The sequence below is a fragment of the Cupressus sempervirens genome, chromosome 8 (genome assembly GCF_028749045.1).
Source record: "Cupressus sempervirens isolate cs-2001-9-10 chromosome 8, ASM2874904v1, whole genome shotgun sequence".
Classification (NCBI taxonomy): domain Eukaryota; kingdom Viridiplantae; phylum Streptophyta; class Pinopsida; order Cupressales; family Cupressaceae; genus Cupressus; species Cupressus sempervirens.
Genome location: NC_143125.1, coordinates 81,379,174 through 81,523,352, shown reverse-complemented (window position 1 = coordinate 81,523,352; position 144,179 = coordinate 81,379,174). Strand labels below are relative to the sequence as shown.

At 34.9% G+C, this 144,179-nt stretch overlaps 1 protein-coding gene and 1 long non-coding RNA gene across 6 annotated transcripts; both read right to left on the bottom strand.

Moving 5' to 3' along the window:
* Positions 1 to 19,521: 19,521 nt before the first annotated feature.
* LOC149541728 (uncharacterized) lies at positions 19,522 to 19,882 on the bottom strand. Its single transcript, XR_016355174.1, has 2 exons — positions 19,841 to 19,882; positions 19,522 to 19,731 (listed from the first exon to the last, which is right to left on the bottom strand). It is a non-coding gene; the product is annotated as an uncharacterized LOC149541728 (long non-coding RNA).
* Positions 19,883 to 48,062: 28,180 nt separating this feature from the next.
* Positions 48,063 to 133,945, bottom strand: LOC149541727 (pyruvate dehydrogenase E1 component subunit beta-1, mitochondrial-like). 5 transcript variants are annotated; one of them, XR_016355365.1, is made up of 17 exons: positions 133,781 to 133,945; positions 112,835 to 112,914; positions 111,154 to 111,231; positions 87,823 to 87,903; positions 87,670 to 87,696; positions 87,471 to 87,533; positions 87,261 to 87,347; positions 59,727 to 59,852; positions 59,484 to 59,617; positions 59,212 to 59,284; positions 59,062 to 59,127; positions 50,226 to 50,264; positions 50,000 to 50,124; positions 49,776 to 49,890; positions 49,131 to 49,200; positions 48,952 to 49,031; positions 48,063 to 48,385 (listed from the first exon to the last, which is right to left on the bottom strand). XR_016355365.1 is itself a non-coding variant. In XM_089796851.1 (16 exons), the coding sequence occupies exons 2-15, from the start codon at positions 112,892 to 112,894 to the stop codon at positions 49,132 to 49,134; spliced, it is 1,143 nt and encodes a 380-aa protein (XP_089652977.1). In that variant the 5' UTR covers positions 112,895 to 112,914; positions 133,781 to 133,945; the 3' UTR covers positions 48,063 to 48,385; position 49,131. The 5 variants fall into 5 exon arrangements, 3 of the variants coding, with proteins under 3 accessions (XP_089652977.1, XP_089652976.1, XP_089652975.1); XR_016355366.1 differs by having other exon boundaries at positions 48,952 to 49,200; XM_089796851.1 differs by lacking the exon at positions 48,952 to 49,031.
* Positions 133,946 to 144,179: the final 10,234 nt, after the last annotated feature.

The window sequence follows — 144,179 nt, the reverse complement described above, 5'->3', positions numbered from 1 at the left end:
AAGGTCTTTTAGACCATTCTTTCTAAAAATGATGTATCCAAGGTTTTCATACATAAAATAATTTATTTAGATGATGTATGCAATGTTTTCATAAATAACAAATCATTATATATCTTCATGTTTGTATATTTCTTTAACAAAATACATTTTCATAATCTTTTAATGTATTCTCTTATTTATTGTTCATATTTCCTTTGTTTCTTCTTAATTAATATGTTTTGCAACAATCTATAAATGTTTAAATTATTTGTCTCCATCCACAGATGCTTTAATTTACTCATTTTAAATGTTAGTTTTCTTCATTCATGCAAACATTATAGATAAATTTAACTACTTATATAATAATCTTCATTGCTATAATTTTTCTTATGTCTACTAAATAAAGTATCCCTTAAATAAATCATATATACATTCTAATAAATAAAGTTTACTAATTTATATGACAAATTATTTAGTGTCATGAAATATATATCTTAATTCACTAATATCATTTTTGTACTAGCTATGGTGAGACCTAGGTTAAATTTTGAATCAAAGGAGGTAAGAGGAGAATACCAAAGGCAATATCAAAGAGAATATCATAGAGAGTACCATAGACATCAACAACAACAACAAACATAAAATGAAAGAGAACAACAAAGAATAACATTAAATCAAGGAAATAGACAAAGTTATGGTACAAGAAGGTCTAAAGTATCAATTGCACAACTAGAAACTAATGAAAGAGAGCACATAAATGCACAGAGAAACAATCACTGTCATACTTCTGAGAGGGTCCTTCCAGGTATAGAAAGTGTGAAGTACAACATGTTGAAGTACAACCAAGTGATATACATGAGCATCCTACAAATGCAAACAATCAACTATAATTGGATATGCTCAATGCAACATGATAACCTTATTATTTGCACATTTTAATGGTTGCAAGTACCATTAGGCTGAAATTTCATTATACTAATTCTCTAATTTGTAAATTCAACTATGATCATTAATTAGGTCCTGAAATTAAGGTAGCTATAACATTAATTCAAATTAGAAAGATCACTTTGATTGAAATAAATTGTAATGATTGTGCTTCATGACTTTCAACCAATACATTTATACTCAATATTTGAAAAGTATGTTTTTCTATTCTTCACTATCCATGAATGGTCCTAATATTACCATGTTTCCATACCCAAACTTTTATTACAAATTCTAATACAATATGGTTTTCATTTTCATTTTCTCCACACTTGATTATACTAAGTGACCTATTATGTTTTTTTCAAAACCAATATTGATTTAAAATTTATTTCCCTTTGATTAAGTATACATCTGTTCTTTTTTATTGGTGCTAATGCTTTCTAAATTATTTTCCATGAATTGTTTCAGGCATGGTAGCCTCTGATGTTGAAATATGATTGAAAAGATCATTATTGAAGAAGGGAGATTGTTGATAAAGAATTTTTTCAATCATTTTTTTGTCACTGATGTCAAACTTGCTATTTGCTGGAATGAAAATTGCTTATAAGATCCAAGTACTATCACTTAGTTGATTGATGAAGAGGATTTAATCAATAAGATGTAACAAAAGTACCTAAGGGTAAGGTTGAGTTATGATTTTGTAATGAAGTACAAGGATCAGTTAAGACAATGGTAAAATGATGTATTGAGAATACAATTGGAGATACAGAGGTTGGCTACACTTAGAAACTCTAGAAGAATAAGTTGTAACAAAGTTGTCTACAAAGCTTGACTAAATTCATTAGCGGGTGCTGAGCAAGTTCAGGTGTCGAGCATGATAAAATGTAATAGGTGTCGAGCATCAATAAAATTTAGTTGATGTCAAGTGAATCCACAATAGGTGCCGAGTAACATAGTATGTGTCAAGCATCAGAAAATCAATAGTGTCGAGCTACTACATTATTTGAAAAGTCAAAGATTCGCCAGATCTAAGCCAACCAATTTGTTACCTTGAATTTTGTGAACTAGATGGAAGATAAGAATGTTGAGCTGGTGGCACAAAATTCTAGGTAAACTATTTTTAGGCATATTTTTGGGCAAATACAGGTGGATTCTACATGATGTTTCTAGAGGAAACAAGATTAGGGGAAGATACATTGTATCTTACCTAATCCATTTGAACCCAAAATAAGAGCAGGAAGATTAGAGTGGGAAAAGTGTTACCAAACTTCTATTTAAGGAGTTACAGGTCAAGAAGAAAAAGAGGTTGGTTGGAGAGAGTGTGTGGTGTCAAGGAGACGACATCGAGAGGGAAGAACAAAGCATAGAGACTCTGCTTCGATAAGTGACCACAGTAGTGATTGCATTGGCACAACAAGTATAGAGACTCAAGGAGACAAAGCTTGAAAGGAGGACAAGTTGTCAAAGCTGCAAAGACTGAAAGCCAGGTAAATTGGTGAGCTGAATTAAGATCTGAAATCTACAAGTTATGTCGTGAGTTATATCACATCAAAAGCCCTTATTGTTACTCTCTAACAATTGTATCAGTTAGGCTAAAATCCTATGGACTTAGGTTGGTTTAACAACCATTTTGTAAATCTTTTAATAGGGTGACATTCCAAGTGAATGTTCTAAAGTCCTTTAATCAAGCCCACTTCTAATGGGGTGGATGAAATCCCTTAATCTGGTCACATTTAATAGTGTGTTTTGTAGCCTTTAATAGGGTAGGCCTTTCACTAGGCATCACTTCTAAATAGTGAGAAAGGAGTAGCATGTTACTAGTAATTTTTCCCAAATTGGGTTTCCATGTAAATCATTGTGTCATGTGTTGATCTTTCGTGTCCTATTCCTGCATGTTGATTTTTCAGTAACTTTCTAAGAAGAATGTTTAGCTTGGATGCATAGTTAGTTTAAATGGGCTCACTATACTTAGTGAAAAAGCTTTATCAAGACATTTGGACCTTGAATAACTGATTCACCCACCCACCCCCCCCCCCACCCCCCCCCTCTAAATTATTCTAAAGCATTTCTAACATCTGATAGACAGTCAAGCATTTTTGACATGAGCTCAACTTCTTCTGTAGGATCAAATCATTTTTTTGAGACAAAGATTCAGAAGTGTGCACAAATAATTAAGCAATGTTGTACAACTATGGTAAAAGCACTTGAGAATGCAGCTTTATCAACTAATCATGTATAAGATATAGAGATAATTGAGATGGAAGATGTTGTCAAATACGTATACAACACATCTGCAAAAGTGGATGCATTTCCACCCATGATGAAAGAGGTCTATGATAATCATATTACGAACAAAGGTCGTAATACGATTTTAATTTCTGAAGAATATGTGATGTACTTACATCATTATGGAGATTTGAACACGTGGTCCATAGGATGATTTCACATCTTTCCATTTTTCACTTATTACTTCATCTAAATAATTGTACTAGGAGATATAGTTCTCCATTCATCCATACAGAATAATAAATAAGTTCAATTTAACTTTTTAGCTCAAATTCTTCTCAACTATACTTGCAAATATTTCAAACATTTTACCTTGACCTTTGTGTTTATAATATTAAAGATTTTACATGTCATATATCATTAATATGTTGATCATTAAATTATGTATAAAATTGATGTGTTATTTCTTACAATTAACCTACTCTAAAGCATAATATTCATTTTATACTCATTTAAAGTGTAATCATTACCTCAAAAACATTTAATAGCCCTTCCTTGTACACTATTCATGCTAACCATAATTAATATTAACCAATGGTCTATTTATAAATGTAACTAATAAAATTATAAAACTACTTAAGGAACATTGTATCCTTATATTCTTTTATTATGCTAAGAGGCATGTGTAATGAGAACAAGCTGCCCTCTTAAACATAACTCTAAATGTAACACTAACTGTAACTCTAACCATGGTCCTACTTTTTCCCCTAACCTTATCCATGATCATGAGAATATAATTATTATTAAATAGGCCACCTTATATAATAACAAATATATTCTAAAATCCCAACCCTTACTCCCTTCCTAACTATAATTGTGACCCTAAGTAAACTCCTAAATGTAACCCTTTCACTAATTCTAACCCTCATTGTAACCGTGAACCTACCCTCACACCTAACTATAACCCTAAATCTAACTCTACCATCATTGGACTTTAACCCTAATCATAACCATAATCGTAACCCTAACTCTAACCTTAACCCTCACTTAAAACTATAACCCTAACCCTAACCCTAAACCTAACCATAATTCTAATGCTTTGTCTACCCCTAATTCAAACTATAACCCTAATTATAACTTAAACTTTAACCCTAACTCATATTTTAATCCTAAACCTAACCCTGATCCTAAACCTAACTCTAATCCTAAACCAAACCCTGACCTTGACCCTAACCCTAACCCTAGCCCTTTCTCTACCCCTATCTCTAACCCTACCTATAATCCTAACCTTAACCCTAACCCAATCTCTAACCCTAACCCTAACCCTAATCCTAATCCTAACCTTAACCCTAACCCTAACACTAACAGTAACCCTTTCTTTACCCCTATCTCTAACCCTAACCCTAACCCTAACTCTAATCCTAACCTTAACCCTAGCTCTAATCCTAACATTAACCCTAACCCTAACCCTACACCTACCCCTAACTCTAACCCTAAATTTAACTCTACAATAATTAGACTCTAACCCTAACCCTAACTTTAATGTTGACTAAAACCCTAACCCTTACCTTAACCCTAACTCAAACCCTTACCCTAATCTTAACCTTGATGTAACTCTATATATAACCTTAACTCTAAATATAAATCTAACCCTAACAATAACCTTAAATCTAACCCTTTCTCTACCCCTTTGTCTAACTCCAACCGTAATCATAACTGCAACCCTACCCTATCCCTAACTCTAACTATTAATCTAACTCTACCATAATTGGACTTTAATATTAACCCTAACCTTAAAATTGATTCAAAAATCTAACCTTAACCCTAACTCTAACATTAACCCTAACTCAAACCCTAATTGTAACATTAAGTCTATTTGTAACTCTAACCCTAACTCTAACCCTAACTCTAATTCTAACTCTAGCTTTAACTCTAACTCTAACTCTAACTCTAACCCTAACTCAAACTCAAATCCTAAACCTAACCCTAATTCTAATGTTATGTCTACCCATAACTCAAACTATAACCCTAACCCTAATCCTAACTCAAACTCATACTCTAACCCTAAACTTGACCCTAACCTTGATCCTAACCCCTAATCCTAACCCTTTCTCTACCCCTATCTATAACCCTAACCCTATCCCTAACTCTAGTCCTAACCTTAATCCTAACTCTAGTCCTAACACTAACCTTAACCTTGCCTCTACCCCTAACTCTAACCATAAATCTAACTCTACCATAATTAGACTCTAACCCTAACTCTAACCTTAATCTTGACTCAAACCCTTACACTAACCTTAACCCTAATTCTAATTCTATATAGAACCCTAACTCTAGATATAAATGTAACCCTAACCATAACCTTAAGCCTAACCCTTTCTCTAACTCTAACCCTAACCCTAACTGTAACTGTAACTTAACCCCTATCTCTAACTGTAGCCCTAAATCTAACTCTACCATAATTAGAATTTAACCATAATTGTAATGGTAGCCCTAACCCTAACTCTAACCTTAACCCTAACTCTAAACTCTAATCCTAACCCTAACTCAAATCCTGACTCAAACTCAAACCATAAACCTAACCCTAATCCTCAACATAATTCTAATGCTATATCTACCCTTAACTCTAACTATAACCCTAACTCTAACTCTAACTCTAACCTTAACTCATATTTTAACCCTAACCCTTTCTCTACCACTATCTCTAACCCTAGCCCTAACTCCAATCCTAACCTTAACCCTAACTCTAATCCTAACACTAACCCTAATCCTAACCATAATCATACCCCTAACTCTAACCCTAAATCTAACTCTAATGTCTATAAATCTAACTCTACCATTATTATATTCTAACCCTAACCCTTACCCTTAATTTAATCTTGACTAAAACCCTAACCCTAACCCTAACTCTTACCGTAACCCTGACTCAAAACTCTAACCCCAACCCTAATGCTTACTTTAATCCTAACTAAAACCATAACCCTAACCCTAACTCTAACCTTAACCTAACTCAAACCCTTACCCTAACCTTAACCTTGGCCTAACCCTTTCTCTAACTCTAACCCTAACCCTAACTGTAACAGTAACCCTATCCCTACCTCTAACTATAGCTCTAAATCTAACTCTACCATAATTGGACTCTAATCCTAATTGTAATGGTAACCCTAACCCTAACTCTAACCTTAACCCTGACTCAAAACTCTAATCATAAACCTAACTCAAGTCTTGACTCAAACTCAAACTCTAAACCTAACCCTAATCCTAACCATAATTCTAATGCTTTGTCTACCCCTAACTCAAACTATAAGCCTAACCATAACTCTAACTCTAACCCTAACTCATATTTTAACCCTAAACCTATCCCTAACCCTAACCCTTTCTCTACCCTTAACTCTAACCCTAACCCTAACCTTAACCCTAACTCTAATCCTAACACTAACCCTAACCTTAACCATAATCCTACCCCTAACTCTAACCCTAAATCTAACTATAACTGTAAATCTAACTCTACCATAATTAGACTCTAACCCTAAACCCAACCCTTAGTTTAATCTTGACTAAAACCCTAACCCTAACTCTAACCCTAACTCTAACCTTACTCTAACTCAAAACTCTGACCCCAACCCTAACCCCTACTTTAATCTTGAATAAAACCATAACCCTAACTCTAACTCTAACCTTAACCTGACTCAAACCCTTACCCTAACCTTAACCCTAATGTAACTCTATATACAACCCTAACTCTAAATATAAAATTAACCTTAACCATAACCCTTAATCTAACCCTTTCTCTACCTCTTTCTCTAACTCTAACCCTAAATCTAATTTTAACCCTAATCCTAGTTTAACCCTAATTATAACCCTAACTATAACCCTAACTTCAACTCTAACTCTAACCCTTATTCTAACTCTAATTCTAACTCTAACTCTAACTCAAACCCTAACTCTAATTATAAATCTAACCCAACTATATTTGTAACTTGAACACTAATTCTACCTCTAATTCTAATCATAACTCTAACCCTAACAATAGCCCTAACCCTAACTCCACCTGTAACTCTAATCCAGAACCTAACTCTAGCTCTAATTGTAACCCTAACCCTAACAATATCCCTAATCCTAACCCTAACCCTAATTTTAATCTTAATGCTAACCCTAACTCTAATTCTAACCCTAATCCTAACCATAACCATAACTCTACTCTTGAATATGACATTTTATGTAACAATATCCTTAAAATAAAAATGAATTAAAGTGATGCAAATAAACACCATACATAGAATTAAAAAATAAAATGTTGAAGAATAATTTTATAGTAAGTGTATACTACTACAATTTTATAGTGAGTTTCTACAACTATATTAATAAATAAATAAATAAATTGATACTAATCTTATCGAAAATAGAAAAAATTAAAAATGATTTTCCAATTGTGTCACGGTTGCCACTAGCTTATACATACATACATACATATATATTATGTCGAGAGTAATCATTCTCAAGGTGCCTATGTTCATAAATCCCAATTGAGAAAAAATAATCCTTGGATTTATTGAAAATAGGCGCCTCGAGAATGATTACTCTTGATGATATATATATATATATATATATATATATATATATATATATATATATATAAAAGCTAGTTTTGTACTTTTGTTGAATGTGTGAGAGTGTTTGTTTATTTAACTTTTTAAAAAATAATAAGATTGTGAATTTCAAAAAATGGTGTTTGGATATTTATGAATATAAGTGTAAAAATTTAGGTTTTGTATTACATATATTTTCTATAGATTTTCTATTTTTTTATAAGTACATAATGGTGACTTACTCAATTTCAATTATAAGTGTAAAATTCTTTCAATTGGTCATTTTAGAACAAAAAAATTTATTTAAATGATTTTTTTTTTTTAAAGTTCTCAGTAATTTTGAAAAATTGACTCTCTTTCCATTGTAGTCTCTAATATATTATGCTTGATAATGTTTAAGACTATTTTTTAAATGCTAAATAAGTGTAGAGTTTACCTACTTTTCATCATAAAGTTATAATAGACTTGTTATTCATTAGGATTTCTACATATATCGTTCTTAATAATGTTTAAAATTATTTTTTAATATTTAATAAGTCTTATTTACATATTTTCATAAAAATATGGATAAGTTTTACCTATTTTAAACTAAGAAAAAAAAAAGTTTTAAAGGGACCTAAAATCCTATACGAACAAAATATTAACATGAGATAATGACACCAAGACCACAATATGGATTTTAACAAAAATCTCTCACTATTGAAAACAATGACTACACGAAAAAGCTAGTTTGTGGCCAAAAAATAAAGACAATGCTAGAGAAAGTCCAACCCAATCACTTCACAATTACTTTTTGTTCATTAGAGTATTTACATATATTGTGCTTAATAATGTTTAGGATGGTGTTTTTATCCTTAATAGATTAGGTTTTACCTAAATTTATTAATAATCTTACTAATAGACAAGTAAGATTTTCCTTCTTAATTCATCTTCGTCGTATTTTATTTCTCCTACATTTTAGGTTATCTAGTGTGGAAATAGGTTTTGAAGAACGGTATAAGGATTTATATTACAATCAAATGTTAGCAATGTCATTTTGTTTTCCAATGTAAAAATTCAATCACTCTATCTATAGATCATTTACATTTTGTGGCATTGTAATTGCTCCCATTTCAATTGCATGAACATACTTACCTCCTCTTACCCATCTTTATTCAAATTATTACATTGTGCTAGCTTGTATGTAACTTTTCTTTAAATGCCTACTTAAATAGTGTAATTATTACTACTAGATCATTGGATGTCATCAAATAACTATCTTCTTTGTTTGTTAACATGAGAAGTATATTTTGAAAAGCCTTTGTTGTAACTTTTATATTACTCATTTTTATTCATCTAAAAATCAACCAAATACGTCAGCATTGCAAATAGTAGTTAACAAATTAATAATCGTGTAACGCACTTTGTTGTCTTAAAAAGTGGACACATGTATTGTTTCCTCATTATGAAGATCGAACTAAATTAATGTTAACTATTTGCTCATTTGAAACAAGGAGCTTTATGATGTATGAAGAATAAATGTTTTCGGCATGCCTATCATGTCTCCTAGTTCTATAAAAGGGAAAATATATGGCAATTGCTATCTAAGTGGAAATATAACTTACACAGTTGGCAAAATGACACCCATTTAATACAAGTAGTCATTTGTACGACTCAATTTATTAAATCGGTCGTTATTTTCAGAGTATATGGGTTTGTGCTTGTAGAATAGAATATGCTATAAGGAATTAACACCTTTCTTATCCAAAACTTACAAATATTTTTAGAATGAATATTATCCACTTACATTTTTTGAACAAATATTTGCATCTTAGAAATTTCAAGGTTTAAGCACATGTTGATATTCATACTATATGATAATAATTAGGGAGAGTCATGTATTCCTTTAATCAAAAATTTATTTCCATTTTAACTATTTTCACTATAAACTTGCTTTTGTTCTCTCAAACTCAACCATTTACTTAATAAGGGGCGCATGCGCCAAAGTTCCTGCCTTCATGATTTTATGGTTGATTGAAGTAGATTTTGGTTAAAATATAATGTATTTAATTTAATAAAATAACAAATAAATAGTAATGAAAAATATAATATTATAGTGCTAAACCAAATTAAATTACAGAGTATAGTTAAGATGTTATTAAATTATATAACTGCAATGATATATATTAATTAAAATAGTAAAAGAATATATAAATAAACATTATAGTATCATGCTAAATTAAAATTAGATGACATCTTAAAGAACATTTATCATACTAAAGATATTTATCAACTAATTATATATAAGCTATAGATAAAATTATATAATTTTTTTTAAAAAGAGTTAAATTGATTAATTTTAATGATTAAATTGTTTAATATATCTTGTTTAAGCGATAAATTCATCCAATTGAACAAGTTGGACAATATTCTTAAGCTTAAATCTAATGCATAAAAATAAATAAACATAAATTAATTTTAAAATAACATTTATGCTTTAAAAAATCAAACACACTTATAATAAATAAAGTTGATAATATACCAAGCTAAACAATTTGAACTTTATTAAAATTGATACAAAATTAGTATTATGTATTTTAAAGTATAAATTAAAAATATCAATATAATAAAAATTATATATGTTAAATAAATGTATAATCTAATAAAATTATATTTATAAATAAAAAATAAAAGAAAATCTATTAAAAGCATTGGTTTAGATATGTAAAAATAAAAATACTTAAATTCTAATTTAAACTTATATATCAATTAAAACTAAAATAAATATGAAATTAAACTATATAAAACATAATTTTTGAAAATTGACAATTTAAAAGAGTTAAAATGTCTATATTTGATTAAAATATCTATATTTGATTAAAATATCTATATTTGAATAACATTTTACAAATTACAAAAATAAACATCAATTAAAACTGATTGTCTTTTTTTTTTTTTTAAGTTTATCCACTTGTCACAAATGTGGAAAAGATAAAATTGAAACTTAAGCATTCATTGATTTTTTTTTAAAAAAATTATCCACTTGTCACAAGAAAAGATAAAGTTGCAATTAATGCTTACATTAATAGAGGTGTTGGAAAAAATAGTTGTATTTTTGTTGAAGAAAATTGAATTTTTTCATTGCCTTTTTCATCATAAGCCAATAAAACATTTTAAAAAATGTATTTTCCAATTTCAAAAAATCATGCAAATTAATAAACCTTTTGCAAACATTAGTATATCAATGAAAGTTTTAGATTATGGAACTAATATGGAACTTGGTGATTCCATTAGTTTCCTGCCTTTAATAATGGTGCTTAAATATAATACTATTTTCTAAGAAAAGAAGAACACTTGCATCCTTCAAACCAAGTTGGAGAGTGCCTAACATATTTGAAGCTTGCAAAATTCAATTGAAAATTTCAAGGTTGTATTTATCACCATCAATTTTACATTCGTATGGAAAAAAATTTATTTTGCCTCTACCCTAAATGGACTTTAAAGCTTCATTCATAATAATTGTAACTAATTTTCTATCTATTTGTTTTTGGCGTCTCAATTAATAATTTAACTCCTAACCTCCTTATTACCACCCTCATATCTTTTATACTCTTTCAAATTTTTCCATTACAAGGTGTTGGATTCATCCTCCTTAACTCATTGATTATTTTCACTATTAGGTCTTTCTACTTCCATTTTAAAGTATATGCTTCTAATTTTCTTAGTCGAATTTCTTATTAAAGTCTTATAGAAAAGAAACCAAGAAACCTTAACCTTAAGCATTAGTTGATATGGTGAAGGAGCAAAGCAATCAAGAAACATTAACCCATAGCGCTAGTTGATCTAGCACCAAGAAACCTTAACCCTTAACACTAGTTAGTTTGGTGAAGGAGATGCAACTACAAAACTAAAAACTATGAACATCACACTTGACAATAATAATAAAACACAAAACTAAACTTTGATACCAATTTAGTCCATATACATTATTTTCATTCTACAATTTGCAATTACCAACACAAATCTAACTGGTCCCAAACACAGAGCTAATAAGTGTGCATTGATTTTTCTACAAAATTACATTTAAAAAAAATAAAAATAAAAAACCATATTTGATGTTTACTAAAGTAGAAATCGAGGAAATAAAATGAGAGAGAGAGAGAGAGAGAGAGAGAGAGAGAGAGAGAGAGAGAGAGAGAGAGAGAGAGAGAGAGAGAGAAACTAACTTCCAACTTATTATTATATAGGCTTATATAAGGGGTAAATATAATCCACAACTCTAAATATACTCTTAAAGAGAAAGTCTACTGCTTAAATCTCCATGTACTTCAAGTCCTCCCTTCATAGCCTAGGTTTTTGTCCTATCTACAATAATTTCTACCACAAGTGAATATTTTTAATGAGCCTAGTATCATAAATTACATGCTAAGTCAAAACTAGCATGATGTGTCCAAACATCACATTTTTTATTATTACTGAAATCCCTTGGGTATCGAAATAACCAAAGTAGCTTCTATTTGTCTTCTTTTAACTTTTTGGATTCTTTGTAACTAATCCTTTGACCTTGGACTTATTCAAATTGAACAAAACAAGAGTGATTTATATTTACTAATTTGGCCAGTCTACAAATTGTACTAACTTAATTTTAGGTTGGACGTTATAAGAAATATTTTTAATTGAACGAAGTTGAATGGCTCACAAAGAGCCCACTAGGTATGAGGTTGACTGGATGAGTGCAAGGCTCCGATATCATGAGGGATGAGGTCAAGATCGTGCCTTGGGTAATTTTGACGGTGTGGATGCCCCTCAGTCCTTGGCTCTAAGCCAAAGAGGTTTTAGGCACAAGTGGGCCCGTATTGGGTCCCTAAAATTTCTATGTAGTGGCCTTCGTTGGCTGGTATCTCGTAGGTTTCATGCCTTGCTAGGTTGTCTCATAGGTTTGAACCCTCCATCAAAAAAAATAAGAGGCTTGTCTCTTGAGTTTGAGACAATGTCGTTGATTTAGAATTTGGTGAACCAAACTAAGGTTTATAATCCAAACATAGAATATTGTGATTTGTGTGTTAGTATAGATATATTAGATGAAGATACAATGGAAGGTCCATAAAAACGCCTCAATTTATAGAAACACTTCACCTCAATCCTTCCATCCATTGGATAGAAATTATTTTAACTACTTGCTAAGTTGCCCTATACTCCCCAAAATTTTCAATTTGACAAGCAACAATAAGATTAACTCATGAACCTCTGTACACGAATTACAAAGGATAATCACCATATTTAATGCAAAAACCATCAAGTTTCAAATGATTACAAGGCACAAAATCATAACACAAGATTGAAATGTGTCAATGTGGAATTTAAACTTAAAATATGTCAGGGCAGGTCAAATGTGAGTTAAAACACATTGAGGTAAATTCAAACGCTAGTTAAAATGCATTGTAGCAAGTTAAATAGAAGTTATAATGTTTATTTCGCAATGGTTTTTTCTAAATAATTAAATTTTAAGACCTTTTACACGCTTCTACACTAAACTCTAGTTTTATCAATCTTTTTTTTGGGCTTGTTGAGTATTATCCAAGTCCAAATCTGTAGACTATGCTTTCACCAACTGAAGTTGTATGTGATTAGAAATATGGAATACATTGGGGAGGGGGGTGTGAATCAATATCCCACAAAAAAAAATTTTCCCAAGTATGAATATCAATTGTAACCTTTAAACATTTTCTTAAATGAGTAAACTGAAAAGCAAAAACAACCATAACATAAGGAAACTCATGCCACCATATTTTGTTAACTAGGGTGATGCAGGAGCATCCTAGGGAAGTTAACAATCCTATATGTAGGGGCTTCAACATCAGATTTGTGGAGTTATAGATTGCATGGTTGGGGATGTGTTCAAGACATATTGGCCAACCTTTTACTAAGTGTACATAGAGTTTGGAGATATCGTATTGGAGTTAGAGCCATTTTGGTGATTGTTTGTCGCGTGTTCCTGATTTAATAGTAAACTTTAGAGATTGTATTTGTGAGCTTCAATCCAAGGGAGTTGACATGTGCATTATTGGATTCAGATTATTTGATGGCACGTGGACCTATGCCTAAGGGTTCATATTCTTATGTAGTTTTTTGAGTTAGTTATGCATTGTAAACTTGGGGTTTGTCCTAAGTATTTAGTGATTTTTTGTATTTAATATTTGTAGTCAAGCCAACTTGTGGCTTGAGGGTATAGTTAATGTGAGTGTTTATTTAATGTAAATTATGCTATGTCAGCTTGTGGTTTAATTTAGTATAAGTAGAGGGTCTTGTAGAGTCCAGAGTTATTATTCATTTAGCATGGACTTCAACATGGAGTAGATGAGAGGAGTGAAGTTGAGCAGAGTTAGTAGCTAACTATGGGCTTGGGAACAAGAAGGTTGTTTAGTGTCTTGCGAGAAAAAATTTAGATTCTTCTTCGAGTTTTCTACCAGATTGGGGATCTTGACTAGTTAGGAGTTGGTTCTTGTGAGGTCTTGCAGAACTGTTATTGTAATTATTGATGTATTTGGTCATAACCCAGAAGGCCTTACAACTAGGCACGTTGGATGTAAATATTATGATTCTATTATGAGAATTGGAATTTTTGTGGATCTAAATATTTGTGTTATTATTTACATTCTATTGTGTGGTTATTTGTTGGGGGCATGGACATCTCCTTTGGGGATTCTTCAATCTTGCACTGCATCAAGTGGTATTAGAGCGAAGGTTTGGATCTGGTTGATCTTGTGGATTTATTGCTTTGGGTTTGCTAAGATCTTGGAAGATGCCTCTAATAAGATTGGATCCTAGGCGATTGATGATCACTGTGATGTTGTGGAGATTAGTATTTCAAAGAGGGTTAAAGTAGATTTCAAATCTGAGATGGAGTTGATGAAGAATGAGATCATGAGAGTTATTGTTCTATCGAGGAATGTGGGTACTAAAGATGGATATGAGGAAATTTTTGAATACTTTGAGGTTGTTGGATCTAGTGGTGAAGATAGATTTGGTCGCATGGAGAAACTTGTGGAAGACAAAGTTGGTCGATTGGATAGATCTAGAGCTCACTTGAAGCTAAAGCACAAGATGGATGTTTCTAATTTTATCAAGTAATTTGAACCCTAAAGACCTGATTGATTGGATTGGTGATTTGGAAAACTAATTTGAGTTGGAGGATATTGGAGATTCACTCAGAGTGAGGTTGGCACAAACTAAGTATTAGAAAGGCCAGAGTTGTCGTTGCACCAAAAGATCAACATGTCAATGCCCGATAAAATAAATAGTCTTATAGAACCATAGGAGGCAGCTAAGCCATGTCACGAATCATATAAGGGACATTGGCCCACTTCCAACAATCCCCCTCCCAACATCACTCGTTGTGGCTTACAAGATTTGAACATGTGACCAAGCTCTGATACCAATTGTTAGAAATGCCAAAGTTACTATTGCACCAACAGATTGACCCGTTAATGCCTAATAAACCAATAGTCTTATAGAACCACTGGAGGCGGTTAAGTCATGTCATGAATCCTATGAGGGACGCTAGCCCACTGCAAACACTAAGTTGAAATGTGAGGCCTCACCCGATCCGTCATAGTACCAATGAGATAATTGCATTATGATGATTTTAATCCTATGTATTTATACACTTTTGAGACTGTAGGGTTATGTCATTTAGATATCTGCATTTTGATGATCCGCAATTACCTCTACATATTATGACCTAATTGATGCATTTAATGATTCTATTCATGTTTTAAGCTATTGACATTGCTTTAATAGAAATTGAATGGTAGAAATGCTTGTAATGTAAGAATGTAATGTTTAAAGTTGAAATTAGACTTAAAAGATAAATTTTGTTATGCATTGAGACCTAACCCGCATACCTAGGGATTCAATAGTTGTGGAATCAACATCTTGTCTCAATGATAAAAATAGATTATGAAGTTATTCAGAATATTGAATTGACCATGTTATGTTGATAAGTAAAGTTTGATGTTATAGCATTTTGAGCATTTTACATGGAAATTATTAGAAAAAAAGTAATTTAATTAAAAAGAATGAAGTAGGGAACTCAAATGTCGAATGTGATATGTAAGTTTTGGTATTTTAATATTTTGAATGCTTTATTTGAAATGATTAAGAAAGGGAAAGTTAATTTAAAATGATGAAATATGTGCAAGTCTAATGTTGAATGAGATAATGATTATTTCACTTATGTACTTATTGTTTACATGATTTTCTTGGACTACTAATGCTTGAGTTTAGTGTGCAGGAATTTGACCATGGGTTTAAAGGGGAATTAAGGCTCAAACTACTACAAACATGAAATAGCCAAGGTTGAATAAATGGAAAAGATTCAAACCTCATTATAAAGTGTTTTATGTCGTATATGGGAATTGTATGTGTGTGTAGTAGCCTAGTTCATGTATTATTGTAAAACAAGTCATTTTTAATGTAATGTGATATTTCGTGTGTGTCACTTGACACTTGAGTTGTCCATATGGAGATGCCATGTTATTCAGGGTTTGTCAAGAAGTAACCTAACCTAAACCTAACCCGATGAAGAACCCAAGTTAACCTCACATAGAAAAATTTCATGAGAAGTCTCAATCAAAGGAAATTCGAATTTGGACTTGGTTAGGGTTTTTAGGGGCCATTAGGTGGTCCCAAAGTGTCTTTTATGTGAGAATAAGATAGCCATGTGATAGTATATCAAGTTAGGAACCTATTTTTGACCATGTGAGTGCCTAGCCAGCCTAGAGGGCCCCTTTACCCATGCATTCTTCCATCAATTCGAATTTGGATTTGTCATATCCATGTTTCCACTTAATCAAAAATAGAAAAGTTAGAGGAGACAAGTTTGTAAGAAGTAGTGGCTTAGTGTTTTTGCTAAAATAAGTTAGTGGGAAGGCTTTATTAGAGAGTTTTGGCCAAACTAGTGAGGTGTCTACCCACTCTCTAATTCTAGAGACAATTAAGTTTTGGAGGGAGATGAAGGGAGCTCTACTACAACTATCCCTACCCTAGCTTGGACCAAGGTTAGTGTTCCAAACCATGCTTCATTCTCATTCTTGAGTATTGCAAAGTAGATTTGCAAGTATGAGGAATGTGTCAATGGAATATGCATTATAGTGGGAGTCTTACATCTTGGATGGAGATTGTGTTGTTGTGAGAATATGTAGTGTTCTTGTTGCATTATGATCCTTGTCATTGTGTTGTGGAGAAGTGAATGTGTCTTGTTCTCGTGAAGATCTTTTCTTGGTTTTATTTTGTTGTTCTTCATTTGTTTTGTTGTTGTTTCTTGTTTGAATGAGAGTGTTGATTGTGATTATGGGTGTTGAGGCTTCACTCACCCTTGGGAGGGCAGAGAAGCCTTGGGTAAAGGGCATAAGTTGGGCTTGACATTGCAGGTGAGAAAGGAAATTGTGTTTTTACCTCATGATGAGGTTGTTATTATCATGGAGCATGGGCTCCATCATGGCCATGGATCTTGTTGTTTGGGAGGTACAAGGAGGTTTGGTGGATGAGGAGAAGATGGTTGTTTTGAAGGCCTTGAGAGGCAATGCAGTGGCAATATGTTGTTTATGTTGTGGTGGCCTTGAGAGGCAAAATGCATTGGCAATATGATATTATGATGTTAGAATTTCTCCTCCTTGAAGAGCCCACCTTCACCCAACGTTTTATGATTCCAATGGTGAATCATTGTGCAAGCCATGGAAGGGTGTTGATTGTGTTTTGTGTTGTGTCTTCATGCAAAATTTTGTGATGTATGTGTGAAACCCGGTTTGAGCCTTGTTCCCCTAGCGCGAGGGTGGTCTCTTTGGAGGCCTATGGTTGGGTGGAAAGCACCCATCATCGTTGTTGTTTCTTTTTTTGTGTTGCATATGCAAATTTCGTGCTCAAGGGAGAAATGGAAACAAGCTTGGTATGATCATCTTATGGACGTTTCATGAAGATAAAACTTGTCATTTTGCTTGTAACTGTAATGGAGAACCCTCCATATTGTTCATGTGGTTGCAATGAATGATTGCCTAGTAGAGAAGAAGGGTTATGTCTTGTTTGGAAGGAGATATTGTTTTTTTCATGGCATCAAATGTTGTATTTGTATAGTTCCTGCTCTATTTGTTTTGTGCATTGAGCTATAAAATCAAATCTCTATTTGTATATACCACTGTGATATATGGGTTCATGGGCAGAGAAAATAATTTGGATGTTCTCTTAACTAAATGCATTGTAAGACTATCTTTATGTGTTCTCTTGGAATAGAAGGAGTTGACTATCCTCTCTGTCATATATGAGATAGTTTCATGTTAAGAACCAGTCATAATTATATTTAGAAGAGATAGTTTCATGATAAGGAATAGTCACAATTATATCTTAGAATAACAAATTTAAGATGCATTTGATTGTGATTGTTCATGTAAGAAGCTAGAATTCTCATTAAGGTATCATTATAATGAATACTTCAATAAAATTTTTGCAATGGAACATGGTCAAATGTAAGCTATAAAGTTGATGTAATATATCAAACCAATAGTATCAAAAGTTCTTTAGATTCTAGTTTTATTTACTACTATTCCAAGTAGCATCAATAGAACCGATAATCTTATAAAATAGGATAGCCCGGTTAAGCCAAATTCAAACCCACACTCATATCTTATCAAATGGAGAATAGGAGGAAATGCAATAAAACTCTTAGTGAAGCTTGATGTAGATGCATATTACCTCTCTGGAATTTGTATTGGAATGAGAAATATAATGGATGCCTATTACAGTCTAATATTTTATTCAACAAAAATATACTTAGAATCTTGTTAGTAGGATATTGTTAAAATAATAAAATGTCAGTTAAAGGACGAGACTTTAAAAAAAATACAAATACCTAAGAGACTAAGACATAGCTAGTACTCAAGAAAAATAACCTAATAATAATAATGGTGCATTATTATAATAATAAGCATCATAGAATAATGAAAATGAAGACATCGATTGGGTTATTAACACCAAACAATGACATTAAAATAAAATAAAATTAATGGAGAGGAAATAGAGCTCATGTCATAGCCCGTGGTACGTGGGCAAGGGCATGAGCGACCTTTTGGAGGTCCCATCCACCTGACCATGTCAGGGCTTTCATAACATAGGTGCCATGATTGCTAGTAAATAGCCAAGCAAAGAAATTTTTAAAAAAGAATAAGGGGCACATTGGTTAAGGCAACGTCATGTCACGCTGCCAAGACTGAAATCTTGTACTTGGCGCCCACTCCAAAGTCTTCATTCGAGCAATGTGGGGAGATGAGATGTTATAAAGAAATCCTCTCCCTAATTCGCTAGACAGATGTAAGTACAATTTTGCTAAGGGGAGGGTTTAGTAATTAGCCATATAGGGATCAGTGTTATTAAAATATGTGTTATTAAAATACATAGGTTGGGATGAAACATCAGTAGCTAGGTGGGAAGTTACAGATGTTGTAGTTAATATTTATTTTAAGTTTTAATAAATGTGCCATTTTGTGGGATAATATCTTGGATTCATAGGGGTATTGGGTAGAATATAAATACAAGAGTTAGTGTGGAGATAATATCAATCATGGTCTAATATTATTAAACATATGCACTTGTATCATGGTGATCTATATTTGGTGCATTGTTTTATGTTAATAAAATAATGATATATTTTAATTATAATATTATGCTTATGTGTAAGGTTAATGTATTAACAAAGGAATATAAGTTGGATGAAAATGTAAAGTAGCTAATAATAATTTAACTACTTACTTATCTTCTTCTAGGAAAAAAATAAAATAAAATGATCACTATCAGTAAAATAGAGTGCCTAATATGTATTCCATAGGGCATCAAATAAATGGGGAAGCACATGCATGGATTTGCTTGGCTTCCTCTATGCCTCCAACAATATATAAAAGTATAAAAAGTTTTACAAATATATGTACACACAAAACTGTGTATAGAACTTATGCACACCTCCAATAACCATTTAAAACTCCTCCTGCAAACATGTATTCAATCAGCAACAAAAAAAATTATGAGAATCATGATGCCATCAATAAAGGAAAAGAGAGTGTATGTATGGACAAGCATGTCTCTCTCATTTAGACCTTTAACACCATTAATCCTCCATTAAAGCACACTTTCAACCTGCATCAAAACAAGAAGGGCATGCTAAAATAGATGAGAAACAAATGGAAACCATAATGGTTCAAGACCCTATTCAAGAAATAAAAATAAAACAAAAGGTTGCCTCCTCCATTTTCTTTAGCATTCTGCAACACAAGGCAAATCCAAATAAGCAAGAACAAACAAGAAATAAATCAAGCTAGATATTAAGCACATAAAACAAAATGAAAGGACAAAAAAAGAAGGTTTCTAAAAGAAATTGAAAACTCTAACTAGGTTGTAGGCTTTCTAAATTTTAATGAAAATTATGGAAATAAGATTGTCCCCACACTTTTGTGTTTTCTTGAGAATTGTTGAGATTACTTTTAGAATGTTTCTATAAAGTTTCATTTCAAAAAAATGACTTAAAATATAGAAACTTTTGAAATATAGTGGTGGCATTGAAGGAAATATAAGATTTTAAAATATGGGTTAAAAAGGTACATTAGATTAGCAAGTAATATTAAGCGGGTTGATTATCTATAAGTTATAAATTTTAAAAAGGTAATCTTAATTATTCTAAGGTAATGATGTTATTATTAACTAGAAGATTAAATATTGAAGTTAGAATTTGAGAGAGGTGTGTTGATTAATAATCATTATATAATAACCGTTGTAATGCTTTGATAAAACAAGTAACATTAATCTAATTTTAAAAATAATAATAATAACATTAATAATAAAATTATTATGTCATAATGTCATGAATTCAAAGTTTTAACTTAAAGGTTTTAATCTATCAAATTATGTGAGATAATATTAAAATTTGTTCCTTTTAAAGAGGATTTTAATTTTATTTAAAATCCTAACTAGATTGTGAATTTTATATTTTTTTTTTAGAATTATGAATGATGACTTAAGTTTTGTTTATTTTTGCAATTATATCAATGAAGTGTCTAAGTCTAATATGTGGGTACATGTTAGTTTTAAATGATGGATCTAAGGTTAAGCTAAAATTCTTTAAAATAGGTTAAGATGATTTGCTCACCATTCATTAGAACGTTCATAACAAGTATAGATTTATATATTTTACCATTAAGTTCACCTGACAAAAAAAATAAAAATAAAAAAGAAAAAAAAAAATTGTTGGTTGAGTTTTATCTTGTAAATTTTTGGGCATGACATGAAACAACATGTTTCTTTATGTTGGAAGGAATTACAAAGAGATGGAGAAGAAAGTGATGAAATAAAGATCACTAGATGGAGATTGATGGTTACAAAATTGAAGGCTAAGTTCACTCTTTTTTATTATGAACTTGATTTGTTTAGAAGATTGTAGAATCTAAAGCAGAAGGATATGACTATGACAGATTATACTAAGGAGTTCTACAAGTTAGCTATTCGGTCTAGACATAGAGAATTGTCTAAGGAAAAGGTCGCTAGAAATATTAATGGTTTGAGATTCAATATTCAAGATGAGATTGGCATGTTGAATATTTCTTCAGTTGAGGATACTTATCAATATGCTCTGAGGGCATAAGAGAAGTTAAAGAGAAGACATCAAGGTAGTTCTCGTGGTAAGGAAAAGAGGGAACACTTGGTGAAGGTTAAACAAATTGCTGAAGATGAACCAAAACCTATTGAATAGAGGAAGAGAATAGACAAAGGTGCATATATGGGTACCTACTATAGATGTGGTGAGGGACACAAATCTTTTGAATGTTCATAAAAGGTTGGCAACAAAAGAACTATTGTGGTGGATGAGGTTGACCATTCGATGAATGAACCCAAGAAGGATAGGGAGAACTTTTTGATTCAAAGAGTATTGCTTGGAAAGAAAGTGCTAGAACCTTGTCAGAGAAGGAATTTATTCAAGATTCATTTCAAGTATGGTGGTAAATACTAGAATGTGATTGTGGATGGTGGTAGTACTGATGACCTAATTGCCGAGGAGATGGTTCAAAAACTTGGTTTGAAGAGAACAAGACAACCTTTTCCTTATAGGATCAGTTGATTACAAGATGAGCATACTTTGGAGGTGAGGGAGTCATGTTTTGTTAATTTTCAGATTGGGCAATATGTGGATCAAGTGTTATGTGATATTGTGGACATGAGTAATTGTCACATATTACTTAGTAGACCTTGGAAGTATGATTACAGGGTTGTGCATGATTGTTTCAAGAATGTGTTTACTGTTGAGAAGGGTGGCATGAAGCATCCCCTGTCTCCTTTGCAAAATGCAGAACTTGGTAGAAGGAACCAGAATTTTGGTAGCCAAGATTAGTTAAGGGTTAGAGATCAGCGTGGGAAACAAACATATTGCACATCGAAGACAGTGATGAAGATGACATTTGCAGGAAAAGATTTATAGAAGTGGAACAAAAGCAAGAGTGTACAAGTTGGTATGTTGAAGGACATGTATGTGAAGAACCATTTTGGGGTTTATGTGTTGAATCCTGAAAGATGTTCTTCCAATTGTTAAAAACATCTTTATTTGCACCTGGGTTGTCTGATGTTGGAGCATCCTATGGAAGTTAGCAATCTTATATATAGGGGCTTTGAGCTTGGCTTTATGGAGTTATGGTTCGTGTGGTTGGGGATGTGTTTGAGACATATTGAGATTGATACATATTGAGAAACCTTGTACTAAGTGTGCATAGAGTTTAGAGTTATCATCTTGGAGTTAGAGCCATTTTGGTGATTGTTGGTCATGTGTTCCTGATTTACTAGCAAACTTTGGAGATTGTATTTGTGAGCTTTGATTTGATGGAGTTGGCGTATGCGCTCTTGGATTTGGATAGTTCGATGCCACGTGGACCTATCCCTAAGGGTTTGTATTCTTATGTGGTCTTTTGAGTTAGCTATGTATTGTAAATTTGGGGCCTATCCTAAGTATTTAATTATTTCTTGTGTTTAATGTTTGTAGCCAAGCAAACTTGTGGCTTGAGGGTGTATTTAATGTGAGTGTTTATTCAATGTCTATTATGTTAGGTTGACTTGTGGCTTGGTTTAGTCTAAGTAGAGGGTCTTGTGGAGTCTAAAGTTATTATTCATTCAGCATGGAGTTCAACATGGAGTAGTTGAGAGGAGTGAAGTTGAGCAGATCTAGTAGCTCAGTGTGGGCTTGAGAAACAAGAAGGTTTCTCGATGACTTGCGAGCACAAGTTTAGAATTTTCTTGGAGTTTTCTACCAGATTATGGATCTGGACTAGCTAGGAGTTGGATCTTGCATGGTCTTATAGAAATGTTATTGTAATTGTTGATGTATTTGGTCGTAACCCAAAAGGCCTTACAGCTAGACATGTTGGATGTAAATCTTATGATTCTATTATGAGAATTGGCATTGTTGTGGATCTAAATCTTTGTGTTATTATTTATAATCTGTTGTGTGGTTATTTGTTGGGGGCTTGGACATTTTCTTTGGGGATTTTCCAACCTTGCTTTGCATCAAAGGGAAACCCTAGCCAAGGGGAACCCCTGGTGGGAATGGTACCCACAAAATGATCCACTAATCAAAAGTATCTTGTGAAAGATGTTGACCCCATTAGGAGTCTATTACATACTTATAGTGTATATAAATTTGTTAGAGAACTAGGCCTTATTAGAAGCCTTAACCCTGTTAGGAGTTATATTTACAATACAAAGGTGAGCTTAATGCTCTTCACAAGCATATACAACTTTACAAGTAGTATAGATGAATACCAAAACCTTGACAGTGTTGTTATCTTCAATATTTGAGCAGTCCCTTGTAATTCCTTGCATCAAAACATACACACCACTGTCTTTTCTTCTATAACCTTAAAACTCACATCTATACAATACCACAAAAGTGTGCATATATCAATCATATCATTACTATAAAATTGGCTAATTCTCTAAATTCATCCCTTTATACCAAAGTCTTTAGACTATCAGCCTTGTATTGCCTCATGTGTGACCAAAATTCAAAATTAAAATCTTCTAGTTGAGGCTTGACATCTAGGATGTCATCCCTACCTTGTCATGTTCTTTATTTGAAATTTCAAATCAATTCCTTGACCAATTGCCAATACTTTTCCAACTACCTTGTTCCTACAATGACAAACCTATCTCTAGAAAATCTTACCAAAACATATACAAATCATATTGTTATGTTTAGTGGCCTTAAAAATATCTTCTATAATGTCCAAACTAACTTCCTTCTAACCTATACATTTATATATGCTCCATGTAAAACTCGCCAAAAATAAATAGTCTAATTATGCACTACTTAATTGCTTCATACTTGAAAATTTTCTTTAGATGTACTTAATATTAAACTCAATACTTATTTTCACTAGCCTTAATACATAATAATGTTGTTACTAATGAAAACTCCTATCAACTTACAATAGTCAAATTTCCAACAATCTCCACCTTTGGCATTGATGGAAACATTGTAAAAAAATGGCTGAGTAAAAGTGATACTTCTTCAAAATTGTAAAACTTCAAAATTTGCAGTCAAGTCAAAATTTCAATATGTGGATCATCCATTCATACCATCTATGCATATTGATATTGTGCTCTATACATTCTACACATATTCTTCCCCGTAGAATATTATATATACATACCTTGCATTTTTATTATCTACTCCTCACATATATGTTGTCTGTCACAAAAAATATCACTGACTACTTCTCCCCCTTTAAAATCAATGAAAAAGGTGAGTCAAGATTCTATATAAAAATCAAAATTGAGTTCCAAAAACTATACCTCAAGAAAAAGTCTTATGCAATTAGAAAAAATTCTTTTCAAAGTTTGAAATTTAGTATCCCACATAGCTTTGATTGACTCTCCCACGTGAAAAACTACACAAATGTCATATCCTGCAATGTCAACTTCATTAAGGGCCATAGGTACAAAATGCTCATAAGATCTTAAAGTATCCAATTGTTGTTGTAGAAAATCAATCTTTGGTGTCAAATGATCTCTGAAAAGTTAAATCTTCTGATTATTTTGTCCATGTCATGCATCAAAATCTATAATCCATCATAAGCTTGACTAGCGCTTTTATCCATGTCAATAATACTTAAGTCGTTTTATTTTAGTTCCTTTGCTAACTTCTCTAATTCTTCTTCTCTTTCCCTGATGGTCTTTGTTACATTTTTTGTACGATTATGTTCTCTTGCACATTCAATGTATAACATCTTTCATTATGTTATGGATTCTTTAATGTCCTTTATACATGTATCGATAATTGATAAATCATTTTTAATGTTATTGCATACCTCAAAAAAAAAAATTGCTCCATATCTGATTGAGCTTTGATTTCCATTGATTCCTAAAGTGTAGAGTAGTTTGCATCAAACTCTTCAATCACGTTTTTCCAATTTTTTTCCATATTCAGATCTACAAATTGTACTAAAAATGGTAAAGTATTAAGCAACCTTTCTAATGCAAGTTCTAGTACCTTTTGAGTACTAGTTGTCTTTGTCTTTTACTTTTATATGGCCTTGGTGAATGAAAAAGTCAATAACTGCATACAATTTTTTGCATCCATATCTTCCTTCATCAACTTTGTAATACCTCCTCCAATGCTAGGACTTGCTAATAGAGTCTAAAATGTAGGTGTTGGAGTACTAACAATGTCTTTACCTTTTTCCTTTGACCTTGTAGGTGTCTTCACAAGTGTAGTGCTCTAAATATCCTGATTTTCTTCCTATGTCCTCCACTCCATCTTTCCTATGTACCTCCTCTAACCTTTGATCTGTCATTTCATATTGTTCTGTCTCTAGACTATGTTCTTCTAAGACCTTAATAGTGTAAAATTTTATGGGTATGAATACCTGTCTTCATTTATCATAGATAGAATTGGGTCCTTGACCTTTTCATCACTTTGTTGAATGTCTTGAACATCCTCTCTCTGCTCTACCTTCTTTGTAGTACTCATTGTATGCATTGTATCCTCTACCTGATGATGTTCTACCTAAGCATCTATGTCCTTATCTTTCTTATCCAGCTTCTGATCCTTTGATTGTTGCTCTGTATACTCCTCTTGCTCAATGTTATCGCTAGCATCTTGTTTTGATTGTTGAATTTGATCACTACTGTCTTCCTTGATATCTTTTGTCATTGCAACTTTTTCTATCATATATTGCCAATTTCATCCAAATTGTCAACATCAGTATTGACTTGATCCTTGAATAGATTATTTTTTGTAGAAGCATCAAGTTTTATTGACACACCTCCAATTAAAACATTAGGTTTCTCAACTATGCTAACAAACTGTTATGCTTCCTTGTCATCCAATATCAATATTTTAGGCTTGTTAATTGTAATTCCCATTGACTTTTTAGGTTTCATGGCAATAAGGTCTTTAAGAATTTGATGTACTGCATTCTCTATTACTTATTAGATCTTATCATATTGACTTTCCATTATTTCAATTGTTCTCATCTCCCTCCTCAATAGTGACTTCATATTTTCAATCAAATTATTCAAATCCTCAAAACTTATCAAATTTCATATCTTACTAATTGTATCTTCTCTAAAAAAATTGTCTTCCTCAATAGTTCTTAATCTTCTTTCTTCCAATTTGTTGAAAAAATGGTTTGGTATACTTCCTTTAAGCTCAACAACCTTTCTCCTAAACTTCAAAAAATGTTTTACAATACCATTCTCAAGTTGTCTCTAATCATTATCACTATATCTCCAGGAAAACTTGTGTACTTGATCCAAATTTCCATCACATCTTACTATTTCTATGATCCTTATTATTTTTGGCATCCACTTCTTTCTTTCTCAACTAGGTCCCACTGTTGTTTTTCAACTTGTTCTTCATCCTTATGATGTACAACCTCTTCCTCTTCATCCTCTTCTTCTTCAACTTACTTATCCTTTTAACTCTTCCTCTGAATAGTTAGTTTAGCTTTCTTGGATATTGGCTCATGTCCTTTAACTTTCTATCTAGGGGTTTTCTTTGGCTCTTAAATATCTTAATTGGTTTTTCAATAGACTTCTTTCATTCATCTTATTTCTTGATTGTAGGTGGGGTCCTAGATGATCTTCTAGGATTTACAATCTATGTAATGACCTACACCTTAGCAATTTCAAATTCATTATCTTCCTTTCTTTCTTCTTCCTTACCCTATGTTGCTACCTCTTCTTTGATATGTTCTTGTGGTACATAACTGCTAATGGCTTCAAGTTTAGCCTTCGATTATATTTCACTAACTTTACTTTTTATTTCTTTTCATTCTTCCTTTGTCATGCCTTGGTCTTTAACAATTTCCTCTACCATTTTTGCAACTTTCCTCTTTCTTTCTCTACCATACAGTTGCTCTCTTACTTCACTAGATTTCTCCTTGTATGTCCCCCATTTAGGATATTCAGTGTCTGTCTTAGACTCTAATATCTTCTTGCAATTCCTTCTAACATTTCTTCGTTGGCCTCATAACCCATTTGGTGAATAAATATTTCTCTAAGTTCCACTACCCCCATACAAGTGTAATCTATCTCCACCATAAAACATATAGTATCCTCATGTTTCTCCAACATAGACCTAGGAATCCTTACTCTTTGTTTCAACTCCATTTGGAATGCCTTGGTCATCCCAAATATGTCTGATATTATAATAGAGTTAGGTTGTCTATTATAGTTATCAGTAATTAAACCATTACACATCTTCCAATTGTCCATTCAACATGTGGCATGTTAGGAAACTAATGGAGTACTTGGAAGAAAACATAGACAACTAATTATCCAAATAAAAAAGGTACGCATTTTTCTTTTTTGATCCGTTTTATGTTTTCAAGCAATTGTTGTCTCAATATCTCACAAACATTAACTTTTTCTCTATCCACAATCATCTTATAAGTTGCATGAATGAACCCTATTGAAATTGAGTTTGTCCTAGAACTATAACTTGTCTTATATCCCATGATCTTGCTAATCAGTCTAACATATGTTTACTTGATGGTGTCTAATTTCATCCCCTTTCTATCCCAAATTGCTCTAGTGTTCTTCTCAACTTCTTTCATAACTGGAATAGGTACAATCCCTTCATTACTTAGTCCAGCTACTTTATGGACTAGGTCATTAGTTATCATAGTGGGTTGGTCACCCATTTGCGTCATGTTGTCATGAGTTCTACTTAATATTATCCTTGTCCATTCAATTTGATCAAACTCCTCATATATTGAACATATATTCTATGATGTTGCATTGACCTAAATGTGCAAACCCTTCCTTGAAAGTTACAATTTTTATAAACCTTGCCCAAATCATCAAATATGTCACTATCTCCAATAAACTCAAATTTATAGTGAATTATGCTCTAATAAATTCCACATGAAATACACTATTTGGAGTCTGTGAGAATGCTCCCGCAACATCATCTCCCATAGATATAAACAGGTATTTTTTTAACTAGTGACAAGGTCTCAATTACCAAGATCTTAAATACCTTCAATTAACTATAGGGGTTGACATACTATAGGGGTTGCCATGATCTTAAATAGCTTCAACTAACTCAAATTCAAATCCAAATATAACCTCACAGAGTTGATAAATTCCACTTTGATCACATTTAGGGCATCCACAGACAAACCTCCAAACACTTCAATTTTCCTTAAAATCTCTCTACTAGCTCTCTATTCTTGCTCAATTCTTGAATGGTGAGTAACTCCTTGTATTCCAACCCTTAAATTCTTGTGAAATCCAATTTACATTAATTTTTTTCAAGTGTACAACCAAGTTTTGGTATCTCTAAATCTTGTTGCCTATTAGTGTCAAACACTTAGTCATATATGAGGCAGAGTCGGTCATCACTGCGACCGAGCTACTCTATATAGGTTGAGTCATGTGAAAGACTTGTAAATAAATATTATATGTCGAGCTCTATAGGAGCTGAGAAAATCTTTGGTCATCAAGTATTTTCAATATAAGTCGAGGCTAGTGAATGTTGAGCAGTCAGATAGTTAAGGCCGACCAACAAAATGAAGAACAATTATGACCAGGCGTCAAAGATAGTAAATGCCAAGTAATGCAGAGAGCACATAAACATCCAAAATGTTACAAACTTTGAGGTAAATCGTTTCAAGCCAATAAAGGCACGACATTTAATATTTGCAGAGTTTGTTAGCGAGGCTGTTAAGTGTTTATGATGTGGATTACCAATGCCTATGAAGAATGAACAACCAATCAGATGAAGAGGTAAAAAGGAAGCGCCTAGAAAACTCTTTAGAAGTCTCTTAATAGGTAGATCCAAATCTATTTTCATATGGGTGAAGAGAACTATTAGAGAATAATAGTATCTTGAATGAATAAGTCAGAGGATCAAAGAGAGAACGTTAAATTTAGTCAGTAATGCTATGTGAAGTGACTGAGCACAAGAAGAAAGTTGAAGAAGAGAAGGTTGTGGCCAAGGAAGACAAAAGACAAATGGTTATTAGACTTGAAGAAAGATCAGATGTGCAAAATCTTACAAACACTCAACTAGACACATGATGAATCAATTGATGCTTGCAAATCAAGAGTTAAATAGGAAGGACATGGAAATAGAAAATTTGAGATCACAGACTGACCTACTGAGAAATGAATTGAAGATTGAGAAAGAACTTTTGGAAAGGTTGAACAAGCTCAATGAAGCAATAAAGTATCTTGAAGAATAGATGAAATCACCTCGATCATCTAACAACACTTCTGGACAAGAACATATAAAGAAACATTCATCTACTAAAGGAGAATCATCCAAGAGTAGAGAGATAAGGAATGAAAAGTCAAAAGGAAAGCCTACACTCTCTCATTGTGGTAAACTTGGACACACTGCAAACATTTGCAGAAGCAAAAATGTTATGCAAAACCCTAAACCTAGGTTTATTGGTTATTATTTTTAAGGCAAGAAGCAAGGACATCAAATACATGAGTGTAGATCAAGAATAAAGAATACATCTACTACCTAGATTTGGAGGTTATTATTATAATTGCCAAAAGTTTGGACATATAAATGCAGATCACAAGGAAAATCCTAATGGACAAATAGGAATGCACCTAGGAAATTTTGTTCTAATTGTCACAAGATAGGACATGTGAATAATAATTGCAGGACCAGAACACCAATACCAAGTAATGAACACAACAAGGCTAAAGGCAAAGTGGATGTTGAACAAACAAAGGAGATGAATTAAACCTAGAAGAAAAAGGTGTGAGGAAATGGAACAAGTGAAATTAAGGTCATCCTATCCAATGGAGAAGGTGATCACACCATCTCAAACTGATCAAGAAAGGTATGTAAGTAACTTTATATTTAATGATCTATCTTACATCAATTCCTAACATAATAGGTGCCAAATTTCATATCTGCATAAGTAAAGATGCATCAAAACATATTTATGAAATGAAGAGTGCAAAAGAATCATTTACACAATGAGTGTTGAACGTCAATAAATTGTCTATATTGATTGAGCATTGCAATATGGATCGAGTACATCAATGTCAAACTAATGCATAGGCCGAGTTAGATGGAATAGACTGAGTTGTATAGTGAAGACCGAGTTCAAAGGCACAATATTGACTAAGACAGTTGGATTCCACCTAACATTGAACATAACATTAATGGAGCCCCTAATTCGAGAAAAAGGAAGTATATGTTGGAAATTTGAAGACATTTCTCACACCTTGCATTTAGACTTTGAGAACACGGAGCAATTTGAGCGATTTGTAAAAGTGATTCAAGGTGAAAGTTTGATCTAGTGAAGATTTAAGTTGTGTCGAGTTGTTCAGAGGACAAAGTTTCAATACCCTAACAAGGAAATATGGCAACTTCATTATCTGCAGGAAGAAGTCAAGTAGTAGAGGTAAGTAATGTTCAATTGGTGAAGAATGGTACTTTTCCTCCACCAAAAGTTTCAGCTATTCTTGAGATCGCTATGAAAGGCGATCTCATGGGTGTGTTATCATCAATGTGACTTAAAGTCATTATGATCCATGATGTATGAAGTTGTTACGTGTAAGATTAGAGATGTTGATCATTATGATTTCTGTGAAGCATATGAAAAATTATGTTACGGAGTTTTGAAGGATGAATTCAAAATTGTTGAAACGAAAGGGTTACTCGTGCCATAAATTTTCAAAGGAATTTCAAGATTGCATGGATTAAGGCGGAGCTAAGAAAAATCCATGATATGAAGTTATGGCTAGATAATGGACCTACTGAGATAACAAAGAAGACAATTTACAATGATACTAGGTATTTAACATTAGACAAGAAGAAGATTGTACATTGTCTCGCAAAGAAGAAATTGAGGCTAACACAGAGGCCAAATGGAATGGACAAGGGTTGTCCATCTCTACCATTACAGGTCTAATGATTGAGTTCACAATGAGATTCATTTCTCACAAATTCTATCAGTGGAGTAGACTAAACAATGCGCCATGTATGGCAGTCGATCAAGCATTGAAGATTGTTATGAAAGATCATGAATATGATCTTGTTGAGCTGCAAAGGTCACGGTTGGTAGAAAACCTGACGTCAATTAGGAAGGCAAAGAATTCAATGTGTAAGTTTGGATCACTGATTATGTGTATTTTCTTTTATGTTTAGAACTATTTTCCTGGTATTGGAAACATTGTCTAGAAGCAAGGCAAACCTGTCACAAGATAGGTTAGTGAATACATTTCTCGGTTAGGAGAAAATTTTGAGAATGTTATGGATATGTATTTTGAGGAGTTCAAACAAAGGATGAGGAAAAGGATGAGGGTCCCAGCAAAGCTAGTGACGAAATATTACAGTGATGTATGCTTTCTGGTAGACATGGATAATACATTTATACAAGCAGTGAATCCTAGGAAAGCATGGCTCAAATCATTTGATTATAAAGTTAATAGTGACAATGTGAGTGCAAATATTGACGCACTAGTTAAAGAAGAGATTGATGTAAAAGAAGATACCTTTGGGAAGTTTGAAGAAGCTAAGGAAAAAATCATATTTGATATCAAAATAGCTTCAAAAGAGAAGAAAAGAAAGAAAATTATTGAAGACCTAGAGAAGAAACTAGGTACACATAGCAAAGTAAAGGAACTTTTGAAGCTTACTCAAGGTCTTGGTTAAGATTAAGAAAAAGATGGTGGTGATTAGGAAGTGGGTGAAGAAGAAGGAGCTCAGAGTAAAGCCCTAGTAGTGGTCACTCCACCAGCAAAGAAGGCTAAAAATGTGAAAATAAAAAAGCCTAAATCAAAGGAGGTTACAAAGAAGCTAGCACCCCTCTCCTCCTGCACCAAGTCAAGAACCAAGGTGAGAACAACTACTGTCAATCCATCAACAAAGAAAGGGGTAATCAAGATCGTTATAATACATAGTCCACCAATATAATTGAAGGGGGTGGGGGTGAATTAGTTATTCAACTAATATCACAATTATCAACCTTATTAAACTTTAACCATATGAGCAATATAATCAGAAACCACAACAAGATACTCATGCACAATAACATAAGATATGTTAACTAGGGAAACCCTTGATTAGAGGGAAAACCCTGATAGGGATGGTACCCACAAGATGATGTACTGATATAAATATTTCTTGTTAGAGGATGGACCTTGTTAGGAGTCTATAACAACATTCAGTGCATATTAGTCCTTGTTAGGAGACTTTGAATCCCTATTAGGAAATTCCAACCCTGTTAGAAGTTGTAGAAGAGAAATGGACCCAATGTCCAAATAGCTTTAGGGAAAGACCAATGAACCCACTATCCAAATGATCTATGTATTATTCCTTGTAGAATAATAGAAATGAATAGTACTGCTCCTTCCTCTTTCTCTGTCTTGTCAACTGGACTTCTGCTCCTTCTGATCTTATAACTAGATCACAAATCTCACATCCAATAATCCCTTGGATTGCTTACTCACATTCACCAAACACTCTACTCCTTTTCACATTGCATTCAATATAATGATCAATTCCACATTACAAACAAGGAAAACATATTTCCTTTATATTGTATCTAAAAAATGCAGTGGTGATGAGGAAAAGGAAGAAGAAGTATATTAGTGTAAAGACCTAGTAGTGGTCACTCCAACAGAAAAGGATAAAACTATGAAAATCACAAAGCCTAAAGAAAAGGAGGTTACAAAGAAGAGAGTAGTGCCACGCCTCTTTCCTCATGCACTAAGGCAAGGACTAAGGCGGCAATAGCAAGTGTCCAACCATCAACAAAGAAAGGGGTAGTCAATGTTACAAAACCAAGTGGCTCCAATACATAAAACAAGAAAACTCAAGCCCCTACGAACTTCATGAAGAGAAGACAATTAGTAAAGAAGAAAGAAAGTGAAGAGGAAGATGCAAAGAGTAATGGTTTAGATGAACCAGGACATCACTGAGTTGCAATACCCAAAAGACCAAAGAATATTGATGAGGTATGTGTCGACATTAGAAGCTCTACAAGCTTATCAAGTTTTAGAATTATAAAATATGATATATTGAATAATGGTGAAAAATCCAAAGTAGAGGAGGTCGTCATAGATATGATGGCTAATAATAAATTGGCACACTGAATTAGAAAAGAAGATTCCAATTGATTTGTATAATACACTAGAAAGGAAGTGGCAACAGGTGTCAGAAGTGGAGAAACAAATAAGAGAAGGCACTTTGGCCAAAAAAATATGTCTGAGTTGTCAAAATATCAAAAGTCAACATTTTTGGACAAGTATAGGAACCAATTTGTTCCTAAGTTTAAAATTTTTATGATTCTTCAAAATAAGATTGAAGTTATAGTACAGCAAAATGAGTTATTGTGGAAAAGCATTTTATGTTTAACCACTAAAGGAGTAGAACAGGACAAAACAATAGACACTGTGACCATCAAAGATGATCACAGTGATGAAGAGAGTTCAAGTGTGTCGAGCCCACAAGGTAGCATTTCACCTATTCATGCCACCAAACCTGCATGCTAGTTGATGAGGAACAAAAGCTCTCAAAAGTTGAAGGAGAAGAGCAAGAGGAAGAGAAAACAACTAAAGACACTAGTGTAAAAGTTTCTACTACAAGTCAAGAAGGACCAAATGTTTCGGGACCTCAAATCGAGGGAAACAAGGAAACGAGACAAGGAGCAGATAATATAGTGTTGAGTGCTACAATTGTTGTCTCAAGCATTAAAGTTTAGAAAAGACCAAGTGGTGACACCCCATCACCCATTCCCACAAAGGCAGTGACAAGCATCAACATTTCGTCCCCTAGGAAAGGAAAAGAAATAACGAATAGTTCTCCAACTATCACTATTTGTTAGGATGAAATCATTGAGATACCAAAATGGGATCTGGCAAATCTCACTTGTGGAGAAAACTATCATGTTGAAGGAGAATTCGGCAAAGAAGAAGAAACAGGAAGAAATGAGAAGAGAGAAATGACATAAACAAGTATTGCATGACATAAAGGAAATATTCGTTGATGCTTTTGATGTGCAGAATATTGATGGGCAAGCCCCAATTATTTCCCGCCTAGTACAGATTGTTGAGAAAATAAATGTTGAAGATATTGAAGACAATAAGAAATTAATCACATGGTCAGCAAAGAAATTTGAAAATAAAGTTATAGAGAAAATCTCTACAACCATTGTCGACTGAAAGGTTGAATTGTAGGCATGTGTATAGAACACAGATGAGCTTGTACATAAGACAACATCTGTATAATATTTTTGTGATGTGCCAAGATTCACAAATGATTTTCAGGCAAACATACAACAGATTCAGGCTGAAATGAAGTAAATAGGAAGCTCTATTTCATAGTTAGTTGAATCCAGTACAATGCATTACAATAAACTATTGTTTTCACAAGGAAAATTCGTCGAATTATGAACAGTTGATAGCAGCATGCGAGCCAAACTAATCTCAATCCAATCAATGTTAATGCCTCATCTAGAGGTTATGCAATGTGAACTAAAATCAATAAAGGATCTAATTCAAGCATAGCATAATCTTTCAATTGTTGACAATTTAATTGACTTGGCAGCAAGATTGAAAGTGCAGATTCATGTTTTGGAATCAACTAGAACCACATGGGATCATGCTCTTGCCATGATCAACCAGATACACAAACCATTTATTGAAAAATACAATTTGATTCCATCCACTCAACACCAACAACACCCATGAGTGACAAAAAAAAGGGGGAATGTAATACTAATGATTACATACTGAATGGGACAGTGATGAGATCAAGGAGTACACAAGAGTTCAGAGTACAAAAGATAGACATGGTATGAAATGGACATAATTAGACTACTTAGAGTCTTGTAAATATATGTATTGTTATATTGTTCAGTCGGAAAAGCTTTTGAAGTTCTATAAGAATTAAGTTATTGTTATTCTTTTATTGTAAAGATGTAATCATGACAAAGTATTTTTGTCACTAATGTCAAAGGGGGGATTGTTGGTATCTCTAAATATTGTTGTCTATTAATGTCGAACACTTAGTCATATGTGAGGTAGAGTCAATTGCTCATTACTACAACCAAACTATTCTATATAGGTTGAATCATGTGAAAGACTTGTAAATAAACATGTATATGCCAAGCTCTATAGGAGTCAAGCAAGTTGTTGGTCACTGAGTATTTTCAGTCGGACCACATTGATGTTGAGTTATACAAAAGGTGTTGAGAACAGTTAAGGTTGAGCAATAGAATGACGAACAGCTGTGACCAAACATCAAAGACAGTAAATGTCGAGTAACACAGAGAGCACATAAACATCTAAAATGTTACAAACTTGAGGTAAGCTGTTTCAAGATGACAAAGATATGACATTTAATATTTGTAGAGTTTGTTATAGACGTTGTTACACATTTATGAACAACCAATCAATCAGATGAAGAGGCAAAAAGGAAGCATCTAGAAAACTCTTTAGAAGTCTTTAAATAGGAAAATCCTAACCTATTTTCATATGGGTGAAGAGAACTATTGGAAAAGAGATTGTGAAGTGTACGAAGGAAGCGAAGGAGTTAAGTTTTGGATATTGCATGCATGAGAGAGTTAAGAACATAGTATGGAGACATTGTGAAGTAGTGAAGGAATGAGTAAAGATATATCAGATCGAATATCAGATTAGAATTGAAGAGAGGAGATCTATAATCAACAATTATAGTGCAGGCTAAAGGATTAGGTATTGAGACAGATCTAACAGATTGAATTAGGGATAATCTCTTAACAAAGTGGTTTCAAAAGACCTTTTGTAAATCTTTTAACTAAGTCCTTACTTTATTGTAAGTGTAAAATCATCTCACAAAGGTAAGACCTAACAGTCTTAATAGCTTTTACCCCTCACAAGGTAGATCATCAAAAGTGATCAAAATTGTAACTTTAAGGGGCTTGTTTGGTTGCGAGCATAGGAATAGAGAATAGGCATGTAATATTGGGAATAGGAATGGCTATTCCAATAACAAGTATTTTTTGGAATGGGTATAAGCTCATTTTAGAGGCAAAATGGGAATACGTATTCCTATTCCTTATTCCAAGTGATGAACCAAATAGAAAATGGAAAACGTATTCCAACTTTTCTATTCCTATTCCAGCAACCAAACGGGCCCTAACAGATTAACTTTATTACTATAGTAGTGAAGATTTGTGGATGTCATCCCCAACCCAATTTTACCTTCACCTTGGAGGGTTTCTGGGTAACCAAATCTTTTTGTTATGTGTTTACATTTCATGCATGTGATTGATAGTTAGATCTACATGTTATAGCTTTTGATTTTACAAGTTATGTTATGCATGAATTAGATATGAGATGAAAAATGTGGTTAATACAGTAAAGTTGTTTTAAGGGATAAAAATTTTATAGATCCTAATTCACCCCCCTTCCCTCTCAGTACCTTATTTCCCAATTAAGACTTCCAACACCAAGAAGTTGATTATACTACCAAAACTCTTCAAATCTTTCATGGCCTCCCATACTTGCATCTTAGATTCTGCAAACTCGGATGCATATTCCTAATCATCACTCCATGTCATAGCTAGCTACGTGGAACTTAATTCTATCTCTCGGAGATCTAATAAATTTCTAATCTAATATCTCATATTTAAGTTGTGAAGTGATAGTTTATGAAAATTTAGAAGGTTCAGTACTAAGTATTGCTTCCAACTTATTTTCTAAAGATTCCTTTGACATTTCCATCCATACCTTACTGCTCGCTGAAGATCTTTCCTTCACAAATGTCTTATTAATGTTTTCTACTTGGTGTTATGTTCATATTCTGAGTTCTTCCTCTATTATTCATAGCTCTTCTCATTAGATGTTCTTATATTGTTGAATCCATTAAATTTACAAAATATTGTTGTGACACCAAGGTTGTTGCAAATATGACATTAGACAACTCCATTTCCATACCTTAGTCCAAACTGATTAATCTATAGTCTACAATCTCTAGCAATATGTCCAAAGTTGTTGCATTTGTAACAAATAACTACATTGGTGATAATGGTGTTCATTCCAAAGGTCTACTAGTTGTCATGTTAGTCATTTCATTCATCCTTATATTTGATGTCTGATAAGGTTTCTTGCATTCACTAGATCTATGTACGTAACAAAAGTAATTGTAACAATAACTAGTAAAAGATTTAACATTAAAGTTACCTATGTAGTCTTTCTTCATGTGTCGATGTTTGTTGCATGCAAAGCATCGTCCATTGAATTGTCTTGTTTGATCTCTATGTTGCTCAAACTGATTAGGTGTCTGATTGATCTGATCTGACATTTCAATAGGTTCTTGTTGCATATCACGTTCCTCTGTGATCTCCTAATTTGATGATTCACCTTCAAGGTAGCCAATCTATATCTCCTATAGGCCTTTATGTCATTGTTAGAGTAATAAGATATTTTCTTATTAACTTTATTTTACTTAAGTTAAACTTTAGGCATTTAACAATTAATCCTTTTATTAATTATTATTATGCAACCTAGGTTTTACCTTTTAGGGTTTTAATCTCCTTTATGAGGATTAATCTCTTTGTAATTAACACATTCATTCACTTTTTGATTAATAGCAATTTCTCTTTTTTGCTCATAAAAAATGTCTCCTCTGTTGATTTGCGAATTCCAATCTCCATAGCTTTTGCTCCTCTCTTTTTGTAACAAGTCTTTGCATGCAGTGATTCTTGGGAGTTGTGGGGTTGATCTTTCATCAACTTCGACATGGTATCAGAGCTTCAGATCTTCATGCTCGTGTCTATTTCATAGAGGTTTGGCTTAGTTTTCAAATTTGTGTTTTCTCTTTCTGAGGGTTTCAATTTACAGAAGTGTTTTGTATAGGATCTGAGGGGACCTTTATTTCTGGACCCTTTGAGCCCAAATGGATATCATTGTTGCATTCATAGCGTCTGAAAACCCCATTTCCATATAAAGTACGTCCAATTTGGACATTGTTGGAATCTAAGGCAAAAAAAATATGCCCAAGGTCGTACGACTTTGGACTCAAAAACTGAGACAACATTTATTTTTTATTTTTAATAAAATATTTAGAAGTGCCAACATTATTCTTATTTATTTACAAACAAAATTTTTGTCATGCAAAAAGGTTCATGTGATTATTAAATGGTTGAGGTGCTTTTTATTTTGGGAATGCACATTCAAAGGAAGAGGCCTTGCAAGTCCTCTGTCGGCTTTTGAAACTTGTGTCACCCCTCTTGGTGTACCTGCTCATTCTACGTTGGATGTCAGCGCATGTCTCTCAAGCACGAAAGTTTTTTTTTGGCCACCAATCATGTGGCGTCTATTTTAGCATTTTCTTATAAACAAGGTGTGAATTTTTATAGAGTTCACGTGAGCACCTAATTTTGTTCCTCCTTTCTCGACCCCAGCAACAATTTTTCTAGCACCCAATGCGTGTACAAGTTTATTGTTTTTGGGAGAGCATTTTTTTATCAACACTGGTACATGCATTACAAAGGTGTGTCTTTTTCGTGGGAGCTTTCTTTATTGGATGGAGCACTTGACTAGTGTTTCACATCTCTCACTAGACATGACCTTTTTTTTTTTGTGCCCATAGGGTCTACGTGGATACCTACTCTCTCGCGCTCTATCATTGATCTTTGCGTCAGACTTCACCTAGGTCACACAAGTTTGTGGGGCACACATTCTTTTTAGAGATTTTTGACAATTTTAATTGGTTGGGGACATGTTTTTTATTGGTGGTGGGTTTTTCCATTTTTATTGAGCGTGCAGACCTTTTAATTGTTTTTCTTTGGTGATTTTCCACCTCAATGCTCGGCAGGCAAGTGAATTTTTTGATTGGCACTTCCTTTTGGGCACTCTAAGCCCGTGCATGGACTCCTTAGACGCTATTTCGATGTGGGTTGTACCTATTATGCCCCTGTCGATGTGATTGGGCATGCATGTTGACTCAAATTAAGCGCAGACATTTGTTTATTGAAATGAGATTGTTGAAGTGAAGAAGATTGATGAAACTATCATGGAACAATCATTATTTTGTCACTGATGTCAAACCTACTACTTGTCCGTAAGACAAATGTTTACTTTGTTATGAATAGTATCATTTGTTTGATTGATGAAGAGCATTTGAAAAGAAATGATAACAAGAGAACTTAGAGAAAGGTTGAATTATTTGGTGTATAAAAGTAGGTCTAAGACCAAGCAAGACATTGATGATATAGTGTATTGTTTATCTACTTAAGGATATAATGAAAGTATACTCCAGCAAAGACTTGAAGAAGGCCAAGTAAAGAAAAGTGTATGCCAAGCTTGACCGAGTAAACAATGCAAGTCAAGCAAAGTTAGTGCAAGCCAAGCAGAAAACAGTGGAAGCCAAGTGAAAAAAGTTAGTATGAGCCGAGCAAGTGATATCTAGTTGGTGTCGAGTGAAGATAGTTCAGTATGTGTCGAGTACCAGTAAAAGACCTAGTGGATGCCGAGAAATCTAGTATTGGTCGAGCATTAGAACATAGTGTTTGCCGAACAAACAGAGTGTTATTGTCGAGTGTCAATAAAATGTGTTAGATCGAAGATTTGATGAATGTGAGCCAACAAAGTTGATTTCTTGAATTGTGTGAAGTGTGTGAAAGATTTCTATAATGAGTTGGTGGCACAAAATTTAGTATAAACCATTTTGAAGCAAATTCAAAGAGGATTGTAGAGAAAGTTTCTATAAGGGACTAAAATGGAAAAGCGGGTAGATTCATTGAATCTTACCTAACCCTAGGATGGTGATTGAGGTTAAGCGGCAAAAGACCTAAATTCTCTATTTATAGAGATAGCAGGCTAGAAGCAACAATTGTCATGTGTGAGAACCTAAGGAAGACAAGAAGTTCAGGGTGTTGCTTCATATGGTGGCCAAATAGAAAAGTCTACAATTGGCATGCAAAGAAAAAGGCTTGAGAGGATGAATGCTTGAAGGTGAACAAGCTGTCAGAGAAGAATAGGATGAAAGCCAAGCAGAATGGAGGACTGAAAGTGAGATCTGTAATCTACAAGTGAATTATAATTGTTATCAGATCAAGTCCTACTGTTACTCTCTAACAATTGTATCAGTTTGGATAAATTCTTTGAATTAAGGTTGACCTCATAATCATTAGCAAATCCTTTAACAAGGTGGCATTCTAATGGAATGTTTTAAAGTCCTATAATAAAGCTCACTCCTAATAGGGTGATTGAAATCCTTTAACCAAGTCACATTTAACAGTGTGCATTGTAACCTTTAATAGGGTTGGCTCCTCCCAGAGCTCACTTCAGAAGAGTAAAATGTAGCACGTTAATAGTGGTTTTTCCCAAATTGATTTTTCAAGTAAAATCTTTGTGTCAAAATGTGTGATTGATTTTGTGGTTTTGCATGTTTACATTTCTGCAAAGTTAGTTTGACATAGGATAGCAATATGCATATGTTTAATGTATTGAATGGTCAATGCATGCATAGGGATAAGTTGCAGTACTGAAAAGTTTTATTTGTACATTTGGACTTTGGATAACTGATTCACTCCCCCTCTCAATTATTCTAAAGTATTCCAACATTGTTTTGGGATGTTGCATTTTTGGGCGTTGATTATTGTATCACCTAATCTAGTAGTGCAAATTCAATACTAACTCTTAACGAAAGCATATACAAAACTAAATAGGTAACACTTAAGATAGGACGGAGGTTATCACCAAGAAAGGAGGCAAACCAAGAATGGCAGGCTCCTTATGGCATAACCTTTGATAACGTAGATGTGTCCCTGATAAGTAGAGATGTGTGCTCATGATTGTGCTCAAGCTTCAAGTGGATGGATGGTGTGCATGGAGGATGGTTTCAATAGTGGAGTTATGGAGGGATTTCAGCATCATAATGGTATTTTGGTAATTTTCAAGCTCTCAAAATAGTATTATAACATTGCATGGAAGGTGGATGATGTTTGTGAAGGGAAAGGGTTCTATTTATAGACTAAGGGGTAGAGAGATGGATGGTTAGGATGCAAGGATGACAAAATGGTGAGGGAGGGTCAAGATGCACTCAAAAGGGGGCACATGGATTGTGCTTGTTTAGGGCCAATAGGGGTGATTAGATAAAGAGAAGGGCAAGGTGGATGGTCAACAAAGGAGGCTCAAGTGATAAGGGCTCCATAAATGCTTTATAAGAGTCATTAAGGGAGATGTAAGAATCATAAATGTTGGAGGGTGAGGGGAGGAGATATTTTGACTTTAGCTTGAGTTAGCAAGTCTTAACCCTTGCTTAAGGTTGTGCACATGTTTTTGGGGGGAATAGGATTTAGCTTAGAAAGGGGGTTAGGGGGTAAGTGGTTTAGCTTTGATGGGATGGGTTGGTTAGGTTTCTTAAGTGACGTTAGTATGAGTGAATGAGTTGGATTAGGGATTAGAATAGGGTTTAGGAATGCTTTTAGGATTTTAGATATTTTATTAAAGGATTTATTTAATAAAATGGGGATATAGGATTAAATTGAATAGATTTAAGAATTTATTTAATTTAATAGAGGAATAGGACTTTAATTGATAAATTGATTTTGGGTTATCATTTGATTTCATCAATCGAACTATAGTTAATTAAATTAATTAATTAACTAGGGGATGATGATTAATTAATTAAATAGTAAATATTCAATCAATAATGTCTTAAGAGATGACTAAATATGATTACCTATTTCTGTAATCAAATTTAGGTGTCTACATTTTGCCCCTCTTTGATATAGTGTTGAAACAACACGATTTCAAAGAAGTTTGAATATAAATGACGTGAAGAAGACTGCTTAAAGTAACACAATTGCCCCATTTTTAAGTAGAAGAGGAGAGAATGGACTAGGTGATGCCCCCTCAAGAAGGTGGCGAGGAGAGAAAGCAAGGTCTGACAGCTTCTTGAAAAGTACAAGAATCTAGGGCGAGTAGGAGGACTGAGAGTGGCTAAGAGAGGGGGTTTTGAGGAAGCTCATATTCTCACTATGGGAGAATGATCCAAAGGAAAACCTTATGCACAAGGATAAGCAATGATTAAGAACACTAGTTATAGGATCAGGGGGGGAGGGGTGATTGGTTGTTTTAACTGAAACCCAGGGAAGTGTTGGAAGATGGTAGAGTTGGGGAGATTGTGATTTGAGGATTATGATTGATGTAGGAGATATGATTATGATTGATGTAGGAGCTATGATTATGATGGATTGGATACTATGGCATTGATAGGAGATATGATGATGATATGGATAGAACTATGGGATCAGGATTTGTATGACTGATTGGATGGGATGTTTGGATAAGGATGGGATGTTTTGATAGGATGGGATGCTTTAATAGGATGAGATGCTTGGATAGGATGGGAGTGTAAAGTAATCCATTGAAGCTTGAGCATAGGGGTGTTCCAAACAGGAGCACCACCATGTAGTTGAGCACTTATTTTGATATCGAAATATTGGGGATATGCCAAGGTTACTAAGAACATCAAAGCCTTTGTACCAATATTACATAGGACTAACGTGAAACAAACACATAAGGATTGCCCTAGCATCACACATGAATCCCCGAGGAATCAGAGTGGAAATGATACAAGGTAACCCACAAGCAAACGATATTTCCCAAGTGCACCATGCAACCACAAGTGATCACATGTTTGGACTGCAAGGGTCATACCCGACTGACTCACGAGCAGAAAAGAAAAGATGAGAGACCTGATCAAGACCTTGCTCTCGAGTTACCCCATTCGCAGCACACCATGATAGAAAATATCATGGTGATCTTGAGGAGGGAACAACCAAAATCGCTTGGAAGAGATGCTTTAAGAATGACGCTTGAAATCCCGAAAAGAAAATAAGTCGAAAGAAAATGTAAATCCGTGAAAAAAATAACCTTTTGCCAAAGAGATCGGTAGGAAAGGATACTAACGGACCAAGATCAGACGAGAGGGAGGATGCATCCTACATGGATCTATCAGTAATATCAAGGACTACAATGAGTTGGGCAATCAAAACTTTCAGGACAACATTTTGATGACAAGGGATCTCGTATGAGGATTCGCTAAAGCACCTAACCAAGAGAATTGCAATTTTTGATTAAGCATGAACTGACCCAAAGAGATGAGAGATATACAATGGTACCTAGGTGACGGGCTAACATGCAAAGACGATACAACTGACAGACCAAATTATTTACAAGGGATCACCATACAAAAGCTCACCATGATAAGATAGGGGGAGGAAAGAGAAAAATGAGAAGATAGTGAAGGTTTGGGATGAGAAGATAGTGGGAGTAAAAAGTTTAGGATGAGGAGATAGAGGGGATGAAAAGTTGGGGATGGGAAGATAGGAGATGTAAAGCTCAATATGAGGAGATAGTGGGAAAAAGCTCAAGATGAGGAGATAGCAGATAAAAAGCTTGGTAAAAGGAGTTAGTGGAAAAGTGTTGAAAGATAAAGGGGATGAAAAGCTTAAGATGAGAAGATAGTTGTGAAAAGCTTAAGATAGTGGGAGTAAAAAGCTCAGGATGAGTAGATAGAGGGGATGAAAAGCGCAGGATAAGGAGATAGCGGAAAAAGCTCAGGATAAGGAGATAGTGAAAGAAAAGCTCAGGATGGGGAGATAGCGGATTGAGGGTGGATATGGTGGTGTGGATAAGGGAATGATATACTTGAGATGGAGTGGGAAAGATGCATCTAAATGATGATAATTGGGGTTTGACCAAGGCTTGCAACGAGGTTGGGCAGAAGAGTAAGAAGGTGATTTGGATGAGTTTGAAAGATGGGCAAAGGGATGGTGCAATGGATGGTAGATGTTTAGGAGCATTAGGATATTAATGGATGACATTGGGGTATATGGGGATAGCCTAGAACTAATGACAAGGGATGTACCAGGAGATGGAAAGATGGAGAGATGTTGAGAAGTGCAAGGATAGATGAAAAAGGAATGACTGGTGTTGGGGATGAGAAGATAAAAATGGTGCTAGAATGGGGGCGAGAAAATGGACACAACATGATCTCCAAGGAAAAGAGTGCCCCCAATTATCATATGTTATTCAAGAGGATGAGGGAGATAGATGGAAGCGAGGATGTGAAAGGTGAATGAGGTAGAGGGTAAGTAGGATGGGTGGATGAGGCCAATGGAGGGATTGTATGGACGAAAGAATGGTTAGATAAAGGATAGGCGGATACAAACTTTGATAGGAAATGGATGTCAAAAGGATGAGCAAAAGCATGTATCTGGTGATGGATTTTATTTTTATCAAAATCCAAAGGAGGATGGCGGGTGAAATGGATAAGATGTGGTTGGTATGGTGGGATGAGATGGGGATGGTGGGTGATGGAACGTGCCCCCAAGTGTATAGAGCATTTGGATGGAGGGATTACGCATGATGCTTGTTTGCCAGGTTTTCATCATGGTGCTTGTCCAAGGCACTTGAATTGCAAAGTTTTCACCATTGGACGATTTTTTTCTTTTTTTTTTCTTTTTTCTTTTTTAAATAAACAGCGAACTCACAAGTTTAAGACAACTATCCCACAAGGTAAACAACAATCCCACGGATTTAGGATAGCAATCCTGCGGGTTTAGGATAGCGATCTTGCGATCGCAGGAACGCAGCTAAGAGGCAGCGGGATTGCAGTACAGAGACTGGTGAAAAAGTGCAGAAAAATGAGTCACGGGTTAAAAGTTACAGAGCAATCCCGCGAGTTTTTGGGGGAGTGTTCCCGTGGATAGATGGGTCGACGGGTTTGAAGGTGAAAGGATAAAACTGGTTTTCTGGGCTCGGCTATTTTGGACAAGTGTTCCCGCAGGTTTTTACAGCGATCCCGCTGGTAAAAACTAGCATTCCTGTGCGAATAATGTTAACAGGAATGCGGGGGTTGTTTTTTAACGACACGTGGTAACTATGGTTAGGCAAACAGCAATCCCGCCTTTGCGGGTTCACATTCCCGCTGGTATGTAGATGCAATCCAGTAGTCATGAGTTCGCGTTCTCGGGGTTGCGAGATCGCGAACAAATAGGTTTTTGAAGTGTTTAAAAGCGAAAAACGATTAAATGGTTGGGAGCGCGATTTTCAAAGAGTTACATGTGTACCTGCAAAAATGTTAGCAAACCGCCTACAAACACTCGCAAGCATAAAACGTTATGTTGGTTAGTTTATCACAAAAAACCCAAAAAAAAGTGATTAGATTGACCCGAATGTGAGGTCCCACAGGGCATGCCAAAATGTATCACTTAATCTAGTAGAGAAAATTCAATACTACCTATTAACGAAAGCATATACAAAACTAAATAGGTAACACCTAAGATAGGACGGAGGTTATCACCAAGAAAGGAGGCAAACCAAGAATGATAGGCTCCTTATGGCATAACCCTTGATGACGTAGATGTGTCCCTGATAAGTAGAGATGCGTGCTCACGATTGTGCTCAAGCTTCAAGTGGATGGATGGTGTGCATGGAGGATGGCTTCAACAATGGAGGTATAGAGGGATTTCAGCATCATAATGGTATTTTGGTAGCTTTCAAGCTTTCAAAATAGCATTATAACATTGCACGGAAGGTGGATGATGTTTGTGAAGGGAAAAGGTTCTATTTATAGACTAAGGGGTAGAGGAATGGTCAGGATGCAAGGATGACAAAATGGTGAGGAAGGGTCAAGATGCACTCAAAAGGGGGCACATGGATTGTGCTTGTTTAGGGCCAATAGGGAAGTGACATATGTCACAGGGTGATTAGATAAAGGGAAGGGCAAAGTGGATGGTCAACAATGCAATTGGCTACTTTGCTAAACAAAAGTTCATCCATTTATACTAAATCTTTAAACTCTTGACCTTATATTGCCTCATACACTACCAAAATTCAAAATTACAAGTTGTCAGTTGATGGTTTACCTCTAGGATGTCGTCTCTACCTCATCAAGTTCTTGCTTGACCAATTGCCAATACTTTGTCAGTTGTCCTATTCTTGTGATGTCAAACCTGTGTTAAGAAAATCTTACCAAAACATATGCAAATCATATCATTATGTTTAGCAGCCTTAAACATATCTTCTATGATGTACAAACTAACAACCTTCCCACACAGCCTTATATCTACTTCTTGTAAAGCTCGCCAAGATAAGTAGTCTAACTATGCATTGCTTAACTACTTAGACAATTTCCTTAGATACTTAATACTAAACTCAGCACTTATCTTCAAGAGCCTTAGTACATCATAATGTTGTTATCAACAGCAACTCCTATCAAATTACCTCAAACAAATTGTTAAAAACAATATCTTGATGCCTTGACAAACATGTTTGTTACAAGTTCACCAAGAAACGAGGAAACTTGGAGGTCTTGGAGTACGACAATTTTTCGAAAAATGGAGACAGTGTACTTGGAGACGGCAATTTTTTTTAATAGTTTAAAATCTAATACTAAATACAAAATAGTAATACTATAAAACTAAAAGACTAAAGTAAGTAATAATAGTAATGTCACATTAATATAGAGTCAAATATTTCAAAACTCGCATAATCACATTATTGTATCTCATAGTCATACTTATTTTCTGAATATTGCATATAATCATCATCATATCAGATTGATAATTGATGATATTATCATTAGTATTACATATTCAAATTTTAAATTCAAGAAAGTATAGTTTCATGTATAATTTGTGATATGCAAACAAAAATGAACAAACTTAGTACAGTGAACAAAAATCAGAAATCTAGCTAGTGTTATATGTCGATGGTACTATCATCTACTCCACAAGGTTGTAATCATCCATCTCAAGGTCTTCAGCTATTATATTCTCCAAAAAATCATCTCTCCAACTCAAGTTCCTCTGATGGTAGGACAACTAGGGGCAATTCATTCAAGTCATTTGGTTCAACTGCTTCTTCCACCATGGTTACAACATCTCCATCATATGCAATTTGATCCCATTTTACTGAGGAACCTTTCATATATATAGGATCAACACAAGAGAGGTGGTGGAAATATATGTGCTATTTGATCCCATTTTGTTGAGGGACCTTCCATGTATTGGTCTTAATTTTTGCATTAAAAAACATTAAAATGAGGGCTAAAATACATAAAATAGTTTAATATTATATTTTACATTTATTTTTTATTAGGAGACTTCACTTTTGAAATTAGGAGACTACGAGACTTTACGAGACTTCATCATGAAGTCTCCTTTTGTGAGGTCTCCGGAGACATGAAAAATCTCTGAGATGTGTCTTTCAGGGGGAACGGTCTCCCCGTAACCATGGCTTGTTATGTTTGCTAGTGTTATTGATTGAAACATAAGATGCTGCAGTTCCCTAAATGTGATATCAAAGCAATGATTTATAAGAGACCTACCTTAGAATATGAGGGCCTTGCAATCATACCAAGGCAATATTAATCTCTTCACCTCTAATTATATTCCCTTGGCTTCTGCATCATGACAGTTTCATTTTAAAGCTCCGGCAAGGTTCAAAACAAACCACCCTTATAAATGCCAAGCCAACTTTGAACCATTTATTAAAGGATGCAACTGTATAGTTTTATTACAAACATTAAACTTAATATTGAACAAATATGAATGATTGGAACACTTACTTTAGTCCCCAACAATGGTATTTAATCCGAGGAGATTTTGATGCCATAAATAATCAGGATGTAAATTCCGTCAGAATTAAGTTACAGCTTCTCTAAGTGGATAAAAAAATAACTTCTACTTGAAATGCATTGCATTGATGTCACCTAAGTATTTCTGATCAAAATCTATACTCAAGAATGGTGAACACTCCCTTAGGATCCCTAAAATGCCAAACAAATGAAAAAACTCAACCATGTGCAAAATAAATTTGCTCACATGCAAATATCATTTAATTGCTAAATTTATAGTCATCCAATCAAAATATCGCTTATGGTTGATCTTCAAATTTCCATTGAATTGACATCATCACATCCAAAAAAGTCAATATTTTGAATCATAGATTCACCATTCTCTTTCATTCTAATTTTTATGCTGGACATTAAGACTGTTCCAAAGCGGACTAATTGTCCCCAATTTATGAACACATTTATATCATCAAAACAAATATTTGTATATTCTTCAGATTAATGCCCCCTTTGTTTTGCCTATTGTCCCCAGAATTTTGAGGCATCACCACATCTGCAAAAGCTTGCAGAAATCATTAAAAAAACTATGGAGGCTAGGTCACAAAATTAGTCCACAGATATTGTTTCATTTTAACATAGAAATTCAATGAACTGAAGATCCCGAATGAATATCTTGGGATTACTGTATCTCAATATAATGCAAACAAATAGATATTTTGGGATGGCCAACAAAGTGCTTATAATATCATATATAATTATTTATGTTGTATTTGAAATTTGAATGCAGAGTACCAATGCAATTTCACCCATATGGTTACAAGCAGCAACTAAAGTGGTTTAATAACTTAAAAGTGCATGAAATTATTTGGGCCAAATCCATCCACGATGAAACATTTCATGCCATCTAACAACTCATTGTTAGTCAAAAATAAAAACTGGTGTTACACAATTTAATTGTATGGCTCATGTGGGTTCCAGACCAAATGACACCAAAATTTTGTTCTTAATTGAACTGCAGATGATAACAGGTCATTGAAATTATTTTTAAAGAATCGTTTTCCATCAACTGACCACTAAATAAAAGTAAGAGCTAAACACTCTGACATCATAAAAACAAACCTTTCCAGCATTAAAAATTGAAGGGCCAGCACAGATGGAAACAATCCTCTAACCAAAAGAAAGTTCAAAATGACCATGCCCTACACACATTAGGATAAATATGAATGCATCATTTGGCCACATTAACGTAGAGTGAATTTCATTTCATTTTGAAAAAAAAAAAATTAAAATTAATTTACACTAGGCAGTTGCACTCATTGGAACTTCTCTGTAGCATGCCCTCTTTGCAGCACGAATGATGTCTTCTACCTGTAAAATGTAAAAAAAAAAGTTAGTTCAAAGCCAATCAATACCAGAGAAGGCACCTTCTTAAACAAAAAAGTTTACTAGTCATATAATCATAGAACACAAACCCATTATTCCTGGAACAACCTTTTGCAGGTAGAAACTATCATCATATTTCATTGATCTTCATTCTAACCTCCTAAACCTCATCCCACGGCATGTTTCATAAAACTAGACAATCCTAAATTCCACTGGCCACAATTTTTATCAACAAGTTTTACGAAGTTAGAGATTGCTGAAATCCAGAATCAACCAGATATCATACCATGGCATGTTTTATGCTGCAATGTATTTCCTAAAATAACATATTTGGAGAACTGAACAATGCAACCAGCCAACTCAATCCAAACATGAAAACCAACCCTTAACATTTCCAAATTGATGATCAACACCAGCAACACAATTTAATAGCAAGGCCGCGAGGAATCAGCAGCACTTTCCAAAGAGAACAAAGCAAACATAATCACAATAACTATGAAAATAAGTTGACTTTGCAAGAGAAATAAAATAAGGAATACACAAAAGATTCAGAAAAAAACCTGTGGAACTGCTAAGCGCTCCAAATTTGCAGCATAAGGCATAGGAACATCAGCCCCCGCAATTCTTTCCACAGGTGCATCCAGATATTCAAAGCTTTCCTCAATCACGGAAGTACTGTTCAAGACATTTAAATATGATCACGTGACAAAGGGATATATCGTCCCAATACAGGTTAATGTCTCAGAAAGAGATACCTCGAGAAACAGAGAGAAAAATATCTTACCAGATTTCTGCACCAATGCCATGTTGCGGAAAACCTTCTTCAACAGTCACCAGCCGATTTGTCTTTCTCACAGAAGCATTTATTGTAGCTCTATCCAAAGGTCGAATTGAACGAAGATTTATAACCTACAGCATGAAATGTTAACTATTACCATATTACGTGAATCTTCATAAAACAAATAGCATTGAAAATCAATGCCCATAAGAATCAAATTGAAGAGATTCACCTCAGCACTGATTCCTTCTTTTGCAAGTTCTTGTGCCGCCTGAAAAAGAAATTTGTAAAATTATTTCATTATTGCAATTATTTGCACAAATCTAGTTTTTACTAACAAAATAAACATGTTTTTAAGAAAAGGAAAAAATAAAACTGCTGCAAATGCCGATTCAGATTCAAATCCAATATTGCTACACTCTGGTCTCTATTTTTCAACTCCAAATGCCTATATTTGTATTCTGCTGCTGGTTAAGCTCTTTATGTTATAAAATTAGAATCATTCTGTACAAGATGGTGTATAAAATTTCACAATTCTCATTTATCTTTCCTAGAATTAAAACTATCAGAAAGTAACCATACTTTGCTCATGGTAAAGAATTATAAATAAATTTTCCTTCTTAATATGCATCAAAACATAAGGTTACAGCATATCGCATTTATTACTAAAGCTAGATGAGCATGTGACTTGAAGTTTTCTTGGTGCACTAATCTTAATAGAGATGTTCTCCGAGAAACATATTGTTAACTCTAAAATCTTAATGGGCATGTGAAAGCACTCCTTCCTCGGCAAACTACAATGCACTCCTAACAAGGTTACAGATCATGGTCAGTCTACTTGCTACGAATCCAAAGTAGAATCGCTCTGCTAATAAATGCAGACTCCAGTCCACAGTTTAAGAAACCTACCTCTGCAGCTTCGTGAAAGATCACCTAATGGCTGCAGCTATCTTTAATACAATAGTTTTCTGAACCCTAACCTGCTTAAAAATTTCAGAGCTCTCGTTCAAGGGCATTTCAATGCCTGTAACTGCATTTATGTCTAAGTTAAAGATCATTCTAGCTTTTTAGGACATCTGCCTTCTTGATGACGCCCCATGCTCTCCTATTGTGTTTTCCAGTAATGGCAGCGCTTTAGTTACAGCTATAGGTAATTCTCCCTACAAATTCAAGCCAAAAAAAGAAAAAAAATTCTTTGCTTGTAGATCAGGGCGTGGCAGTTTCTTGGTTGAACAATGCATATTTCTGAAAGCTAAGGCTTAGGATTCAGAAGGCTGAAAACAAGGAGAGTTAAAACCTCTAAAATGTTCAGAGTCATCTCCTGTTTTGGTATTTGGCAAAGAAGTAATGGAAGGATAGGAAAACTTTTCAAAATGTGCATTGATCTGACACTTAAACTGTTTGTGGCCTAGTTTTTCTGAAATGCACAAAAGGATATCCAGCAAACTGGGGCTGCACATGCAGAGAGCCATCTAAAAATTTACCCATGCACAGATTTTTTTATTGCAATGTTTAAGTCCCTAAAGAGAGACTTTATTCTTAATGATGAGGTTTGGTTATGGGGAAAGCATTCACCCCTATGAAACCGTAGTTTCGAGAATTCAACCCTTCAATTGAATCTTTTCTTGATTTTTGTTGCCACAAATGCTTTGAAACTTTCACTCGTGAGTCTACATGACAAAATTCTCCATGCACGGAAGTTCAACTGCTTTAGGTAATTTGAAGGAGTCTCATTTCTTCATCGCCCACTCAAGTCTTCAACTGTCAAACGATCCCTAGAGGAGCTCCTTTATTTCCTTAATTACCTTCCAAGAAGTCTTATTAAGAAGCTTCCTCTGGTGGATGATGATTTATTTCCTTCATTGTCAAAGAAGTCTATTGAGAAGGTTCCTGTAATGTCCCTTGTCCAGTTCTATGGGATTTTGTAATGTTCCCTTGTAGGATATCTTTAAATATCGGGACAATCACTTTGATTCCTCAAATTTACACTAAACTGTGTGCAATGATCCTTGCTAAGTCTAATTTGGCAATATAATTATGCCATGGTGATGAATAGTTTACTTATTGTAATAAGATTTGTTGACTTTGATTATCCTTGATGTGCTTACAACCATTCTTAACCAAACAGGCGGATGCTCAAAGGGAAGATCCTCTACCACATCTGAATTAATCTAATCCCTCACATTATCATCGGCCTCAAATTTATTTTGTTCAATCCAAATTGTCTTTGCCGTTATGCTTATCATTTAATAATTAAACAACTCTGCTTGATATTCGCTGTCTATCATAATATTTGGTTAAGGGTCGTCACTTTTAACATGGCTTTATAATCACCACTTATTGCTGTCATATATATGCAATACTATTTCATTAATACTTATTGGTTGATTGTTTGATTTTATTATCACCGCTGCCAACATTCTCTTTTCAATTATTGTGTTTAGTTTTTATAGTTTTTCTTCATGTCATTGATATCATTAGATGACTAATGCCTTTCTCTGACCAATCCTTAGAAATGTCCATTAGATGTTGATTTGGCAGACATCTAATTGTAGTTTAACTTCACCGTATCAGTCCTGCCAGTTCCCAACCTTTAGAATACAACACTACTCTCAGAAAACAATTGCTGTTCCTCCAAATGTCGATAGTTATGTCTTTGATACTTGCCTATTAACATCAGTTCTTACATGGCCTTGACGTCTATTTCAATGGTGACACTTGTATCCCTATTGCAATCTGCACCATGGTGGGCTATATAAGAGTCACTTGGTACAGACATGTCTCACGTCCCTTCAATTCATCATTGTCCATAACAGCTATCCCTAAAGGCATTCATAATGGCTAATCTCCAAATCATGTCCCTTCATTATCACCAGCTCATTTCGACTTTAGACTTGTATAGTTAGTCTTAGTTTTCCATACATAATCGGCTTCTTATTACAATACCCATTTGATTGTATCTGCTTCCTCTCATTATATATTCGATGTCTAATAAGTTCAGTCCCATATGTGGCCTGTATCCTCCTCATATTATCGTTTTCTGATTTGGGGTGTAGCGGTGCTTTCTGATATATTTTGGGTTTATTAATTCTTACTTTATTTATATTATTCTCTAACTCCATTGCTACCTTTAATACCTCCCTATCATTTCTGTGCAACTACATGAAGTTATTGTTCAGGTTGAGATAGTCGCTGCCAACTTCAGCTCAACTTGGGACTGGTTGACGTGACTCAGCGATGTAATATCATGTGTCAAGATAAATCCTATTAGTATATCCTTGTTCATATAGTTTTAGTTTATTAATTATTTTATTATTTTTATATTTATCATTTATATATTATAATATTAATATTATAATTATGATTGTGTACATTACATTATAACTTTGGTCATTTATAATATAATTTTATTATTTTTCATTCTTTCTATTTATATTAAATTACATATATTATTATTTTATACTAATAATATATTATTATATTAATAATAAATAATATTTATTCATTATTTATTAATTATGTAAGTATTTAATTATTCTAATTTCAAATATTATATTTACTATTGTGTTATGATCAATTTTGATCTTCAAGATAGGGGACACCACGGTTCTTTGGGTGGATGATGGTTTATTTACTTCTTTGCCTTTTCAATGATTAAGTCTAAAAGATTCCATTGGCATATGCCCTAAAATGTAAAAATTTCGAAGTCACATGTTCTCTTTGTTGTCTTGGCCCTACTCGACCCATTATGTAATATTCATGTTACCTTTGTGTTTAGTCTCATGTTTTTCCTCCCTTTATATCTTTGTCATGAGCCTGCCTTTAAAAAATGTTTAAAAGTTCCAAGAACAAATGACTTTGAGACAATTTTGAGACTTAGGTGGGTTTACATGACTTTCCTAGGTGTCATTTGCTATGTCCCCATTCACCAAATCCCCACCTTGACTTATCCAGCAAAATTTTGAGGTTCGTTCTTGATATCATGTCAAATGTACCTAAACCTAGAAATTCCAAAATCCTACTAGCTTTCTAAATATATGAAGGTCTTTGACAACTTAATAAATCTCATACCACTCAAATAAATCCTAAAATCTTCTCCTTAATACTCTTATGCTTTTCTTGAGTTAAACCCCTTGAGTCCTATGGGTACTGTTATCCTTTAGACATTCCCTTCCACCAATGCTCGAGGACTTGACCCCCTCAAGTTCCAATCTACACTATATGGATAATTCCCAAATTTTCCCCTGCCATGATGCTTAAAGGTTATTGTATCTTTGAACTCCAGACGCCAATCACTTTTTGGCCTTTGAAGCCAATCACAGGTTGTCATACCTTTTCAATTGCCACCTAGAATTGCATAATGCATCCCTAAGCTCCAACCCTACCGGCATGATGAGCTTTACAAGTCCCTTTGTTGATGTTTTGTAGTTTTTGTCGGATAAAACTCATTGAATGTATATATGTATAATCATATTCTTAATAAACAAATGTTATTGATAACTAATAAGAGTTCGAGAGACATGTCTCTACCGAGACATGCCTCTTAAATGTAATATACATATGTAATTGAGAATGTAATTTGGAACACAAATTACACACAGTGTTAATACATTTACAACAATCCTCTAAAACAACATGGTATCAGAGCCTTGATACGAACCGGCTGCATGCAGATGGTATGATTTCGAAAGTTCGAGTTCTGTTCAGACACTCTCTTCACAAATCTGTGAACGCATACCAAGGAATACCCGCGCACTCTGTAGTTTCATTACCCACTGAAAACTCAATTCAATATCATGCTGTGATCTTTACTCAGCAGCAGCCAATGAAACAGGAGTATGAAGTGAGCACACCTGTATGGATATCCAATGTGGCAAAGGAAATTCCAAATTTGATTCCAATGCAAATGATGAATGTGCTCTCTCTACGTAGCGCATGGAGGAATTCCTAGTGAGACCACCATATGTACCTTCTCACAGCTTACGAATATATTTTGGAAGCCACGTCAGCTTGAAATCCTTGAATTGCTGTATCAGAGGTAACAGTGCAAGCAAATATAATATAATGTGGAGGTATATATCATAAATAAAGAAAAGGCAAATAGAGATTGCACATGTCAATAAAGAACTGGTTGTTGAGTAGACTTTCTTAATATGTTGTTGACCATTTTAAAGATGATAATATGTGAGCAAAGATGTATGACATGAATAACATAAAATAATCAGTGAAAGTTTAAAGACGACAAGTGATTAATAATTACATAGACTTCATAGTATAAAACAATAACCCGTGTAGTGTTACTGAGCACCCATGTTTGGAAAAGCCATGCTCACAAGGTATTGAATGTGTTGGGCGGTTGATTGAAGTGAGCTAATGTTGTTGGATGACCCTTGATTCAATGGCTCACAATTTCTCACCAAGAAATCACTCATGCTATGTGGCTCATGTTGCAGCATATCCACAATATGTAATGAGAACTGTAGTGTCAAAAGAAGTATGATCTACATAGATGATAGGGGCATTTGCGATCAAATTTGTTGAAAACATTATTACAATACCTTAGCAAACGTGAAAAAGGTAAAATAAAGATAAGCTTCCACGGATATACTACATGATGAAGCCATTTGAAATAATTGGTATAAAACACAATTGTGGGACCCAAATATATGTACGTAAAAGGTAACTATGCTAACATGTTTATAAAGTTATGCTAATGTTCATGATAATATTGTTATGGAAGGAATTCCTTATATGATAATTAGGAATATAAAAAGAAATGAAATTCATAAAGATACTGAATATAAATAAGAATGTTATTTTAAATAATAAGAAAAGGATAATAATATTGTTTTGAGAATAGAGATGATATTATTTGTTACTACTATTATCATTATAAGGAAAACTATATATTATTATTATCCTTGAGTATTATACTAGTCTCTCTTATTTTTTATCCATAAGTTCTATAAGAGCTATTTGCCTTGATCTTTTCCAAGAATATTTTTGCAGGAAAAGGAGGATTCATATCAGATTCAAAGGGAGTCTAACACTTCTGCAAAGGTAAAGGAGCTCAGAAGATTGATGTTCAGAGGGAGTCTGACACATCTATCTCAAGGAATGGATAGAGGATATGTTTCAATTTATCTTTGAAGATCTTGATCATATTAGATTCAGAGGAAGTTTTGACTTCATGTAAACTTTTGCTATCATGCATATGACTACATGATTTGATGGGCCTACCCTCTGTGTACATCATGGGGAAGTGACGACCTCCAAATTTTCATCACTTGTATTTGCAAAAGTTATTGGAAGGTGACGATCATATGTTGATATTCTACAGGCCATTACCTTATTGAGTACTTGGTGAATATCATGTGTTGATATTTTGAAGACCAATACTCATGATATCAGATGCGATATCAAACTTTTTGATGTATAGCATCAGTTGAAGTAATATTAAGTACTTGAAATCATGATTTATATGAACTCTATTTTATAAAATATATATATATATATATATATATATATATATATATATATATATATATATATATATATATATATATAATTGTTCACAAAATGATGCAGGAGCATCTTGCATGGAAAAATTATTGGCAAAAAAAAAAAAAAAAAACTTGAAAAAAAAAAAAAAAAATTGGAAAAAAAAAAAATCTGGAGGAGAGAGAAAGTGACGAAAATTAGAGGAGAAATAATTAAAAATAAAAAGGAGAAAAGAAAGGAAAAGAGGATTTTTATTTTCGAGGTGCATAGGTGGCATAAATAGAAAAATAAAAATAAAAAGTTGTCATTACATTAATCGAGGTGTGTAGGTGGCATCTTAGAAGCTTGTGGAAAGTTTCTTAAATCTTGCATTTAATATTTGTTGTGATCCATAAAAGAAATGTAATTTTCTAATTGGGCCACATGGTGGTGCTTAGTTGTAATTCTAGAAGGTTATGGAAGTTTTAGAAGGTTGTGGATATTGTGTAGGAGGAATTCTAGAAGGTTGTGGATAAGCCATGCATAGGGTGGTAAGTGCCTATTTAAGCAAGGCATATGAGCATTTCTAATCAAGCTCAAGGGGGAAGCTTGAGGAGTAGAAGCTCAAGGGGGAAGCTTGAGGAGTAGAAGCTCAAGGAGAAGCTCGAGGAGTGGAAGCTCAAGGAGAAGCTTGATATCATCTTGTGGGTGTTGTAACGATCTTCAAGTATAATAAAAAATTTTGTGAAGCATTTTTTTTATTGGTCTCCATATTGTTGCTTTCTTGATTGTGAGTGGGTAAGGGTGGTGTGGCCCTTTATCACAAAATGACTTCATCAACATCGGGCTCTTGTTCTTGAAAAGACTATTGTTATCAGGGCCTTGTATTTATCTGTTATGTCGCCGATTGTAAAGGAAACAAATTACATTTGTTATGGTGGAAACTAGTTATTAGTTATGCCCACAGAGGCATGACCCTACATGGCCTTTGGCCACGTAGAGTCATATCTCTACGGGGACATGACTCTCTATTCTAATATATATGATGCCACGCAGTCGTTGGGAAATATATCAATATCAAGGCATATACAGTCCCAGCGATTGCTCTCACTGCAGGTAAATAAAGACAAGTTCATTGATCCTCTATTCCTATTCAAAGCTGATAAATGCACCATTCAAATAACACCATCAGTCTGAGATATGAGTAAGTTAATCTGAATTTGTACATTCTGCTATAATAATTTATCTCTATCAGAGATCCTTTCATTTAACAAAACCTTATTGAGTAATTGGTGAATATCATATGTTGATGTTCTACAGGCCATTACTCAAAATATTTGGTAAATGTCATATGTTGATATTCTGGAGACCAATACTCATGATATCAAAATGTTACTCAGAGTATTTGGTGAATATCATATGTTGATATTCTAGAGGCCAATACTCATGATATCAAATGTGATATCAAAATGGTAAATATCTTCTAATCAAAAATATTCTTAAAATTTGTCATTCCTAATATTACCAATGGTGTAATATCTATCCCGTGTTTATCCTCCCTAGCTAAGGGGGAGTGTTGATGTTTTGTAGTTTTTGTCGTCTACATATGTAATTGTCTTGAGAATGTGATTTAGAACACACAGAAATTACACAGTGTTAGTACATTTACAACAATCCTCTAAAAACGACACCCTTTGTTTCCAAGGAAGAGTATTAGTGATTGTGCAAAGACCCAACCCATCTCAATATAAGCTCTTAAGAAAGCTTTCAAGACTTTCTCTACTTGGGAAATGGCACTCAATATCCTAGCTCTCCAGCAAGCTTCTGAATTTTCTTATCAACCTGTCTTTTGCAACATTGTTCTCCTCCCACTGACCTGATTGTATGCAATCCCATACTTCCACTGCTCTAGTTTCCAATAGGAAACATTTCAAATCAAAGAAAAATATTTCTTAGATGCTTATATCTGGTAGTAAGAAGGAATATGGACTGCTGTCAAAAAGTTAAAATCCAGCATCAGGTATTATCCAAAATTCCAGATTTCAATTCAAAGGTGGTGGCCCCATACCACCTCACTACCTTTGCACTTAAAAAAATTCAGCATCTTCACACAACCCTGTAACAGAATTCATATTTCTTCCCATGCAAGCTATAGACGAAACGTAAATCTACTAACAATTCTAACCATATTCATCATTTTCCTTGATGACAACTCCTAAAACATAGTCCTGGAAAGACAATGAAATCCAAGGGAATGTGATATTGTAAATAGGTGAGATATGCAATTACAATCAATATCAGATGATCATTGTTTTTGTAATTTTTGTGGACTACACAATTTTATTTTCCACTTTGTGAGAAATAAACAAAGCAAGATACATGCAACCTGAAGCTTCAGCTGCCACATTTTCACCACAATTACAGATCATCTTTGAAGCAATAATTTCTTTTGTTGTCAACATGTTGCTGAAAAACTGAATTTCTGATGTAAAATTCTAAGATGACTATATGATCATGATAAGTTGATCCCAAATCAGAAGAAATTCATTTTAAAAAATGAAAAATGAAATTTTAAAAACAAAATTTACCTGCAACGCATAGCCAACCATTTTTGAAAAAGCTGTGATTGTCACATCCTTACCTTCTTTCTGAATCTACAAACAAAAGATTACTGGATAAGACATTGATTCCAAGAATTTTGAACATACAAAACTAGACTAAACAAAACATATATGTACCTTTGCTTTCCCAATAGGAAGACAGAAGCTAGAATCAAGAGATTCTGCTGAGACCGGAAAAGACTCTCCATACCTGTCATGATTCAACTTAGCATTGAATGGTTCTAACTTAGAAAATGTGCATTTTCCTTCCATATAATTATGAAATGTATAGCCATTCAAAGTTTAAAAATATTTCTTTCAAGATGATTTGCCTTTCATAGTATCATATTATCAAGCAAAGTCAACAAAAGATTATATGCAATTACTGAAAGCATGCTTGTTATGCTTACAGCAATTCGTTTTCAAGAAATATAACAGGATCTGGGTCGCGGATGGCAGCTTTCAACAATCCACGAGCATCTTCTGATGAATAGGGGACCAAAACTTTTAGCCCTGGGCAGGAACCATACCATGCAGCATAACACTGCACAACAGATAAGATACCCAGTAAAATGACAACCATCTTGAGCATCTTCTCCTTTTCTTTAATTCTCTCACACACTGACATGGACACAAAATGACCAATGTTAAACCTGAGAGTGCTGAGCACCGACTCCAGCAGCAGCTCCATTTGGTCCTCGGAAAACAATAGGCACATTGATTTGACCTGCAGACATATAATTTGATTTGGCTGCAGAGTTTATGATGTGATCAATAGCCTGCGAACAATAAAATGCTATTTTCAGGCACACAAGGACCATCATATAAGATAGTCAATTCAAAATTAACATCTGAAGTGTGTCATTACCATATAACTACAAAATATCAGGGACATCAACATAAATGACAATGAAAGATATTATGCTATTAATTTACATCATTATCATCAAACATAGGTTCAAAATTTGTGCTCATAATGCTACTCTTGCACTGCAAAATATGTTGTTTCACCTGCACAGCTATTAAGTAAGCAAAAATGTAAAAACCAAATTTTAATATACCCAAACACTATGTAAAGGTTCCTTCACCATCCAAGTTGCACACATTATTCTTAAGGTATATATAATTTACCTGTCTATACAAACATTAAAAGTCATGGACTTGAATAGAAATCTGTTTTATCATTCATAAGCTGAGGCATGCAGATCACAATCTAAGTAGATAATGGACCAAGAATGTAATAAATTGAATACCATAGTTGCATGGGGACAGGGGTACGTGGGTACCTAAGGTACAGGCACAAGTACAGGTATGACAATTTTCCAAAACAGGGGATGGGGGTTAAGGTACGTCAATTTTTTTTATTGTAATTTTAATATTTTATAGGAAACCTGAAAATATGAGTCATGACATTTAGAGTTTTCAAGAACAGTGATATGTTTGCAGATGTGTAAGTTTTCACTGTTTCGGGTTCAAAATTGCAATATGTTTGAAAGAATATATATGCTATATTAAAATCAAATAATCAGAAATCCTACATATTTTGAATCTAAATGCATAACAGAGAAGGAAGACATTAAATATGAACAAGAAGATCATAAATGATTCAACAACATATTGCAAATGATAAATATTAAACTTCTAACTTGAATAGTGATAAAGTTTAGCAGTTTACTGTTCAGTGTTAATCAATTGACAATATTGTAGCATAGTTTCAAAGTGATTACATATTAAATTATGCTTCATAAACAGCAAGCTGTTAAACAAAAATCCACAGCATGGAGAAAATTTTACTGTTTTACCTCCAAAAAAATTAACAAGTGATAAAATGGAGTTTTCCCCTGCAGGGTACCTAGCCCAGGGTATACCCTGGTACAGGAAAAAATGTGTCCCAGTACCTGGTACGGGTCCCAGGGGTCTGTGTACGCATACCCGTGCAATTATGTTGAATACCCAATAATCATCACATTAGGATGGACATAGCTGTTCTACCATTGACTACAATATTCTGGTGTGCGTGTCTCAAACACAGACTTAAGATTGCATGTGTGACCTTATCCCATGCAAATTGCTGGTAAAAGAAAACATAAAAAAGCTGAAAATTGATCTGTCAGAGATACTGACTTCCATCTTTGAAGAGGTTTATGCTAATTGCAATTTGTATACATGCCCAAATATATGTTTATCTAACAATCAGACTTACACTGAAAACAAAATTGAATATATTACAGAAACCAAAACAAGAATGATGAAAAGTTCTTATTGCTATGCTTGAGAAATTAGATCAGATTTAACATTAGAAATTAGTATAGAGCTGGAAATGAATCAACGTGGAAGGAACAAATCGCAAGCATAAAAAGAAGCAACTAGCACTTATGTTACCAGAAACAGGAAATGAAAACTGCAAATCCAATGCAAACATGACAAGAAATGGAATATTTTGAGGTTGCATATAAGAAACAGATTTTATACACACATATATTTTTGAATACCGTTAAAAATAGAAAAATATTTTCTCTTTTTAAATAACAGTATAATATAAAAATTAGATCAAAAGTTTGAAGTTTCTGTTTGTTGCTTAAAAGATTATTGCCAAAATTTAAGTAGGTTCTGATCATGTTCTCAGAGATTATTGCTGAAAATAAAAATGCCTAATGTCTAACTTTGAGTAGGCTTTGTTCATTTTCTCACCAAATATCTTCTCCAGATAGGTATATTAGCAACAGAGTTATCAGGAACAGGAAAAATGGCAGAGAATTTGTTCATGGTCTCAAACAAAACAGAGACTCCTTGTTAAACATTAACTATGATATTCATATTGGTCTGAGAAGTGCAGACCACACCTTAATCTTCTCCCCTTGTGCCATACGAAAGCAATATATACACTATACTTGGTGATAGGATGGGCAGCAATCCTTGGCAGTAAACATATCTTGTACTAACTATAACTAATTGTTATGTTAGTTAAGCAATTATGTTATCTCCCTTAAGGTGCCGATTTCTACAAGCAATGTATGGGCCAACCTATAGAGGATCATGTCCCTTTAAGGGACATGCCTTTTGGTCTTGGTACAAGGGGTGAGTGTTATTGTAGTTTGAGGATACACAATAAAAATAAGTCTGCTCCTTCAAGCAATACGGCCCATACGAATTTATTGTAGAGACAATTAAATTCAGAACAGCACTCAATATTTTGATAACTCCTCCTACATTCAACAGTTAAAGAAGATTATCTACAGAAACTCAAGGGTACTTGAAAGGTCTGATTTTATAACAGAATTTGCAGAAACTTTACATGGTATCAGAGCTAGTAGTTGAACCTAGGCTCTGCAAATTAAGTAATCAAACCTTATATACATCTAGGATCATCCTCCTATCTTCAATGGCATACACAATCAGACCTGAGGACAAGTTTGATGGGAAAGAACACTTTGATGCCTAAAAATTCATAATCATGATGATTCTTGAAGAAAATGATGTAAAACAATTTGTTGAATCAGCATCCAAACAACCTACAGTTGAACCTAATAAATCTATCTAGAGTAAAGGAAATAGGAAAGCCATTCAGATCATATCAGATGGAGTGAAAAATGATATCGTACCTATGCTAACAAAACATCAAACAGCATTTGCTATGATGAATGCACTACTAAATGCATATGAGGTTAACAATGCAACTAGAGTTCTCACACTAAAAAGGCAACTAAATCATATACAAATAAAGAAGGAAGAAAATTCTTACTTCCAAAGGTTGCTAGCCTAAGAGATGAACTTGTGAGTATAGGAACCATCATTAATGACACGGAACTAACACTCATGGCTATAGATGGATTACCCGATTCATGGGAAACTTTCGCACAAGGAGTAAGTGTCAGAGATAAACTTCCTGACTTCAATAGACTTAAGGGAGATTGTCTTTAGGAAGAATCCAGACAATTAAAGAAAGAAGGGAAATTGAAAGCGAAAAATGAATAACTTCATGTTCTTAATACAAACTTCTATAAAGGCAACAAGAAGCATTTCAAGAAGAAAAGGGGTGATCAAAAGAATGACATACCTAAGAAAGATCTATCCAAAATAAAATGTTTCAGATGTGAAAAGTTTGGACACTACAGATTTAATTGTCCTGAGAATTCTAAACAAGTGAACCGTACAAATGTTACTAGGGAAGAAGATAACTATGATCTTGAGAATCATGTATTATATTTGTCACTATCAAATGAAGTCTCAAGTAAAGCATGGGTGACTGATAGTGGATCATCTAGACATATTACAGGATACAAAGAAGCATTGGACTCTATATCAAAAAAGGTTAATGGCGAAGTCACCATCAGTGATAGTTCAACAAATTTTGTCAAAGGAATTGGAAATTGCACCTTGAAACTAAAATTAGGAAATTCTCTTCTTCTCAAAGGAGTACTCTATGTACCAAGAATAAAAAGAAATCTAATCTTGGTTACAGCACTTAAAGATGATGGACATAATGTTGCATTCATGAACGGTAAAGTAATGACCTAGGCTAAGAACTCCTCAATTAAGAAAACAAAATTGATTGGTCAAAAAAATGGGTATTTGTATGAATTAAATTCAGAACCTAGTCGACCTATTCAAGCCTTAATTCATGAAGCTGTGGATATAAATGAAATATGGCAGAGAAGGTTAGGACATCTAAATTTCAAAACCTTATCATCTATGGAGAAGATGGTTACTAGTTTACCTAAACTAAATAAAGATCACTCAAGAATGTGGAAAGGATGCGCTTTGGGTAAGAACACCAAAAGTCCATTTCATGATAGCACTAGAAAAACTAACAATGTTTTGGAATTAATCTACTCGGATTTATGTGGACTTATGTCTATTCCTTCTCTCAGAGGATTCTGGTACTATATTATGTTCGTAGATGACTTCTCTAGGAAAACTTGGATTTACTTCCTAAAATGCAAATAATCAGAAGAAATCCTAAAGAGATTTAAAGAATTTAAAACCTTAATTGAAAACTTATCAAAACATAAAATTATAACTCTTAGAACTGATAACAGAGGGGAATACACCTCAAATTTGTTTAAAAGGTTTTGTAAAGAAATCGGAATTAAGAGGGAGTATATTGTTCCTTATAACCTACAACAAAACAGGGTAGTAGAAAGAAAGAATAGAACAATTATAGAAGCTGCAAAAGCTATGATATTTGATCAAAATCTAGAATATTATCTTTGGGCAAAAGCCTCTAGTACTATTGTCTATATTTAAAACAAAACTCCTCACTCCTACCTTAGAGATAAAACTCTTGAAGAAGTCTTTACTAAGGTCAAACCCAATATAAGTTATCTTAGGATTTTTGAGAGCCCTGTATATATCCATGTTCAAAAAGAAAAGAGAACTAAGGTAGAACCTTCCAGGAGGAAAGGTATTTTTGTAGGGTACAGTGAAACATCTAAAGCATATAGGATTTTCATTCCTAAACAGAAAAGTATTGAACTTAGTAGGGATGTAATTTTTGAAGAAGATCTAGCATTCAAAAGAGCCATAAGTTCTAACAAACCCTCTCCTTTACCTAGTTCTGAAAGAAATACCGAGTCTGAGTCTCAGAGGGAGAACATGGAAGAAATTGAAGATGAAATTCAAAACCTAAATCTTGGAGAAACTCAAAATTCGAAGATATGACCACTTTGGGCCATCAAAATAGTCGAGGAAGCACAAAACTTTGTTGCACCTTCTTGAACAATCAGAGAAAGCAAAAAACCCAAAAGATTTTCTAGTTATACAACAAACATGAATAATTTGTCCAAAACAAAACCAACCAATCCTTCAGATGCTATTAAACATACAGCCTAGAAAGAAGCTATGACGAAGAATACCAATCTATTATGAAGAATGATGTTTGAAAAATTGTTCCAAGACCTAAAGGAAAACCTGTTGTTTCTTCCAAGTGGATATTTAAAATAAAGCACGCTGCTGACGATAGCATTGAGAAATATAAAGCCAGATTTGTAGCCAGAGGATTCTCTCAGAAAGAAGGGATTGATTATGAAAAAACTTTTGCTCCTATTGCTAGATATACTTCTGTAAGAGCAGTCTTAGCCATTGTAGCATTGAAGGGATGGAAAGTACATCAGATGGATGTAAAAACAACATTCCTAAATAGAAAGATTACATAAGAAGTTTATTTGGAGCAACCTGAAGGATTTGAAACTCATGATCCTAAAGTTTTTGTTTGCAGGCTCAAGAAAGCTCTCTATGGGCTTAAGCAGGCTCCAAGGGCTTGGTATGAAAGAATTGATAAGTACCTCACCGGCTTAGGATTCTCCAAAAATGAAGCTGATCCAAATTTATATTATAAAAGAGATAAAGATGATATGGTAATTCTGATACTGTATGTTGATTTTGCTAATAACAGATGATGATCATCTCATGTATCAATGCAAGAAAGATCTAATTAGAGAATTCGAGATGAAAGACTTGGGACTCCTCCATTACTTCCTAGGACTGGAAGTATGGCAAAATTCTGATAGCATTATACTTAATCAAGGGAAGTATATATCAGATATTTTGAAGAGATTTGGAATGTGGAATTGCAAGTCTATGTCTTCTCCAATGGAGACTAATCTACACAAACTTGAGGAAGCAACAACAAAATCACCTTCTATAGATTCTACTCTCTACAGATAGATGATTGTGTCCCTTATGTACTTGGTAAATACAAGACCTGATATTTGTTATGTTGCTAATCCCTTGAGTCAGTTTATGTGTAAGCCAAAGGAGATTCACCTAGTTGCAGTCAAACACATTATGAGATACTTAAAAGGCACTCTTAATCTTGGACTCAAATATGAGAAAGTTGACTTAGATTTACATGGATTCACTGACTCAGATTGGTGTGGAAGTGTTAAAGCCAAAAAAAATACTTCAGGATGTTTCAATTTAGGATCAACAATGATATCTTGGATATGTAGAAAACAGTCTTCAATAGCACAAAGTTCCACAGAAGCCGAATACATTGTTGCAGCAATGGCCTCTCGGGAAGCAATTTGGCTTAGAAAGTTACTTGTGGGATTATTTGGGCAAGCCATGAGTCCTACGATTATTCATTTTGATAATCAAAGTTCCATCAAGCTTTTGATGAATCCAGTTTTTCATGACAGGTCCAAGCATATCGAAATTTCTTACCATTATGTAAGAGATATGGTAGACAGGAATACTATAAAATTAGAATACATTTGCACTGCAGATCAAACACTAGACATTCTCACCTAACCTCTTTCTGGAGTGAAGATAGATCACTTTAGGAAAAGACTTGGTATGGTTGAATTGTAATTAATTTATATTCTTTAAATTATTAATAAAATAATTTTATTGTCAGGCTATTGACTGTTATGGGCTCCACCATCTGTATTCATTGTTTAAAAGGTGACGATCTCTGAGGTAATGAATACTTGTATAAAAGACATTATGAGAGATGATGATTTCTCAGATAATGTATTGTACAGTATAGAACTACTGTTAGATCTAGGTGAGTTCAAGATCATTTGTGACATAAGCATTTCCATGTCTATGAATCACAACTTGGATAAAGGAAGAATTTATTTTTCACACTTTATCTTGTATTCTGGTAGATCTTAACTCAAGATCAAGTTGTGATATAGGATTGTCAGTTCCTATGAATCACAACCTGGATAAATGAAGAATTTAATCATTCTACGGATTTTATCCTGTGTATTGCATTACATGCAATACTGACATCACTAGTATAAGTGATAGTCATATCACAAGATGGTTATATGACTCAATATCATATGTTCCATGATACCATTTTAACAGAAGATTCAAATAGATATAGAGTATTAATCTATGTTTATTCATCGTAATTGATGATGCTAGATATGTTATCTCTCAGTATGATTATCAAGTTAAGGAGTGTTAAATATTAACTATGATATTCATACTGGTCTGAGAAGTGCAGACCGCACCTTAATCTTCTCCCGTTATGCCATACAAAAGCAATGTATATACTATACTTGGTAATAGGATGGGCAGTGATCCTTGGCAGTAAACATATCTTGTACTAACTATAACTAATTGTTATGTTAGTTAAACAGTTCTATTATCTCCCTTAAGGCCCCGATTTCTACAAGCAATGTATGGGCCAACCTAGAGAGAATCATGTCCCTTTAAGGGACATGCCCTTTGGTCTTGGTATAAGGGGTGGGTGTTATTGTAGTTTGAGGATACACAATAAACATAAGTCTGCTCCTTCAAGTAATACTGCCCCATACGAATTTATTGCAGAGACAATTAAATTTGGAACAGCATTCAATATTCTGATGACTCCTCCTACATTCAGAAGTTAAAGAAGATTATCTACAACAACCCAAGGGTGCTTGAAAGATCTGATTTTATAACAGAATTTGCAGAACTTAACACTTGGCAACAGCAAGAAACAATACAAATGACTTAGAAATAGCCATTCACAACAAAAAACACATTTCGCCCATCATAATGTTAACAATGCTCTACTGTCGAGTTTATGGTAACAGAGACCAGCACCCACATCAACATGAACCCGAGGTTTATACTGAAGAAATGCAAGGTATGTAGTGCACTCTAGCCAAAGTACGCTCAAATATTCAGATTTCCTTGGTAGGTAATGATTAATTTTGGTATATTGTTTGACTGTTTTCTGATTTGTTAGAGGATTTTTGTGCAGGAATACATATAATAAAATATCCAGGTTGCTATGCTAAACTAACTCCAATTTGAACAAATATCTAATTACTGGGATTTATACTAAGAATCACTGGGATTTAAACTAAGCAAGAAGATAACTGAGATAAAGAAGCAAAAATTGGCCTGACATTTATTTATTGTGGCAGAAATAAATTCTTTATAAGCTTGCACAGGTCTGAAAATGCACATTATCTTCAAATAGCTCAAAGCTTCAGCAATTACACTGATAAGAATATGCAATATGGAAACATTCCGTATTGTCCAGTTATTGGATGATGGAAAAGAGCACAACACACCTGGAGAGGGACCAAAATACACCATGCACAGCAGGGAGAGATCTTGTTTCTCCTCTCACTAACTTGCCCAGCACAAATAAAGAGGTTCAACCAGCATAGAAGTCAAGGTGGCTGATGCAAGGAAGAACCATTGATTAGACTCAAACTCCACATTAATCAAGTAATCTCCAACAGTTAATCACCCAAATCTGATTCCCTAGTCTCCGTTGAAGATTGTACCTCCAATAGAGATCTTTATCTGTGATTTTATGAAATAGATATATGACCGTTATGAACATTAGGATCATCTTCAGCTGAAAGGGACTTTTGTGATAATATTTGAAATAATATTATATAAAGAATCATGCATCATGCGTCGTGGGAAGAGGCAAGCGTATGTAAATATGAAGAGAATTGAAGATAAGATAACATAAGATAATGTTATTAATGTCCAACAAGAGACCAACTAAAGGGTCCAAGGGACTAGAAGATACGACAAGGGTGAAGAGCAAACCAGGGGGAGCACCAAATGGTGTTCGAGAAAGAATAAACAAGAAAGCAAAGAAAGGAAATAAACAATAGACGAGAGGAGGACAAACTATCCTTTCTCAATGAAAAGAACTCCATCACCAAAGGATAAGGCTTGGGATGACCAAGGGGTCCGAGCCCATCTCTGAGTAGCACTGGGGATAGGGTGTCGTTGTCTAATAAATCTGCGACAAGGTCTAACAAATCCTGGTATGTCTGGAAACGGGTGTAGCAAGCAGCTACTTCATGCCCCTATGTGGTGACATGGGTGGAGAAAAAGCAATCTGAGGTCTGGCTCTGAGGAAACATAAGCCATGAAGTGTGGTCACGGAGGTGTGAAGTCTCCCGAAGGTAGAGCGCTAAACACCGTTGGCTAGAATAACAGAAGAAGGCCAAAAGAGATCTGCAATCTCTGAATAAACAATGGAACTTGCCTCTAATCTCATAGTATATGGGGCATCTAAAGATGAAATGGATCTCAGTCTTGGTCTCCAATAAAGTGCAAAGATGACAAATCTGATCATCTTTGGTCAAATGGTGATCCATCTGGCATCAAAGCCGGTGAGAACCAACTCTAAAAGACCCTACGGAGATGCAAAGGGTGTGACTCCAACACCGGCTCACGTCAAAGGGACGCACAATAATCCTGTCGCAGATTTCTAAAAAGTGCTCAGAGTAGGCCATCCGTGGATGCAAACCCCCATGAGGATTGATCCTGGTCATGGTGATGTATTGTCCATAAATGTCAAGTCCGACGTGCCCATTCAACTATTGTTGTGAGGGGAAGAGATGGGCAAGAGCATCCAATGAGAACTGGAAAGGTGGGAGGTGATCAATGTCAATCCTGATCGAGCTCGATAAGGCAGTGGCCTTGGTATACCAACAACGAGCTCTGGGCATCAAATAGGAGCTAGCAATACAAACGATTGAGCAGTATGCGAGGTAGGAGTATCTATGGCAACCATCCATGGAGTCTGCAAAGCCTCTGAGGCGGTGAAGGAACCAAATTAGATTGAAGATGGGTCAAAGCCTAAAAGGGTGAGCCCCAAACTCAACCAAGATAATAGTATGTGGAGTCTATCAGTGACATTTGATAATCCAACAAAGGAGAAGGGTCTAGACCCGCTCGACCGATGCCCAATTGGAATTGAGAGGAGAAGGTCCCCAAACCATAGAGTCATATAAAACTATCAGTCTGACCAATGAGTCCAAGAGAGATAACTTGGACCCAATGTCCTAAAAGTGATGCTAGAAGCATTGTCTCTCCAAAAGGGCATGGGGACCAATCCCCTTGGCAACCTTGGGCAGGTGGGAGGGCCTCATGCTAAAGCAGGGACCACAGAACTTGACCCCAAGATAAGAGTATGAAGAGACAATCTCGATTGCCTGACCCCAAAAACTAAAGTGAAGATGCAAGGTCTTCAGACAGTTGAAGACCATAACCGAAGTCTTGCTTAGGTTCACAAGTTGGCGCCAGTCACAGAAAGAGGCCAACCCATTAACAAGCCTCTAGGGCCCCTCTGGAGAGGAGGGTAAGAGAACCATATCATCGGCGAAGAGGAGAATGTAACAACCATCCTCGGGGAGCGAAGCCTCACTAAGGAAGGCCTCGAGCTCATCAATATAGATATTGAATAAAGTGGGGGAGAGAGGGCAAACCTACTTCACCCCAATGTTGTTGTGAATTAAATAGGAGAAACCCTCAAGAGTCCTAAATCTGCTAATTACTATCTCATAAAGTCTCATAATCGTCGTTAGAAGACTATCAGAAATACCAATGTCTATGAGCCTTTGGAAAAGGGCCTCACAAGAAACAAAGTCAAAAGCCTTACGAAAGCCTACGAAACAGCAGTAGACTTTTGCAGCACGATGCTAAGCTTCCTCAATGATAGCCCACAGTGTCAATATGCAATCCATCGTCTGGAAATCAGAATGGAAACCACCTTGTCCTCTAGTCTAACACTGCCTCCTATCAAGTTGTCCAGAAAGAATAGTATTCAGGATAGTGGCATAAAGCTTTGCAAAGGTATGCCCAATCATAATGGTTTTGTAATTGTTGGGGTCTAAAACCAACCCAAACTTATAGATTAGATAAATCACCCGTCTCGACCATGAATCAAGGAACCTAGTGCAAACCACTCTGTTAAAGAGTACTGGAAGAAAGGAGCATAGAATCAAAATATCGAGCTTAAAAACCTCTGCCTAAAATCCTTCTTCATCGGTGGCTCTGTTGCATCTCTAGAGTCTGATAGCCTCACAAACGGTGGACGGAGTAATAAGATGGCAATGGGGGGGAAAGGAGGGTGAACGGGCAGCTGACGGAATATCATAAAGGGTGAACCTCCAGTTGTGTAATGAAAAGTCTCTCTATTCTCTATATATATTGCATCAAGTGAAAAAGCATTGTACTTGAACTATACCAAGATCATCTTCAGCTAAAAGAGACTTTTGTGATAATATTTGAAATAATATTATATAAGAGACGTGTCATGCGTCAAGCAAAGAGGCATGCATATGAAAATATGAAGAGTTTTGTATTTGGAAATTGAAGAGACATTCATTTGTGTGATGAAGAGTCTCTCTAAACTCTATACCTATTGTATCAAGTGAAAAGAATTGTACTTGAACATTTTTATTATCAATAAAAGTGATATTTTCGTGGTGTGGCTGTGTTTTTCCCTTCAAGTGAAAGGGTTTTCCCACAATAATTTCTTGTGTCTTGTGTGATTTCTTTCACTCTTTTCTTATTGTTGTTTATCTAATTTTCTGGGCTAAAGATTAGCAATCTCAGGGCCTAGCAAAGAAGTGCTTACTGACAACTATCAAAGCCAACAACTCCAACCTTAAACTCCAACATTTTGCCTATAATGTCAAGCCACTGCTGAAAGTTATTTCTCAAGCTTGCAAGGGAATCTCCAACCACTAATCAAACAAAATGAACTCTCAAGCCTACACAGCGAATGTCTTCCTACCAAAATTCAAACAAGCTTACAACTCCAAAAATTTCTTTAGCAAAAGAATTCATAAATTTCACTAATCTCAATCACTATACCAATGCAAGAAATCCAAATGACTTCTCCAACCAATAAAAGAAAATGACTACTGAAACTTGTTCCCTTAGGGGTTTTGTCCATGGGTTTACAGCCCCTCAAGAAACTCTCAAATTCAAATAGATAAAATAAACAAGGCATATACAAATGATCCTCAAAATGCTCTATAATAACCCCGAGAAGTGACATGAAAGATTTTTTTAAATCCTCCACTTTCTAATATTTCATTCGTCCTGCAAATAAAATGACTTTGTTAATCCCCTTCAAATATTTCATTTTAAGTCACTTTCGAACACTTTATGTGATTAATTATAAAATTACACCAGAAATGCACTTTATCGGATATGTTAGTCATAATGTCCCCTTCTCCGCGCTAGCCTTATTGGTGCCTGGTTGGTCTATCTTTCCATCCAGATAGGTTAACGGCATATGATTTAAGATGTCAGCCAGTCACTGGAGTTTGAGTTTCAATTGAGGAGATTTAAATGGGAAATCCTAAGGTTTTAGTCACTTTATTTTATTGGATTGAAATATAAAGTACTTTATTATTTAAAGTCACTTTAGGACTAAATGACTTAAGTGACTAAAAGACGAAATAGTCGTTTATCCCACATTGCTAAGATGTTTGTATCTCCCCACACTTTGAGGTTATTTAAGAAAGCTTTTTGCCTTGGGATTAGCACAATGAATTCTGATATAGTTCAAATGACAAAAAGGTTGCTTAAATGTGACTGGCAGTTTCAAGAACAAAACCCCTTAAAACAGTAAGAGAAGTTGGACGTAACCCCAGCTACTCTTAGAGATTACTTTCAGGTTGGCAGAGATATTGGAAGAGTGATATGTTATTTCGAATCAAGTCTGCCCAGACATCAGATATCTCTTCATATGCAAAGTGGGGAACTGTCGGAGTAATCAGGGAAGAAGAGCAGACCTACGGCAGACAGATAGGTACCACAGCAGTAGGAATTATCAGCTAGAACTCGTAATATCAGTTGTAGAATGATAGCAGGGAAATTTCAGTTTGGTCGGCTATCATCTACTCTACGTGGTTAGGAAGTAGATTGGTTTTGAGTGTGGTGGTGGGAGTTGCAAGTGAAGCTGGGTGGTGCAGAAGCGTTCGCTGGAAGGAGTTAGCAGACAAGGGACATCCACAAGCCCAGGACTCATGACAAAGTCTCCAAACTCCTATGACGCATGCTCATCATATAGTGGCGCTTTTATATCATATCACAGGGACCGCTGTGGGATACTAACCTGACCAAGGCAGTTCGGTTGGAACTGGGATTGCAACGTTGGGCAGTCACAGTCCACTCCAAGGTGACATATTGGATTTCATGTAACCATAGCCCATACAACTAAACATCTACTACGGCATTCTACTATGGTGAAACCGGGTCAGTATACTACATTGTCTAGTGTTGGTGACAAAATATGTTGTAAGTGAAAGATTAACTCCATTGTTTCTTCTACATATTGGTTTAAGACAGTATGTTATTGTTGAGTTTGAATTTCTTATATCAATGCAATTCTAGAGATAGTAAGTTGATGTGTTGAATAACCTTTGTTTAAAAGCATTTTTTGGATAATAATCTTAGAAAGAATACTGTTGTAGTATTAGCACATTTAATGTTCAGTTTGTACACCAACTATTTGTTAAAATTCCCCAAGTATAAGTTTCATTTCTTTAACCAGATTAAGGGTGGGAATATTACAATGGTATCAGAGCCAAGTTCTTGCCATCTTGTGGGATAAACAGGAAATAAAATGACAGCAGGGTATGAGAAAGAAACCTTATAATATTAGTCACCTCCAACCAGAAGAAGCAGGGTCTTCCGAATAGATTAATATTGAGGATAGTTATTCAATGGATGAGGAATTGATTTTTGGAACAGGTGAACAAACTGAACAGGAAAATAACATTCAAATGGCACGTAATGAAACTGAACCGGATCGAGACATAAGGGAAACATTGTGAGCTATTAGAGATGGGCAAAATAACATAGCTGATGCACTTCAACAACTTGCAGCTAATATACAACAATTAGCCCCTATTAACAAGAGAGCTCTGAGTCATCACAGTGGATGTAGTAGTGTAGCGGGATCCCCTAAGCTATTAGGGCTCCCAAACGAAACATTGACAGGCCTTTAATGCCATTTTTTAATGCAGAGGAAGAGGCAACACCCCCAGCGGCACCAAACTTACTACCAAACAATGTTACGGCAATGTATGATAAATGGGATTTGTTCCCTGATCCAATTAAACAAAATATATCCTTTGTCCAATATCAAAATCAGAAAAGGGAGTTGGATAAACAGTAATATGATAGGAGACCTAGAGCACCAAACAGAGACTTAAAGCATGCTATGAACAAATTATCTCTCCCTACTTTTGATAGCAGCAATAAGACATTTGTGATAGCTTGGATTCACAAGCTAGATACTTACCTAACACTTAAACCTATGTCAGAGACACAAGCCATCAGATTTGCTACGCTGCACTTAGAGGGGGCAGCATATGATTGGTGGTGATGGAGCCTAAAAATTCATAAGTCTCTATTCTCCTAATTGCTTCGTCATCCATGTCATATCAGCCAATGGGAAAGACATGACCAAGAGATGCATATGTTTGCAATATATATAATCAAATCTATGATTATAATATTGATGTGGAAGCTGATAAGAGGAGTGAATGGAGCAAACATACAGTACCAATGCATCTTTTGTTATCCATTATTGTTTCAGGAATCTGAGATGGAGTATTAGTTTCTTGGAGCTTATCAGAAATTTGTATCCTTTCAGGCAGCCTTCGCAATGTGCTATTGTTTAGGAAAAGCTTACTGGAAAATCCTTTCTTTATGCTGTATAGCATAATGCTATAAACCATTAATCAATAATCCATGAGTTATTGGGAAGATATTCAGATTCCAGCCTTTTTATTAAAAAATCATAAGCTATATGAGCAGGATCAGACTTGTTCATTAAATTTATTAAAGAATGAAATAAAATCTGTGACGAGATAAAAGCTTCCTCTATGCAATGATAAGAGGGAAATGTTTGAATGAAGGAGTTTGTATTTTCAAAAGGAATAGTGAGGTTCGAATCATAGGCAGGTGAAGCTATGATCTGTGATTAGAGAGAGAGACCATTTTTGTCCCCATTATTTAGCAGCCTGAACTACGCTACTCTGTTCAGAAGTGGTTCAAACTTTGACTTCATTTCTATGAATTCCTGGAATTCCTTCATTAGATCTTACAGTAGATGATAAAGTGGAGATATACAGCAAGACAATGCAAATTTACTGGCTTCTTTTATAATGCCACAGATTGGAGAATCACAGTTACTGAATCTTCTAGTACAGTAAAAGATGATTACATAAGTTCGGGTCAAGCCATTTCAAGCAATAGTAACCAGAATATTGTAATGTCAAGATTTTTTTTTATTTACTGAGACTTGACTCTAAGGAAGCAAGAAGAAATCAAGATGCAGTTGTTGACAGTGCGATCTCAATGCTGGAGCAGAGCATTAGCAACAAGTTTTTATAACAAAAATTAGTTGTTGCCAATTTACTAGACACTTTGTTTCAAAAGCTTGTTGATTCATTTCTGGAGCATATAGCACCGGTATCTGCTATCCAGCGGCAGGTTGCATCTATTGTTCTTGTATCATGGTTCAAAGAGCTGGGTGTATTTACTTCAAAAGAAAGAATGGCACGTGCGATTAATGCTGTCAGATCTCTTTGACAAAAACTTTAGACTTGCTGGATGGCAGCGATTCCTTTATGCCTACTTGTGATTTCTCCTTACCATATGCTGAGTTTTCTTGGACCTATTCAAAGATGAGATGTGAGGCCGCTGCATTGATCCGAATTGCCAGTACTTCAGGATGCTTTCAAAACACATTTTCTGTAGGAGTCCCTTCAGCGGATGAGTTAAGTATAGATGTTGCAGTGGATCTAGCAACAAAGGTTTGTGGTGTCAAAGGATGCATCTTCTGTAGGTGAGGAAAGATTTATGGCCAAGGGTTTTATCAACATCCGTGTGCCTGCGAGAATAATTTGAAGGCGATGGAACAACACTATGTACCTTAGCAAATTCTAATATACATACGGTTACTATGTACACTTGGGTACGCTCGGTTGAAGTAAAAGTTAGAGACGATTCTGAGAAGTCGTGCTTAAGGAAGAGGGGATTTGTGCAATGAAAGATGCCATCAACAACTAAAAGGACAAAGCCGCTAAAGCACAGAGAGCTTCATCGATGATTGAGGAGTTTTGATTAGTGTTCTATATGTCTAATGTTGTTTTGTTTTGATCGCAGGTCTGTGTGCGGTGCGATTAAGGAGAAGGGTTGCATGAGCTTGGAACATGGAGGCTCGAGGCACATTCTGAATTAATGTGATTTTTAAAATAAATAAAAAAATGGGAGACGCATCGTCATTGTTTCCATTATAGTATGGAAGGCTCTGAGGTTTTCCTCTAATAATTTTGATTGCCTATTAAATTTATTTAGTCCTGAAGCGGTAGGGATTATTAGATAAATAAAATTTGTAATCTTCAAAAATTATATGATTAGGTGTTGAATGGGTGTGTCTGTTCACTCACGCACCTTTTCGTTGTTTATAAATATAAGACGTAAAAGAGACGACAATATTCATATTCATATTTTCAATTTTTATATTATATTTTTCAGTTGAAAAGAAAATGACCTTTTGAACTAAGTCCGTGGATGGTGAATTATGGAATAAATTCTTGTGCGATTCTGGAGTTGAATTATATTGGATGGATCACCTGTAGGGAATGTCTCCAGTATGATTTTATTTCCGGATCAGTAAGAAGTATTTATTTAATTTATTCGCATTAGAGTTTTAAATTTTTATTAAGTTGTGTCCTTTATAAGTGTTTATTATTTTCTATAAATATTTTAATATTTGGATAAGTGGACTGGATCAATGTTACATTTTAAAATAGACAAACATAAATATTGTGAAATATTTTGTTGCTTCCATATTTATGTCTAATTTGCCTCGACAGGAGTTAAAGTGCATTTTAGACTAATTTAAATTGCTTTTATATAATTGATTTGTCGCGTTCGAATTATTAAATTTGTTTATAGTTAAAATATATTAAACTTTATAAAGTTGTACGTTTCAACTAATAATATTGACTCTATTGCCCATTTAATTAGGCACTGGTCTTTTATCCTTGATTCATAATCCATATGCTAGCAAATGTTTCATTTCTTTTCATTGAAGAAATAATATATTCATCTGTTGCTTTAATCTATATTTATTCTTTATTTTAAACATTACTTCAATCATTTATTTTTGTTCTCAGTTCATAAATTGCAAGTTTAAAATTTTCCTATATTTCTTGCCATTTGGAAAACTTTTATTGTCTTTGTGTTCTAATCAATCTGCATTAAGCATCTTGGACTTTAAGTGTTTCGTCCAGGATTAGGTACACCCGCCTCGGTCTTGCAGAGCCGGAAGTGCAGGGAACTCAGACCGTATTGTTCAGTTCTGTCAAGTTGGCCTTAACCAGTTGGATATCCCAGCATCGAGCAGGCAAGGCTCGTAGGATTCCAATCTGCGGTTTTGGGAACCAACAGGTGGCATCACGGGTTGGTTACCCAGGATCATGGTCTCATTATGTCCTATGAGACTTTCAGCTCTAAGCTGATTACTCGCTTTGACAGGAAAGATATTGAAGTTTATTATAGGGATCTGGCATAGTTACGATGGGGTGGGTCTCTAAATGATTTCATTGACGAGTTTCGGTGGATCTCGGTGATGGTTCCAGACATGTCAGAACAGCGTAAGGTAATGTTGTTCACCGAGGGTTTACAGGATAGATATAGAGATTTGGTTAAGGTACTTAAACCAAACATTCTGGATAATGCTATTAAGATCGAACATGATCTCGAGTCACCCTCTTCAATATTACAGCCCCCTAAGAAAACGTATAAGGGATCCACTTCATTCCAGAAGAACAAAAACCAGCATAAGGCTACACCTCCCAGAATGGACTTTGAGACACAAAATGAACTCAGGAGGAAGAAGCTATGCTTTACTTGCAGAGAGCCATGGACACCAAATCATAGATGCCTTAGCAAAAGCAAGATACATTATGTAGAGGTGCTTTCAAAGGAGGAGGATGAGCAGCAAGAGGGCAACGATGTTGATGGCAATGATGAGGAGAACGAGGATCGACCACCTAGAGGGAGGAAGAAGGCAGGTACCCAGGGGCAGCCTCCTATCATAGCATCACTTTCGAGCGATCCCACAGGACAACCCTTTCATTTGAAAGGAATTGTTAGAGGACAGCGTATTACATGTCTCTTGGATACGGGTGCCTCGCATAACTTCATAAGCTCGCGATCGGTTACCAAGAGGAAGTTACAGATTGATGACATACCTGAGTTTGAGGTTAGGGTGGCAGGAGGTGAGAGATTGAGATGCGTAGGGAAGGTGCCAGGACTTCTGATTCATTTTGATGATTTCCTTCTTAAGGCAGATTTTTATGTGGTGGATTTAGATAGACTAGATGCCATGTTGGGGAGACAGTGGTTACAGACCATAAGCAGATATATGGTTGATCACGAGAAGATGCAGTTGGAGTTCTTACAGGATAGCCGACAGGTGATCCTCAAGGCTATGCCAGAGGGTGAACCCAAGTTGATTTCAGCCCATCGGATGGAGGCCATTATGAGGCATGATGACATGGAGTGGGCAGCACACTGTTTTATTTCCTCTAAGGCTACCTTAGACTCAAGACAGCAACTTCATATTGACATTCAGCCAGTGTTTGATAAGCACAAGAGGGTTTTTGAGAACATACATCCAAGTATTCCCCCAGACAGAGGGTTTGGGCATATCATAGAGTTGGAGGAGGGCGCCAAACCCGTCATCACGACACCGTATTGTCATCCCAGGCATTATAAGGAGATAGAAAAGACGATTAAGGAGCTTCTAAACATGGGACACATCAGGCTTAGCTCCAGTCCCTTTGCTTCTTCAATGGTATTGGTGAAGAAGGATGGCACTGTGAGCATGTGTATTGATTACCGTGCTCTCAACAAGAGGGCCGTCAAGAACAGGTACCCAATCCCTCGCATTGATGAGCTACTAGATGAGTTACACGGGGCAGTTTACTTCTCAAAGATAGATCTTAGATCGGGGTACCATCAGATACGGGTTTGCATGGAAGATGTGCATAAGACAGCCTTCCGATGTCATTATGGTCACTACGAGTTCTTGGTGATGCCATTTGGACTCACTAATACACTAGCTACATTTCAATCCTACATGAACCACATTTTTAGGACGTAGCTGCAGAAGAGCATATTAGTATTTTTTTATGATATATTGATTCCCAGCAGAATTTGGGAGGAGCACTTGCAGCATCTAGATGAAGTACTCAGTATCATGGAGGAGCACTCGTTGTTTGCTAAGGAATCCAAGTGTGAGTTCGGGTTGACCAAGATTCTTTACCTTGGTCACGTGATTAGTGCAGATGGGGTGAAGGTACATCAAGAAAAAATTCAAGCAATCCTACATTGGCCACCACCGAGGAATGTATCAGACTTGAGAGGTTTCATGGGTCTTTGCTCTTACTACAAGAGGTTTGCTAGAGGTTTCTCTCAAATAGCGGCTCCCCTCACCGACCTCACATGGAAAGGGGCTTTTAGATGGACAATTAAGGCAAAGGAGACCTTTGATAGGCTCAAACAAGTGATGAGCACATGATCAATCTTGGCACTACCAGATTTCTCTTGACCGTTTGTTCTTGAGTGTAATGCTTTAAGGAGTGGTATTGGTGCAGTGTTCATGTAGGATAGGCATCTGATTGCTTATGAGAGCAGGAAGCTCAAGGATGGCGAGACTATACTCCACTTATGATAAGGAGATGTTGGCTATTATGCATTCTCTAGCCAAGTTCAGACAATACCTAGTGGGGGGGCCAATTCACAGTTAGGACAGATCAAAATAGTTTGCATTACTTCCTAGAATAGAAGGATCTTAATGAGAGACAACAAAAGTGGGTCAGCAAGATTTAGGTCTATATTTTGACATTGAGTACATCAAAGGTAAGAACAATGTAATTGTTGATGCATTTTCCAGGAGGCCCTCAGTAGCAGAATGTTGTGCTATGTCTGAGATTTCAATAGATTAGAAGTCTCAGTTGTTAGTTGAGTATTCTAAGAATACTCCAGCTTGTCGGATTATGGATGGACAGCTTCACGATAGCAGGTATAATGTAAAAGATGATGTGATTTTCTATAAGGATCGTATTTACCTTATACCACAATCTACACTCAAAAGTAAGGTTATGGCAACTCCACATGATGCACCATCAGTAGGACACCCAGGATTCTTCAAAACCTATAGATAGGTTAAGGAAAGATTCTCATGGAAGGGCCTCAAGGACGATGTCCCCCAACATATCAGGGAGTGTCAGACTTGTCAATAGAACAAGTCAGAGCATGAGTTTCCGGCTAGGTTATTACAGCCTCTCCCCATTCCAGCGCAAAAATGGGAGAGCATTTCCATGGATTTTATTACAGGGTAGAAGACAAAAACTCCATTTTTGTGGTGGTAGATAGGTTAATGAAGTTCGCTCACTTCTTCGCCATAGCAACAGATTGGTCAGCCTCTCAGGTAGCTGAGTTGTTCTTTCGAGAGGTTTTTCACTTACATGGCCTTCCTCGCACTATTATGAGCGACAGGGATAGCAAGTTCCTTAGCACTTTTTGGCAAGAACTATTCAAATTGATAGGTATGGAGTTGACACCCAGCACGAGTTATCACACCTAGACGGACAGACAGATGGAGATAGTTAACAAATGGGTCGAAGGTTATCTCTAGAGCTATGTAGCATGACAACAGAGCCTGGGTTAAGTGGTTGTACCTAGGAGAGTATTTTTACAACTCCTACCACATGTCCATTCAAATGTCTCCATTTCGTGCTCTCTATGGCAGCGAGCCCCTATCATTCAGACCTGGCTTTACAGGACAGCAAGGCACCTCTAGCAAGGGATTGGATACAGGATCAGCAAGATATTCTTCCATCTCTACGGGAGAACATTCTACGGGCCCAAAATCAGCAAAAGATGTACGCTAATTGCTGTCAGACTCAGCGAAGTTTTCAGTTGGGTGACGTGGTTTATCTCCATCTCCAACCATATAGGCAAAGTTCCTTGAAGAAGAGTGGGTCTCAAAAACTTCAGCCCAAATTTTTTGGTCCATATCGCATTACTAGGAGGGTTGGTGAGGTCGCCTATGAGCTAGATTTACCTGAGGACAACAGAATTCATAACATGTTCCACATTTCATGTCTCAAAAAAGCGATTGGCCAGCATACAGTACCCTCCATGGAGTTGCCCCCGCTCAATGAGGAAGGGAAACTTGTATTAGTTCCAGCAGAGGTGATAGAGGTCAGAGAGAGAAAGTTGCATAACAGGGCCATAAAGGAATATCTGATTCGCTGGAAGGATTTACCTTATGAGGATGCTACTTGGGAAAGCGGGTCTATCTTACAACATCCGACATTGCAATTGCTTGAGGGCAAGCAATCCCCGGAAGGGAGGACTGTAATGTCCCCTTCTCCGCGCTAGCCTTATTGGCGCCTAGTCGGTCTATCTTTCCATCCAGATAGGCTAGCAGCATATGATTTAGGATGCCAGCCAGTCACAGGAGTTTGGGTTTCAATTGAGGAGATTTAAATGGGAAATCCTAAGGTTTTTGTCACTTTATTTTATTGGATTGAAATATAAAATTCTTTATTATTTAAAGTCACTTTAGGACAAAGTGACTTAAGTGACTAAAAGACAAAATAATCTTTTATCCCACATTGCTAAGATGTTTGTATACTAGAAGATGACATTCTTGTTGACCCTAAATTTTATGGGCTAAAGGATAAAGGTATCCTTAAGGTGGATTGGAGTAAGCTAGAGGCCTTTGATTTAGTAGCTTGGACCACCCCAGCAATAAAGAGGACAATTGATTGTCTTGAAGGGAAGTGGAGTAAGAAAGGTGCACATGTCTTAAAGAGACATTTGTTGACCCTTCAGCCCAAGGAGAAACCTCTATCACTTCTATGGTAACTGATGTGAGCACGCCTATCAGCTCAGCCAAGAAAGATGCACAGAGTGGTGTCTCTGGAGAGGAAATTGATGAAGATTGGGTTAAAGATAAAAGTGTACATGAATTGGATGAAAAGAATACTCCTGCACAACAGAATGAAGTCAATGAAGATCCCAGTGTGGTGTATCAACAGATCATGCAAGACACCACTATAACATCCATAATGGAAATTCCCTCTTCTCCTACTTCTATCCTGTGACCCTTCCATCTCCTAGTTCAATAGGAGTGGGTGACGTAGGTGATGCCTGATCTAGTCTCACTTCCCCTCTCTAGTTAACCGAAGAGGTAGAAAAGAAGAGAAGGAAAGTGACTTCAAGTGCTGAGGAGGTCGACATTGTTGCCTTGCTTTTTCAGAGCTCAAGAAAGCCTAAAAGGCTAAAAGGATGTCAAAGGTTGTTACTAATGCTAGTACTGAACAGCATATCTTAGAGATAGCTGACCCTGTTAGAGATGCAAACGTGCATACTATCATTGAGGCCAATTACAATGTTTCTTGTGTTGATATGGGACCTACTAATTTGGAAAGTGAGGCCTATCATGCCAATTTCCATGTCAAAGCCCTAACTGAAAAAGCTCAAGAGTTTAAAAAGAAAAATCATGAGTTGCAAAAGTATTTGGCACAAGTCCAGCCCTATGAGGGAGTTTGTGACCTCTATCATCAGCTCCATCAAAGGAGAGGCCTTTAACTCTACCCAAGTTCTCCATGAAACAGAGGCTTTTGATCAATTCAAAGATGAAATCAGCAGAATGCGGACTCTAGCCAAATGGGTTGAGCAGATGCGAGAACAGGGTATGGCGCACTTAACCACCTTCAAAAGTCTACATCAGAATCACCAACAAAAGGAAAGCTCTGATTCAAGAATTGGAGAAGATGAGAGAAGAACGGAGAAGGTTTATGTTCTAGTAAAAACTGTTGAAACATATTGGAGCTAAAGCCTACAGTGTTAGTGACTGAGAAGATAGGAGACAGCCCCGCTGAAATGCAGTCCGTTTGGTTATATTCTACTGATTGGAGGCCTTCTTTATACAATGAGTATATCAGTTACCTCAATCAAGTCCTTGATCAATACGTTCATAGTTTGGCTGGTATTAAAGGCGATTTCAGTTCTTTAGATAAAGGCGATTTCAGTTCTTTAGATGTAGACTTGACTGATGAGTTTGGGGAGAAAATCATTGAGTTGGAGGAAATTAAGAAGCAATATGATGAGTTGTTGTTCGAAGGAGTTGGGAAAGTTCAAGAGGGTGATACAGAGGTGTTCAACGATTTAAGTAACTTGCACGCAATCCTAAGAGCTCTCAAAGCCAAGGATACAAGGATTCTTAGGGATGCAGAAAAGGAGTTGGCCAAGTAGAGAACCTTGCTACAAGTCACCATTATCCCTGATTATGATAAAATCAAGACTTACGTCAGGAGGTACTCGCAGTATCGCCGAAGAGTCAGGGAAGCGGAAGTGGTAAAGGGAGCTGTAGAGGTTGATGCAACAAGTGTCCAAGAGTCAATGGTTGTAGAAGCTGGAAACTCTTCATGAGTTCTATTTTTATTAGTTTTAAAGAACTTTATTTTTCAATTTTAAAGGAACTAGGTAAAAGTAACGATTCTTGAAAACGGAAAACCATTACTTTATGATGTTTTAAATATGGGATCGGTGAGCTTCATCAAGATCTTTTGGGTGAACTATGATTGACTCAGAGATGGGGTTTCCTTGAACCAGCATAATCTTTGGTGGTCATCTTTATTTGATATAAAAGGTGTTCCCTTGGCTAAGGTGCTTGGGGCTAGTGCTCTGCGTTTTTTTAAACGCGGCATAAGGACCCCTAACGATCTTTTCTCCAGAGTTACTATGAGCTTGAGGTCATGGGAAGACATGCGAGTGCAATTCTGGCTCACTCGTCCAAATCGGCAAACTTTTGATCTTCTAGTTTCTGCGGTGCCTTCACATTTGTTACACAAAGTGGGCATTCAGTCTTCTCGCCCTTGGTGGAAAGATTGGAAGTGGTATCCAGACACTCTGGTAACCAGCTATAAACCTAGGTTGGGTTACTGATGGCTGGTTCCTCACCTACCCATGGTTGATGTTCTCAACCAACATTGGCATCTGCAATCTTCGCATCGCACTTGGAGTCATAGGTTCTCCACTGTGTGGCACGCCATTACTGAACCAAAAATTGCGCACTTTGCCTGGTGTATTCTTTTCCAAGGCTTGCCTTTGGGCTCCTGGCTACGGCATCTAGGAGTTCCTGACCCCTGTTGCCCTTTTTGTGGTCAACCAGAGTCCTTTTTGCACATTTTTTGGTTCTATAGATGGGCTCAGTGTTACTGGCGATGGATCCATGATCTCTTTCGCCCCTTCCGCCTAGAACCTTTTTCTTGGCATATGGTTCTTTAGGGTGATAATACCTTGATTCCCTTCAAATACGCCCAGATATGGCATGCTTTCAAATTGGAGATCTTATTTACCATTTGGAAAGATCGCAATGCAGTCATTTATGCTCACAACACACTTGACGTTAATGTGGCTAAGTACTCTAAAGCATGTATTTATAACAATGTCATGTTGCAGATTCAAGTACAGACGGATAAAGTGGCTCTAGAGGTGGCGCACTTATAGAAGCTTTTGGCTCATTGGAGAAATGCCCCCTATATGGTTGCTCGTGTTCTACCGGATTTGGTCTCCGGCAACTGTACCCCTCCTCGCGATCGTCGTCGAGGACGTAGCAGTTCTGCTCACCGCTCGCGCACGCCTTGCTCTCAACATCACCGCTCTCCCAAGTGGTGCTTTTGGTCAGCGCCGCATTTCTGGAGGTTCCAGTGATCGGCACCGCTCAGCCTTGCCTCCCCGAAGGTCTGGTTCAAGGTGGTCCACAGTGGCTCCTCCTGCTGCTCCAACTACTGGTTGGCCCTCTACTCACCTAGACCCCAAGTGGGTGTTTCCCGGTTGGATCTAGCCATTTCTCCTCCCAAGCCTAAGGGAGAGAAAGACAAAGATAATATTGCTGCTGCGGATGATGGTTGGGCTCCCCATGAGACATCTACTCTCCCCACTTTTGGGTGGGGCTCTGATGATAAGGATCCTCCTTCCTCGGCTGCCGCTGCGCTGGCAGCTTGAGGATTTCTTTGTTTTCTGTAGTTTTCTACAGTTTTTTGATGAATAGTTGATTATGAACTCGCGGGGTGATCCTATATCCCCCGGCCCCTTTTTTGTGAATATGTAACTTCATTGTATTTTTTTTAATATAAGGAAGGGACTATTTGTTGTTGATTGCAAAAACTTTAATGCAATTATCATATTGGAGTTCTGCATATTTGATTTTTTAATCAGAATGTGTGAATGCTTTTGATGTGAGAAGATAGCAGTAGATGAAAAGTGTTGAATTTTTCTTTATATTTATATGTGGAATGTGGGAGACTCATTTGTGAATGAGTTCACGTTGAATATCTTAATCTGATGGAATTTCCTAGCTTTAGTTTTTCCTTTGAATGCATTGAATACCTTTGTAAGCTTTCTGGTTAAAAGTCTGCCTTATTGCTTTCAAGTCCAAAAGAATCTCAAGGAAGTAGTTATTTTAGTTTTCATCATATGAAGGTAGCTGCCACCTTTGAAAATAAGCAGAGAATTGATCGGTGATAGATATTGCTGGATTGATTCAACTGTGGTTACATTTATCATCTTGTTTGGGCATCAGAAATTAAAGTTAGGTGATAAATTTGTAAACCAACAAGATATTATTGAATAATTCAATTAAACTTTTCCCTTGTCATCAACTTTAGCCTACAGGAATAAGATAGGCTAAATGGTCTCCTAGCCTACTCCTTGGAAGAGACAATCCAAGAAAACCAAGTGGGGTGAAAACTCCAATGAAGATGGAGGCCTTCTTATCAGATCTTCAAATTGCAAGAATACAAGATATGGTTCAACACTCTAGCAGAGCAAAGCCATTATGAATTGTCTACAAGTTGTTTCAACCTCCTAAATTTATCTTCAATGGGTAATCCACATATGGCTTGTATTTTAAATTTCTATCACTGCACTCTGGTCTACCACAAAACTGGATCTACATGACATCATAGTACACAGAAACACATTTATGCTTCAAAATGGTTTGCAGCTGTTCATGACTCATTCCAAGAAGATGTAGTCAAAGATTGTTAAATATTCACACACTGTAAACGAATAAATGATCTGGGAAAAGAGTCACTTCTTATTGCAAATAGGTGATTTGTGGTTACTGAATTGTGATATTTGAACAAGATTGTTGGATTTCGAAACTCTAAAGATGGCATTGACCTCCAACAGTATAGACGACATCAGATGGATGTTTTCTGAGCCAATATTAGATATTTTTGATAATCTAGCAGTTATCTAACATCTTCCAGCATACTCAATTCCTCTTCACTTGATTCTCTTTTCCCCAATTACAGATTATTTTCACATCACCTCTTCCTTTGTTCAGTTCAGAATATATCAAATTCCTATTCAATGAAAGGAAGATGGGGTTCAGCAATAGAAAACCAGTTTTGAGGGGATATTGCATGGCTTAATGTTGGATAGATGGTTTTAAACAAGGAATGTTTTGTGGGACAATATTAGATATTTTTGATAAATTTAGCAGTAAGATGACATCTGGATACTCAATTCCTCTTCACTTGATTTCCTTTCCCAGTTGCAGATTATATTCACATTACCTATTCCTTTGTTCAGTTCAAAATATATCAAATTGCTACTTGATGAAATGAAGATGGGGGGTCAGCAATAGCAAACCAGTTTTGGGGAAAACTTGCATGGCTTGAATGTTTGATGGGTGTTTTTGAAAACTTTTTGTAATTCTACAGATCCATTTCAGATCAACTGCTTATATGAGGGAAGATGGTATCATCTCACAACAAATGTTCACACCATATCCATAATGCCTTAAAAACCAATAATGACAATAATTAAACAATGTACTAGGTTTTTCATTACTTAATTAATTATTGTATTTATAACATTACTACGGATCACATCATTAAAGAATGAAAAATGATAAGTTGCTAGATCTCCAAACTGGCTACATAGAAAAAAGAGATGTCTGAAAACTGCATATATATGTATATATGGAATTGTTCAACCACACTCCAAGGTCTCAGCCCAAGGAAAACATTTGAGACTTAGGAATATAGAAAAGGAGCCAGTTTGTTGTTATCACCAAAGAGAAAATAAATTGAAAAATACTAACAGTCAATGAGGTACTAGGTGGAAAAGTTGAATGGATCCAAGCTGTTTGGAGATGATTTTCAATAGTTTCATATATTCACTAGTGTAATTCAAAACACTATGGAAGGGAAACAGCAGTGATGTAGATCACATCATTACTCTACCTAGCAAATGAAATATTATATATGAAGCTCGAATGAGAGTAAAGAATTACATGACAAAAAAGAATTCAGATTTCAGAACTAACATAAAAACACTTAATGAGCCATAAAAACACCAACCTGCATAGCAAAGTTGAATGTCATAAACTCCACGATGGGTTTCAGTCCATAGTATGCTGCACCAACACCAATACCAGTGAAACCAGCCTGCAATAGCAAAATACATGCAAACATAAATTGGCTATATGTTTGAATAATAAAAGATGTAAAGGAATATAATCGTTTGTCAGGACTTCTATTAGCACATTTAACTTCCACAAACTTTCAAACCTCAGTGATTGGGGTATCAAGAACCCTGTCAGGTCCAAACTTTTGCAGAAGGCCTTTAGAAACCTGTAAATAAGCCCCCAAATATAAGCATGTAGAATACAAATATCTCAAATTTTAAATTTGATAGTCAATTCTCCATAAGCAAATAGTTCTTATCTAATTATTATATAATGTTGATAAAACCTCCCCGAGTACATACCTTATAAGCTCCTTGGTATTCACCAACCTGGTAAAACAACACTTAAAGATATCAGTAGGCATTTGCTGAAAATAATAAGTTCAATTCAAAACATTAAGGATATTAAGAAGTTAATGGACTTTAGACTGGCACATGGTATTGAATAACACAAACCTCTTCTCCCATTAACAATACTTTTGGATCTGCAGACATTTCTTCCTCAAGAGCTGAGTTAAGCGCATCCCGCACCATCATCTGTACAAAAGTTATTAGAATTACAGTCTAAAGAAAATGAAATTGAAATTTGTTTGAGTATTCATTTGGTATACAAAAATCAATTTTGCAAAAGTCATGTGTAAGGCATATTAGAAACAAAACAAAAAATGTAATGAATTCACTTGTTATAGAGCTAAGATTGTGCAACCTTCCAAAGTACACAGTCCCTCCATATATATCCATAAAATTTCAAAAGAAAAAACCACATTGTACAAACTGTATCAATGAACAATCCCCAATTTCCATGCATATATATTAGAATGTATTTCTCAAATCTTTAAGACTGTAGATCAATAAATCTCACTCGATATTATAAAATAAAATGCAAAGCTTCAAAGAATAATAACAGTGAACAAACACAAATGGTTAATGGTGGATACCACGACTCAGACAACTCTGAAGTTGGAAACTAATAAGGCGTGGTCAAGCAAAGAATCAACTAAAAATCATCAGATAAGGCAAGACTTGAAATTGTTATCATCTGATCTAGCAAGAAATTGAAAATGGCCATAGATGCTCCATTAATTAATAATTAAACACTGTTCTACATACTTAAGAAGAATCAAAGCATGGGAAACAATCAGCAAATTTTCTGTTGCAGATCCTAAGTTTTGGTTACAGTGTTTATCATTTATGTTCAGGAAAACAGATCAATTTGGTAGAGACTGAACTAACTTATATTGGCAGAAATACTGTACTGATTGAAGTATTATTGAATTTCCCTTTTGAGAATTCTAATATGTTTGATTAACTTTCTTTTGCAGCTTGATTATGCTGATGACAATAACTATGAGATTCGGTGAGAGCAGATTTGATTCAGGCTGCACTGAGAATATATTGCAGACCGAATTTATTGAATTAAAGACTGTGATTCACATTGCCTTGGAATTGATGTTATTCAGCAGTCTTCGAAAGGTACATTAGTATATTGAGTATCATGACCCTACGTGGTCACATTTGATATCACTTGTGACTGTCGATTCAAAGTAATACGATTATTAAGGATGGTCGATACTAATCGACATTCAGTTCTTAATAAGGCTGATATGTCATGTTTTCAATAATATACTTTTGATATATGATATATGTAAATATAAATATATGTATGTACGTATGTATGTATGTATATGTTCATATTAAATCAGACTTTCATATATTAGATTTTCATCAACACATATATATTAACATATATTATATGTAGAATTGGCTTCAATTCACTATGACGCTAAATTTCTCAACAGTGTTCAATTGCAACAATTAAAAATCAAAGTTCATCCAAAGTCTCTGGTTGTTTTGGTTTTCAAAAGCTGAACATCCTGCTAGGTATATTATAGATGAATTTAGTGGTTGAGCTGCTCCTTCTAAAGACTAACTATTAGAACTCAGCACATTCTTCAGCTCCTCTCAGCCTCTCAAAATTTAATATTACAATTCAGGACATCAATTGGCTCCTTCCAGTTTAGATTTCCATATTCCTCTGCTTAAGTATGGTTGAATACATCGTGAGTGAGCCTCATCTTTTGTAATCTACTAATCTTCATTTGTGCCTCTTTCCATGGATCTGATTGAGCTTCCAATGTAGTAAACGTTTTGTTGCCAGACTTTCAGTCTCCACCATTTTAAGCTTTTAGCTTAGAGTCAATACTATGCAAATATGTCAAATGTCCAGGTCTAGGTTGCCCCCAGAGGTGCTTTCTTCTCATTAATTTCATCTTTGTCCTCACCTTGTGGGATTTTTGGATTTCACTGCTCCACCTTCTTCCATGGATCTGATTGAGCTTCCAATGTAGTAAACATTTCATTGCCAGACTTTCAGTCTCCACCCTTTTAAGCTTCTAGCTTGGAGTCAATGCAATGAAAATATGTCAAATGTCCAGGTTTAGGTTGCCCCCATAGGTGCTTTGTTCTCATTAATTTCAACTTTGTCCTCACCTTGCTTGTATTATGGAATATGAATGCTGAGTTTTTGCATCCCAATAATGTTTTAAGACATCTTGAGCAAAATTGTGTCATTTTTGGAATGTCTCAGAGCCAGAATTGGCAATGTCGAAAATTGGTTGTTTCTAGTGTGTCGTAGCCCTTTGGAGCACCTGCGAACCTCATTTTCTAAAATAAGCATTTGATGGAGTGTATAAAGGATGCATCTAAAGTCATCACTTCCTGAAGATATGTAGAGGCATCCTAAGCGAGAAAGAACAATCTTTGGAATGTCTTGAAAACAAGAATAGCAATTTCGGAGTTTAAGCATTTTCAGTGCGCCAAAGTACCTGTGACCAATTTCTCTGAAAGAACACATTTGATGAACTGCATGACGTATGGATATGAAGATTTCACCCTTTGAAGATGCCTAGAGCAAGATCAAGCCACGAATCTATTCAAATGACGAGTTTCAGTTAAGCCTGAGTCGTGTCAGAGTTGCATCATTTCAACTACTCCTTTGTCGAAGAGCACCTTATAAGCTACTTCTCCAAAAAAACATACTTGGAGTATATCTTTTGATAGTGGGAGCGAATATCCTTTCAAAGATCTCATACCATGCTTCCCCAAGTAAAAGTGCCTGAGTATTAAAGGATTTCAGAATAATAGAAAACAAACTTCTCCCCACTTTGATAAGAAGCCCGAAGGCCACGATCTTGACAAAAGTAAAATGTTAAGTATTTAAGCTTTTCAAGAAAGCAATGAACGTGCTATCCCTCCGAAATGACTAAAAGGGAGTGTTGCGGAAAAGCAGAGACGAGGCTTATTTCTCAACTAAGCCAAAAGACATAGTTTTCTTAAGAATCGGATTCTCTTATGATAAGCTACTACTCTGAAACCTAGTGTAAAGAAGAAGAATTAGAAATGCTCATTTTTGGTTACGCCTAAGCTTAAAGGCTAAAACCCATTGTACGGCTCCCCATTAATGATGGATTTGATATGGAATGGAGTCGTTAACCCACTAAATTAAATGCAAACCTGATCGTTGCACCATTAAAAGAGAAATTTGAGTTAAGGGGTCGTTTTTCACTCGTGTGATGCAGGAAATCCAGTGCCCAACATTCAAATTCGAATTCAATAAGATTGCATTGTTGGTAAGTTCACTTCTTCATCTTCCAATGGGCACAATTTCATGTTAAGTGTGAATTTCTATTGTTTTGTGTGCTATAAAGCAAATGGTAGGGAGAATTGGTGGAATTGACAGATTGTCGAGTCTTGAAATTGAGCTAAAGAGCTATACAAACACATCTTTTAGATTTTACAATCTCAGAGATTTGCATAGAAGACTCAATGCCCAGCCCATTCATCCCATCACTCTAAAGCTAAAAGAAAGTGGGCTAGTAGAGGTTGTTTTCTAATGGTCGTCCAGGCACCAGAGCTCGTTAAGGAGTGCATAACCAGATAGAGGTTTAATGCAAAGTGCATTCGGGATTCCAAAGAGGACTGAATTTTGTGATAGATCTCGGGTCGAGCGCATCCATGATCAATGAAAATAAGACTCTGAGGCGAGAAGACATTCTGACGACATGGTTCCAGTCACCGAAGAGCAAGAAGAGTAAGCTTTCCAAGACCTTGTTTGGAACCAATCTCAGGAGGGAAATTATAGGCATTCTAGCCTTGTTATTGAGACTAAAAGATTATGAGGAAGTTCTAAATTTTATGGAGCGTCATTTCTTCCTGGTGCAAGCAGTCTGTGCAGATGGCCAATACATTGATTGGGCTCAAATTATCTGTGATGAATTGACTAGCTGGATGGGCTCGGCCAAGGCATTTAAGCAATTGTATATGTCTTCATATCTTATATGTCTTGGCAATACATCATTTGTGGCAGGCTTGCCATGTATTGAAGATTTTGATGAGACCACAAAAGTTTATGACTTCTACCCTTGCTTGCAATTGGAGAAGAGTTATGGGGAGTTTGTAACGTTGAATGATGCCTTCACCATGAGGCTATTCAAAGAGCATCAAGGATGCCCAGAAAAAAGATTTTCACCGAAAGCTATCTCAGTAGTCACTCAATTTGGGTGTTGTTTCATTCAATTTCCAGGTTTCTCCTACATCATAATCGGTGGATTCGATGGATTCCCATGGAGACTACCAAGGTACCTTGAAGATAAGATAGTGTTAATTGAGTTATGTAGACAAGTGCTGGAATTTAATACCTTGTGTTCAGCAATTAAGAAAGTGGGAATCCCTTTCCCAATTATCATATGAGCATATTCATGTGCATCTAGATTTGATGCAAGGAATTTGTTAAAGGCCTTTGAAGGCAAATATAAGATGAAGGATTACAAAGTGATAAGGCCTCAGTTTGATGCTGTGAATTATGTAAGGGACAATCTTCAGCTTGGTTCCAATTTCAAGCATGTGCCTGATATTGAAGATTACTAGGTTGATTGCTACACTAAAGTGCAAACCCGGAAAAAGTTTTGGTCGAGGCTCACAAGTGAGCAAGTGAAGTTATATAAGGTCAACATTGACGTTAGTGATGTTGAAGATGATGGTTCTCTTTTGCGGTCCTCTATTTATGAAAGAAAGATCAAAGACAGACCTATTTTGTCTACTCCACCTGAGGGCCCAATAATTGACGTTATGAAGATTCTCATGGATGGAATCATAAAAAGGACAAGTGGGTAGAGTGGACCAGAAGCAAAAGAAAGAGAATGGGAGCTACAGGTTCATCTGTAAGTGTATTTGGAGGACCTCAAACGACTTCAACACCTACTTCTACTATTGCAGCGACCACTTCTACATCCATGGGTCCTTCTCAATCAATTGGCAGAGGAAGAGGAGATCAACCTCCAAAAAAGAATGTTCAAGTTACTCCTAATTATGGAGGAGGTTCTCTGCCAAATACAGGAAACATTGGAGATAGAGGTAGAGAAAGAAAAGGAACAATCAACAGCCAAGGACTCCTCTACAATTCCAGTGATCAACCCTGATGGAGAGAGCAACCAGCCATGCAATGGTCTTGATGGAGATCAACAAGTTCAAGAGACTCCACGGTAGTAACAAAAAGGAGCAATTGATCAAGGTAATCCACCCACTCACTCTGTAACTAAGACTGTAACATTTCCTTTCTCTAGCAAGAAGAAGGAGATTCCTCCAGTTGCGAGGAAGTTGTTTGATCCCTCGGCGCTACAATCTGCTCTCAGTTTCCTCACAACCGACTCTTGGTTGGAGGATACTTTTGAGAGGAAGAAGAGAAGGATGGAGGACAGTGCCCCACCTAAGAATCTCATAGCCCAAGCTATGCAATCACAGTCCCCATCCCAAAAGGCTAAGAAGAAAAAGGCATTAGCAGCTCTTGCAATTGATGTCAATACAAGGCATATGATCATGGACTGAAGGAGGGAAGAATTGAGGAGCTAGCCCTTAGAAACTTCCAAGTAAAGACACATGATATGGGACTTTCAATGCATGATACCATGATCAATTAATGGAAGTACTCCAATGTCAAGATTGAGGATAGATTGGAGGAGTTGATGCAGACAAAGGCAACCTTGCAGGCCTCCAATAAGGAATTAAGTGATTATATCAAAGCTGTGCTCGGGCCCCTTGCCATTGCACCAATAGATAGTGCTAACCCGAGCACCTTTGACCCTACTGTGGCAGAAAATAAGAACCTATTGGTGAAGCTACAGCAGGAGAGGCATTTTGGTCAAATAGGCCACACATGGATTGAAGACTTGAAGGCTCGAGGTCCTCTAATTCAGAACCTTGGAAATCTAGTGTTAGATGCGAATAGGCTGAGAGAGGCTATATCGAAGCACCAAGTCTCAATGCAAGCAAAAGCTAAGAATTTAACACAGGAATTGACCTTGTTATAGGAGGTGCTCGATATGAAGACTGATGTTGCCATCAGTCATGGCATTCTAAGGACAAGAAAAGAGCCATTGCACCACTAGAAACAATCAATGGACTTCAAGGAGAGCTTGGAGAAATTAGAGCAAGAACTGAAAAGTGTATGCGGATCAGTAACAAAGGTGATTGAAAAGATATATGTATACCTAAAATATTTGCACACTAAATCCCAGGTGGCTAGTTGGTGGACATTGGGCAGACGATGTCAAAACACTTAGAATTCATTGAAAAAACAATCAGTCCCATCAATTTCCAACACTCAAAGATTCTAGAGCTCACTACAATTGATGGCATTCTGAAGCAAGCATCAAACAAGCTCCAATCCAACGTTGCCACAATAGAGGAATTAATAGAAGACCATGACTACTAGGTAGTGAGAGTTGACAACGTCTACATAGTAGGTGTCAAAGAGCTGAAGATAGTGTTGGATGCCATGAAAGCACACAAGGCTAAAACTATAACACCCAAGAAGAAGAACTGACACATCCACAAGCGTTACAGTTTCTTCTCATGATGCTTCTTTAGTCTAATTTTTGACAAGTGTCTCTTTGTGTCTCTCTGTCTATTGTAACCATTTTTGGCAATTCTCCCCGCATGTATGTTGTAACGGATGACTGTTAGTCAATCCTAATTTTGGGCTATGCCTCTACGAATGCTCTAGAGTGTAATCATGAATGTAACTGGCCAAATCTCTAAGAAGGCCTATAAATGTAATTTTGAATGATACATAAAGGATCGGAAAATTTTAAATTAATGTAACTTGTGGTCAGCATTGGGATGTGTGAATTAATATAAACCTGACCTAATAGCCACCCTTCATCCTAATGGTCAAATTTCAAGTGGCTTGTGCTCTTTCATGAACAAGACAAATATCAATCATTGGAACGCTTAGATACTTCTTCCACATGTAAGACAAAAGCCTGCACACAATTGGTCAGAAATTATCCACGAAAAGAATTAAGGTTCGAACTCTCTCTTTGCTAGCGAAAGAATTCTAATTGAATTTAAGCACATCTTCATTTCTCTATTCACAATCAGCTTGAGATTCAATTGTTCCCATTTGATGATCATCCATTTCCAGGGGGATGATTAGATCATCTTGTTACACAAAGACTCCAATTAATCTTGTTCTTAATTTGCACATCTTTCCTTTTGTTAAAGCTTGTAGCTTCGATCAGACAAAAAAACTGTGAATAACAAATCTGAACTGTAAATATATACATATCTGTATGACTTGCATACTGATATGTATATATACAGACTGTTCATTTATATTTTCGATGCTATTCTGATATTATTTGGAATATGTCTGTTGCATTCCATTTATATTTCATTGTGACAAGTTCACATAAATTTGATATCATTATCGACATGTCTGAAGATGCCGATCATTGTCTACTCATATGTTTATCAGCCTGTTTGAATAATGCCAATTTATCATTATCGATCATGCAAGTTGTATGTGCTAGCAATGCACATTATTGAATTGGTGCTTATACTTACCAATTATCATTAGCATTTGTTAAGTGCTAACTATCTATGAATAGTTACGCTGATGAATGGTCATGTCTCTATTTAGAGACATGCCCATTCACCCCTGTACCTATTCATATGGTATATATATTCAAAGGAACTCATTCTTGCTGATATCGAAATCAAGTAATATCAAGCAAAGTCAGAATAATATACAGATCGGTGATTGGAAGCATTTCTTATTTCTCAATCTTTTGTGCATTCATGAGAAATTCTTGCAACATACCACATTATATATATATATAAGATCAAATCTTAAAGATTCAAGCATTCAGTCTGTAGATTTCAGAGAATTACAATTCATACAAAATCTGATATAAAATCGGTAAAACTTTACATGGTATCAGAGCCTCGTTAAGGAAAGATCATATTAAGTTTGAGACATAAGATTTACACATTGAATTACAATCACATACTATTCTTCTAAAAATGTCAAATATGATAGGATTCAAAGACCGTCTTGCAAATGCTGCCAACTTCGCATCTTGGAAACTTCGAATGATAATGTTGCTAAAAGAGAAAAAATTAGAATCTTTTGTGAAAGAAGAAAAGGAAGAACCAAAAGATGATCCAGAGGAAACACAATGGATTGAAAACAAAGAGAAGGTCATGAAAATTATAGTGGATGCAGTTCGAGATAATAAAGTACCTATAGAACAATGAGAAGGCCATGAAAAACAGCATACGACATGTTCAAAGCCATCGAAAATGCATTTGTAGTAAATAATACTGGCATAAGACTTGCTCTTAAGAGACAAATGAATCATATAAGCATGAATAAAGGAGAATTGATAAATGCATTTTTCATGAGAATCACAAAATTAAGAGATCAATTGTCATCAGTTGGATATGAAATTGACAATCAAGAGCTATTCCTAATAGCATTAGGAGGACTACGGAATTCATGGGAACCATTTGTACAGGATATAAGTGCGAGCCCTAAACTTCCAAAATAGGATTGATTAAGATTTGATTGTCTTCAAGAAGAGTTGAGACAAATGACTAAAGGAAAAAAAAAACCTATAGATGAACACATTCAAGTTCTTAACACCAACTCTCATAAGAAGGGCAAGAAGGAGAACTTTAAAAGAAAAAGAAATTTTAACGTAAAGGGATCATCCAAACAGAAGAAAGACATGGCTAAAATCCAATGTTTCAGATGTGATCACTATGGACATTATGCATTAAATTGGCCTAATCGATCAAAACTTCAAACCTCATTTGCCAAAACTGATAAACCAAACATAGATCAAGATTTTGAGAAATTTGCTTTCTACTCAACATTGTCCAATCAAGTGTCAAACAAATCCAACACTTGGATAATTGATAGTGGATCTTCAAGGCACGTCACAGGATATCAAGACAATCTAGAGAGCATGCAAGTAGAAACAGATGAGGAAGTAACAATTGGGGATGATTTTGCACATTCCGTGAGATGGATTGGGACCTACACTATCAAATTGAAATCAAGAAACTCTATTCAACTATCTGGAGTACTATACATACCAGGTATTAAAAGAAACCTAATATCTATATCAGCACTTGAAGATGATGAATATAGAGTTACATTCATGGAAGGTAAAGTACTAGCATGGGCAAAGAATTCTACAATAAGGAAAGGTCAAAAAATAGGTATGAGACAAGGACTATTATACGAACTTTGCACTAAATCAAACCAAGCTCTTATACATGAGACCTCAAATTCAAATGAAATCTAGCATCGAAGATTAGGCCATATCAACTTTTGTGCCCTAAACTTTATGAGGAAATTAGTAATTGAACTACCTAAATTAAGTCAATCTCATAATGAGTCTTGCAAAGGTTGTGCCTAAGGGAAAAACACCAAAAGTTCATTTCCTAATAGTTTGAGTAAAACTAAAGATGTGTTAGAATTAGTACACTTTGACTTATGTGGACCCATGTCAATACCATCCTTAAGAGAAATTTTGTACTATGTAATCTTTGTTGATAACTTCTCTAGAAAGACATGGATATACTTTCTTAAGTGCAAGGAATCATAAGAGATCATTAGAAAGTTTAAAGAATTCAAAGCAATCACTTAAAACTCTTTAAGAAAGAAAATTAAAATTCTAAAAACAGATAATGGAACAAAATACACTTCTGAAATATTTAAAGAATTTTGTACAAATGTTGGGATTAAGAGGAAGTTCACAGTTCCTTACAACCCTCAACAAAATGGGGTCGCTGAGAGGAAACATAGGACTATCATAGAAGCTACTGGGGCCATGATATATGATCAAAATTTGAGTATGTCATTTTGGGCTGAAGCATCTAATACGGCAGTATACATTCAAAACATATGCCCTCACTCACATTTGGACAACAAAACTCCTGAAGAAGCCTTTCAAGTGTAAAACCAAACATTAGCCATTTGGGAATATTGGGTTACCCTGTTTACATCCATGTACCTAAAGAGAAAAGGACAAAATTAGAACCTATTGAAAAGAAAGGAATCCTTATCAGTTATAGTGAAACTACAAAGGGTTACAGAGTGTACATACCTAGACAAAAACAAATAGAACTCAGCAGAGATGTCATATTTGAAGAAGACATTGCTTTCAAAAAAGAAAAAGCTTCAAATGAAATAGAGGTTTATGACACACTTGAAACCCAATAGAGGTTCCCACTCCTAAGATTCAGAGGGAGTACGCAGAAGAGACTAGAAGTGAATATGAGACTCCTCCTGAGATTCAAGAAGAGAATCTTGACAATAATCCTAAGAGGCCACTTTGGGCAAGGAAGATAATAGAAGAAGAAGATCAATTTGTATCACCTAAAGGGACATTTAGAGAGCAAAAGACCGTGCAATTTTAACATATAATGCTTTAATGTGTGAGATTTTTGACTCTAAACCTATTGATATTTCTAAAGCTATCAAGCATCAAGTTTTGAAAGATGTTATGATAGAAGAAAATCAATCTATTCTAAAGAATGATGTTTGGGATATAGTTCCTAGACCAAAAGGGAAGTTTGTTGTTTCATCTAAGTGGCTCTTCAAAGTAAAACATGTTGCAGATGGTAGCATTGAAAAACATAAAGCACGATTTGTAGCTAGAGGATTCTTTGAAAAGGAAGGAATCAATTATGAAGAAAATTTTGCACCAGTTGCTAGATATACCTCAGTTAGAGCAGTAATAGCCCTTACAGTTGCCAAAGGTTGGAAAATTCATCAAATGGGTGTAAAAACAACATTTATAAATGGTACCATTGAAGAAGAAGTATATTTAGAGCAACATGAAGGTTTTGTGATTCATGATGTAGCTTCTTATGTTTGTAAATTGAAGAAAGCTCTATATGACTTAGACAAGCTCCCTGATCCTAGTATGAAAGGATTGATAAATATCTACTGGGCCTTGGATTCTCCAAGAATGATGTTGATCCAAATCTTTATTTTAAAGTAACTAATAGTGATATGTTGATATTAATCCTTTATGTTGATGACCTTCTGATTACAGGAGAAGACTCGCTCATTAATCAGTGTAAGAAAGAATTAGGAGTGAATTTGCATGAAAGATTTAGGCATTCTTCATTACTTCTTTGGATTGGAAGTCCGACAGAAGTCAAGGAGCATCTTCCTAAATCAAGGAAAGTACACTATTGATATTCTAAAAAGGTTTGGAATTTGGAACTGTAAACCAATGTCAACACCTATGGAAACCAATCTACATAAACTAAAAGAAGCAATAGTTGAGTCCAGACTTATAGATCCTACTCTATATAAACAAATGACAAGATCTTTGATGTATCTTGTGAATACTCGACCGGATATCTACTATATCATGAATGCCTTGAGGAAACTCAAGAGATACATCTTGTTGCTATGAAGCATATATTGAGGTACCTTCAAGGTACTATGGGGTATGGACTTAGATATGAGTATACCAATTTGGAATTGAATGGATACTCGGATTTTGATTGGGCCAGAAGTGTGACAAACCAGGAAAGCACATCAAGATTTTGTTTTAGTTTGGGATCAGCTATGATCTCATGGATTTGTAGAAAGCAATCTTTAGTAGCTCAAAGTTCAACTGAAGTAGAATACATTACAGCCACAATGGGAGCAAGAGAACCAGTGTGGCTTCAAAAACTGCTTGTGGGACTATTTGGTGAACCTCTGAAGCCTACCACCATTCATTGTGATATTGTAATAATCAAAGTTGCATCAAATTATCTATGAATCTAGTATATCATGATAAATCAAAGCATATAGAGATTCCCTACCACTATGTAAGAGACATGGTAGAAAGGAAAGTAATCCAGTTGGAGTATATTAATACAAGCGATCAAACTGCTGACATTCTCACCAAGCCTCTTCCCAGAGTGAAAGTTGATCACTTCAGAAAGAGACTTAGTATGATTGAAATGTAAGTTTCTAAGATTGAGTCTCAAAATTGTAAATTTGTATTAATATAAATAAAGATGTTTAAAGTAGAAAATCTTTTGTCATATGTGTGACTCTATGACTTATGGGCCTATCCTAAGTACATTATTGAAAGGTGACAATCTTTTAATAATGAATTATTGACTCTAACATTATAACTGACGAATTTATAATGATTAGATTACTATCATGATACTTGATATTCATGGACATGTCATGATAGTTCATTAGAAATACTGATAGATATCATGAGAATTGATATCAGCTGAAGATCATTATGTTTCTTTATCATGCTAGATATTATGAGAGGTAATATCTATGGATACACCATGCCCTGTTATGGTAGACATCATGAGACTTGATGTTAGTGCACATACCATAACTTAGATATAAATATAAGAAGAATATCATGAGACTTGATGTTCTTAACCATATTATATCTTTTGATGTCACAAGATAGGTGATATCACTCCTACATATAAAATGAACTTATCGAAATATATAGATATATTTTGTCTTCCCTAGCTAAGAGGAAGTGTTAAAGCATGTAGCTTCAATCAGACATAAATACTGTGAATAACATACATACATACATACATACATACATCAGTATGACTTGCATACTGATATGTATACATACATACTGTTCATTTATATATTTGATGCTATTCTGATATTATTTGGAATATGTCTGATGCATTCCATATATATTTCATTGTGACAAGTTCACATTTATCTGATATCATTATCGGCATGTCTGAAGATGTCAATCATTGTCTATTCATATGTTTATCACCCTGTTTGAATAATGCCAATTTATCATTATTGATCATGCAAGTTCTATGTACGGGCAATGTACATTATTGAATCGGTGCTTATACTTACTGATTATCATTATCATTTGTTAAGTGCTAACTATCTATGAATAGTTACGTTGATGAATGGTCATGTCTCTATTTAGAGACATGCCCGTTCACCCCCATAGCTACTCATATGATATATATATATTCAAAGGAACTCATTCTTGCTGATATCGAAATCAATTAATATCAAGCAAAGTCTGAATAATGTACAGCTCGGTGATTGGAAGCATTTCTTATTTCTTAATCTTCTATGCATTCACAAGAAATTGCTGCAACATATCACATTAGATATATATATATATATATATATATATATATATATATAAGATCAAATCTGAAAGATTCAAGCATTCAGTCTGTAGATTTCTGAGAAAGAAAATTCATACAAAATCTAATATAAATTTAGTTAAATTTTACACCTTTTAATTCTCGTTGACTTACCAACTTGCATCTCACCTCTGAGCTATCTTTTTTCTTTATCTTGGTGACTTGTACCTTTTAAAATAATATTGTAATGTTTCTATAATGGCCATCTTAGACAGCTTAGTTAGTTTCTAATTCTGGCTTCAGTTCACAATTGTTTCAGTTACAAGCATTGTCTTATAACCTATTATAGATAAAAGTCTTTCGTCTCAATTGTGAATATCGATCTATAATAACATGGTATTAAAGCGGGTCAATGGACTTATAAATTTTGGTTTGTAGCCTCCTACTTGGAATTCTTGTTAAAGTGATTATGCAATGTTTCTACAATGGTCATTCAGTTAAGATCTTTTTGTTTCTTAGTTAGTTCTTCTTTAGAATGTTTATTTTCGGTCTTTCATTTCTGTTTTACAAATTCTGCAGGTAATCTCTATTTTAGGAGTGTTCCTCTCCATTGTTTAATATTGCATATCAATCGATTATCATTTCTTGTTATCAGAGCGGGTTAGATTTTTATACAAATTTTCTTAAACAAATTCATGGGTTTTTACCTGGAATTTCCTATAAATACAGCCTTCCATCTCTATTGTAATCATTGATTTATAATAACAGTACCTAGTATAGGGTCTACATGTGTTAGTAAAACCACTCTCATTTAGTGGCCTATATACGTAACGTTAACGATATATTATATTGAAATATGTGCCTTGACTAAGTTAAAACTATCCTATTTTCATGTGTAAGAATGCCACAAAAATAGAGGATATTCCTCTCACCATTTCATTCATCTTGGTCTGTTCATTCCTTTATTCACATCTTTCAATGCCCGGAGCCTCATGGTATCTCTCCAAGCTTTATTTGCGAACAAAATTTTGGGCATAAGTGATATTCATGTTCTTCTCTTCATTGTGGAATAGCCCATGTCTATAATTTGGGTTTAAGCAACTGCACTTCATCCCTGTTACTTATGGCCAAATTCATCAAGGAGACAGTTATTGGAACAAAAATTCGCCCTTCTTCTCAAGGGGTTCTTTGAAGATTAGTTTCAGTCAAAATGATAGAACTTGAGATCTAGAAAAAGACGTGGTCTTGAATTAAAAACTTAAAAGCTATAACCTATACTTGTGAAACTCTAGTTTCTAGAGCTTGAACATTTGTGTTGGAAATATCTTTTCTGCCATAGGTTACACTTTAAATTTACTGCTTCAGCTCCACAACAACAAAGGAATCATGAAATATTTCTCTTAGAAATATACCTTCTTATATATTGAGATTCAACTCTGAAAAAAAACCTTAAAAGACAAAGTGTAGATATCAATATGAGGTACATAAACATGTGGATTTTTACAATTGCTTAAAAAGGAAGTAGCTTTCGCCCCCATCAAAAGAAAAGATAACAAATAGTCTTTTAAGGCAAAATGGACAAATAATGTGTGAAGTTTGATGTTCTGTTTCAACGGACTAATAACCTCGGTATCTTTTAATAACCACCTATGAAAATGGATTAAGAACTCCCCAATTAATCGGAGGAACCATGTAATTAATAGATTAAAGGTTTTGGCTTAGGCCTTTTACCAATCAAATAAAAACCACCTATTTATTTACAGAAAATGGACAAATTCTAGGGAACTCAAAATAGACAAATCTACCATCAAATAAATTTATCAGATATGGAAGTAACGCATCCTTATGTTATAATCCCATGGACTCCCAATAATTGTTTAGCGTTTCGTGATCGTCTAATGTAAATCATAAACATATTTATAATTACTTAATATATTTCTATTTTCCCTTTGCTTTCAGAGAATGATAAGCAAAGCTGACATTGATAATTGTAACACATTCCTTACTTATGTAGCAAGCCACATTTTATAGAGATTCCTTGTTGAAGTGTTTAGCATTTAACGGTATACTTTCAATTAGTTATTACAACAGGTAACATTTTATAGAAATTTCTTATTTAAGTGTTTAGCATTTAATAATATAGCTGTAATAAGTTATTACTGAAATGTTGTTTTGCACCATTAAGGTATAAATAGAAAAGGCCACAATGGGAGAAGAAGCAAGTCAGAATATGGAATTGAAGCAGTTACAGCAATCAGTCAAGAAGATAACGTCCAGATCGAGCATAGAAAAGCAGCTGACCTCTAATCATTTGAAAACTGTTATATCAAGCATCTAACAATCTTTATAATCGCTCTTGCAGTGTACATATTGCTATGCATTATTTGTCAACATTTCTCTTATATGCCTATATGTATTGATTGGATATAAAATGAATATGCCTGTTAAATAAACCAGTATGTGAACACCCATTATGTAGGGAAGGAAGTGTAAGGAATAGGGGAATGTATGAGACTGCCATCTAACTAGGCCACCCTAGATGGATGTCCGCGTTGCCTACCACTAGGTCCAAGAAGCCAAAGATTTGCTCTTCCACTTAGACAGGATGATCAAAAAGCCCCTATTATGATCTCTCCAACTCTACCATGATAGATTATTTACCTAAGGGGCTGACCCATGCATAGTGACAGTAGGTACAAGCACCCACTAGGAAGACCATCCCAAGTGGATGTCCATGTTGCCCACCACTAAGAACAAGAGGGTGAATGTGTGCTCTTGGGCTTAGTACAAGATGGCTTTGGGCAGAGCCATCATGCTTCTTCCAAAAAACCCTAATATGTTTGAATAGTAGGGAGTGATATAGATATCGTGTATATATATATATATATATATATATATATTGATTCAAATATTATCACATACTATTATCTAAACCTAATAATTGGAAGCATGTGTGTGTATATATCTATATGTATATGTATCTTTGGTTATGGTTGTAGGGTTTAAATCTTAGCTCATATTGTCTAAAAGAGATATTTTACTTGGTAAGGTTATAACCCTAACCTGACTTGTTGCAATTGTGATTCTAGAGAAATTCCATAGAAAGACATAACAATTGGCATCAAAGCTTTGATCCTACAAGCGTACAAGGTAAAGCTAAAAGAATAAGATGCATGGACTCTATGTGTATGCCTTTCAAATGCTTGTGACATGCCTTGTGTGTATCGCTTCACACCTTACATGTATTTACAAGCATACTTCATGTTGTAAGTGTATTTATGTTTGTATACATCACACCTTACATATATTCATGTGTATGATTCATGCCTTACACATATTCTCATGTATGATTCATGCCTCACCTCTATTCACATGTATGATGTGTATTCATGCCTTTCATTTATTCATATATATTCGTGTGTATAATTCATGCCTTGCATTTATTCATATATATCTGTGTGTATAATTCATGCCTTATGTGTATTTATATATATGTATTCATGTGTATGATTCACGACTTATGTGCATTCTTCCGTATGATTCATGCCTCATGTGTATGACATGTATTCTTGTGCATGATTCATGCCTTATGTGTATTCATATGAATTCATGTCTATAATTAATACCATATGTATTCTTGAGAATGCTTCAAGCCTCATGGGTATTCTTGTGCTTCATGCCTTACATGTTTTCACATGTATACCTCATGCCTTACATGGATGATTCATGCCTTAAGTGTATTTATTTGCTTTACATCTTACATGTTCGTATGTGTGATTCATGCATACTTCATACTTAAGTATTTGATCCATTCCTTAACACATTTTTAAAATGTTTACTTCGTGTATGTTTTATGGGTGTACCTTTCTCATGTACACCTTATGTATTGATGCTACTTGCATTTGTTTGTTTCCTTCATGGATATGTTTACAGCATACTTAACAAGCATCTATTTAGTGTATAACCTGTATCTCACATATATGCTTTGTTGCTTCCATGTATGATTGTCATGTCCCGCATTTAGAAACCCTAATCAAGATATTCTTATATGTCATCACAATTTTGTGAAGCCTCTACGAGAGATAGGATTGTAAAAAAGTATCAAAAGGTCATCCATACAATATCAATATATATATATATATATGGATCAATGAATAGAGTAGTTCACTGAACTTAGACTCATATACGATTTAGCCATAGTGGCAAAGATCTAAGATAAGTAAAGACAAACATATTAATACTCCTCATGATATACCAAAGGAAGATGATATGAGTCATTGTTGACTCATACTACTATCACAATACAATTGAAGTCCCCAAATCAATATTTGTGATTGCAAGGAAGACGACACCAAGTATACATCTACCAGCAAGCTTCCTAAATGGAAATTGTCTTTTTTCCAATATCGTGCCCATAGACTAATGTCACCATATCTCTTATATGATAGAGGATGAAGTCGCGAAACGCCACCAAGGATATATACCTTGGTTCAAAATCAGTAATTTGAAAATACATGATAAATATAAGGAAGAATTATCAGATGTGATCATAAGGCTATCAACTAGACAGTAAGGATTGATTGATGACAATATTAAGAGAACAATGGATAACATAAAATGGTAGTTAGCCTAATCAACCATTATGTAAGATCAACCTAGTAACAACTACCGCTACTAAACTAAGCAAATGGCACAATAAATAATGATTAGAAATCGAAGGCAAAACCAAATGTTTTGCTAAACAGCAATCAATATAAATTCTTAACCAACGATTAGATAATCAATGATGCAAGGATTCAGTTGTTAATTCATAGAGATTGAATTTTAGCTGAAGAGGCACGATAGACACAGGTGCTGCAGTTAGACTGAAGTTTGTTATGGAATGATGCAATTAAAGAAGAGGAGCGGTTGTAACCCATTGCTTCAAATGCAACTTACTGATTGCTCCAAATACAAGATATAAGAGGGTGTGCATTATAATTGAAATGGGATCATCATGGCAGAAAGAGAAAAAGAATGTAAAAAAGGAATGATAAAGAATAATTTCAGACTATCCATGTCTTGTATGTGTATCATTTGATACCAATATTAGATAGCAACTATTTTTGGTGATTATTGTTGTTTTGACTTAGTACAATATTGAGATTTAAATTATAATGAGTATTCATTTATATACATAGTATTACAAACATTCATATAGACTCATATGCATTTATATATTAATGATTTAATGTGAATTCTATAATTATCTTATTTAGCAATGATAGGTATATTTCTGCTGTAATAATTTAATACAAAAAGTATGTATAAGACATTATGTAGGTTGCAGGATGTAATGTCCCCAGTTTTGATGAAATGTTTTTTATATTTATTGAAATTAATTAATTAGTTTAATTTTAAATAAAGGGGGCCCAATTAATAAATTAACAAAATATTGTCGGTCGTGCATATTGCAACTTTCTAGAAGCTTGGAGGCCTTTATAAGGTGATGGATGGGCATTGTAAATCATATGGAATGTATCTAATTCTTTGTATTTCTGGAAATTGAAGGTTGAACACAGTTTGTGGGCAATTTCAGAGGTGGAAGATCCTCCATAGTTTACTTTTGCCACTTCGGTAGTGCACAACCACCCTAGTCTGTTGTTGGAAATATCTTTCCAATATTTCACATTGTGCTTCAAATTGATTTATTTCACATTGTGCTTCAAATTGATGAAGTCTTCATTTGAAGACAAATCTGTATTTGGCATCATGATCCAAATTTATTGAATCTAAATTTATGCTTGCATGTGCGAACTTGGTAAAATCTCTGGTGTCTAGATGACCATCAATCTTTTGCTCATCCTTGTGCCAAATTGTGTTAATCTGATTATATTGCACTAAACAACATAATACATTTTTGTTTCCCTTTGCATCATAATTTTGGAGTTGACTGTGCACAAAGGAAGGTCGTGGGAGGTGAACCAACATCCACACCAATGTATCCAAGGAAATTGATGTCGTATGGCCTCTAGACCGTACACTGTGTTGAAGGAAATGATCATACGGTCACAATTCTGGTGTGCAGGCAGCATGACACCACACTATGGTGGCTTGACTCTGTTGAGGACCCCACACCTAATCGTACGGTTGTGCTAAGGAGATTTCTTTCTTGTACTATACAACATAAGTGATGTCGTTTGTTGATCAACGGTAATTGTATAGACTATTTGGTAACATGATAGGCGTATGGTTGTGAAGTGTTAGTTGGATGGAATTTTGAAGGATAGGCTACGTAGCCAACATCATGTGGGAACACTACAACGGTATCAAAGTTAGTGATTTTGCTAGGCTATTGGGAAATAAAATCGAATAATGGCACCAAGTGATGGATTGGAGATGTGTTGAGGGAGCTCAAAAGAAGTGAGTAGAGACTCTGCCAAATTTTCAAACAAGGCCATCAATGTCGACCTTCCTTCCTAGTATCGAGCAATAGGAAATGGAAACACCCGCTTTGATCAAATCGCTGAAGCAAATCAAGTAAGATTGGGTTATTGGTGGATGGCAGAGGGACATATCTCTAGAAGATTATATAGAGCTGCAAATGAAGCATTTGTCCTCTAAGTGTAATATACTCTACAGCAATAGCTTAAAGCAAGAGACTAATAAGTGGTTACAAGATCAAGATATGCTCAAAGATCCATAGGGGGTTACGAACAAGCAATAGACAATAATAGTTTGTTCAAGTGGAAAACACCTAAACCGTCAAGACAACCGCAAAGGTGAAGAGGATGATTACACAAATGTCGTTGAACTAGCACTCCTCAATCAATTGGATGTAGGTTCTATCTGTGACCCTCCAAATGAGCAAGATCTATCGGTGATTGTTCAGCCTCCTGGTGATGCAAACTCTACCGATGATTGTTTACAAGAGCCCCTACAGTTGGTTGAATATCCTTCAGTAGTGAATGAGGTGTGCCTAATACAATCTCGCCATGTAAAGGGCTATCTCACGAAAACAAGGAGTTGTATCTACACTATGAGATTACAAAAGAGGTTGATGAGCATGATAGCATGAAGGCTTTGGATATGAGTATCGATGTGCTTTATGATTCGCCTCTATGGGATCCTGGTGATCGAAGCATGGTAATGTTTATATCAGTGTGGCGCAATGGAAGATTGATGGCAATACACTCATCTTGACTACATCTAATTGTGTGCATGTGATCATGATGTAGCATGGAGTTGTCTACAGATATGGCTACCATCATCTGCACCTAGTTTGGTATCTTGGAGCTTCATAGTGGGCAATCGGTTTGATGATGGATTGCTTGAGGACAAGCAATCTCTAGGCGGCAAGGATTTGTAGTGTCCCTGATTTTAATTTTTAAAAATTGTTAAATAATTAATTAGTTTAATTATTAAATAAAGGAGACCCAAATAATAATTTAATAAATTAATAAAATATTGTTAATTGTGCATATTATAACTTTCTAGATGCTTGGAAGCCTTTATAAGGTGATGGTCAAGCATTGTAAATCACCATGCAATGTACTTGACTCTTTGTATTTCTAGAAGATGAAGGTTGAAAGCAATTTGTGCGCACTTTCTTAGGTGGAATATCCTCCCTAGTCTGCTTTTACAATTTTGGTGGTGCACAACTACCCTAGTCTACGTTCGAAATATATTTCCGATATTTCACATTGTGCTTCAATTTGGTGAAGTCTTCATTTAAAGACGAATTTGGCATTGTAGTCTGAATTTATTGCAGCTAAATTTATGCTTGCATGTGCAAACTTGGTAAAATCTTTAGTATTTCAGCGACTATCAATCTTGTGTTCATCCTTGTGCCAAATTGTGTTCATCTGATTATATTGCACTTTACAGCATAAATATTTGTGTTTCCCTTTGCATCATAATAGAAGAGTCAACCGGACACGAAGGAAGGTCGTGGGAGGTGAACTGGTCTTCGTACTAGTACACTCAGAGAAGAAAACTATGTCATGCAGCCTCTAGATCGTACACTGTGTTGAAAGAAGTCACCATACAGTCACAAATCTGTCGTACGTGTAACATAGCACCATTGTACAATGGATTGACCATGTCGAGGAATCCACACTTAGTTGTACGACTATGCCAAGGAGATTGCTTTTGTTGTGTCGTAAAACATAAGTGTTGTCATTTGTTGGTCTAGGGTAGCCTTACAGACCCTATCGTAACATTATAGGCATGTTTGTGAAGTGCCAGTTGGATGGAAGTCTGGAGGATAGTTTTTGGTTGTATGGACATAGCCAACTCTGTGTGGGAACACTACATGGGAGCAGCATACATTGACACGAATAATTTGATTATGTAACAACAAAGTTTTGTGGTCAAGTGCTTCATGACTAAATTTCACTCCAAAGAACTAGGTAACCAAGTGTAACCCTATTGGTGATGGCATAGCAGCCTGTTACACTATTTGTCAACTTGCTGACAGTAACAATCCACCAATTCTATGTCATCAAACGCTATTAGCAATGATATTATAAATAATGTTATCAAAATATGCCAAATTAATGATGACATCTTCAAAATATAAAGCCAAAATCACTGTAAACTACAAAATTGATATCACCTTCTTATAGCAAGAGAAATCAAACTTAATACTCCTTTAACAGACTTGAAACCCTAAAAGTCTCCACTCAGAGTGTTTACAATCCGAAAGTAAAATACATTAATTGTGAACATTTATCTATTCATAACTTTGAAGGACTGCCAACCCTAATTAGCTCTTTATTGAAAAACAAAAATGCCCAATTTTGGGTATGAGATGATAACAGATTCATGCCTTACACGACATACCGAAATGTACGGTAATACATTTTACAAACCTAATACAAATGAGCTAACACAGCACATTTTCCACAACAAAAACAGAAGCATTAAGACCTTGCTCAAACTTGGCATTACAAAGCTGACAGAAACTAAGAACGACCTATAACTACAGAGGAGTACGGGTTTGTCTCTTCTTCTGTGGAATGTAAGTTAGAAAGAAATACATGATAATCATGGATAGTGCAAAGTGCAAACTAACCCAACTACAGAAAAGAAAAAGTCATCTTTGTGGTATCCATTTAATCAATTCATTCAAGAATGAAAAGCAAATGAGTAATGCTTGATCAAGAAAAGTTCAAGATACAAAACTGACAAGCAGATTCAGGTAATATTGAACAATGTATGATATGCAAAAGGGGAAAAAAAGAATAAATGGAAATAATATTCTGAAAATTTTAGGACTTCTAAACCTTCACTTCAAAACCAAAATTTAATACCATAAATATGAAAGAGGAAGTTTGGAAACCTTATGCTTGACCTACTTAGAGAAAATGAAGATATTTAAAAAGAGAACAAGAAAAGGGATATAAATTCATTTTTAAAAGAACGTCGCAACTAAGGCCTTAACGGTGCATCATCCTTTTAATCCTCATCTTAATATGTGTAAAGAACTTAAGGCAAAGAGATATCCATGGCATTGTGCTTACTAGGGTCAAATCAATTCTTTACATTTTCTAGCAATGAGAAAAAAAGGATGAGAAAAAACTTGTCTTAAATTCACAAAACTTGCAAAAATCCAATCATTGGTTAAGATGTCTCACATTTGAATTAGAGTTGCACAGCAGAGGCTAATTATATCACAAGGAGGATCCAAGGAGATATTTTACTTGGTAAAGATATAACCGTGACCTAATTTACTGCAATTCGTACTCTAGAGAAAATTCTAGGGAAAATCTAGAAGGGGACATTATAGTCCACAGTTTCTTTGAGAATTCATGATATCCATCCACTTCCATTTTCATTCCTAGAGTCTTCCATAAAGAAAAGCTTATATAGATCGAGGCCTTCATAGAAGGGATGAATCTGCAAACAGATTTAAATGCTGATAAAAATTATTACTACTAATTTATACAATCTTGTTTTCAAGAATACTGTCATGTGTGATGTGTCAATGTGTTCTACAGGACTTTTTTTACTTCATAAAAATTTTATATAAAGAATATAAACTTTAGGCCATCATGCCCCTTGTTGGTTCTGCATGAATTAATTTACAGGTAAAGTTTTGAATACAATTAAGAGAGCTTATAATGATAAAAAACACAGCTTACCGGTATTCCAAGAGAAGCCTTTTTAGAGGTCATACTCAAACATTTGATACATGTCCTTGTTCATTAGTGTTTTACAGTCTTCTTCGTTATTCTTTTACATCAATTGAAAAACTAACACCCAAAACCTGCGGTTTAGTTATGATGGAATAGCTATTAGCTATGAAACTTATAAAGCAATTTTCACGGTTGCTTGAATTACCTCTTTAGCAGCAGTCGATAGACTTTTCAGTTGTGTGGATATTAGAGGCATCACCCCCTCTGGCCCCAGACCATGTCGCTGCACAAAAATAAACGAAACTACAGGTCTGTCAAAAGAAAGAAGCATGTACTTATGGCAAAAGAAACAGCTCTGAATCATTACAAAAGAAAATTCATTTTGTATGCACAAAATGTCCTATCATTTCGTCTCACATGTTTGTATTAATAAATCAAGAAACAAACAGATATGAGCAAAAAAGCTAAGCAGATCAGTTATGAGATAAAGTATGCTGCTGCATCCAATGTGTAATGTCCCCTTTTCAGCCAATGTTAGAGGATGGGTTGTTAGCCTATTATTGTGTCCCTTGTAGACTCCTGAGGCAAAGGATTGGTAAAGGAGGGTCTTGGCTTCTCCACAATTCAGTATGCTCCCGTTTGGTCTTTGTTTGGCTCAGACTGGACTTCGTTTGGGCTTAGTTTCATGTAATTACACAATTGAGAGAGACAATTTCTATTTATAGAAAGTGCATTTGGTCACATTCGGAAATAATGAGTGTGACTCATGTGTCAGACGGCATATTTAAAGGATAAGTATTTTGGGAGATATTATTATTTTAGTGGACAACTATTATTTGAACATTAAAATAACTTACTATGAAGTTATAATTTCACTTACGTTGAGGGTTGAATCATCATTGGAAGGGAGCATTTATTCAATTAATTCATGGAAGCTTAAGCCAAGGTATTAATTAAAGTATTGGAGTAAATGAATTATTAAAGGGAAAAAGTATATCTATTTATCCCAGATTAGCTAGAAAAGTGTGAAAGTTCTCTCACAAAAGTTATAAAAGACTCACATGAGTTCTTTTTCATTATGTTGCTTATGTTTTCTGATTCATGTGAAGAGAATTTGGAGACAAGGGTTTCAGAAGTTTCAGTTTGGAGAATTAGGAATTCATCATAGTTTTAAGCACTTTGGATAGGTGTAATATCCAGTGAATAGTGCAAATAGGTATGGATTTATTTAGAGGCCATGATTGGATTTATTAGTGAAGAGATATCAAGGGTTTGTGCATATATTTTAAGCTTATTCATTGCAGATCTGTGGGTTATTATTGGCAGCCATTATTAATCTGGTTTCAAACATTTATGAGCAATTTTGTGAAGTTTATTCAAGCGTTTCAAGATTATCATTGGTAATTGAATGATACAAGGGTTAAAGTACATATTTTTAAAGGGTATTTCCAGAACCGATAGTGACAGCCATTGTAAATATTGCGAGCATTGAATATTTATTAGCAGCTGTTATCTAAAGGTTCATACATTTCTGCCATATTTTTCCAGATTTATAAAAGCTTGAGGACCTCCAGGTATAAATGGTTAATGAAAAGCGTTGTAAATATTTATTTATTATGCTCAATAAGAATCAGCGCAGCTCTATTTCATTTACAAAATATTTTATATTTGCATGTTATTAATCTTGTCTGGCAAAAGGTTTATTTTTTATTTTAAACTTGCAAATCATTACCAAACATTCAAAAACACAAATGTGCAAGTTGGAGGTTGAATAACCTGTATGGGTTATTACATCATGCTAAAGAAAATTGAAAATTCAATCAACTCGAATACTGTTTTTAAATTTCAGAGCATCAATAGCTAGTTAAGCAGAAGCTGAAACATACCACTGAAGAAACAAGATTTAACAAGCTAATTGCAGGCTTTTTCCGCAAAGCTCCCAACATCTTTTCTCCCTAGAATTTAACTGCATCCACCAACCAATAATAGTCTTAGTGTTTACTATCACAACATCATAAATTGGAAAAAATGGCAGTCATCTAGGGGAACATGTACTAACACTTGGCAAGTATTTAATTTTGTTCATAGACAATAGCACACATGAATATATACCCTAATGAGTCTGATTTTCAGGAAATCTCTTTAAAATATTTTATGAACTTTGAATAAAATACAACTAAGACATTTGAACCTGTTTAACACCACTGAGAATTAAACAACACAATCTAAACATTTCATTAACACAAACAATATATTACAAGTAGGATAGAAAAGTCAATTTAGAAATTAAATCATTTAAGTTCTCACAACTAACAAAAAAATTTAGTGGGGTTGACTTAAATGGCAATGCCATAAGGTTCTCAAGATGGAGATCCATGCTTGGATGAATCTCCAAATTGACATCTTCAGTTGGAATTCCAAGTGGTGACTCCTGAACCTCCATTGTGGCTCCTTAGCTGAATAAAGTTGAATAAGTAATCATAAATCCTTCCTTCCCAATCTCCAAAAAGAAATGCTTTAACTCGATTGAAATATGAATCTAATGTTAAGATGACACCGGAAATTACAAAATCATTGAAAAGGGAATTACTATGTTCGCCTAGTTATCAGAACAACTACTTAAATCCACCTGCAACGTTAATAAAGATTTAAATAATATTATATATATATATATATATAAATAATTCACAACATTAAATTTTAAACCAATTTACTAGTCAGGACGAGCATTTGCACATAGCCAATAGGCCCTTTGTGTTTTCCATGTCAGAGTGCCTGTTTGAACTTTGACATATGAAGTTCTTGCCAAATATCACTTATTATATCTATCTAGCATGCTTTTGTGAGATTTGCTTTTAATTACGATTGACTGTCAATGATCACAAGTCTTAGCACATATAACAACTCCTTACCAACTTCCAAACAGTCTTTAGGAAATATGGGATACAATTCCAAACTTACAAGTAGGTTTTTGGGAAATACATATGCAAGTGTATGAATAAGAGTATGTATTTGATACATTTCAACACTCACCAAGAGATGTGATAAGTGATATGGTGCTGCAGACACCCTTATATGAACCCAGGTTTCTACGTAAGAGTATGTATTGGATACATTTCAAGTTAATTTTCAACAGTCACCTAGAGATGTGAGAATGGATATAGTGCTACAGACAACCCTATAAGAACCCAAGTTTCTATGTAGCAATATACATTGTTTTAAAAAGATCTCTTAAACTTGTTTAAAGAACAGCTGCATAGTAGATATAATTTTAGAAACTGTAGAAAACCCAAATTGCCAAAAAAAAAGGCCCATAAGATTGACAATCCCTCCCTGATCCCATGTTTCTAAGTGACCATGTTATTTCAAATTGGTGTAGCTTATTTACAATTTCTGCTGCATGGCAGATTTTTTTAACATTGTAGAAAAAATCTTAATTGCTACAAATAGCCAAAAACCATACTCAGAGTTATGATATGATGGACACGCTAATATACCTAGGGCCACAAATAGCTTAGGGCTTATGTATTACAAGTACCCAATCCTTGGATATGAAATGACATGCCTCTATATTTGTGATCCTTAACTAAAATTGGATTGTCACAGATCAACCTCTGGCTTGATTTTTACTATACTTGACAAATTTCAGAAAAAGAAATTCATTTCAACAAGGATTTTATTCTTCAGATCATTTTGTAAAACCAACAGGAACTTATTGCAAAAAAATTTAAAACAAGCCTGATTTGCACTTGATTCACAGGTTCTATCAAAAGGAGCCATTAGAATGTGACTTTGATGTTGAAACTTGAGAGTAATATGTAGTCATACTTCATCGCAACATAAATACATGCAACCCTAGTTTGCACTTAAAAAATGTTTGTGAGAAAAAATTTATTTAGATGGCAACTTTGATCTTAATGGTGCATTGTAAACCAACAATTCAATTATCACTCTCTTTCTAAAAGGCTCAGTGTGCATCATCTCCCAAATCTTCCCCTTCATTTTCGGGAGAATTCTTGCCTTGAGGTCATATGCAACTCTAGCCATTTTTAGAAGGTGGATGAGCCTATTGCTGAGTTGTGCCAACCTACTTTTGCCCACATTCTGGTTGACCTTGACATCTCTACATCCCTTCTGTGGGATGTGGTTCTCATGGTTGAGGATAAGCTATGGACCCCGAATTCCCAGATTTTGAGGCCCTCCCCTTCAAATGTGGGCAATGCTTCTCTACTGGTTATCTGGCCACAGATTGTTCTCTTTTGTGTTGTAAGGGTGCTACCACATGGTGGAAGGATTAAAAATGATGATCATTTGACTTTCCTAGATGCCAATTCTTCCTCTGATGACACTCTTTAGGCTGATGATGTCTCCCCCCAGGTGATGCTCCTATTTTGACCTCCTTCATCCCAGTGGATCTGTCTTGACCTCTTGTTGTTGATGCAATTCCCTCTGGTGGTGCTAACTCTTCTCCAATTGCTACTGCTCTTGATATGCTCCAGCTCATGGTTGCTAAACTTCAATGCTGCCAGCAAAGGTGTTCCTATTGATGATGTTGAATCTCTCTTTGAGGGTTTCACCATCTTGGGTTGGGGATCTTGCACATAGTATCGCTTGGACGGTTGTTCACTGACAAAGGAATAATCACTCTGCAGTCTCTCACCCTTCTCCCAGTATTGTGCAACCATACTTGATGTGGTTTACTAGTTGTGTTGCTAGTTTGTTGTCAATAATCTCCTCTTGACCATTGTTGTAAATATCTTTTGTTTTTACACCATTGGGTTGTAGTTTTGTAAGAGACAACACCCTTGTTTTGCTGCTTTTAATAATTAGAAACAATTCAATTATCAAAAAGTACACAAATTCAACAATAGCTTGCACTATAGTCACAGATGTTTTGTAAGAAAACATTCATTCGAACAGGGGTGTCAATCTTTAATATGTACTCAATAAGAATTTGTTCAAAAAAGAAACAAATCCAACCTTATTTTATCTGTACTCCTCAGATTGTGTTTCAACAACACATTTTTCTGAACGAATAATTTACTCTTCAAAGTTCTCTACTGTCAAACCGACAATTAATCAATAAAATAAAGAAAACAAAATGTTTCCACTAAATCTCACAGGTTTTTGCTAAATATATATATATAGACACACTAGTACTTGCACTAATTGGAAGTGAACTGGTTAGATTGTGACTTATATAGAATAACAATAAATTTTGCAGAAGCGCTAGTTGAATTTATAAGCACTTTATTAATAAATTGATGCAACATCAGAAATGTGTAGCATGTACTACTCATCATTAATTATCTACAGGTCTTGGTACAACATTAGGTGGACAGTCTTAACATGAGCCATTGAAGCAATCTTGGATGTCATGCCCATCAACATTTTGAGCACTGATTTTTTGTTGAGCATATAACTGGCATTCATATTGATAAATTTTGTTTATTCACTAATGCAACCTGATTTTTCCAAGGAATCCAAGTTTATTAACCACTTTTTCCGGCCGTATTATGAAATGGACAAAGTATCATAGTTCATATATTCCTTTTCAACTTAGTTACCGGAATTGCACATCCGGGGCCCAAACCAAATCCGGGGTTCGTAACCAGTCTGAATTCGTGAACCAGTCCGTGTTGGATCCGCGCACAGTCCATGTTTGACCGCTCAAACCCATAGTCAAACACGGACCCTTGCGAATCCGCACTAATCCACGTGCCAAAAAAGAAGTGAGCCCAAAAAAAGCAATAAAAAATATTTGTTTATTATTTTCTCTATCAAACCCTAAAACGACCCCTTTTAGTTGTTGACAAACTCATTTTACACTCATTTTTTCTCTCATTCTTGCAAGTTTGAAGTGAAGTGATTGAAGTCCAAGGAGATCAGTTGTGGAGTGATAAATTCTTTCTTGAAGGCAGATTTAAGTGTTGCAGGTATGCATTTGATCCATTTTCCTTAGTTTTTTTTTCACTGTTTCAAGTTTCTCTAAAGTTTATTCCATGTTTTATAGAACTTTTTAGTATTTTTATTTATATTTTTGTTATAGATTGCAAGTGCAACAATGAGTACTCAAAGCTCAATGGATAGGGAGGGATCTCAACAATTTAAAATTGATAAAGGGTCTCCTTTATGGAGACTACTACAATAGACATTGTAGTGGAGGTGGAGGGTTCTTTTGGGGAGGTATTTTTTGCCAAGCACAATATAGAAGCTCTTACTCTAGAGTCAAAACTTCATTTCTTGGGCCCTAGGGGTAAAGGGATTAATATGTGTGAGGCCTGATAAGAAAGGGTTCCCACCTCGGAAATAGCAGCAGTTTTAAATGGACAAGAAAATGTTGATAAAATAGTTTCAAAAGGAAATCAAAGTTCTTCTAGTGGGAAAAATCAATAACACCACCCACTCACCAAGCCTCTAGACATCCTTTCTTGCCTACATCATCTAGGGAGGATGATTATGATGTACAAGAGCCACAACTCAACACCCTCAAGAGAGGCCCATTAGATAAGGTTGTTCAAAATGAGTTAAGAGACATAGCTGATGAAAAAGTTAGATGTTGCCTCTTTGCAAATGGTGTTCCATTCAACTTAGTTAGATCACCTTATTGGAGGGAGACAATGGTAGCAATAAATAGTGCACTTTGGCTACCATGGCTTTGGATATATGAAAAGGTGTGCACCACCTTATTGCACAATGAGAAAAAAAAAATGTAAAGACCCAACTCAAACCCATAAGAGATTCTTGGGTTCAAACAAGTATATCTATTGTCTTAGATGGATGGAAAGATTGCAAAAACAATCCTTTGATAAATGTTATGGTTGTGACCCTCGAAGGGGCAATATTTTTGAAGGCAGCTGATTGTGAGGGGCAAGTAAAAGATGCTGAATTTATTGCTCACACTCTCATTGATTCCATAGAGGTAATGGATAGTGATAATGTTGTCCAAGTTGTTACGGACAATGCAAAAATTTAGATATGATTACATCTATAGATCAAATCAATTTGGCGATGCAAGCCATTGGCACCCAAATAGATTGTCGAAGCAAATATATGAGGATGAGGTGATTCAAATGTTTGTGACAAACCACCATATGTCACAAGCAATTTTCAGAACTCTCTCAATTCGAGTTATTTAAGGTCAATTTTAAATTTAATTTATTTAGTTTCATTTATGAAATATCACTTTATGTCAGGTTTTACATAATTAAATGTATTGCTAACTTACTATTAACAAGTTTTTAGTTGGTTGAAACGCGCTTTGCATCACACACAATCGTCCTTACACGATTAGTGAGGGTGAAGGAAGCTTTGCCACAAATGGTGATTAGCAACCAATGGAGTATTTGGAAACAATCCAATACAACAAGGGCCCAAAAGGTCAAGGAAATGATACTGGGTGATGATTGATGAGCTCAGGTGGAATACGTATTAGAATTCGCTGATCCTATCATGTCTATGCTTAGGTCTTAGGTTTGCCGACACAAATCAGCCATGTTTGGGGGGCATTTATGATGCATCAATATAATTGCTATTCATATCCTATGTCATTTGAAGGGAGAGAATGACCCTACAAACACCTTATGCAAAACGGCGGAAACAATTGTTCTTCACCATTGGAACAAGATGACTACTCCTTTGCATCTCCTAGCTTATGCTCTCTTCCCCAAGGCCCAGAGATACTTTCTATTCCAGATAAAGTGGCACCTTAAAGAGATATTAAGGTTGCTAGTGGGTATGAGAGGGCATTTATTAGGATCTCCAGCGATCCAAAGGTGAGAGCAAATGTTAGGAGAGAATTTGGGTTATTCATCTCAAGAAAAGATGTAGATCCTATTGCTACGAATAATCAAAGCAGAATGAATGGTATTACATGGTGGTACCTTCATGGGCAAGATTATGTGTACCTCTAGCCTCTTGAAATAAAGATCCTATTACAAGTAAGTTTTAAATTTTAAATTTTGAAGTATTTTTTTTTTTTTTTTTTGCCCACTTGCAATGTATACTTTAACACTTAATTTTGTTTTTTACTCTCTCTAGGTTGCTAGTTCTTCTACCCCTAAGAAAAATTAGAGTACATACTCCTTTATCCACTCAGTGAAGCGTAATCAATTGAGCTCCAAAAAGCAGAAGACTTGGTGTTTGTACACAACAGCTTGCGCCTTCTATCATGTAAAGATCCAAAATACAAGAAAGGGGCAGAGAAGCTTTAAGATGTAGCACCTGAGTCCATTGACTTGGATACGATGATTGAGGATCTTGCTAGAGCCACAATACTTGATATAGATGTTGAGGAGGAGGATGCAGCACTCTCTACTGCTAGTGGAACCAGTTATGGTTCCAATGGTGAGGAGGATGAATTACTTGCAGCCATTGACAACCCTAATGATCCACATTTTTTAGACAATCCATTTGATGATTGAGAACATTTTCATGATTATTGAATCATGTTTCAAGCATTATTGAACTATAAGTATAAGTCTAAGTAGTTTTGTGAACTTGATATGATGATTTTCTTTTGAATGATGAATCATAATGATTGTCTAAGTAGTTTTGGGAACTTGATATGATGATTTTCTTTTGAATGATGAATCATAATGTTTATGTTTGATATTTGGCATTGACGAATGGTCAAGCATCATAGATTCATAGTATGAAATGATTTAGTTTTAGAATTATGTAAATTTCTCTTCTTCTTTTTTATATAGCATATATTATATATATACAGACACACACACACTCACAAATCCTTGCAAATCATAATGGGAAAAAAAATCACAAATCCATGATTTGGAATCTCGAAACCCAAATCGGCAACTAAGCTTTTCAATCTACTTTTACTACAATTGATCCTAATGATTACTATATTTGACTGATTAATTTATCTTGACCTCAAAATTTCTACTGAGTTCTTTGGGAGCATGTGGATCAACAATGTTCAATATGGCTTTTGTACTGAGCTCAAATAGTTTTTGATTTTTCAAATGTCATTTTTTCTTTATTTCCCCGTAAATTTCGCTCAAGACTATTTTTCCATATTTCTGCTCTATTAAGCACAAAATAGTATTTGCATAATATACAACTACACTTTAGGATCATTATGCAGATGTAGTTCCATGAGACTTCAACTATATTTGAGTTGCTTGTGGCTTGTTTTGTTGAGTAACAAGGATCGCTTCTACAAATGTAATTACATTGCCATCGTATTGATGTGTTCCAAATGCAGATCTGAATGACTTATAAATATGAGAGGAGGAGAGATGTCTCATGAAGAGACATATCTCTGTGGTTAATCATCATTAAATAATATATTAACAATAACATTTATATATAGCTATATCTCTATATATAATTAATATATATTATAAATAATATTATATTATATATATTATAATATATATAAGTAGATATAAGAGTATTTTCTAAATGATGATTATTAATAACCATAAAAGGTTTATCTCCGGGTCAATTCAATCCAATTGAAGCTACAACCTTAACACTCCCTTTGAGCCAGGGAGGATTGTTATAGAACACATTATGCTCTCAAGTATATTGAGAGATATCATCTTAGTATGCTATTCCTGGAATGGCAGTATAAAGGATATCAACATAGATGTTATCTTTCAATATAATCCAAAGTATGATTCAACAAGAAATATCAATCATATTCTATTCATCATACTTATATTCATTTAGTATGTGCACTGGCATCAAATCCTAGATGCCTACCAAAAGAATATATTATATCTTGGAAAGATGTGTGATATCTGATCTTTGGCACTCTATGACAACAACTGAATGTAGTCTATTAGATAACAATCATGATCTCAATGACAACCCCTTAATGTAGTCCATCATGACAAGTACCATGACCTCTGGCACACTCCATGACATCAACTTAATGTAGTCTGTCATGATATATTTATTATCATTAATGTCATGAATCGATGAGAGGAACTATCTCAACATATATATTAATATATACAGCCCGATCAGGGCATGATCATAAAGTATCGAATAGCACGAGATATCAATATGTGAAGTAAATCAAACATATATGTATGCATATGTATTTACAAATGCATGCATATACATATACATAAGTACATGTATGTTCCATATGCTAATATCAGATCCAACCGAAGCTATTAATTTAACACTCCCTCTTAGCGAGGGAGGATATACTCAATTTCTTAATCACAATAATCTCATATTTGAGTTTGCATAAAAAATGCTTATACACAATTATATCCCTTTAAGGATATACATTATCTGATTTCCGATACATGCTAGGACACAAACATAGTCAATTAGATAGTCAATCTTGATCTCATGATTTCCGGCTCAATCCAGGACTATCATGATTTGCTTGTTCTCATGACTTCCAGCACAGTCTCGGACAACAAGTTAATGTAGTCTATCATGACAATGGATCAAGAATACATCACAATAACCATAGTATCATGATTTCCACTTCATTTCAGGACAGCAATTTAATATAATTGATCATGATACATTTTGTTAACATGATTACCGGCACATTCCAGGACAACAACTTAATAAAGTCTATCATGATAACATGGTCAAACTATTGCTAAGATCGTCACATTACAATAGAGACCTCACACATGTCATGTCCCATTTTCAAATAATTAAAAATAATAATCTTTTCTAAGGCAGGCAAGCCCAAAAAGGTGAAGTTTCGGAAAAAGGGGATAATCTTTGGAAGCTAATGGACTAATAAATGAAAATTATTATTAAAATATGTTTTATTAACCCCTCTTGGACGTGAGTTAGGGTTATGCCCTCTTTTAAGGAGTTTGGAGGCATTTTGGCTCATTCCAGAACTTAATTTTTGCTCATTTCTTTGTTTTTCTTCAGAGGCTGCCAAACCTGTGGAGAAGGAGACCCAAGAACGGGAGTTTGCAGGTTTCCAGGAAGGCTAAGGACAGGAGTTTGAAGCCATTCCATGTGCATGCTCATGTAGAGTTTGCCTTTGTGTTGAACCGTGCAGATTTGTGAGTTTTCGGGTGTGATTTTTTGTAGGAGTTTGGTGTTTCCAATTGAGTATTTCATATCAGTTTGGGTTGCTGCTGTATGTCAGACTTTTAGACGTTAAAATAGAGCTGAATATATGTATTTGGTCGTGATTATACTTCTGTGATAGATTATTAGTGTTTCTGTGGTGTTTCCGGGCTATTCTATGTTGTTTTCGGGAGCCCGATGAGCATTGTTTTTATCCTCCGTTTGGGAGTTGTTGTGTAAATGTTATGCAGATTTGAAAATGTCATTTTTTAGGCTATTATGCTGCTGAAATTTCTATAAATATGTCCACTTTCAGATTTACTAATAATATGTGAAGCTGTGAAGTTTTTGGCACTATTTCCGGCATACCCGATTTGGAGTTTATTGAAAAATTGGTGGATCTTTGAAAGATTGGTTGTTTGATCTTAAAGATCTGATTAGAGGCTTGAAATATCATATAAAATCAGAAAAGGGACATTTCAGTGGTATTAGAGCTATGATCTTGCGAGCCTGAGGGTTTGTAGAAGTTTGCATGTCAGTTTTGACAACCACCCAAATCTTGCATGTCATAATTTATGGTTGCATGTTGCTTCTAATCAGCTGCATGCCAAAATTTATGGTTGCATGCTACTTCTAATCATTTGCATGTTAGTTCTTGGTGAATTTGGTGGTTGCATGTTGCTTCTAATCAGTTGCATGTCAAAATCTATGGTTGCATGCTACTTCTAATCATTTGCATGTTAGTTCTTGGTGAATTTGGTGGTTGCATGTTGCTTCTAATCAGCTGCATGTCAAAATTTATGGTTGCATGCTACTTCTAATCATTTGCATGTTAGTTCTTGGTGTTTGAAGAAGTTATAACCTATTGGGGTTACACTCTACTTTATCCAGAATGGACAGGTATAGTACAGAGTCTCAGAGGACACGATCTTGGACAATTGATATCCAGAGTCAGAACAGTAGAAAGGATGGTTATTTAGACATTTGAGATAAACTTAGGAAAATAAGCCATGACATGTCTGAACAGTTGGTTGAGCACCACCGTATGATGAATGACATGTTGTCCGACCCAGCTAAGGTGGATAAGTTGACCAGATTTCTATTTGGCAGATTTTCTCACAGGGCAGGTGACACAATTACCAAGAACTTGCATGAGGAGTTTGAGAAACTAGCTTATAGCCAGGCAGAGGTCTCAGATTCTACTCCGCCACAGGAGGTAGTGAGAAAGGATATTCCGCAGATTGATAGTAATGGTCAACTTGATACTCAAATTGAGACAATTGTATACAGGTCGTTAAAGGGTGATATCACAGGTATTCAGGATGGTATAGTTACAACAGGTAGTGACTATAGCGTAGTGGGTTCAGATGATGATTATGAGGATGTTGTTGTGCACGATGGTGAGATACTTGGTAGAGATGAGCAGACATTGAGCATTCATGACTTTGCTGAGAAAGAGTACCAGGCACAGTTAGATGCTTCGTCACATGAGGTTGAGGCTGGTAGTACTTCACACGATTTGTCCAGCCAGCTGAAAGTGAACAAAGACAGTATTGTGACTTCATTATCTCATCATGACATGTATGTGGAGTTAGTTGGTATTGGTCATATTACTCAAGTGAGGATTTTGCTTGAGTTACCAGCTGATTCTAGTTTACAGATATGGACTCGAGATTGTTATATTGGCATTTGGGATTTAGTTGACTGGAGATCTTTAACACTTTTTGGTAGCAGTGTTTGTTTGGGTGCTATCATGGATTTGATTAGCAGATTGCACGGTGTTGTCTTTTCTTGTGCTAGCAGCTTGTCCGATGTTGGTATTAGTTTTTATACACCAGTGTTGGGCTTTGTTCATATATCCAGTCGACCATACTTGCTGGAATGTGCTGATGATCTTTCATATTTGGCAGTGTGTACAGATGAGTCCCAGGATCATATTGGCATTGATGACATCTAGGAGGATGCAGTGGGCAATTTTGAAGACTTAGTTTCCTTGGGTACAAAGGAGTTGGACAGCAGTGCTACAATTTTTGATACTCCGTTTGTTGATATGAGCTTTAGAGTTGATTCACAGGATATGGATGGTAATACTCTAGAGACTAGTAACTTTGAGGATACTCCTTTAGACAGTGCATCAAAGGAGGTTTGTAGGAGATAGTCAAGCCAGTGCCATCATGTGTCTAATCAGTTGAGAGTTAGTGAGCAAGACATTGCTATCGCTTGCCAACATTTCGATGCTGCTTGTCAATTGTTAGCAGTTTATGGATGGGGTTCTCCTACTAGTGATGAGCAGGGAGGCAGTTATCTTTCCTTGACAGAGTTCCACTCTTTATGGGAGGCTATCCAGATTCTGAGACAGGATTATATGCAGTTGGTAGCCGACAGAGATTATCTTATGGAGTGGGGCAGTACAGCATATGATGCATTGTTGGCCAAGGAAGATGAGGTGAGTGAGCTTACTGAGCAGCTTGAGGTGACTTCTAAGATTCTTGAGAGTACACAGTTGGCTTTCAAAGAGTCACAGTTTCATTTGGCTAAGGTGACCATGGAGTTAGAGCAACTACAATCTTTACTAGATTCTGTACAGTTACAAGCTGTGGTGTCTGATGATCTGAGGATATCCATGGTCGAGATTGTCAAAGATAGTGGAGATGGGGATGCATCCATCCTTGATACTAACATTGGCATATCGGGTTCATCCCCACTACAGTCAGGTTCAGTTGAGTTGGGTGCTGCAGCAGATTGTTGTGGTATGCCTGACATGGTGGTGACCTCTAGCACTAATGGCACGAAGACTAGAGATGTTGTATCAAAGACCATGTGTGATGTTGGTGAGCCGATAGTTGGCATGGTTCCTGCTAGTAATACTACTCCCTTGGAGATGTCTTTAGAGGTAGTAGTCAGTTCCAACTTGGTTAGTGATCGATTGCAATCTGAGCCACTGACTGAGATTGGCGCATTTTATCAGCATTACATTGTGAGGTATGCTCATCAATTTACCTTTGATGACCATGTTGATGAGATGATGATATAGAGATGTACTTTGGTTCCTAGTGCTTATCATCAGTTATGGGATAGTTTGACACCTCGGGATGAGAGTTGTGATGGGCACGACATGGCGATAGGTTCTATAGTTGACAGCTTGATAATACGTGACTTAGAGCAGGAGTTTCAGAGTGATGCTTTAGCGGGTGTTGTTATTGATTCTACTCCTTTGGCTATGACATCTCCTAACTTAGCTAGTGATTAGTCACAGTGGGTTGTATCACTTGTTCATGATGAGCTATTGACTGAGGTTGGTTTTTTTTATCAACCTTATATTGCAAGGTATGTACATCAGTTAGCATTTGATCCTTGTGTTGAGGAGTTGATGGCAGGCAAATTTGGTTTGGGTTCCAATTCTTGTTGTTTATCTTGTGATGGCTTTTCACCATCAGGGGTGCATGGGAGTTATGGTTATGAGACAGTGGTCGGTGATCTACAGAGTTGTGTTGACTGCAGGAGTTGTACAGTGTGTGGATTCTCCATACTTGGTACAGTTTCATTCGGGAGCATTCACCATTGTTGCAGAGTTGGATTGTACATTCCGTATAGGCCAGTGGAATGCGTTGATGGTATTTATTGTGTTGGTAGTTTGATTTGTCCACTTTACTTGGGTTTTGATGTTCTAAGAGTTTGTGTCTCGTGGGTTTCTGACTGTGGAAGTTGTGACTTTGGAGTTTGGTTGAGCAGTAATTGTCAGTTTGATTATGGATTCCTCTTGGTTATATTGCAGAGGATATTGCAGGAGCCTGTTTAATTGACAATAGTATAGTTCATGACTACATTTGGGATCCAGGTGGATTGATTGGTTTATTGTTCAGCCATTGCTTGAGGACAAGCAATATTTGGAAGGGGAGAACTTGTCATGTCCCCTTTTCAAATAATTAAAAATAATAATCTTTTCTAAGGCAGGCAGGCCCAAAAAGGTGAAGTTTCGGAAAAAGGGGATAATCTTTGGAAGCTAATGGACTAATAAATGAAAATTATTATTAAAATATGTTTTATTAACCCCTCTTGGACGTGAGTTAGGGTTATGCCCTCTTTTAAGGAGTTTGGAGGCATTTTGGGCTCATTCCAGAACTTGATTTTTGCTCATTTCTTTGTTTTTTTTCAGAGGCTGCCAAACCTGTGGAGAAGGAGACCCAAGAACGGGAGTTTGCAAGTTTCCAGGAAGGTTAAGGACGGGAGTTTGAAGCCATTCCATATGCATGCTCATGCAAAGTTTTCCTTTGTGTTGAACAGTGCAGATTTGTGAGTTTTCGGGTGTGATTTTTTGTAGGAGTTTGGTGTTTCCAATTGAGTATTTCATATCAGTTTGGGTTGCTGTTGTATGTCAAACTTTTAGATGTTAAAATAGAGCTGAATATATGTATTTGGTTGTGATTATACTTCTGTGATAGATTATTAGTGTTTCTGTAGTGTTTCCAAGCTATTCTATGTTGTTTTCGGGAGCCCGATGAGCATTGTTTTTATCCTCCGTTTGGGAGCTGTTGTGTAAATGTTATGCAGATCTAAAAATGTCATTTTTTAGGCTGTTATGCTGCTGAAATTTCTATAAATATGTCCACTTTCAGATTTACTAATAATATGTGAAGCTGTGAAGTTTTTGGCACTATTTTCGACATACCCGATTTGGGGTTTATTGAGAAATTGGTGGATTTTTGAAAGATTGGTTGTTTGATCTTAAAGATCTGATTAGAGGCTTGAAATATCATATAAAATCAGAAAAAGGACATTTCAACACATCTATCAAATGAAAGATCGTCGCCTTTCATGACATAAATTACAACAGCATCATGTAGTAACTCACATGATATCCACCATGAACCAGGTCAAAGGGTGGATCCACCATAACTGCTCCTAGAGGGTGAAACAAGGGTTTTCACTTCAAACTTCTCTCTCAAGGAATTTCACTTCAAATTTTATTAAGGAAAATGCACCTCGCAATTCTCCCTCTGAACAAAAGATCCTAGGAAGTCAAGTCCTCTAGTTACTCCCTTAGACGCTCAATCGCCAAAGCATGCTTGTTGGGACTCCCTCTTAATCTGATATTAATCTTTCAAATTTTGGGTGAAGTCATTACTTCCTCATGATATATACAAGGGTAGGCCCATCAAAATCACACAGTCACACACATGTATTTTTAGACTTCCTCTGAATATTAATCTTCAGAGCTCCTATGTTGCCTTTGAAGAAGTGTTAGACTCCCTCTTAATGGAAGAATATTCATAATCTCAATCATCAAGAATATTCACTTCAAGAGCTTCCCTTTATCCAGTCTAATCATTAGATGACTAATAAATTCTAGATCACATCTTCTTTTAAGCTATTGTCATAAGACTGAGTTTGCATAATGTTTGGTAGCATATGCAAAGTACTTACCTTCTTTTCCTACAAGTACATCCTCAGACATAAAGGAAAAAAATTAAGGCAAATAACTCTTATAATATATATATAATTACAAATAGCAGAGAAAGTACAAGGAATACATAAATGTAAAAACAAGAATACATATTTGCACATGAGGGTCCATAGTCATTTGAAAAATGAAACATCTCCTTTCTAAAGATGGTTCATGTGGGAATGGAACAATTTTTTATTATTCCCCCCACAACGTAAAATTCCCATTCATCTCATTTTATAGAATTTTTAGTCACTATCAAGTTCAATGCATGAAAGCTATCAACCTCTATCTCTAAAGTGATCACAAGATGCCTCAATTTTCCAATCAATCCAAAGTATATGCAGTTATAAATTATTTGCTCTCAATAATGCGTAATGCATCCAATTAGCCTATTCCAAATTCCATTGTATTGTACATTCTGGTTTCCATTTGGAATATGATGATTGACTTGGAATCTTCATCCAAGTAGATGTAGAAAATTCTAGGAAGTCTTTATAGTTTATAGAGGTTCTTCGAGTATTTTGAGCTTCTTCTTTCTGGACTTGAGACCTTCTAAAAGGTCATTTCTCACCCTTCTCCCTTTCAAAGAGGATAACTCCTCTTAAATAATTTCTCCTCCTTCCAACTTTATTGTGTAATGATCAACATAGACTAACTTGTACTATTTCTTACATTAGATATGAATTCATTATAATTCACTTTAATGCAATGCTTGGCAATCATGTGAAAATTGTATTGCTCCATTTCCTTGTACGTTTTCGTGAAAATTAATACTTCACATCCCCTTGAGTGGCTGAATTGAATGTCTTCTTATTTGTTGGAATGGAAATGAAAAACTACATAATCAAGGGTTAGGTCTTATGACCTTTCATTATTAATGCATTTCTCTATTAGAACCATGAGTATTGATTTAATCATATCCTTTTTTATATGATGCTTACATCTATCTGAAGTGCATACATAGCAACAGTTATCCACTTATGATAGATGTCATACATTTTACCCCAATTTTTTTTAAAGGTATAAACTACATCATCATAGTTGTTGTCTTAGCTTGTTTCCTAACTTTTAATTTCTTGCTAATGCATAGAGGATTCCACAAACTAGTTTAGGGTTGGGAAAAAGTTTTATATCAAGGCCATTAGTTGGGAAAGAAAAGAGTAGAACTACCATTAATTATCAGCTCGGTCAATGGTAGTGAAGTCATTGAACGTGTTAACAAAGTCATGAACAACCAATAATAGTTTCATCTTTAAAAATTCTCATCTTGGGAAAACTCGCTGCCTCATATCGAACGGTAAGGTGTAAGGAGCCAATTCCATGCTTTCCTCCTCAAATCTTTAAGGCCCAAATTTCTCTGGCACGATGAAGTACTCTTCCTTCCTATAAGTGCTATGAACCATCCATAAAAAAAAATTCCATCCTTTTGGGATTGTATAACCCTTATAATCAATATTTGGGATGAACTCGTTAAATGTTCCACTAAACAGGGGATTCAACCATAGGATTTCCTGAAGAGCTTGCCAAGTATATTTTATTTCTTTCAAACCTCACCAACTAATTTCTTTACCGTCTTATATTGTTGGTGCACACTATCCTCAGTATCCATACTTGGATGGAAAGCTATGTTGAATAGTTTTGTATATTAGTTGGTTGTACTAAGTCGAGGGGATACAATTCTGAGTCGTGGACATCTTTCTAGCTTGACTACATATCACACCACAATTGTACTCTTATATTGACGACAATTCTAGGAAAGTAGTTCCCCTTCAAGTACTACTCATGGGCTGAATGGATCCTCTGTATATATATATATATATATGCTTGATCAAACGATCTATTTTAGGGCTCGATATAGTAGTTATATCCATAATTGCATGTGTTAGCAGTTAGTCCAATACTTAATGTTGTTGTCTCTTGTTTGTTGATTGTATGCTAGACCGACTTTCAACCCCTTACTTGATATTCGCAGGTTGTTGTTGTTCCTTAATCTTTATTTATATATTGCCCTTTCGTCTCCAAAATGAACTTCACGTGTCGCATAATCCCTCAAGCCACTATGGGGTAAGGTTGTGCCTGATCATTTTCATGTTTGCTAAGGCATACTTGTCCCCTACAATATATGCAAAGATCAAGCAAAGACATATTTTGTGATATTCCCTATGTTGGTCCAAGATCCATTAGATAAAGATTTCCTTTCCACACAACTCCTTACATGGTGCTACATGATGAACCGCACAAAGGATCTTCAGTTCAGGAAGGAATGTTGACATAAAATGGCATTTCCATTCCTTACAGAAGATGTTGAGTGACGAGACAAGCATGTGGGTTCCGACTTTGAAAATCAAAAGTTCCAACTCAATTCTACAGGAATAACTCAACTTTAGAGCATTGATATTCTCCTAGTGGACGTGACCCTGCACATTGGCAGTAGTGTCTTAGACACCCCTTCTCTAGAACATACCAACTCAGGTTCATTATCGTGTGGTCGTCTTCTAAACACAATGATGATTTACTCCACACGGGTCGCAGATAAGTCACACTACTCTTTTTGGTGAGTTCTTTAATGCTATGAGCAACATTGACAAAGCCTCACTTGGATCTACAACCTCACTAAGCACTAATTCTCCTATGTCTTCATGGACAGATCTCTCGTTATTTTAGATTCAGGGATGCTGGCAGCAACTCATCAATTCCACCAAACAAGTCTGCATTTCATATTATCATTCTCTCTGATTTTATTTGCAGCCTGGCTGTGATACCATGTTGACTCACAAGGATCACTTCTACAAATGTAATAACATTGTCATCGTATTGATGTGTTCAAAATGCAGATCTGAATGACTTATAAATATGAGAGGAAGAGACGTGTCTCTATGGTTAACCATCATTAAATAATATATTAACAATAACATTTATATATAACTATATCTATATATATATATATATATATATATATATATATATATATATATTGTATATCATATATGTATTAATTATATATATATATATATATAAAGTAGATATAAGAGTATTTTCTAAATGATGATTTACCAATAACCATAAAAGATTTATCTCCAGGTCAATTCAATCCGACTGAAACTACAACCTTAATACTCCCTCTTAGCCAGGAAGGATTGTTATAAAACACATTATGCTCTCAAGTATACTGAGAGATATCGTCTCAGTATGATATTCGTGGAATGGCATAATTAAGGATATCAACATATATCCATCAACATAGATGTTATCTTTCAATATAATCCGAAGTATGATTCAACAAAAACTATCAATCATATTCTATTCATCATACTTATATTCATTTGGTATGTGCACTAGCATCAAATCCTAGATGCCTACAAAACGAACATATTATATCTTGGAAAGATGTGTGATATCTGATCTCCGGCACTCCATGACAACAACTGAATTTAGTCTATCAGATAACAGTCATGATCTCAATGACAACCACTTAATGTAGTCCATCATGACCTCCGGCATACTCTGGGACATCAACTTAATGTAGTCTGTCATGATATGTTTATCATCATTAACGTCATGAATCGATGAGAGGAACTATCTCAGCGTATATATTAATATATACAGCCCGATCTGGGCATAATCATAAGGTATCCAATAGCATGAGATATCAGTATGTGAAGTAAATCAAACATATATGTATGTATATGTATTTACAAATGCATGTATATACATATACATGCATATATGTATGTTCCATATACTGATATCAGATCCAACCGAAGCTATTACTTTAACATGTTTTACCAAATATTCCTACTCTGTCATTCATGGAGTGGCCAAAGTCGATAATAAATCAGTCTTATAAAATTTGATATTATCAACCAATCATAAAGATTGCACACCACTAGACCAACTCAAAAAATTACCCATAACATTAAATTTCCATTTTGAATTCTTTTGCTGTCCTTAATCTGTATTGTGTCCACACTTAAAGCATTAATACCAGCTGTGTGTAACAATTAAGAAAAGACATAATTTATGGATTTTGAAACTCAAATGCATGCGTTACTTTCGGCAGATACAATGCTGACCATATTAAACACCATTGTACCATACTACACTATCTTTAACTTACGTGCATATTTCCCCATACCTATTTACTTTAAGGCCGGACTGATATTTTGAAAGACCCACGGAGAGGTAGTTGGACCAAAGGTATCAACTTGAGTTACTCTGTTAAGTAGGATTTATTTTCATTTCATCATAGTTAATTGATAGAGCTGCAGACTATATATTAACTGGGGAATGCACTATTTTTCAATGAAAAAGAAGCTTGCTCTTATAGATGTTGATTGACATCTGCTAATAGGAACAGCATAATGGGGGATGGTTCAAAGTTCGAATCAAAATTGAAGTAATTTGTGACATAAAATATCCAATTTTTATGCTAAAATGGGCATACAATTTGAATGCAAATTAAGTCAATCGAAATGCTTTGGATGTGTTGAACAAGATTTTAATATGATTTTTGTGATAATAAAATGTTATGGATCATCCAGATTTGCACCCATGACAGGAATAATGAATACAATAAATTAAACAAGTACACATGATCAAAGTGAGTTACAACAATTTGTCTTTACAAAATACATGGAAAGATGTTAACATTGATCTATTGAATTACCCATATCTGATAGAGGAAACAAGAATCTATGTTGTTGTTGATGGGAGCTAATTTTTTCATCTCTGCCTTAAAGAAAAAGAAGCCAGTGACTTAACGTATGATTGAAGAAAACATGACTGCAAGATTCATAATTTGAACGACTGATGGGGTACAATCTTTTTTTTTTTAAATTGTACTTAATTCGTTGGCCTGCACTTTTCTAGGTGAGGCTACCACATAGGCATTGGTATCATCTATACTAATTGTTGCCTCAGAAAATATTGATGCCCTAGAAATGCACCACAACTAAACATTATCTAAAGTATTATTCTCCTCTGGGTAATTGAATAATTTCTGAATGATAGAAAAGTATTTCTTTACCAACAAGGCTCGCATGTTTCGCCACAGAATGAATTTGACAATAGATTGACTCTGATTGGATGAAAATCAGCTATTTAAGAGTACATTTGGAGCGATTATAGCAGAAAAAAGTCCAACGAAAGTTTGACTATTATTAACATGAACTTAGTATGTGAATGCTGACTTGGAGGGAAATTGTAAGGGGTCTACCAGAGCCAATCGCGTATGGAGGGAAAAGCTTGTACCCACAATATATTAAAAAGTAAGCAGATTCCGTTTTCAATTGATACAGGAATTAATGATAATAGGAAACAAAATTAAATTGAAATAAGACCACATGATCAATGCCTTCAATTAACGGGCCATGTACAGATAAGTAATGCCAACAGAATTGTTTTAAAATGATATGAAACACAAAAAAAAATGAACGGGCCATGTACAGGTTCCCGATCAAAAAGACTCCCTGAAAACATGGTGAGTGACTTCCCTTAAGATTTTGCACAAATTGTATTGTGGTGACAACAATGCCAATGAGGAAAAAGAAAAATATTATGAAACCCTACCACAGCAGAAGTTTTATAAAAACAAATTGAACCAAAACCAATCTCCCTACAGCTTCTGCTTCAATCTATTCTTAATGAGTGAAAAGTAGATCCAATAAATATCAAGGTTCAAGATCTTTCAGGCTCAATAATACACCACCATTATAACAAATCCTACTATTTTCCCATCAATATACACACTTCAGAACTACTCCTGCTCTTACATTTTTTAAATTCAAAGCCACAAAACAAACTAGAAACCGGCCAACGATTAGGCAACAAAAAACTTAAATATTATCAAGCATTGTAAAATTGGAAAATAATCGTTGTATACAACATTTTAGTAACCAAACCACTAATTCTTGTCCCAGAAGTAATTTGTTCGTATGTGCAACAAAGAAAAACATTTCAACTATTCGCAAATAGATAGTTATTATGGAAGAGAGAACTACAACGACAATAACAAAATATTAATGTTTTAGAGAAGAAATGGTACTGAATCAATTTATCACAGGCAAATGCTCACAACATATAGCCACCGGCTAAGAAACGGAGAATTTAATTTTTAAAGGTATTCAATTCTTCAAAAAATAAACATACTTTGATGTTTAATTAGCAGATTGGTTAACAATTACGCAAATGCGCATAATAACACAATATAATCCACAAATTTTATTTCAAGAAAGTTTCATTTGAATGAATCGCAACAGCACTCTGAACTCAAATAGCAAATCATCCGAAGAAAATCCCAAACCTCATATACTCTATACTGGACAGATTTATCCTAAAAGACACTCATTTGAACGGGAGTTACCTGGTTTCTGAATGATCCTGAAGGCCGATTTGAACTCAAGGTGTTTGTAAGATATGATGATTGTGCCGAAAAAACCTCTGTGCCGATCACCTAGAGCTCAAAATAAACTCTCTAACCTCCTCTCCGTCGTACCCCACCAGCCTCCGATTTGTTAGATATTTTTATTGTTTTAAAATTAAAAGCAATTTAATTATATGGTAAAGCGTCTGACTCGTAAACCTCAGTGCCGATCACCTAGAGCACAAAATAAACTCTCTAACCTCCTCTCCGTCATACCCCACCAGCCTCCGATTTGTTAGATATTTTTATTGTTTTAAAATTAAAAGCAATTTAATTATATGGTAAAGCGTCTGAATAGTTTTTAATCCGGCAATGCGGTGTGCTTGATATTTTAACTTGAAAGTGAATATATTATTATTATTTCTTATCATCATCATCATTGTTATTATTATTTTATTGTTTATTTTTAAGTTAAGTGTAATCTGATTATGTTTGGGTGGAATATTTGCCTCCCTAATATAATGAGTGGAATCTTATGCACTTCCATGTACTTTTGAATTGCGCATGTTGTGGAGGCTTGAAAAGAATCTTTATAGAATATTTAAATTTTAGGAATGGACAGGGTGAGTGGGTGGAGTTTAATAAAAAAATGAACTTCAAAGATTGAGGATAGTGGAAGTTATATAATTTTATAAGTAGATAGAGTATTGAAGGTCAAAGAGCATTCACCTATAGTAATGAAATTGATTTATTTTTCTTATATTTTGAGTTTATTTTATTATCATGTTTTTTAAATAAATTTATGATATTATTATATACTAGAAGTCATGTTCTTTTGTGTCTCGAATTGCGAGTCTATAAGAGTTTTGTAAAATTAATAGTGAAGTAATATCATTTCATAAAAGATGACTTTTGCATTCAAGTTAGAAACTTACTAGTAAAATCAGTTATATCCTCGTCAAATACATAGAAAGAAAAATAAAAACAAGGGCTGCGTGAGCAGATGAAGTCCTTGCCTATTGTGGGGGAGCAGGAAAGAAATGTGGAAATGTCTAATTCAAGAAGATTATGGAATCTGAAACTCAACTACTTGTGTCTTTGTCTAGTAGAGCACATCAAGCTTTGGTGCATTTAATATGACAGATCTGGGATTAGTAGTTTCAAGATAATTTTGAAGTAGTAAATGGCTTGAGAACATAAGTAAAATTAAAATAGGCATCTATGTAGAAGTTGATTTTTTAAGCTAAATTGAGTGGGTTTCAAAACCATCGAATTCATGTGCATGGGCTTCACATTATTTATGAAATCAAAATCAATTTGTATGAATGATCCCATATGAATAGGAGGGGCTTGATCAAGATCCAATTGGTTATCCAATTAACTAATCTACTTCTTATTCCACAATAAATATTATCCACCATGAATGTGGATATTTCTATGACGGATTGTTATAGATTATAAAGGATGGGACAAACATTTCAATAATTCTTCTAGCGCAAGGGGACATGGACTTATGTGAAGGCAACCATGTTGGATAGAAATTCAAATAAGTTGAAGACCGAGATGAAAATCCTATGTCTAGATCTCAATTTCCACATCTAATATTTTTGTGGACATACAAGGATGGATGAAACAAGGCCATGTGCAACGAGGAATATAGGAGCATTCATTGTTGTAGGATATTTTATTGTGATCCTTCCAAGTAAAAGAAAGAGGGCCTTATAAGAGCAACACAAACACAAATCAATTTTGTGGTAGATTAATTGACATTAAACTATCCTAAGTAATCTAACATTTATTTTTTGTTAGCTTATTACCTAAATTCAAGTACCTACTCCATTAGAAATTTAGAAGACATATATAGATTGGTTTTATTCTAGAAATTAGATTAAGGGCAATCTTGGAGTTTGACTAAGGTTCACAAATCTGAAGATTAAGGTCTATAGTCAACCAATTGCATGATTATCAAACAATATAATGGTCATATTAAAAAATGCACACATCATTAAACCACTAAAATGACCGACCATTATGACTATTACTAGATATGTCACGTATATTTGTATCAGGTCCTTAATTTCAATGGTAAAATAAGAATTCTTCTTATTTGTAAAAACAACCCAATTTCCAAGCCCAAATACAACATAACATTATTAGTATGTCTCCAACTTTGGAGTTGTATACTTTTATAATGCTAATATTGTATGATAATTTTGTCAATTGTTCTTTTATGATAATCCTATTGATGTTACCAAGCCAATCCAAAAGTGTCTTATCCCCACTTAGATACATTTAAATGTTTTAAATTTGAAGAGCAAAAAAAAATTATCATGTCAAAGGAAAGAAGACTTTAAGTTCCTTGTATTCACCTCCAATTGAATCCAAAGTTCCAAATTTAGATGGTTCTGAATGGAGAATAGACTTTATAAAATTTTGGGACATCATTTATTCACTATTTTGTCTCAAAAAAAATCAGACTATAAATATAAAATAAATTTTTGTACGAAATTCAATATATTTCACCAAAAAAATTATTGACTAAACATGGAATTTTACTCCTCTTCTTCAAGATAAAATGTATCAACTTTTGAAAAATATTTACCTAGCTGAAAGGAAGTTTCAAAAGCATTGAACTAATTTGTTTAACTTGTAATCAATAGTTTTGTCCTTTGAAAATAATATAGAATTCAACATCCACTTGAAGCCTTCTAGAGTCATTTGGGATTTCCAATGAATTTTCATTTGGAATGCCCATAAATTTGCATGAGTGTGTTGTATGGAGCCTTCTTTTCTTGTTGGGGAATAGACAAACAACTCTAGGCATCTCTACAAATTGTATAGATACAAAATTGATGAATCTAGATTGTAAAGAAGATTTAGTGAAAAGAAAGTTTAGCTAATTATGTGCGATCAAGAAATTACATGCTTGCCATATTTGTTGCCTAGGCCTTCGACATGTGAGCTACAAAGCATCCAAATCCATGTTTCTAGTTGCTAACCATTGAGGATTGGCCTTCTCTGAGCTAAAATGTGGAGAGTGGTGTAAGAATCTTAAACTAAAGCGGCAACCAATAACAAAGCAATTGATTAAATTTGATTAAGGGAATGACAATTTGAGAATTTTGGAATCTGAAATTAATTTGCACAAATTCAATTTGAACTCGAAATATTTCTTGTTTGGATTAACCTTCCATCATAAGCAACATAAAGAAGCTAATGATTGTAGGATGAGTTTGTGTCTGGATACTCATTCACTTTACTACCCATATATAAACAATATAAACCTGCACAACATATTAAGAAGGAAGATCATAAATATAGAGTAAGCAAAAAAAAATTGAGTGCAATATTTTAGGAACAGTACTGCATAATTCATAACCTTATATGTTGCAATTTGGTTTCAAGGGATAGATGAACAAAATTTGATGGTGATGGTGGATAAATTGCCAATTTGCTATTCACAAAACATAGACAATTTTTGCTTATATCAAGAAAAATGCTAAAATTTCTTAGAGAAGCACCCAATAAAATTCTTTAATCTCCTTGATGCCATCTATGTAAAATAGGTGAGATCACTAAATTGAGAATTTTTTCCTATCCCTACTAAATCCAACAAAATAGTTACCAAAATTTAATCCAAGAAAAGATCTCTAAATTCCAATACTGGGAACAATTCAACTGTAAACCCCATCAATTTTCCAACATCATACATGGATTCAAGTTATGGGAACTCCAACTTTTGCAGCACAATGATACAAAATTTTAAATAGAAAATATTAGTGTATAAGAAATACTATTAAAAAAATTATTGTTGGTTATATGGATCGTGAAAGAGTCATTTGGGGACACTGAACACAACCCAACAAAAATATTTTAACAACTCTAGTTGAAAGCATTATAAACAAAACAACACATGTGAGAGTCATTGAAAGATCAGAGACCACATATCAATACAAACAATTTCATAGCTTTAAAAAATGGTGTTTAGTAGTTAAAACACAGTACCTATCATGGTCAGGAAGCCATTATTTCCTTAGAAAGAACCTCAACAAAATAACATCATGACCAGCAAAGAAAAACATATTATTTTCATAGACCTAAATATTAGCATGTAGACAACACAGAATAGTGAAAGTGAAATAGAAGAAAATATTTCATTTTGTCAAAACAATAGAAATGAAATAAATTGACAATTTCTCTAAGACCTAAATATTACCATGTAAACAACACGGGATAATGAAAGTAAAACAGAAGAAAATATTTCATTCTATCAAAAAAATAGAAATGAGCGATGTTTTTGTTTGTTGCGTCTCATTATAAACTATTTTTGCTACATGAATAAATGTATCAAACTATTCAAGAAATATACACCTCATTACATGCAATGAATGCATGTTCTCCAAGTTTTGTTTCTTCACATCAATTATTGCAACAATAGACACGTAACTTTTATGGAAAAATGACAATCGCCCTACTTAAATATTTGTGGTGATTTTTGTACAGGAAAAATAAAAGACTACCTAGAAAAATAACATGAGCCAATAGAATAAAACTTATTTATATATATATGATGTCATATAAATTTCATTATAACTTGCAAACTATAATCTATGATAGTATTAGTTGAAAAGGCACAGTTTTCAATCAACCAACTAATACATTACAAGAGATCAAAAACTTTAGTCTCCTACCTTACGACAGGGACTAACAATAGGAGACATTTATATGAGAATAAATTTAATTGTGATTTTTTTAAAGATTGGTTTAAATTATATTTATAATTGTAAATTTGATTTGAGTGTTTAATATTTGTGTGTTATGCTGCAGTAAATAAAAAATTTCAATCACAATGTTAATATCATGTTAGACTAAAATAGGTTATGCAATAAGAGATGCAAGAATAATCAAAGATCATTCAAATTAAAATTAAAATCAACCTCTATCACTCACATTGCATGCTTGATTGGTATCTTCAATAATTGTTCTAAAGTTGGTCAAATTGTCATCGTTAGAGTTTGCATGAGGATAATAGGACCTTAGCATTTCAACGAACTTCTCAATAATAGTTGTGAACATTACCAACTTTTATTGATATTCAAACATCAAAAAACAAGTGGAACATATTCCAACAATCAATTTCCTACAAATTCCTTGATGTAGGTATATGTTTTGATTCAAGCATAATCCATTTTTGTAAGTGTGCAAATAAGGTTTGTGCACTAAAACTAAAACAAAGAAAATTATTATCAAATTGTAGACTATAAAGCATTCTTCTAAGTATGGAGTAAAATTCTAGCATCTTAACAAATCAATCATTAGTGCATCTTTCACAACATGTTTAGATCATATTATTTTGAACTAAGTGTCACATTTTATTTTACTAAAACTAGTTTAGTGCCTAATATTTATAATTTCAACTTCTTTAGTGAGTTAATTATGCATTTATAGCTTTATTTTTTTATTTACCCTAGATCTTTATGTAAGATTTATTTTCCCTTGCACTTTTTGTTGGGTCAAACTTATCTTAAACCATCTAGGATCTTCCCCTTAGGGTTTACCCTTCTTTCATTAGGATTTCAACTTTAATCTTTTTTTTTTTGTCTTTATATTGGATCTAATTAACATTTGGATCCACTGTGTAATTATATTTATTTAGTAATCTAATATTGTGTCAAGTATTGTACCCATCTTAAAACTGTTCCACATGATATCTTACATCACAATTCACTTTAGCATTTATATTTAGCTTTTATTCATTCATATATTTAAAAAATATGTGTTATTGCAACTTGTTTTATTTGATCATAGGTCCTTGATGTTTTTGTGTATTTGTATCCTATGGAGGGAGATGTGACTTAGTGGAGGTGTTCTTACTATGTTTGAAATATTTTCCCCTTGATTTGTCATTATATATCCTTCTATTTTAAACATTTTTTATTTGTATACTTCCTACTTATAGTGTTGGACAAAAGCATTGTGATGAATCACCTTTTAGCACCTTACCTCTTATGTGTGTGTTCATATTTGACAACAATGGTGTCCACTAGGGCAATCTTTATTAACTACTTGCAATTCTTATTGACTGTGTAGTCTTGTATTAATTTAATATTGTTATATGTATTCAGTATTGTAATTGTAATATTAGTGAGTATGGTTGAACTCCATGTAATGTCATCTCCCTTTTGTTTTTCTATTTAATAGATGTCGTGTCTTTCATTTCTTCAAGACAATTTGGGGTTTTCCATTTAGGTTTGTTTTGTAATTGAAACATATCACCATTATTGATTTAGTTATCTTTATTCGGTGTCATATCTAATAGTTGGAGACTATATCATTTGATCTAGAGAGCAACATAGATATGTTGGCTAAATTTGGTAGTTATGACCATCCAATTAATGTTGGCTAAGTTTGGTAACATCTACTATTTAACGAGATCTATGAATTGCAAAAAAAAAAGTTGCAAGACTTGAAGAAGCAATTTGCAGGCCTTCAAAGGAGTATGCAAATCATATATTGTCACTCAAGATTTGGAGTAGTTTTACAATCAAAGGAAGCAACTAGCAATGTGTTAGAAAGTAAAGTCCACCACGATAACTGAGATGGGACTAGGGGGAGGAATGAATCAATTATGCAATTAAAACAACTCTCAACATCTTGATTAGTTTTGAAACATATAAATAGTAGATGCAACAACCATAGAAAGATAATCATGCACAATAAGACCAAATTTGTTAACTAGGGAAACCCTTGATCATAGGAAAAACCCTGGTGGGGATGGTACCCACAAAATGATATACTGATATAAAAGTTCCATGTTAGAGAATAGACCATGTTAGAAGTCAATGAAATACAACTAGCACATATGAGTCCCTATTAGGAAACTTTGAATCCCTGTTAGGAGATTCCAACCCTATTAGGAGTTGTGCCAACCTTGTTATGAGTTGAAAAGAAGACCCCTGAACCCACTGTCCAAATAGCCTTTGTATCATTCCTTCAGAATAATACAATGTGAAACAACAACTATCCAACCAACAACATGTCTTACCAAATATGTTTCCTTGTAAGCTGGCTGTGTCACAACTACACAAATCTTTGCTTTGATGTTCACAACTTCGCATACCAAGTTCACACACTAGATATTACAAAGATATGACTACATAACATACAAAATGATCTCACTAGTAACAAAATATCTGTACTAGATACCTGTCCATAAGGAAATGACCTTTTCTTTATACCAAGCCCTAAAACAAGTTATTGAGTTGGCCTTGAGGCTTTCCCAATTTTCAATAACAATATAGGACAATATTAAGATATTACAATATATGTTACATTAAAATTTTACACTTTAACCAAGATTACACACAACTATTGTCTCACAATCTTCATAACTTTTCACTCGATGATTTCCAGATTATGCTAACTTAATCAAAGTATCTTCAATGTGTCTTAAACCTTTGTCTCAACTTGTTCAACCAAATTCCATCTCTATTAGGAGATAAAATCCAAACAATAGTACATGTTTTCCATAAATATTGTCTGAAGATGTCTTCACCAAAAATCCAACCTTCATATTATTGGACGTGCTCTTAACTATAACAACTAGACATATTGTAGAACATGATCCCAAGTGAGCATAAGTTGATCTTCAATCCTCAAACCACGTGAAGCCAATCTCTCTTTGTTATTTTGCCAATCTTCACAAAATAACCAGCATATTGACATCAGTGACAAATACTGTCATGAATGCAACACATAACTTTTGAATTATGTCTCCAACAATGCTAATATACTCCCTCATAGGAATATCATCAACATTTATGCTAAAACAATGTGCAAGGATCTAGAGTTTCTTTCTAGTCAAAGGAAACAATCAATGTGTGTAAACTACTTTTTATTATATAAAAATAATTTGTTTAGGTTTTAGAAAAGAGTGCATGACTAAAAGTTTTTATCTATAAATTCTTATTTGTTTTAGAATAAATATTTCATTAAGTAAAGAAGTGATGATTTTTTTGAAAGTCAATTTGTTGTAAAGTAAGAGAGTAACATTTTGTAATTAAGTGTATTATCTGTTGCAACCAACACTTATCTTCAAAAAATTATAATAAAAAATCATTTTGTGTGCAGGTCCCATTTGAAGGGACAAGGAGACTATTTATTTGTAGATTCTTTTGGAGCCTTATGTTAAGCATTTGAGCCATTATGCATATTTTATGGAAAATATGGCAAGTAATGTAATGTCTAATGTGTTGGTTAGCATCTTTGGAGGAGATTTGACATAGTGGTGTACTATAATGCAAACTCTACTCAAATCTAAGGATTCGTGAGATATTGTTCAAAATGGATATGTTGAAATAAAAGATGTAAATGTTTTAAATGACTATAATAAAAGACAATACAAAGCAAATATAAAGAAAAATAATAAAGTTTTATTCTTAATAAAGGGCGCAACCACTCAAGCCATTTCCCCAATATAAGTGGTGTCATTCGTTCCACATAAGAATGACAAGTATTAAGTAATGCATGTATCAAAGTGAACAAAATGCTAAATTACAAATAATGAAATTACAAACAATGAGAAATAACTTTGATAGTTTAAAGATAAGAATTACCAAATCATTTAATGAATTTATAACAAAGATAGAAAGTTCAATGAATAAAATGAAAGTTGTTAGAGTAATTAGATATTTTCTAATTAACTTTATTCTAGTTAAGGTGAACTTTAGGCATCTAATAATTAATTCTTTTATTAATTATTATCATGCAACCTAGGTTAGATTCCTATTAGGGTTTTGATCTTCTTTATAAGGATTGATCTCTTTGCAATCATTCATTCACTTTTGATTATAGCAATCTCTCTTTTTGCTCATCAAGAATGTCTCATCTATAGATTTTGGAATACTAGCCTCCATAGCTTTTAATTCTCTCTTTCTGTGACAAGTGTTTGCATGTAGGTTATTCTTGGGAGTTTTGGGGTTGATCTTTCATCAACTTCAACATGGTATCAAGGCTCCAAATCTTGATGCCCCTATTCTATTTCTGAGAGTTTTTGGCATTGGTTTTCATATCTGATCTTTTAGAGGATTTTTATTAGATTTTGGGGCACCTTTGTTTCTAGTCAGTTTGAGCCCAAGCAAACATCACTTTTGCACTAAGAGCATCCAAAAACCCCCAGTTCCATATAAAATACATCCAGTTTGGATGCTATTGAAATCCTAGGCAAAAAAAAGAAGCCCAAGGGCGTATGACCTTGGGCTTAAAAGTTGAGGCGACACCTTTTTTTTAAATGAAGAACAAGAAAAGCATTAAATAAATTTTGTTTGTGTGTTTACAAAAATAATTGTTTCACGAGACTCTTGCACATAGATTTTTTTAGCAATCCCTATATTTGGAGTAAATCTCAGGGTTGTAAAAAAATGCCCAACTCTGCCTCGAACCGCACCCATCAACCTTGGTTTTTTTCCCCCTTGTACATGTTATAGGTCCATGCCAACACCTTTGTGCAGGCCTTTCATTTTTGTGAGGAAAGCTTTTTCAAAAGGCAAGTCAGAGGCCTATGATTGCACAATCTACAATATTTTTGGTGGATATTCATTTTGCTGGGAGATGTCATAAGTCATTCATGTGCCTGACTTCTTTTGCGAGCCCTTAAAACTCCTTCAACACATGATGTTTTTGGGGGAGTTTGAGTGCTTTGCACCACACAGACATGTTGGTCATCGTGTCTTGGGAATTGCTATGGGGTATCTAATTGGAGGAGTGGTTGTTCATTTTTTGCCTAGCCACATGCCACACATTTTCCCAATACTTTCACCTTGTCGACCACAAATATCATCTCCATCTTTTGGCGGGCATTTTATTTTGGAAGGCATGTTTATTTGGGTATTGGCATCTTTTTTGGGCCTTAGTGCTTTGGAGACTCTGTTGTTTTCCACATGCACTATTTTGGTATTCGACAATGATTCGGTGTTGATTTAGCACCATTTTTTGTGGTGGGCAGGCCACACTACTAGTCTTTGCTACGCATGAATGTGCATCAATCATGGAATTTTTGGCATTCTTTTTTTTGCCAAACTATGGTTTGCCATTTCTTTTCCAAGTTTGTGCACACAGTAGTTTCCCATTGGTGATTTCATGCATTTGTCCTGTGGTTCCATCATTGATGGAGTTTTTAAATTTTTTACTTTTTTTGATCAGTAAGAGGTTGAAGCCAAGGTTAATTATTATTATTTGTTTTGATTAATTATTTTGATTATTAGTTACACTTGAGTAGATTCGAGCCCAAGACCTCCCAATTAAGAGGCTCACAATTTATTGTTGTGTTGTACGCTCTTGCCTAGAGTTTTTGCATTTTCATGGGAGAAATTAATAAAACTTTTTTCCACATGCAAGTCTT

Coding starts and splice junctions, on each gene's coding strand:
- LOC149541727 (XM_089796851.1), bottom strand. CDS start 112,894: ATGTTGGGAGCTTTGCGGAAAAAGCCTGCAATTAGCTTGTTAAATCTT. Junction 59,285..59,483: donor TTTCTTGAAAACGAATTGCT/GTAAGCATAACA, acceptor GAATCATGACAG/GTATGGAGAGTCTTTTCCGG. Junction 50,265..59,061: donor TGGTTGGCTATGCGTTGCAG/GTAAATTTTGTT, acceptor TTTCTTTTTCAG/GCGGCACAAGAACTTGCAAA.